Source organism: Scleropages formosus, chromosome 24 (genome assembly GCF_900964775.1).
Source record: "Scleropages formosus chromosome 24, fSclFor1.1, whole genome shotgun sequence".
In the NCBI taxonomy this organism is placed as follows: Eukaryota; Metazoa; Chordata; class Actinopteri; order Osteoglossiformes; family Osteoglossidae; genus Scleropages; species Scleropages formosus.
This window is the reverse complement of record NC_041829.1, coordinates 9,114,864-9,257,971: the sequence shown is the minus strand read 5'-3', so window position 1 is coordinate 9,257,971 and position 143,108 is coordinate 9,114,864. Positions and strand designations below refer to the sequence as shown.

The window sequence follows — 143,108 nt, the reverse complement described above, 5'->3', positions numbered from 1 at the left end:
TTACCCAGAACTGATGCAGTAAAAATTAACACATTATATAAATGGATAAATGACTGTATGCAGCTGAATGCAGAAATCTGATACTGTAAGTCACCTCACAGAAAAGTGACCATTAAATAATACTGTAATTTGTTGTTCTGACGGAGGGGTGACCTGGGCATTAGCGCCGTTCTGGGCACAGAGGAGCTCTGTAACCGTCATAACATCCCGGAGCCATGACCAACAGGCATCTGAACTTCCGCTGACTGAATGGCACATTGTTCCTCAAAGCGCTTTGCGGTTTAGAGTGTCCAAATCACCTCGGAGGAATCGCTTTCCATCTTTAAGCTGGATAAAAATATGTGAAGAGCTAATTAATCACGTAAAGAGCTAATTAATTTCGTGCCATTTATTTCAAGTATGTTTTAAATATGGCTCAGCTGGTCAAGAGGTGACTGGAAGCTTAATGTTTTGTACGTCAGAACCAAATGACTGAGGCTACAGGGTGGAAGGCAAATGTACAGCACGTGGCTGCATTGCATTATGGGATGGATGTGTAAACTCTGATGGCCTTGTAATGAAGCAGTTATCGTCAACGCATGTGACAAAAATAGAGAAAAATCTGTCTGCATGGGACACCAACTGGAGGTTGTTTGCCAGATCACTCAGAGTTCAGAGCCAAGGGTACGACTTTTTTTTCTGCCATTAAATCTGTAATTGCGAAATGTTCTGCTTACTTAGTACCACGGTAATCCTCTTAATCCAACGGGTTTACAATGTCTCACTGCAGGTTCAACAAAGTCCTTCGAACGTCAGGGGCGGGATCCAAAATCGCAAGAGAAATGCCACCGTCGCAATCAAGATCCCATTAGGATTAAGTCTAAATAATGACATGCAAAAGATTCAAACGCAGAGAAATGTGAAATGCGGCGTGTCGTCGCTACTCGAAGGAAAAGCTGCTGTCATCAGCAAAAACGGTGGTTTTCCCGGGTACGTTTCGCTGCCCGGCTGCCCGAAATCTCTTTTCAATTACAGACACGCTGGGGCAAACACTCATCATTTACGTGCTGAACGACATGGACATCAAAGTGAAACATTGGACCGTGAAAATGAAGGAACAGTTCGAGATTTAATTAAAATCAGACCCCCAATTTTTATGTAAATTCTAGATAGATTATGCATTTTAATAACTAATGAGAATCTTATAAATTAATGTGTCCTCCTGGAACATCCCCCTCCTCCCACTGCAACTCAAACACCCTGCATTAAACAGGGCATCGCACTATCTGGGCATCTCTAATTGAGGCAGATGTTTGAATAATAGGAGCTTCATCAAGCAATGAAAAATTATTTATAATGTTGCATCTTAACAAACAAGTTTGCTCTGTAAATGTCATTCTCCAAAGGGAGCGGAAGATGAGTGAGAATTTGGGGAAAAGTCAATCTCGTTCCCCTTAAACCGGGACACTGTGACATAATGAATCATACACCACCCCCCCCCCCCCACACCATAATGTTCAATAAAGACTATTGGTTCTATATTCTGCAAGAAAACACGCAAGGTGCTGTAACGCGAGAGCTAATCAAGATTTAATCCTGTCTGTTACTGTCAAAGGTGAGCGCCTCATCTCGCCTGATTTTATTTCTCACTCACAGAGGTGACAAGTAGGTAAAAATTTATAAAGATAAAGAAAGTACAATTTTATTTGAAAAGACAATTAGCAGGCACCATAGAATGTAATTATTATATAAGCGTGACCCGGCCATGAAAAGTCCATTAAACCCACCCTTTATCTAAGGATTGGCTATGTGGCGTTGTTACCGCAGTAATATCGCGTGGAGCCAAGTCATCAGACACAATCGTTCGCGCCGTGGCCAGGAAACAATATGCAGGGCACAACGGTGGCTAGTTAGAATTTGAATGTAACAACATATTAAACTAATCCTTAAGATAGACAAGGCTGAGCCTTTTAATGCTGCAAAGAACTTGCTCCAGAAGGGAGATGCCATGCTGGAATTTGAGAGGCAAAAAACCAAGCACAATACCCATATGCCACCCAACTGAACTTTGCAATTTCATAATAAATACATATGGGTTTCTGGATTAGCATACTGTTTCTTTAGGAGTGTGGTTGAGAGCAGCAGATGGTGTGCTTGGTTCTGAAGGTTGTTGGTTTGAATCCCTACTGGAATTATACCCACAAAGGTACTTCAAGAATATCCTGCTTTATAAACAGGTAAATCATTGTCAAGCCAATAATCTAAAAGTGTGGCTTTGGTCAAAAAGTGTCAGCAAAATAGCTGCTTGTTTAATTGGCTGAGGGCAATCTAAAACATTGATCATCATAATAATAAAATAAAATTGTGGATTTAAAGAACACTTCACATTATCCCGGACCTTTGTCACAGTAACAAAAACTTCTAATACCTGTAGCACACATATACCACATCGCCTCCTAATGGTCGGTAGTCTGAACTTCACACCACAGAAGGATCCGGTATATTCCCATAGACAGTATGGATATTGGCTGTGTGTGATCAGACTCTGGCACCCCAGCAAGGAGGTAAGGTGGGAGGGACACGATACATGTATTAATGAACCCCTGGTATCATGGTACCGCCCTCCCAGATTACTTTACTAAGCCACCTGCTATTGATTAGACCCGATCAGTCACAATACCTCCTTGGTTCAGTACCGCAGTTAGACAAACTCACATGTTACCCCCTTTAGGGAGCAAAGGTATAGCAGAAGTGGGTGAGTTCTGGAGTGTGTGTGTGTGTGTGTGATGCTGTGTCTGCTTCTCTGAGAGCTACTGGGCTGTAGTGGAAAAGCCAATGTGTGGGTTCAGAGTTGTGTGGTCACAGTACAAAGCAAAGTGCACTGAGTGTGTGTGGGCAAAACTGCATTATACCTTAGAGTGTCTAGTGCTTCCAGCTTCCTGTTTGTGTGTGTGGGAGGGGGGGCAGAACCAATATGCCTTTGAAAGTACAGTGGTGCCAATTTCCTGCATGTATCTTTGAGAGGTTGTGTGTGCTGATTGCGACAGTATAAGAAGGTATGTGTCTGTATTCGGATAGAAGAGTGTGAGTGTGTGTGCTTTCATTAAAGGAGTCTAAAAGTACACAGCTGGAGCTCAACATTGCAAGAAAAACTGGGAGACAGGTTGTGTGTGTGTGTGTGGGGGGGGGGGGGGGGGGTGCACCTGGCAGAAATTCAAATGAAGAAATAATGCGGTTAAGGGTTCTGAGGACTAATGTAAAATAAACTTTTGCATACTTCTGTCTACTCTTTATGATGAAAGAGCTCTCCAGTACTTGCGCTGGTGTTAAACTCAGCTCTCAGCGATGTCACCGGCTCAGTGGCACCAGCTTACCGCAGTAATGTGAAAACTCCAGCAGGTGGCGTAACGGTGAAGGATCACCTTGCATTCAGCGTGCAGGCTTCAATCCCAGTGTGCAGGCTTCAATCCCATGTCCTGCTGTATTACCCTCGATCAATGTTTGTCGAATGAAGCTCTTAAAGGTGGGCAAAACACAGAAGGTGTTTACAGTCCATGTTCTCCATACTATGGTTTTGTCTTCACACTGCTCAGCTACAGAAAATCCCTTCAGATGCCTCTCTTGCTTACCTACATTTTGCACTGCTATTATTATTACTATTGATTATAATAATAATAATTTCTCTGACATTTTCTCCAGCATGACCTCTAAACTACTTAGTGATTTACAGCTGGATAATTTTCACTCACTGAATCAGTTCAAGGTAAGTACCGTTATCAAGAGTACAGCAAGAGAAAATGGGATTCACACACAGGACCTCCAGATTGCAAGGGGATGGCCACCTGCTGCCCATTTACATAACGTTTGTTTACACTTTTCCATTATTGAGATATTACAGTAACTGTGTTCTGATCAGACCTCTAATATTAGATGCTCTTTCTAAAGGAAGAGAGAAAGAAAGAAGGAGAGGACAAGCATCCCACTTCTTCCCTGGAGAACAAACAGGTGCTTGTGATATGGTGGTACCAAAGACACACTTGACCCACATGACAGCGGTGGCAGCTGGAACAGAGGCCGACGTTTATCAGGAGCCCTTTCTCAGGTTTAGCACGTGATGGTACTGAACTCATTAATGAGACGGAATAAGCTGATTAAAGATGGTAGAGAAAGCAGGAGATAATTTACAGAAAGGATTCTAAGTTCCCCGTCTGTGTATCCAAGTAGCCAGCTGGATAAAAGCATCCATAAGTTTGCCATTTTATTATCTGCGTGTTTTAACCAAACACCACTGAATGGTGAAATTAAAATTCATAATTTTGTTGTATCAGAATGAAGAACAAAACCAGCAAACATAACACTTTGATGTTATTCTAAAAATAGAATCATGAATATTAGACTTGATTACCAACCAACCAATGTCTACAACTGCTGGTCTTGAGTGGGGTCGCGGCAAGCTGGAGCCTTTCCCAGCAATACAGGGAGCGAGGCCGAAGGAGGAGGGGACACACCCTGGACGGGACGCCAGTCCAGCGCAAGGCAGCCCAAGCAGGACTCAAAACCCAGATCTGCCACACAGCAGGCATTGGTTAAACCTGCCATGCCACCACATCCCCAACTTAATTTACTTATTTAGACTTAATTACTATACTAATATTTTTTTAGAAGGACACCCACTTGACATTTTTTCCTGGCCATTAGTGTGGTGTACAAAATTATTAAAATTTTGCTGTTAAAACAGAAAAACACCCAACATTTTAATCCAAATTCTTGGAAATGATGTAAGTTAACTGCAAAATTAACTAACCTACTAAGAACAGCGTGAAGATCAATCAAATGTATTAATAAAAGATTACCGTTGTCCATGGTTAAATAAAATGTTGACACAGCAAAGCCATGCTTATTAAAATCTGTTCCTTTTATCGTTTATGTTGAAAAATGAAAAAATAAATGCATGTGTTTTCTGAAACTCATATGCTTTAAGCTATTTACTGTGGCATTAATAGTTTAAAAAGCACATGACGCATGGAACATTTTCATCCTTGGTTAGTTTGTAACTACTATGTAACTACCATTGAAAAAGTGTACAGTATTTTACATCATGGAAAGCAGATTAACCAAAGGAGTGAAGTTCATTGGCTATAAGGCCTTAAGGACAGTGCAGCAAGATACTGGCTGCTGACAACATGGGTTAGTATGTTACATTTGGGGGTAATGAACTACTTATGCATTGCTACTTTCAAAGTACATTTACATGTAGACTACTGTATTTTGCCAGTATTTGGTACTATTCGAGGAAGGCAGTGTGCAACAAATTAATTTTGTTGTAGACTGAGAAAGATTAAAATCCTCCACATCACACATGGACCTGTCTGCCCATTAATTAGGCTTTCCACGGAAGAAGGGCAATAAATCATCGTAGCTTTGCCTTGTTAATTTAACAGTGTAAAGATTAGAAATGCTGTTGTCAATTCATTATGCATAAAAAAGATGTGATCTTTTATATAAAAAAATCTTCATCTTTTGATTCTTTTTTCTATCCATAATTTATTAAGCTATCTATCTATCACCAGCACCTATAATAAGGCAACCAATGACTTGTACTTGTTGACAAGCTGGAGAACCGGATAAAATGGTTACGAATAGTCTGTGACACAGAGAGGCGTTGTTTACAAGGCTGAAGTGAACTTCATTTGTGAACCCACTTGTACAACTGCCCTTCCATTTCACTAAACTTTCCTGTTTCTAAAGCAAAAACCATCTCAGTTTCTTGCTGCTATAGGGAACAATTGAATACCCAAATGGCATTACATCAGAATGAAATTTGCCATAGGGAAATTGAGCATCAAATGTGACATGTCTGAGGTTTCTGCTCAATTCCCACTCCTTAGTGGCAGAAAATGAGGAATAAATAAGTTCCTCCTTTTCTTGTGCAAAGACCATCTACTGCTGTTTGATCAAGTGAGGTGCCCATGTTGCACCCACCTTCTGCAATTGTAGTTGAGATGTGAGAAGAATGCTTTTGAAGCCCCCCATACATGTGCATAATGAGCTTCCACTTCCTATAATTACTGTAATGATCCTGTGTTCTCATCCGTTCACGCTTTTCCCAGCTTTTGCAGATCAATGCAAAAATGTGCAAACAGCTTGTCTTCCATCATATCTATTAACTTGAAACCCCTAATGTTTCCATCTGGTATTGATATCATGCAGAGGCATAACCTCTCAAACTCTTCCAGCAGGAAAATTTGTTCCCTATTCAAATTATGGAAATAATTTACATTCCCTTATGTGTTCCTTGTCAGATTCTCCAATTTTCATCAGGGAATACGTGGAAACACAAAGATCTACTGCAAAGTGCAACAATGGTGGCCTGCATTAAACAGCCTCTTAGCAAATGCTTTTATCCAGAGAATATACAGCCTTCACATATAAAACCTTCATTTGGCTAGAAGGCAGTGGGAGGGAATGGCCACAGCTGGCGCATACCACAGTTATGTATTAGTCTATCTTGCAACCCTTCTGGCAGTTTCCAGTCATAACTATTGGGGTATGACCATGAGTTCTGTATGAGTGGCAGCAACCTAATTCATTACCCCTACATACTTCAGTATGCTTCTCAAGTCTCTCACTGCAAACGCTGAGGTTCACATGAGGTTATGTAGCCTGGCTTGTCTATCAGTCTCCGTTAGACTGTACGTCATCATTATCCACTGCTATATGCTCAGGACCTGACTGAGAGACCATCTATGGAAATCAATGGCTCTCCTGTGACCAAGAAAAAAAAAAGAGTGGTAAGACGGAGAGCCCGCCTTGCATTTAAACAGCAGTAAATTGATTCCCATTTCCCGCTGCCTGTCATGCACTCGTATAATTGTACCTGATGGAGGGAGAGCGGGCTGTGATTTCACCTCTCTGCTGTCAGGACAGCTTGTTTCTGCTGGTCGCCTATGTCTCAAGACTTCAGACAGGAAGCAATTTGATGGCTGCGGGAAATTTTACGGGGGGTAATTGGAAAGTTGTGAACCTGGCTTCACTAGAGATGTCCTGAAAATGGTGGAAATCATGACTTTAAGCAGAGGCTACTGATCACAGAAAATCCTGATCTTCCTGTTAGGTATCTCCAATACACAACCATATGACCAATTCAGCTTTTTCACCTGGCCCTCACAGTTCAAATTTTCATCGTAACTATTATAAGTGAAATTCAAAATCAATTCACAGGCACTTTCCATCTATACCCAAGGCTCCCTTGAGGGCTCAACACAATGATCAGACTAATTGCAATTAGCGCCATCCTCCTTTTACTGATCTTAGGCTTTAAGTTCTAATGTACTTGTGTAGCTACAATTTTTTCATTGTTCATTGCTCCCTATTTGAGGACAATATACGTGATGTGATACATTTACAGAGAATGCATCTGTGAATAGGAAAATCAGTAACTTATTTCGAGAAAAACACAAGTTATTATTGTCTTGAAATCTGATATTCCCTGGGACAAATTCACAGCCAAGAGGAGAATGGTTCGTGCTAACTGGCAAATCTATCACAGGGACCTGTGCTCCGGAGACACGGAAGCCTCGATGATGGAACCTCTGAGACGGGGCTGTGAAACCATACTCATGATGCCCATTTGTCCCTTGAGTCTTCAGAGTCAATGGAGCATGGTGAAAACAAACGAACACAGATGTAAACCTCTGCATGGAGCGTAATTCCACACTAGCATCTTTCGTCTCTTATAGCAAGACTGAGCGACCGTGGCTGATCAGAGGAAACACATCACGCTCATTTCCTTATTTTGTACCAGAAATTTCATTCCGGTAAATTGGTCATTTATCAGACACCTTTAACCAAAGCTACTTTCAGCATGCAGGTTTGCCTCTTTGTATGGTAGGGTGTTTTCACTGAAGCAACTGAAGTTCCACACCTTTCTCAAGGTTACTACAGTAGCAACCCCTTTTGAGCTTGAGTTGAGGGGTTATACTTAGGCCTTTTACCTGTTTTCCACCTGCTGCACTGCACAATAATTTCATGACCACGTCATAACATAGGCACAGTAAACCTGGCTGTCTTAAATCAGCTCTAGGAAGGTCCCTGGAGCTTCAACACAAACTTCATCTGAAGCTGATTTAACTCTGTCAGAGTTGATTTAACACTGGTAGTTCCACTGGGTATATGCTGCCAATGTTGTCATTCTCCTCACGTGTCTTAATAACAGCAGGAAAGTGAAAATTTCTTTGGCTCCATAATCAGGATGAGTGAGATCAATAGCAGCCAGTCACTTTTCAACAGGAATATGGTAACAAGTAAAAATATGCTTCCAGGTTATAAAAGTGCTCTAATGAGTTCATGCCAAAGGCATTGCAAGAAAGATACAGGTTCATTTTGCACTAACAAAAGCTATAATTATGCATTCTGGTAACATTCAGTCAGATTTATTTGCTATGTTGCCAAACAATACCTCTAGAGGAAAAAACAATCTGCAAATATTCAAAATACTGAAAATTACTCCTTGGGTATAAGTGTTGGAGAAAATTTCCATATAAAATGTACAAATTGTACATCTATTTGGTATCAGCACATATGAAAGCGGTAATAAAAGATGCAGTCACGGAAAAGCATTTTACTGTCTAGTGTTCCACCAGTCAGTGCTGATGGGCTCTTTAGCGAAAGAGCAGCATCTCAAAGTTATATTAAAAAAGTGCTTATCATTAAGCTGACAAGCCTATAGATACGATGTAACAATATGTGCAAAATAACTGCAAGCATGCTGTGCTGCTTTTATTTATTATTATTCAGTTATTCGTAATTCAGTCTGGGGACTTATAACGAAGAAAATCCAACCAGGATGAAATCTGAAGAGTCTGGTTCAGAAACCCTGTCTGGGGAGTTACCTCAGAGTCTGGATAATATGCAAACATTTATGTAACAAGTATAATTTATGTCAAAGGAGAGCTTGGTATTTATGTAACAAATCCCAGTGTTTCATAAGTAAGATCATTTCCTCTGACATTGTCAATGGATGTCAAATCTATAGGCTCCATATTATTGGATATTTCTTGACTCATGTTGTTGACATGCACTTTAACTGGTTCACGATGCTAAGTATGTGGTATGGTGGCATTCACATGGGTTTCTTCCTGGTGCTCCAGATCATCTTCCAGGATATGCTCTGGACCACTGTGTCCCTGCACTGGACAAGCAGTTATTGACAATGAATGGATGGAAAAAACAAGCAATAAATGTCTTGTCCAGGAACTATTTCAGTCAAAAAAGTTCCTCCACAAATTAAAAAAAAATACACAGACAAACAGAATGACAGGATTCTGTTTCGCACCAGTATTTGTGTGAAAGTACAGTGAACTAGGCCTAGCTGTCACTGCCGGTAATACAAAGTGGGGGGTTGTTTTCGATGGGGTGGAGTATAACAGCGGGCTCAGAAATAAACTCCAAATCCTTTGTTGTCACATGTTCTTTCATTTCATTTTATCACTTCACTTAGTCCCTGACCCCCAATAAAAAGACACTGTCACCTAGAAGATAGGGAGTGAGAGAGCACTTTAATGGCTGACCCACCCGCAAAGCACCTTCATCATTGAAATGGAACAGAAAGCACTCTGCCCTCCTGCTCTGGCCATACCAAGTGCAGAGGTGAGTGGGAGAAATTAAACGTTTGGATGACCTTTCCGGTACTCCTCCTACCATCATGTGTCACTACTCCGCTGTGCATCTGTCCTGCTTCATGCACCCCGTCAGTCCCCACCCACCCCAATCACGGTTGCTAGCATCACCCAACAGACTGCACTCATTAAACTTGGCATAATGAGGGGTGAAACCCCCCGGGCAACAAAATACAGTCTCTGCTTTCACATGCAAATGACCCATAATGGAATAAAAGTGATGTAAGCATGTCAGCTTAATGGACATATTGGACAAGCTGTTTTTTTTCAGTTTCTCTACCATCCACTGATTAACCTAAAAAATATAAACACAAAGTAACAGAAAAGACGTGGCCCCAGTCCTAGCTGCACATACTCCAGTTGCAATGTCTAAGCGCGCTGTAACAGGGTACCAGTAGCACAGAGGAACTAAACAGAGTAAATTTTTAATATATTTTTGGAACGCATATATTTTCTATATACTCATGCTTTCTACAGCAGCTTGTGTAGTGGTGAGAGTCATTGCCTTGCAATTCAGGGGCCCAGATTTGAATCCACCCTTCTCATGTAGTACCCTTGATCAAGGTACTTACCCCGAATTTGCACAGTACAAATTACCCAGCTGTATAAAAATGTAAATCGCAAGCGCATTGGTGCGCAACCCTAACAATCTCAGTCTCTTTAGTGAAAAACATGAGATAAATGAATGAATAATACTAATAACCGAGGCCTGTTATGCAGCTGCCTGTCAGTGTCTTGGTCCTGTGACGGGACACGCGGGAAGACCGCTCAAACTCGTGACAGGCACAGATGACATGGCTTCTCAGAGCCTCGCAAAACAAGATTTCGTCATTATTCTTCCTTAATTGGATTTCACCCTCCCGCAGTTGCAATTTTTTACGGCCGAGGCTTATTGTGGTTGAAAAAACACTGCAAAGTCTCACCCAAAATGAATTTTAAAAAGCCATTTGCAGTCCTATAAAGCACTCACTCAGCGCTAGAGATAAATATGAATGATTAAGATGGGTGTTGCACTTGCTTTAAATTTTCATAAATGACTCCGCGTTATCTTCGCCTTTCAAAACTCTTATCTTCACTAAGCAGCTTAATTTTTCACTGACTTCATTTTCAGCATTCATCAATATGTCATTATTATTGTTCGTTACAATACAGATTTTGTATTTTAAACTGAGCCGTATGACTTCATTACAGTACCCAAACACGAGGAATTTTTTGAGAAATTAGCTGGAAGATGGACACCAGGAATATAAACTCAAAATGCATGAACCAGTTCATGGTATCAGTATCACATATAGTATAACTGTACATGTTTAGGGTCTGAAGCAGAGGCGTAAAAGCTGTGTACAGGTTATATCAGTTAATCCTTATTAGTGACTAAAATGAGCAAGGGTGGATTTTTGGTTCTTCACCTCTATTCTTTTCTCTTCTTTTGCAGTATGGTGTGAGGCAGCTGGAGAGAGGAGAAAGTTGGAAGCTGTCTGTGTGACAGCAGAGGTCACATTTGAGGATGAAGGCAGTTCACGTTCCTTGCTCTGGTGTCTGCTCTGTCGGACGGAGGTGAAAGGTTGTGCTCTTTTCAGAATTTCTGGCCTCTAAACCGTTGGTGGCAACACATGTTGGAAATAGGCCACAGAGCTCCCTGTGATGTTTCGACAGCAAAAGCAGAGGTTTACAAAGACAGCTTGGCTGTAAATCAAGAGTCCTGACTGCTTAAAATGAGCAGCACATAACCACAAAATTACTGTATCCAGCTGCATTCAAAATAACGCATTAGAAACTGACTATACATTAACTGTTTCTTACTAAATATTAAAAACAAATAAGTAATTGTTTCTGTTCATAACTGAGATGTCTTTTTTCACCAAGTCATTATCAAAAGGTAATACAAATGACCCACAATCTATGCATGTCCTAGATTTTATTTTTAAAAAGTATACTTTGTATGGGGGGAGTGGTGGTGCGGCAGGTTTGACCGGTGCCTTGCTGTGTGGAGGGTCTGGGGTTCGAGTCCTGCTTGGGGTGTGCGGCAGCCCTGTCTTTCTCCCTGTGTTTGCCTCCCCCGCCATGCAGAGGAAGGACCTGGCATCCCACCTCTGTTCCTCCCTTGACTTGCCTCGGAAACCACACTATGGTCGCTATGGGTCGGCTCTGACTCGGCGCCTTGCATGCATACTTTGTATACATATTGCATTTTATATTTTTTATCTTAACATTTTATTAGCTGCATTTAAATTAAAACTCTTTTTAAATGACAAAGTAAAAACGCATAATCTCCACAAATTCCTATTCATTTGAGACTGTTGACTGATTCATCCCATAAATACCTGCACTTTGTCATTCACTCCTATTGTGTTTGGGTGCTCTTTACTGCCATCTGTTGAATCGGAGAATAAACACAGGTCATGTTCACTCCTCTAGACAGCAAATTTGAACAATAGGTAAACAGAAAATTAAAAATACGCTGCAAACAATGTTCTTCTCTACAAAAATTCATAACTCCACTATTCATAATAAAACACGGTATATTCTCATTCGATTTGTGTGAATGCGTTGCTGTGATTGTGTCTTTACATCCAGTGCATTAGTTAGCTAAACCTGCTTTTTTTAAAGCTAAAATCAAGATGGAATAATGATGGCACATAAAAATAAAATGCTGAAATTTTGACACAAGTCCCAATAGGACATATTTAAAAGACACAATCAAAGAACAATTAGTTCTGCTGCGTACGTCACATAAAAGGCAATCCGAGTTTACAGCCTAAACTATGTGCGAGAGGTGTCATAGAGTCAAGGACATCCAGTCGATAACGGGTGGTAAGGGAAATGACGTCATTGGCAGTAGCGACAGAAGGGTTAAAGTTTATTCGTGTTCTCAGCCCTGGTCCTCACCATACCCTTTGCCCCCTCCCGACTCCGCCTTTAGTTCCAGTTGAGCTGTTCATTAAGTCGCCTTGATTAAGTCGTTCATTGAATAAATCGCATGATTCAAGTCTCATTAAGCTGGGTGGGACGGTGCAGGGCACTCCCCACCCCCAGTCTCAGCTGGAACAAAAAGAAAATGCAAAGAGAAAACCCTGTTATAGAATATTAGAAAAGTTCTGAGTGAAAAACTAATTAAAGTTTGTTTAAATCAAACTTCGATAACTGAAGTTCACTTAACAATTCATTAATATGAATAATGCACTTGATCAAAGTCTAAGAATGGCAGTTAAAAAATGTTGTGCAATTAAAGTGAAATCACACTACTTTTTATTTTACACAATGAAATATACGTAAACATTGACTTTTCACGCAACGTTGGAGCAACACATGCGCCTTGGGCCAGACCCCAAAGTAGGTCGCACGGCGGTCCCGTTGTGGTCGTGTGAGATGCGCCAGCCTGACGGCAGCATGTGTGTCAGAGCGGATATTCCCGGCGCTCACCCACTGACCTGTTTCTTTACGTAAGGCGCTGTCAGAGATGGGCGATTAAAGCGCTATATTGGGAGGCTCTCCCAGCTCTCATGGAGAAAAGGCTCACTTCCTAATCCGTGCCTTTCTTTCGTTGTTGCCGTTTAATTAGATATGATCATTACTTAATACCAATTTATATACAGATCAAGAAAAATAATATCCTCTTTTAGATGGGGGGTTTGGCTGGGGCATGCTCTGTGATGGGTCTGGGGTTCGAGTCCTGCTTGAAGTGCCTTGCGGCAGACTGGCGTCCCGTCTGGGGTGTGTCCCCTCCCCCTTAAGTCTTACGCCCTGTGTTGCCGGATTAGGCTCCGGCTCGTCGTAGTGGACATCGTGTGTGTATTTTAGTTGTGTAACAAGATTTCTCGCAGCTGAAGGTATTTATTTAGATATTCACCCACTCTACATGCTATTTATTCATAGGGGCAGTAGGTGGCATAATAGTTAGTGCAGTTGAATGATGTGGCTTCAAGTCTCCCCTTTTGCCGGACTACTCTTGATCAAGGTACTTGCCATGAACGGATACAGTAAAAATTTAACTGCTGTATAAATGTTTAAATCAGTGTACAAATCTTAGTTTACCAATGTAACATTGTAAGTTATGTTGGAGAACAGTGTCTATTAATAATGGTTTAACTGTCTGCAGATGCAAACACACACTGCAGGGTAAAAGTTTCCATCAGTACACCCTCCCTCTCCTGGAGAATTCAGGGAAGGAGTTTTTGGAACCCTTGCAATCACCTGGTCATCATCGGTAGAGCAAAAGAACCATGCAGCTGTCACTGCTAACATCAGCAGGTGGTGCAGTGTTCAGAAGGTTTCAGGTTCCACATTCTTGCTGTACAAATAGGTAAATAACTGAAATAACATCTCAAATCCAACACCGTAGGCTGGGTTAGAGAAAAGTGCCATAAATAGAGAATAATAATAAAAGTAATAAAAACACACTACATGTGTCCTTTTCTTACATTGGGGTGGCTGGGAAACCTGTGCTGTTCCTGAGAGGAAGGAGGTCTGTAAAATTAACGATAAACAAAAGCTGTTCCCAGCGTTTACACTTGTTACTCTTTAGGAAGTTTTAAGTCATTCTGGTCAGGCGGCTTCGTTCACGAGAACTACAGTAGAAGAGGATTCGTACCCAGACCTTTCACATTATAGCGTTACACTCTAACCACTATGCCACCTGCTGCTCCCGCTGTGTCTGCATATGCTAAATTTACAGTCAGCTTTCTGGCAAATTATACCAGAGTGCACAGATTTTTTGCAGAATCAATTAAGGATATGTACTTGCCTCCATGGTACAATGGAGGTACCCCACCTGGAGGGTCAGAAGTCCAACTGTTGAAGAAGATCTGATTTGGAAATTCTCCTTCACGGGCATTTCAAAGGACCCAACTAGATGGGAACGTGCTCCTGCACTAGCTGAAGGATCATTCATAATAACCGTCCCTTTTCCAGAAGGTTTAACAGCGCTGATAATGTCATGCAGGGACATGGAGACGCATCTCTCACTCTCTGTCGCATGTGACATTCAAATGCTAAAAGTGACTTGGGGCAGAGCTTGATTCATGTCTCCTCTAGATGGCTTCCTAATGGAATGTCCTCTCTGGCAAAGGCGTCCTCAAATTAACCAAAACGCTGTCGCTGAAAAGAAAGGGACGCTTTGTGTGCGTCAGAGTCCATCGTTACATTCACATTTACATCCTTATCTGACCCTTTTCTCCAAAGCAACTTACAATATTAAGCTACTTATGCTGATTTAGCCATTTATACACCTTGGACATTCTTACTCTATCAATTCAGGGTAGATATTTGGAGCAGGGGTGCTACACCTGGAGGCAGGATCCAAATCCAAGTCTTTCAACTGCAAGGCAACAGCTCCAACCACTGTGCCACCGCTATATTGTCGAAATGCTTTTGGGTGTCACTATATTAAAATTTGGGTTTAAATGTACGGTTGATATTCCTAGTTGACGCAGAACAAAAAGTGAGTATATGTTTGCATTTGTCTGTGTTTGTTGGAGTAGACATGTGGATTAACCGTTTCATCGCCCCGTCTCACTCAGGTCTCGGCTGCATTCAGTTTTACTTAGTGTCAGCAGGCGGCACAGTTAGGGCTGTCAAACTGCAATCTGAAATAAATGTAAGATGTATGCAAAAGTGTAACTCTGTCTTGATTCCACATGTGCTGTAGCTCCATGTTAGGTACCGCGCACCACATGAATGGAGTGCTCAGCTAGCAGGTGCACTTTCCCTCTCAGGTCTCAGTAGGTCCTTCTCATCTCTGGTTTCCCTAACTGCATCTCGGTTGTTTTAACTTTCCCACCCCCCAGCCCGAGGCTCTCACCCCTGGGGGCTTGAGGCTTCGGTGGGAGGAGCTCGCGGCTGTCGCAGAAGGATGAGCTGTTTACGGTGTGGGTGTGCAGAGCGGGAGGCATGGGGGTGGGCTCTGCTGGGGGGGCAGGCTGTAGAGATACCAGACAGGCAGAAAGACAGAGCGAAAGAGAAAGAGAGAGAGAGAGCGAGAGAGAGAGAGAGAGAGAGGGAGAGAGAGACAAAGAGAGAGAGATCGAGGAAGAGAGAGGGGGAGGGAGAGACTGCGTGCAAAGAGAACGGGACAGCTGGGGAGGGGGCAGGCGGGAGGGAGGGGGACCACATACAGACACTAGCGCTGCAAACCACATTTTCCTCTCCACGCTCTTCCCAGAGCACCTCAGAGTCACTGGCAGACACCTCTGCAGAGCCCAGCCAGTGCATCCCGGGTCCGGGGAGAACGAGAGAACGAGGAGGGAGTGAGCCCTCTCCCTGCAGCAGCTCAGGTAAGCCTTTACTGATTGTGATGTCGCTATCACCTACACGTGTGTGCATGATGCTTTTCCTGAGACGACCAAGGTGCCTACTCCTTCTGTTGCCAAACACACTGGAGCTCGTAGGCCTGCACCACACTTTGGGCTGAAGGAAAAGGTATTCTTCGGCTATTTGGATTTGAACTTTTCATTGACCGACAGTGCTGGTGTCTCACAGCATCCAAACTTTGCTCTTGGCAATGGGTTCAAACCCTGCTCAGTCAGTGTGGAGTTTGCATGTTTTCCCTGTAATTGTGTAGGTTTCCTCCAGGTGCTCTGGTTTCCACCCACAGCGCAAAGAAATGGGAACGAGTGACACTAAAGAGTGTGTGTGTGTGTGTGTGTGTCTGTAGACCTTAAGATTGACTGGCATCCTGTTCCTGCCCCATGCTTCCAAGAAAGACCCTGCACCACTGTGACCCTGAGTTGGACAAGCGGTTTTTCATAATGACTGGATGGATAATGTTCAGTGACACTTTCAGCTTGTGGTTGAAAGCAAAATAAATGTTACTTAAAACTGAAATGCTATGTAGAGGTGCTAACACTAAAAAGAAAAACTGATCTGTTCTCAGGTGAGTTTAAGAACATGTTCCTCAGCTGATACCTGGAATGACAGGAGCTGAAGACAAAGAGGAAGGCGGAAAATGAGAGTGAGTCTGGTTCCGGGTGGCACCTGCAGGGACTGACCACATTACACTCGGGCATCATGGTCCTACAAAGAGGGCACAAGTGTGGCAATGGCACAGAGCTTGTGGCGACTCATGGGTCAAATGTCGAGGCGGAGGAGGTGTTTGGACAGGTGCCTCCAAACAGGGAGCCCGACTGGTGCAAGACCCCGACAGGTCACATCAAAAGGCCCATGAACGCTTTCATGGTGTGGTCGCAAATCGAGCGGCGCAAGATCATGGAGCAGTGGCCGGACATGCACAACGCAGAGATCTCAAAGCGCCTGGGACGCCGCTGGAAACTGCTGCCTGATCACGAGAAGATCCCCTTCATCAAGGAGGCAGAGAGACTGCGACTCAAGCACATGGCCGACTACCCTGACTACAAGTACCGGCCTCGGAAGAAGAGCAAGTCCTCGGCGCCGGCCAAGGGCGCAGAGAAGGTTTCCCAGAAGGCTGGCAAGGGCCAGTCACAGCAGGGTCGCACCTCCGCCTCCACCAGCAAGGTGCTCAAACTCAAAGCATCCGCCTCTGGACACCAAGTGCACCTTAAGAGCGACGGGTCCCGAAGTGAGGGAGATACATTGGATCCAGAATGGGAGCAAGACAGAAAGCCAGAGAGTAGCAAAGGGGGGACAGCACTGGGCCCCGAGTCCCCTGAGGGCCAGCTGCCCCCTGCCCAGGCCAGACTCAAAGCACTAGCTCCACACAGCAGCACCGAGGAACCCATCACATCCAGAGCAGCACCTCCAGCACCCCTGAGGTCCATAGTGACCCAGCCAGACACCACAAACCCCGGACCGTCCCCTGTACCAACTTCCACCAGCCCCTCCTCCGTGGTGTCGCCTGCATCGTCCGACGAGGAGCTCGAAGAGGAGATCCTGCACATCATATCAAACGGTGGCTTTGATGGCGCATCCGTGGACTTCTCAGCTCTGGACAAGGACCTGGACGCCTTCAGTGGGAGCTCGGGGTCCCACTTCGACTTCCCGGACTACTGTACCCCGGAGGTGAACGCCATGATCTCCGGGGACCTGCTCGCACCAAGTGTCTCGGACCTGGTGTTCACCTACTGACGGCGCACATCTGCCACATCGCTCGCAGAGACGGAACCAAACTGTCCCCAACGACTTAATTTTTTTTTTATACCCCCTATTTATTGTGGTCCATCCTGTAAGTGCCGTTTGCCTTCATCTATCATCTCAGAATGATAAAACATGTCAGACTGATAGACGGCGCAGGACTGTGAAGCCATGTGTAGAGCAGGTGGCAGGTAGAGCTGGAGTTCGGATAACGCAAGCTCTTGTACACTCTGACAGAGTAACACATTATACTGACTGAGAAACATGCACTTAAAATGTTAGTAGCATAATAGGTGGAGTTTACAGCTTCTGGTAAGAATAGTTTACCATGTTAAACAACAGTTTTTTTGTTTTGTTTTTTTTTCCAGTACAAGGGTTTCAAAACATTCCTTGGTCACCTTTCACATTTAAAGATTAGGGAACTCATACAGTTGGTAGTTATATGTAAGCATAGTTATTACCCTGACTGTTATGATCATAACAATGTTGCTGTAGTCACAAAATTACAGCGCAGATCGCAGTGCTGGTAAAAGTAATATAATGTTACCCAGCGATTCCTTCTGCTCAGTTTTTTGCTGAGTTGCAGATGCAAACTGGCTTTTCCTTTGAGACAAACTGCAGAAAAGGAAATCATGTAATTAATATAAATGATTTGGAAATGTGCGCACGCACACACACACAGACACACAGACAAAGGGGACACACATGGTCCTCGGCTGATGGATGCTGGCTGTTTCCAGCCAATTAGACGGTGCCGTCCCAGACAGGCATGGCTGATGTGAGCTGGGTGGGGGGAATAACCGCAGAGCCCGAGGCTGCGGTGCGCTCGCCATCCTCCTGCTACCGCACTGCCGATGCCCTAGCGGCCCGCTAACACTAGGCAAAGGCTGTCTGCTGTCTAAACCTACTCCTACATCAGGCTCTGGAGCGGACAGTCCCGGGGATTTTCTTTTCTGGGAGTGGCGCATCTGTCTGTAGCCACGGTGGGGGTGCAGGGATGGGTGTGTGGGGGTGGGGGGTTGGCTCGATGAAATGCATGTCATGTCTGCAGCCTTGCTCCAGCTGCCTGATCAGGGCAATCTGTGAATGGTGTGTGTGTGTGTGTGTGTGTGTGTGCGCGCGTGTGTGTTGTAGTGGGGGTTGTGTCTGCCAGCTGTCCTCGTTGACTCTCAGGGATCATTCGTCTGGGTCCTAGTGCCTCCCGGAGACAAGCTGCCAGAGCTCCCCTTTCTGGGGGTGTGCTTGTAGGGTGAGGGGGAACCCCCACAAAACCATGCTTTTATCTTCATCTTCTCCTCCTCATCATCATCACCAGCTGCTCTTTCTATATCTCCAAGAGAAACCCTCTTTTCACTGATATCCCTCAGCAGATATCTGTGACAACGCAGACAAAATAAAATAACATGCCTGTGGTACCTTGTATAAACTGCAAATACATCCTGACTTGAGTTGCTCTGTAGGATGTGAACCAGTGCCACGCTGGAGAATGGGAAAGGGCATGGCCCCATTCTTCAGCAGGAGCACGATGGGCCAAAAGGACACCACGTGTTTTTGTTTCAACAACTCCTGCCACTTCCACTGTGTAATCCGTAGTTGTTACGACAAAACACCGGAAGAGCATCCAGCGGTGCTTTGTAGACCAACTAGCTGAAATCCTGGACTGAGCCAATGTTAGCTGTTCCTCGGGTGGCCAGTTTTTATTGAAAAAATATCATTACTGGGATTTGAACTTTTTGGGGGGGGGGGGGGACAATGAAGCATCATGTGATTTCTGAACAATGTTACTCTTTCTCACCAGCTATTTCAGGTAGCCTCACTCTGACCTGGCCGGAAAAGGCTGTCTTGAAAAGGTCAGCAGTAGGCAAGAGAGGTCATTTTACACTTCTATCCAAAAAAAAAAGAAAAAAGATAACAGAAAACAAAAAGGAGGCCTTTTTTTGAAAACAGTACTTAGGAAAATACAGTCTGCTCGTGTGTGTCATAGACCTGCTAAGCCTGCAATGTGAGAGAAAGAAGCAATAAGCTTTTGCCCGTTGAAGAAGTGTCTTTAAGGTATGTGTTACAGCATGGCTACTGTCTGCTGAAAATGAGGTATTGCTTAAAGGAAGAAACTTTTTGAGCGCAGTTTGAAAAGTTCTGTAAAACACTGGCTCCTCATGTTACAAAAGGTTTATGAATTACTAAGGACACAAGTATTTTACAATTTAATCACACCTTCTTGGCTTATCTACAGTATTCTCTAACATTTCTGCCTGTAGGGATGTGAGAATGACATGTATTTACCCTCCGGTATAATAGATGGCAGTAAAGGGCACTAAATGTAGGAGTGTGTGACTGCCTTAAGTCTTAGTTGCACATGTTTATGGAATAACTCTGCCAACAATTAGCACTGGACAGTATTCTGCAGAGATAGAGTATTTTTATTTTGTCCTATGAAATTAGTTTTTCTTTTAATTTAGCCCAAAGTCAATAACTATAACAATAAAAAGACTTAAGTTTTTAGTTATTTATTTATTTAATACAGCTATGTCTTAAGTTTTCACAGTCTAACAGGTGAATAAACTGAGGGACGTCTGGATTATTAATCTCTTATTGACTGTGATTGACCTTGGAGCTATGAACAGACTTCTAGTCCCAGCTGCGTTTGTAAGATGAGGAGCCAGTGTACTCGGAGGAGTAAGCTTCATGTTTTGTTTGTGCACTTCTGGTGTAGAGGATGTAAAGTGTGGTGTATTTATCTTCTAGAGTGCGATTCACCATTCTGAAATAAATACACAGTAGGTTTAGATCTAGTCCTGCTCATATCTCATATCTCAACATTACAGAAGGAAAATTTAGGATGATCTTGTTGAGAAAGATTTCCATGTCTGTGATGTTCTTCGGCAGAAAGAACATGTTAACGATTGCATGTTTGGCCAAGATGAGTTTTGAGCTGCAATAATTGGAAAAGGAATTTTTTTCCAAAAGCTGAAGCGCAGGTCGGTGCAATGAATCGACTTGTCGTGGACATCAGATGTCAACCGGATGTTTGTAAGGCGGATGGAATTACGCAGACGACCAGTTTCCTACAAAGCACCAGCAGTCTTCATCCAAAATGGGACTCAGGACAAAACACTCAACTCACTGTGCAACCGCTTTTATTACTGCGTTTACTAGTTTGGATGTATTCTAGTGTAAGCAGCAGAAAAGAAATTGCTAGGCTGTACTTTTTAAACTATCAAAATGTCTGAAATTATGGCGTGATAAAGTCCCTCTGGTATATTTCTGAACAAAACAAATGTATTTATTTAATTATATCAATTTGTGAAAAAAAGGTGTATAATTACATCCTAACAGCGACAGGGAACATTCTAGCCTTTTTAAATGATTTATTTATTTTACTATTGTATTGCAGTTTATTTTTTACTTATCTATTTATTTTGTTTGTCTGTCAGATGATGGAGTACAGCGAGAGAATGGGGCGGGTGGGTGCATGAGGGGGGCCCCATGTCAGTGTGATAAGTGCAGAAAGGACCCATCTGGCCTGCTCCACCGACGTTCTGATGAAAACGGGGTCCAAAAAAAAAAACGGAGGACAATGAAGGTTTCACACAATCTGCCCCAAATGGACCACGGGGGGAGTCATCCGCAGCATCCGAGCAGGGCGCAGGGGTGGGGGGCTGGTGGAGGGAGAGCAGCCAGAGAGACAAGGACCGTGGGCCTGCTCTGAAACCTCAGGGTATCGTTACTGTGGCCTACGACACGACGCCAAGATGAACGCAGCTGTAATTCAGCAATGAGGAGCCAGAATTAGCCAAATTTTTGACCATGATGCCTCTTTGACACGCTGTTTACAGGTTACCGCCATGGATTTAGCACACGATCGCTGAATGTGTTTCTTTGTGCGGATGTTCTGCCATTCCTGTGCCCGTGTTTGCTGTGTACTGACAGGGGAAGCGCTCTGGTTTCAATCTTTGCACTTTTACAACCACTGGCAATGTTCAACGTGTTGTGAAGATGAAAATGTTTAATTTCTCCTTCTTCTAGGCTACCTGTGCTCATTTTTTGTGAAGCTGAAATTTACCACAATGGTTTGATGAGCCTGTATACAGTGCATTGACTGGATAAACATGATAAGGATGAGAATAAACAAAAACTGTTGCCTGTTTTTCTTTCACATCTCGGTGACTTAAATGCAAGTGGATGTTCCAGGTACCATTTACATTTTGTCTACGTTTCAACGATAAGGCCAGAATTTAAATGTTTGGAAATAAGGGTGAACCTCCTGCAGTTTAGCAATGCATTACTTATTCTTCCCATTTAAATAAAAAAAAATTAAAGTTCTTTCTATGACAATTCTACTCATGAATGGATTTTTCTACTTTTAAGCCTGCTTTATGTGAAAAATAATAATGAAGCACATATCAAAGCTTTCAAACCGGTTTATACTACACTACAAACCTCACTGCACGCATATTTCTCAGTTCATCACATGCTGAAGTGTGAACGTGTAACAAGGACCTCCTTCACACCTCTGTACGATGAGAAAACCAGTGGGAGACCAGTGAGCTTCAGCTTCCTTCTGAAAACAGGGTGGTTTTGCATAAGATGCAGGTGTTCTCGTGGTGTAACCTAAAAACACATGGCATTCACAGAGCACTTAAGGAGCCCTTCGCTGCATCTGTTCCTGCTGAGACACATCTACACATCTATGGGAAAGCATTGTTTCTCGGTGCCTCCAAAGGCAATGCAGCTCCCACGGTTGAAGTCACATTTTAGATGTTGACTTGAACTACAAGCCTCTACACGAAGGGCAGGTTTCCTTCCAAAAGCAACAGAAAATACAGAATTTAAAAGCAGAAGCACAAACATAAACAAGAACAAAGCTAAATTTGTTAATTATACACAACCAAAACAGAGAGTTTGCAGCTCTGCAGCTGTTGGGGGTCCAGCTTATGAATGCACACTCAAGAGACCTACCAAACTACCACCTGTCATGAACTACCAGGGGGATAAAATTAGCAAAAAAAGAAACAAGTGCTTGGTAAGCAGAAAGCTCTGGTAGTGTTGTAGAGATTTCCAAAGTATTATAAAGAGTCAAAGTGTGGCAAAGAGTGACTGTGACCCCACTGTGACCCAGGCTGGGGGAGAGGATTGCTGGTGTAGCGCCTCACGATTTATCTACACATTTCCTCTGGCTCAGGTGTCACTGAACTGCAGAGTCAGTAGCATCGCGATCACTAGAGAATCTATTAAAGTCACTAATTGCTTCCAGTTACACAGTGCAACCATCCCAACCTCCGCAGTAGCAGAGACACTGATGTACGTTGGTGTAAAATGTACAAGTGAGCTTCTCCGTATAGTCAGGAAAACATCTGAAACCAGAGCCAATGACCCCGATCTATGGCACAGATAAGGTATGTAGAAATACAAAGATAAGGTAATTTTTTTAGGCTGTTGTGTACATTATGGTACCAGAGGAGCAGGAAGTAACAACAAACAAACTGTCTGCAATTTCTGCTAACCACCATGCAAGTATGATCATTAGCTACAGGAAATGTTTGGTGGACGTTATTGCTTCCTAATGGAGGATATACAAATTACTAAATAGAAGGGTTTATTTGTTTTTTTTTCAGCCCGGACTATGAAGATGTGAATGATGTATTCAGTACTGACAAGAAGAAGAGGTACAACTGTGTGTTTCATATGAGATGTACGTGGCTTTGGAGAAAAGCGTCTGCTAAATGAATAAATGTAAATGTGTGTTATCCATTTAAGCAGTGTACTTGTCTACTATTGCCACTTAGTTTAACATCAGACAACATTTCATGAGTAGTTAATGCATAATGTTTTAATATACTGTATGTTTACATACAGGCAGTCCCCGAATGATGAACGCCCAACTAACATACAACCTTTAGTTACGAACCACACCGTTACTGACCGGAAGTTGATTTTTTTTTTGTCACCCTTAAGTAACAATCAAATGAAAATGTCATAATTAAGCCTATTATATTAAAAATTTGAGTTACTGCATACACAATGGTTCGTAATAACAAACGGGCGTTACTTTGCAACGCGCATCGAAACATCAAAACATTGCAAGTCTGCAGTGGTTTGTTGGCTCGTGGACAGGGCACGTGAGCCCGAGGTAGGACGGACTTCCTTCTTTTCTTGTTAACAGTGTCTCGTGCGTTACTGTATTTGGCTTTGTTTGTGTTTACCCTCCTAACCATGGCACCAAAGCATAAATGTGATGCAAGTGATGCATCTAAGAAAAGCGAAAGAATCATGATTGAAACTAAAGTGGAAATAACAAAGCAAAAGGTGAAATGCCAATGAACAATGGAAAAGCGAACATCATTAAAGTTCCTTTACCCACGTACACTCTCCCTGTCTCTCTGTGAGAACTCGGCTACAAAAGACACTTCTTCCCAGTTGCGGATCTAACTCCACATGTTCTCAAACCTACCTCGCTTTGCTCTTCAAGTCCCTCATCGTTCCCCAGTCCCGTTCCACATCTCGTTGATAACGGCCTCCCGCCTTGTCCCTCAACCTCAATTTCAGATCCTCACCTCTGTTCAGTTCGATGATCGACTGACCAACCATTTGCTTGTCCAAAACCACGAGAACACATCTACTCTTTCGATTCTAAATAAACAATCCTGAACTTGGGTCCAGCCTCCTCCGTGTTCTTTGTTCTTCATGATAGTAGTAACATTTATTATTATCTCTTTCTATGCCTCTCACCTCACTATTATAAATATTCTAGTTACATTTATCATTCTTATTATTATTATCATTAATCATAATATTATTACTGTATTGTTACATTTAAGATGTTTTAGTGTATCCGAAGTGTTTATTTAATGTTTTTTATGCATAGAAAGGTACACAATATACTATATACTAAGACAAACATTTGACAAACTGATGTTAGATACCCACCACATCTAACTGTTCCGACTTGAGTCAAAATCCAACTTAAAGACAGATCCAGGACATGAAACTCACTCGCAATTCAGGGACTGCCTGTACATCCCAATAGCACAGATAACCTCCACAAAAGGTGTGGAAAGGGTTAAATGAAAGGAAGAGTCTCTTGCTGGGGTGACAAGGCACCTTCCCAGGAGAGGTGGTTTCAACAGAATGGGCAAATGAAAGGACACATTTAGAGAGGCTGTCCCTCTAGCAAAGTCCAACATTACATGATGGTCAAGAGAATGAGGGGTGTGGGAATTAAGGTTGGTATGCAGAGGTGGACAGATGGGGACGGTGTGATGTTTGAGACTGAAGTCATTCACTGTCAACAGGTGACAGTAACGAGGTGGTTGGTGAAAGGTGTTGGGGTGTTTCAGGGCTCTTAAACAGTACCAGCATACTGGACTCAAATCATTGCCCCAATGCATTGTGGTATTTCCACACAGTTATCCAACTAGATCACAGCTGCTTTTCAAGTCAGTGCAACACAGAACCTGGACTGGCCCCACATCCAACAGTCTTCCTCTCAACTGCATAGAAGCCATTCCTTTAGCTTCCCTTGTTTTACCTTGGAATCCCTTGGCTTCCCTTGGTTTGCTTTGGCACCCCTTGGCTTCTCATGATTTCCTATGACTTCTCTTAGTTTATCTTGTTTTACCTTGGCATCTCAGTTTTGGTTGGGTTTAATCACCTTCAGGTAAAAAGAGGAAAAAAGCAGTAGCTGGAGGTCAGTCTCATGGTAACAAGTGAAGCTATAGCAGTTTACAGAGCAAGCACGCACATTCGCATCATGCTTCACTTTCACATAGAAATGCTTTTCATAAGTTCTCATGGTGAACTGCACCAGTTCTCATTTCCTGAAGAGGCGGTTTTGGCGATAACGCTGCCGTGTTGTGAAGTCAGACGTACACGGCGGTTTGTCTGCCTGCGAGTCATGTGACTGACTGTCTCTCCACAGCTGCATCGGAAATTCCACGGGAAACTATGAGAGAGAACAGTAAGGGGGACACTGACCCCCGAAAGCCAAAGATGTCATGGTAAATCAGACAGTACGCATAGCCGCCACACTGCAAAGTCATCTGAGCAAGGCGAAATGGGCTGCATGAAAAAGCAACATGCACAATTTTCCACATGCAGTTTTGCTTTTCTTATCAAAATATGAATTTCAGCACTGTATTTGAATTAGACAGCCTTCAAGTCATATCCAGTCTGTTAGCCTCAAGGTTACTGCCTGGGTTCTATGCTTTGGTATTAATCTATGCTGACCTGATCATTTGTAATGTATTTTCAATGCTTCCAGTGCTTTACTCTACCTCTCTAGCTGCTTGTGGAAAAAATGTTTACCAAGTGATACTGAAGGTTTTTTTTCTTTTTTTTTTACTGGTCTTCTACAGCACTTACTGTATCTGCCAAGTAAAACATAAATGGATAATTTGTGGAGACAACATTTTTTGCAGCAATTTTAAATTAGTTTTAATTGTAATTAGTTTTAGCATAGCTCAGATATTTACATTTATTCGTTCAGTAGATGCTTCTTCTCCAAAGCGACATACATCTCATAGAAAATACAATGTGTGCATTACATTAGCAGAAAAAGAGACTTAGATACAGATGCGTGACTCTAAAGTACAGATAGTTTGTTACTTTTCACCATATTTAGTTAATTAAAATATTAAAATAAGATACAAACACTAGATACGTTTGTGATGAATCACTCAGAAATCAGTATTGAAAAGAACCTTGTGAAGTAATTTTAGTTAATATTTTTATGTTGTACGAAGTTAAAAAGATGAAACAAAGGTCTTTATAGGTTTCTATAGAACCAGAACAGAGAATAAGCTGAGCGACATCTATGCAGCCTCTTATTGTGATTTTGTGGTAAAGATCGCGCGCGCACACACACACACATATTTTCAGAACCGCTTGTCCCATACGGTGTCGCGGGGAACCGGAACCTACCCGGTAACACAGGGTGTAAGGCCGGAGGAGGAGGGGACACACCCAGGACGGGACGCCAATCTATCACAAGGCACCCCAAGCGGGACTCGAACTCCAGACCCACCGGAGAGCAGGACTGTAGTCCAACCCACTGCACCACGTGGTAAAGATCATTTTGGATTTTCAGTCAAAGCTACAAACAGACTTCTGATCACAGTTGCATCTATAGAGTGAGAAGGTAGTGCACGTACACACGCATATTAACCGAAACCGCTTATCCCAAGCAGGGTCGCGGTGAATCGGAGCCTAACCCGGCAACACAGGGCGCAAGGCTGGAGGGGGAGGGGACACGCCCAGGATGGGATGCCAGTCTATCGCAAGGCATCCCAAGCAGGACATGAACCCCAGATCCACCAGAGAGCAGGACCCAGCCAAACCCGCTGTGCTACCACACCCCCCTTAGGTAGCGTACTACTCGTATTATTATCATTTGTCAAGATCATTACTGCTAATTACTTAATCTTTTAATCCAAAGTACCTTCCACAGCCGAGTTTTATTCAAATATATATAAACAAGGCTCTTGATATTCCACTGAAGCTACCTTCCTTAAATTTTGGTTCCACTGAGATGAGTAACATTTAGATTATTTAGTATAATGTTTGCTTGGGGCCATTTTAAGTCATTTGCTCATCTACTCAACACCAGAACCTCCTCCTGGGCTTGGAACCAATAACCCTTGGTTGCAAGGTTAGACGGCCTGTTCTCCTATCACACTGTCTACAAAGAGTTCTTTGGTCCCTTTTACGCTGCTCTACTTGTGTGTAACATGGGGCTCCTTTAAGTCTCAGTCTCTGTTGTTGTTTTTTTCTCAGAGGCTGGAAGGGTTTACGCCTTGCTCCCCCAACGAGTTGTATCCACACATCCCAGGGGGGTTCCATAATCGTATGTATTCCCACAGCTTTGCCTCCTAGGACAATAGATTTAGAGCAGAATGTGGGGTTTGGATCTCTGCGAGATGGATTAGAGCCCTGGAAACAGAGGCTGCGGTATCGTACCACAACGCCCCTGTCCTCCTGGTCTGAATAGCTCTTTGAAGAGTTTCATGAGGAGAGAGAATGGGATGTGTTCCAGTGCAGACCTGAAGAAAAAAATGCCTGAGGAACAAAAATGTGTGGGTTAAATAAATGTCTGCAACCTGCCTTCATTTCCTGCCACATAGAGGCCCTTCATCTCCCCATCTCCTGAGACAGATTGACCTCAATCCATCTTCGGTACACAAATCCCACAAAATCTACGATCAAGTCATATGTGCATGAAATAATTATACCAGTGTTTGTGCAAAAACATTGAAGAACGTTCTAGCATCTTGCTATTTTTTTCAGTTGTGCCCATTTTTACCCACTGTTTTCTGGCTATCAGACAGTGCCACAGGAGGCTCAGATTTTTCTTCAAGCGCTAATGTTAGGTCACATCAAAGAAAGAAATAATTCCTTTCTGTATTTTTTCATAGCGCGTTCACTTTTTCTGCATGAAGTATAACCTATAGTAAACACTGCACTGCTCTGTGCACCTTCTCCTTTGTTTATTCATCAAGCACAAGATTCAACTGCAGCTATGCAATCTGGCATAAGTGTAATGTACCTGTATGATGGAAAACACATCCACCTGAAAGTATTTCTGCCCTCCTCCTCTCTGAGTCTGCTAACTACCTTGTGTTTTGTTTAAATGGGAAAGCTGGTTTCTCAATAATTTCCCAGTGGTTTCCTGCCTGACTTCCCCCTGGCTTTCCACTAGTTTTCTCACGGGTTTTCCACTGTATTCCCATTGCTTTTCAACACATATCCCATTCGCTGTCCTATTGGCTTCCGCCTTCTTTTGTCAGTTGTTTTTTCCACTGGTTTTCCCACCTGTATTCTCCTGTTGGTTTCCTGCTACTTTCGCATTTGCTTTACTAAATTTAAGTCTAACATTTTTTTCCTACTGCTTTTCCTAATTGTGTCCCCTCGGTTTTCCTACCAGATTTCCTGTGGGTTTCCTGCTATTTCGCCACTGTTGACAGCAGTTCAATCCCATTAGCAATGTGCTGTGGTTCGCTACATTTTGAGACCTGAATTTTTCTTAGAGAAAATCACAGCTCATTGTCTCACTTGTCTTTGGAAGTGAAGAATGGCTTCTGGCAGATGACAAGACAGTTTAATTAAACTCATTGGATCAAAAATAAAAATGATTATTGTTTTGACTCCTGGCTATTTTTACTAACGCACACAGCGTCTGAAGCAGTGCAGATGTCAATATACTTGCAGAAGAGAATAGATGAAGTGTCAATCAGTCAAATCTGTATCTGGCATTAGCTGTCATATCTCTGCGATCATCCCAACCCTGAAGTGGAACCAAAACTATTTTATGACCAGGTAATTATTTTGTGGACATTTTAACATAACATAACATTTTAACACCATAAATTACTTTAACTCATTTCAGTATCTAGACCTCCAATGGCATAGCTGTGCACTTTAGTTTTGTAGCGTGCACTACGATATCTTATATCTCATCACTTTCACTGATTGAGTTTTTTTCTTTTTTTACTGACCATCTGGTTGAGATGGTAACGGGTGCAGAGAGAGGTGGTCTAAGCGAAGAGAAACAGACGTCACGGTACTTGACGTTGTAGCCAGAGCACTGACACCTCCACGACAGCTGTGCCAGCACTGCAGGGACCCCAGCACCAATCTGTCACTGGACCCATAAAACCCAACAGACGGCGTCAAAATTCAGTACGGTACACAGACGTCTACAACTTATTTATTAACCTGTGTTGCATACAATAAACACACTCATTCATCTGTGTCATTAATGTTCACAGTTCTTCTGGCGAAGAGTCATACTGGACTGTAACCTTTAACATTCCACGAGCAAACAGTGCATCGACAACAGACAAAGGGCTTCAGACATAGACAGAGGATTACTGACATGCAGCTTGAGTGTCTGACACCACCATGTTGCTCGTTCACATCTCCCCAGTACTTCCATAGATGTGACACTCAAATAGCAAATACATAGATAACCACAGCAGATGGTGCTGGACTCATTATGAAGCTTTCAGGAGAGAAGTGGCTCTCAAAGACATGAATTTCATACACTTATTGAATGCTTGGAGGGATTCAGCAGTTCTGAGGGACAGAACCTTTCACCACCTTGGTGCCAAAAACTGAAAACTGCCAGGCTTCAATACTAAGAAGCACAGAGACAAAAATAAAAATCCTGTCCATAAGCAAGCCAACATTTATTGTTTTTCACTAAAACAATAGTTTTAGATGGAAAATGGATCCAAGTATCTAATTTTTACACACTTTTATATGATCATTCCAAAAGTTCTGAAGCTGTTATGATCGCAAAAGGGTGACTGAATAACTCCTTTTAAATTAGCTATTTAGTATTCAGTGTTTAAATATTATTTGACATATTTTGCCAAACACTAGCATGTTATAAAAGGGAGTTTACTTTTCATGAGCAACTTCCATTAAAGAAAAATAAAAATGCATCATAGACAGAAGGAGCGTCCAGGTGGCCGACCCACAGAGACGGGGCTGCAATTAAAGCAGACAGAAACTGGTGCCAAAGCATTCCCCTTGAAGTCTCCCTTTAATCCGTCAGCCAGGTCATGGCTGCCACAGTGGGAGGAAATGAGTTGTATGACCTTGGGCCCACTCTCAGAAAGTTCCACCTTGCTGCATGCCTTCCAGAAAAGACCCTAACTGTACTTGGGGTCTTTAGTGAAGGCTCTGTTGGTATTATACCAGCAGTCTCCGCTGACAAAACACCGATGGTAGTTTCATAAAGTCCGACAGAGATAAGCACACAGCACACCTTTATATTTCACATATTTTGGTGTATGAGTCCAATTTTGTCTTAGCAGAGTTTACACTGATTCTATAACTGCCACTGTAGCTAAATCTGTTTATATTGGCCTGGCTCACCAATAAGAACATTACTATTGACTGCCCTTGAAGGACTTGCCAGACTAGGCAAAAACATTAATTGGTAACAGCTTCAATCTACTTAATAATCAATAGGCAATTGCCTTGATATCTGGGGGAAAAAAAAAAGGATTTACCGCCATCAAATTGATGGACTCACATTGTTCAAAAGGCTTGATTAAGTCAAGATGCTCAAATTAAAGACACTCAACATACCAGTCTGTATCAACACAATCAAGAGTGGGGCTTGCGCCAGTAACCTTCCAGACACAAGGCTATGTCCCTAAGCAGTGAGTACCATATTACTATCATCCATTCATCCATTATCAATAGCTGTTTGTCCAATCCAGGGTCACAGTGGTCCAGAGTCTATCCCGGAAGTACTGAGTGTGAGGCAGGGTACACCTGTATGGGATGCTCGTCCATCAAAGGGTATTATTACTATTGTTGTCATTAATTCCTTGCCAGGTTTTTGTAACCTTATATTTCACCTGCTGAAGTAAACCAGTATTCCCTCTGACACTACACTGACGACTTTCAGGTTACTGGTCTACAGCCACAACCATCATGCTAAATGGTGCACTTAAACCAGAAACGGCAAAAGGAATTAACATCAGTGATCGGTATGAGTGCTGCTGCTAAACTGATCAACAGCAGCCTTTTTTAACTATGTTCAGCCACCATCTGCAGGGTAATGCTATTCTTTTTTATCTTCTAGATAATGTTTCATGAAAACTGCCCTATCCATTCCCATTCCTCTTGCCTCGGGGAAAGCAAAAATGAGGTAGAACCTAAGAGTCTTTGCTCTTGTTCTAATGACAGTACTACCACCTACAGGTTAAAATGAAATCTACAGGTCTTTGAAAAAAACGGTTCACAGAAGGAAATGTGTGGGACTGGATAAGGGAGTAAATGAAACTGGAACTCTAACTAGAGGCACAAATGATAAGACTCTAGACATATCATGACAAAGAGAAGAGAAATAGATGACTGGATTCTCCTGAAAACACAATGATGACTGAAAAAGTTGGAGGAAGAAGGAGACGAGCAACAACCAGACAGATGTACTCAATCACAGTGGCAATGAAAAAGGCAAAATGACAGCATAGCGTGTAATGGTTTGCAGTTCACTTTGACTTGTGACGTCTGACTGTACCTTGCATAACCAGGCAACCTATGCTTCCAGGATAGGCCAGGATCACCACAGTCCTGAATTGAACTAGCAGTTAATAATGGATTCATGGGTTTCCGCACAGTACTCCAACTTCCACTACACAATGTCTCACGTGCAAAGTTTAGAACAAATAAATCTGATCAGATGGCTGTAGATTGGTCACCTCTGTGTTTTTTCATGCCAACACAGAGGTGAGAGTTTTGTCCTATTCTCAGTTGATAATACGTTTCTTCTCTATTCAAGTCATTTAGCCCTGTTCTTTCAGCAATCAAACTGCGTTTTACAGAGAAGAGTTTGGACCCCATAGAGCTAATCATCCTGCTCATATCATCAGAACATCATCATACTAAAAACCAAAGCAGTGCAGTTCAACAAAGAAGAACCCTGGCTCCTCATCATTAACATCACAGCCTGGTTTTTGCTAATGTTGAGCTCTTAGTTATCCCTCCTTGAGAGTTTGACTGAAAGCATATCATGTGCCTCACCAGCAGATGAAATAATGGCTAGAACTGAAATCTTGTACTGAAGGGACACAGGTCTAAATCCCACCTATGAGCAAAGCACTTCTCCTGAATAAACATAGCAAAAACTTTTCATGGATTTACCCATTTATACAGCTGGGTAATTCTGACTGTATCAAAATCTATGAAAGGTGATACAGCAGGAGTGGAATTTGAACAAAAGGCCTCAGTTTGCAAGATAAAACTCTAACTCTACATTCATGATGCCTCCTTTTTCATTACCAGTTCTTTATTTCCATTAATTCATTAGTTAGCCGGCACTTCAGTTAAATCACTTAATTATGTAACCATATAATTAATATATTTATTTGTGTATTTTTACAGCACGAATCCAGTAGTAAGTGCCTTGATCAAGGGTGCTGCAGCACTTGAAGGGACTGGAGACTGAACCTTCTAGTTACAAGTCTAAAGCAAAAGTTGCTGTGTTACTGTCACACCCTCAGCAGAAAATGCCACAGGGAACGGTCATCGTAGCTAGTCTCGAATACATGCCACACACCTGCACCTCATTAAAAACACTTTAAAAGAGAGAGACCTCCCCACAATAATCTCGGAATCTGATAAATCTCGCCTCTGGTTGCGCTCAGTTTGTTCCTGGTCTTCGTCCTTTGGATCACAACCGTTGCTCTTTGAACCACGACCACAACTCTTCAGATTATGACCTTTGTATGAAAGCCTCGAGCCTTACTCTTCGAACCTCAACCACAACTTTTAAGATCACGCCTTGAACCCAACCAAGTCTCTTGGACCTCGAACCCACGCTTACCTCGAGTGTCATTCCTAGATCAATCTTCCCAATCGTGTCTCCGAGCCCTCTCCGTTCCATTTCTGGAGCCCATCTACCTCCGCGCTTGCGTTTGAGCACTTGCAGGACCATTACCTGTTTCCCCATCACTGAGTTAGATATTTCATTACTGTATTTAACTTTTAGTCCTTTTTAACAACACAAAATGTTTACAACATAATACCACAAGTAGTGTGTATAAGAAGAGAAACTTTAAAAAAGTTCATCTTAAAATTCAAAAGGCCTTAAGTGTGACACATTCTGTTAAGTACATCATCCTTATTTCCAAGCCATTTGTAATCACAATAAAAATCACATGAATAATTATATTTAAATTTGTTCAAAGCCACAGTGATGCCATGATATGGACGTAACGTTTATCTCTGCACTCTTTGATTTGTATGATATTCTTTAGTCTTGAATCCTTACTTTTCAAATTAGATTTTTAAAAAAGCATGCAGTGATGAAGGGTGTGTCTGTGCAGAACAAATATGTTCTGATCAGTCGTGACTTGCTTGCCACAGATTATCAAATTCATAGAGGTCAACATGCAGCGTACTATCCATATTCATCTGAACTCTGCGTGATTAGAAAAGCTTTCTGTGCAGAACTTCTTATTGAATTAGTGCAACTGAAAAACTACCCTCACACAGTAAGCCAATAATTTAAAAAATGCACAGGATAGGATGACATCAGAAAGAAAGAAAGGGTTTCATTAGAAGAGATACCTCTTAACACACTGTGGGTTTGGAATGGAAGAGGATAATGCAGTTAAACTGGCAGCAGGTGGCATAGTGGGTAGAGCCAATGGCTAGAAATAACTAAGTACCTTAGTGTACAAACTTAACTCTGTAAGTCACCTTAATGCCAGACAAACAGTTAATAAATGGAATATGTCATTTTAATTATCCCACTTGCACATAAGGTATATATAATGGTACCCTGGCTCCATTCAACTGAATCTACTGGAAATAGACATCCCGATACCACCAAGTTTTGGGAACCAGACTCTCACACTCAGATTTCATTTGTGGTTTTAACCCACTTTCCCCAACTGCATGCCCATCTGCCTCCCTCTCTGTCCAAATCAAATGCACCAGAGTCTCATCTGAACTCATTGATTTTTTTTCCACCAAATTGAATTCATTTTACCAACTACCTAATACAATTACAGTAATGTTGTTTCCCAAATTATCTGCCAAGAAGTGCCTGCCTGTATGATTGCAGAGAAAATTACTGTATAAATACATTTAGTCCTAATGTGTGCAGAGAGGGATACATTCTGAAAAGCAGCAATAGCAAGCGTTTTTTTGGATTTGCACATCCTTTTTAATCGGCTGAGTAAAATAAAAAAGTTTACAGAAAAACAATGAAATATTAAATCTTAGGATTATTTTGTGTTTTGCCTAAAAGCTTCAATGGACATCAGGATTCCTCAAAAGAGGACATCAGCTGTCACTAAATGTCACTAGGATGCTGCGGGGGAGCCAGCGTGGTGATGTCACGTGTGTGTGTGTGTGCGTGTCAGTGTGTGGAGAAATGCTGGGTGAACAGAGATGTGCTCCCTGTCCTAGTTGCTAAGGGAATAGAGAAAGGGCAGACTGACTACACTCTGACTCATGTCTTACTAAAAGCCCCCACAGGTTCAAGCTGCGCCTTCACTGCTTTGTGATATTTGGGGGCAGCAAGAGACGGACTGAGAGGTTATGGCTCAGAAAGGCCCTTTACCTTTACCTAAGTTTTCCAAGCACAGTAAATCAGTAACTCATAGCCACCGCCAAACTAGAACGTGATGTGAGGGGCCTTTAAAGTCTTGACTGATGTTTTCGGAGATCTCCAGAGATGATTGAGAAACTGACTGATGACTAAAATTAGTTATTCTAAACTGAACTAAGCAGATGCCCAGTGGGGTAAGTGCCCAGCTGGCACAGGTCACCGCCAGAAAATAAGATCTTGTTTTCCTCTCCTGCATTGCCAGTTGGTCATTTCCTAATCATAAAAGATATTAATGACTATTATATCTTATACTGTATTTATGGTACAATTTAATCATTTATCACTGTATACCGATGTCATGTAAAACTGTATTCAAGTGGGAAACAGACGCTGCTTTTACTACTCAGTTTGGCTTCTCTTCACTATTAACAGCACGATATACATCTCAAAATAATCTTTCCCACAGCATTAAAAGTTACCTTTATTTATAAACATCTGCCTCCAACAGTTACATAATAATAAAAAGTAATATAACGAATAAGTATCGTCGTTAAAGTTCACAAAGTGTGCACACATCTTAAAAACAACAACAATAATAATAAGAATAATAATAATAGGAAGGCGTGGTGGCGCAGCGGGTTCGCCCGGCGGTGTCCGCTGGGTGGCGGGTCTGGGGCTCGAGGCCTGATTGGTGCCCTGATGGACTGGCGTCCCGTCCTGGGTGTGTGTGTGTCCCCCTCCGGCCCTGCGTTCCCAGGTTAGGCTTCGGTTCCCCGCGACCTCGCTCGGAACAAGCGGCTGTAGACGACGGATGGATGGAATAATAATAATAATAATAATAATAATAATAATAATAGTAAAGAGGATGGGCAGCAGCACAGTCAAGTCAGTGTTAATCTAAACAACCGCTGAAAAACATTTCCACTGGTCAAACAAGGACATGTCCACATAACAGCCGGTGACGGTGTACAACTGCTGCCGAAAACGACAGAAGTGTTTTGTACTGCAGCCAAACGGGATATTTCGAAGCTTCGTCGAACTTTTCCCTCACAAAGACTTGGGCGCCATTTTGCCCCATAGACCTCCATTAGGGGCCAATTCACAACGATCGATCGCCTCAGGATATTTTCCCGGGAAAAAAAGTCCCCTTCTAGACTACTTTTTTATATATGTTGTAGCTTTACATGCCAGGACGGTGTTCGTTATCATCCTGATTACGATGTGATGGCGAGACTTGTGTTTAGTGGGGCACTAACCTGTACTGGCCAGGAGAAAAGTGGTAAACGAGCGGTAAAGACAGCATTTCACCGCTCACTCCGGGGTTTCTAATAACGAGAAGATGGTCGCAGTGCGGGGGTTATAGGCTCCTCCCCGCGGGCGCCCCTAGTGGCCACGACCTGGTGGAACATCCTACATTGACCCGGGAATAAACGTATTCATAATAAATAAAACTGCTCAAAACAAATTCATAGACTAAAGAAAGAGACTCCGATTACAGCAAACCATTCCATTTTGTGACCACACTTCTGAGAGTGTCAAAATGCATGATTTTCACCAGCGATTGACTCACAATTAACATTTACATTTATTCATTTATGTGACACTTTTTCTACATGCTACCTTACAATATTAGGTTTGTGCACCAAGAAGCTCAGAGTAATTCATCCATTAATTTGGGTGGAAAATGTTGGCTGTATTCATCCAGTCAGGGTAAGTACCTTGACCAGAGGAACTACAGGAGGAGTGTTGATGGTGCTCAGGACTAGATCACCTGCTGTCCCGAATCTACAAAACAATGCGAAGGGTTACTGCAGAAGAACTCGACCCATGAATTCGCTCTTCACTTTCCTATCTTTACTTGTCCTCTTTACTGCGGAAAGCATGGCTGCTGAAACCCGGAACATGTCCCTGATATGTTCAACAAACTTTCACTGACAGGTTGGCCAATAATGTAAACGGTCTTCAGCTCAGGTGGTTTTACTCATTATCTCATTACCTTCTCAGGTGATTGTGGAAAAACACACAGGGATGGCATTGGAGTAGGGCATGACATTGGAGAAGGGTCTTGACAGAAGGTAACCTAGAAGGAAGTAGTCATGATGAATACAGACACCTCTCAACTTACGCAAAACGACTGTTCTTCAACCCCTTATGTAAGTCAAAAGCTACATATGTCAGATTCCCCTTCCTCCCCCACCATTCAACATAATCATATGCTCCTGTAAATAATGTGTATGCCAGGAATTTTTTACAGGAATCCAGGCTTACCTAAGCCAAATTTACGTAAATCAAGGACTGCGGCAAGCTATTCAAAAGTCCACCCAAGATCTGGCAAAAAAAGTTGTGTAAAACGATTTTTACAACTTCTTGGGATTAGTCTAAGCCCCACCCCCAAACATGTGGTATAACTTCAAAATTATAGTATGTCCTCTAAGACAGAATTAAAACTGAGCAATGTAACTAATATAGGTTTTGAGACAAAAACACATGTCCTCCAGAGAGGACAAAAACAAACAGCTACCTGTGCAGGTCGTACGTACACCTCGGAAACACACACCTCTGTGTGATGCATCCAAATTTCTTCATATCGTCCTGTCATGTGTAGGTGTGTGAACACCTGGAGCTCTTCGGTGTCACCGGTGCTATAGCAACACGTCTCAGGATCCAGTCTGAGTCACATATGAAGCAGTGACCCATGGGAAATATTCCTTCATTCAATCGATTCTCATCTCCTACTCATCCCCACAATATGGGGTAGGAGACAATATTATTCTGGAAAAAACAAACCAAATTCACTTAATGTGCAGCAAGGGTATATGAATTATCATTTTATTGTTAAAACCTGAAAAAGGTGAGACTCTACACTTTGCTGTGAATACAGATGGATTTTTAACCCAGAATTATTATTGTCATTTACATTTATTATTGTACAGCTGTATTATTATGCACCTTTGTCCAAGGTGGTGTACAGTGTTACTTTACAGTGATTTACCCATTCATACAGCAGGGTGTTCTGTACCAATTCCAGTGCCTTGACCAAGGATATGACAGCAGGAGTGCAATTGTTGTTTCATGTTATGTTCACCTTGACATCCAGGTAAAAGTAGGTGAAACACAGTTCTTCTCCCAACCTGAAGTGGCACATCTCCTCAAAGGCTATGCCCCCCGGTGGCCATTTAATGGATCACTGCAGATGGCTGAGCTTCACGCAAACTTGGCACTGGTGTGTGCTGGTTTGTGTGTTGTTGTGAACCTGCGTAGAGGGGGTGTTCAGCAAGCGGCCCCTCTAAGGAGCTCGACCGAAATGTGTCGACGTTTCCACTCTGTTTTCTTTCTCTCTCTCTCTCTCTCTCTCTCTCTCTCTCTCTCTCTCTCTCTCTCTCTCACTGACTCTAGCTTTTATGCTCCGCGTGGGCTCTGGAAAGGCGAAAAGCTCTCCTCCTTCCTCTCCACCTTGCTCTGGGGATGTGAAGGGGTTCGAGGCTACGCTCGACCGAAACTGTTGCCTTCTGCTGCTCTGCTTTTGGATTTTAATAATATTGCTAGTTATTCCTGCGCTCCCGCACCACAGATCCCACTCCATCACAGGTGTGCTCTCCCAGGCTTGCGTCCAGCCAGCGGTCGGTGTGAGCGGAGCAGCAGCTGCACATCGGCAGGTAAATGAGTCTCCTGCGCATCCATCGCCTCCATGTGGGTCTACGCTCTTGCGTGTCTCTGTATCGTCCATGAATCCTTACTGTGTGTGTGTCAGTGCCTGTTACAGACCTTCTTTGCATATTAAGTATAACTCATATCAACAACTCTTGCTGCATTTATTCCTTTATCTTTACCCTTTCTCTCCAGATCAACATAGTTTCAAATTTGTACGCTATTTACCATGATTGCCCATTTATACAAATGGGAAATTTTTACTGTACCAATTCAGGGTAAATTCCTTTATCATGGGTACTACAGCAGGAGGTGGGATTTGAACCTGGATCTTTTGATTGCAAGGTGACTTCTGCTCTAACCACTGCACCCCCTGCTGTCCCTGCTAATGGGCCATAATAAATGTAATGTTACAGTGCTGTACGATTTTAGATCAAATATTCATACCATGTTGAAATGTGGCCTGACAGTAACTCTACCGGTTTTGGTGTTTACTGATGTGAAGATGGACAGTTGAACATCGATTCTCTCGGCTCCAGCTCAGCTTACAAATGTGGTTCGAGGTAAACGTTGAAGCTCAAGCGGAATTCAGATTATTGGTTCTCCCACATTAACAGGATAGTGGAGCAACCTGATTATCCTGATTGCACATAAAGAAACAGTGCTTACTGAACGTCTGCTGGAACCATGACACATCACTGCGTCGTTTTCATTAGAAAAAAGAAAAAAGAAAAATGGAGATGGGAGCTGGAAGTGTGATTGGCATAGAAAACACGTGAAGGAGAAGAGTTGCCAACCAGCTTTCTGACCTCTCATGGCGTGTGTGAGTAAGCGCTGCGTCCTCCGTGCCAACGCTGGCCGGCTCAGCTGTGCGGCGCGCGGGAGTGGTTCCATATGAGTCACCCTCACTGTCCACACAGGAAGTGTCCCATCGCTTCCAGCTGACTTCCTGCCCCCCCAAGCTTGACCCGTGCTACTCAGAATCCCACCATGGGAAGCTCTGGGGGGAGGGATACAAGCTGAAGGTGGATGTTTTATAAGTTTTTATGGACCCTATTTGTCACCCCACCTCAAACATGTGCTGGAGGCGGCAACGGTTGCCAGGTGTTGCCGTGACAACGAGGCACACAGCCTTGAAGGAGTTTGTCTGTTTACCCTTCACACAAACGTTGACGAGCGGGTCCTGATACGGTGGCCCGACATCCTTCGTGATGACAGTGTGACCAATGTCAGCACCTGCGAGGCTACGTCCTTCCCCACTGGTTTCAGCCTCATTGTTTGATGAGGTGAGCGAAGGAGTGGCTAAAAATGGTGTTATGCGCCTCTGTGCCGTGTCTCAGGTGACCCGAGCTCCATTTTCCATGTTTTGTAACTTGGAGACAGTAGTTACCCACATGTTGCACTTTCTCTGCAGATCTCCAGTGTCAGTGGTCAGCGCCCCCTGCTGCAGCGGAGGCCTATGGCAGGCTTGCCGGAGTTACCCTGCTGTCCGCGCTGCTCCGGCCGAGCGGCAGCCGGGGGCCAAGTATTCGGCGTGCGATCCTACCTGCACCTTTTCTACGAGGAGTGCACCTTTGCGACACCTAAGGATGATGAGGAGGAGGAAGACAACACGGAGATGAAGGAAGCGGCTGTTATCCGGGAGACCTGGTCCTGGCTGCTGTGGATGGTAAGGGAAGCCGTATGAGCAGGAGCACTCAGTTTGCACTCAAGTCCAACATCTGTCTTAGTCAGGTTGGACACACACACGCACACCCCTGTTGTGTACCTTAAAGGAGATCACAGATAAGGGCAGCAGGTGGCATAGTAGTTCGAGCTCCTGGATTTAGACTCAAAGGAGTCAGGTTCAAGTCCCACGTTCTGTTGTAGCACCCTTGTTCAAGGTACTTACCATGAAGTGCAGATAAAATTACCCTCCTGTATAAACGGGTGAATCAGTGTAAGTTGCTTAACACTGGAAGTCGCTTTGGCGAAAAGCTTCTGCTAAATGAATAAACATAACTATCGCACCTTCTGTCCCACCACAGGCTGGCCTGGCAGCCGGGGTCCTCCTGGCAACTGCTGGGGCTGTGGCACTGGGGGCAGGGCTGCTCCTCCCTCCTCAGATCGAAGGCTTCGGGGACGGGGAGCTACGGGTGGTCGACGAACGTGCAGCGGGACACAACGGCACCCTGAAAGCCTACCGTGCTGCTGGGGGGCTCTTGCTGGGGCTGGGGGGTGCCGTGCTGCTGGCCTGTAGCCTAGCCCGCCGGGTCAGTCGTCACAGCGACACCCGGAGACCCAGGCCCCCCGGCGCCTCCCAGACCATCCGCAGCGTGTCACCCATCCACTCCATGCTGCCCATCAGCCTGTCTCAGACGCTCAACATCCAGCCCAGATCGGGACTCTGAGCAGTCGGGGGGGGGTTCCGTTTGCGTCCTGTCAAACACACTCATCCAGCAGTACCCATTGGCCTCCAGTGTGTGTGTGTGTGTCTCTTTCTGTTACCATTGTGAAAGTTCCCTGTGGATGCCCCATTCTTGATGGAACGCACCGGTCACATCAAATGTACTGCGGGGCTGGAATTTGTAACGCTGACAATTATTAATCTGACAGCGATGACATTGCAGCGGCACATGTGACAGAACAGCGTAAAAGTTTATTTTCCAAACAAATTGCTGTGTTCTTACCAAAAGCGAGGCATCGGTTTATATTTTACGACACTGCAAGGTATCCACCAAATCCAAATTAACGCAGATGACTCCTGGATCATAAGGTGTTACTGTACAGAGAACTACAGGCTGGTCTCTTTGACTACAGAGCGATGTCTCGGAGGCTCTCGCCTCTCGTCCTTTCGTGTCTGCAAATTTATTAAACGTGAAACTGTTTCGGAACAAAAGGGCCAAAGCCACAGAGCGCGAGGAAATCATCTCTGGTTGAATTAAATCCAGATGAATTCCACAGGAGCTGAAAGGGTTCCCAGCCTTTAGAACATTAACATTAATGAGAGGAACTTCACTGGTACTTCTCTAAATGTTCACCGTGGGGCGTCAGCGAAACCCCTCTCCCTCCGTGGTAAAAATTATGGCAGCCCTTTTTTTTCCCGCACTGTAATGCAAAATGCATGAAACAGGAGAGAGCAGGTGGGCCAGGTGGCCCTCTATTGTAAAACCTGGGTTTTTGCTGCAGTGGCCAGCAGGTGGTGTAGTGGTTATGGACACAGGCGTCTAACCAGGGGTTGTGCTGTAGTACCCTTCAGCAAGGCACTTAATGGTCCACTAAAAAATAAAATAGCATTTATGCAACTGCGTAAGAGGGTACAGCTCTTCCTTTGGAAACAAGGTGAACTTACTAAATAATGACATAAGGAGACAATTTTTCAAGGATGAAAAGACCAGGAAGGAATAATGTATTAAAGTGGCTTATTTTGAAATATCATTCTAAAAGCTTTCTCTCACAGAAGTCTAATGGGAAGAAGGGAGTTCGGAGTGAAGCAGGAAACAGGAAGATCGCTTGGAAGCAGGAAGTGTTGTGTAGAGCAGGAAACAGGAAGCCCTATGTACAGCAGGAAGTCCAGTGTTAAGCAACAGGCCCAGTTTAAACAGGAAGCAGTAAGTCCAGTGTGACTCAGGAAGCCCAGTGTAAAGTAGGGAACCAGAGGACCAGTGGGAAGCAGGAAGTAGGAGACCAGAGTAAACAGGAAGCAGGAAGTTCAGTGGGAAGCAAGAGGCTTAGTGTAAAGTGGGAAGCAGGAAGTCCAATTGGAAACAGGATGTAGGAGACCACAATAAACAGGAAGCAGGAAGTCAAGTGGGAAGCAAAATGCCCATGTAAATAGGAAGCAGGACATCCACTGTGACTCAGGAAGCTCAGTGTAAAGTAGGAAGAAGGAAGTCCAGTGGGAAACAGGAAGTAGGAGACCACGGTAAACAGAAAGTCCAATGGGAAACAAGAGGCTCAGCATAAAGTAGGAAGCAGGAAGCCCAGTGTAAAGTAGGGAACGAGAAGTCCAGTGGGAAGCAGGAAGTAGGATACTAGAATTAACAGGAAGCAGGAAGTCAAGTGGGAAGCAAAAGGCCCAGTGTAATGTAGATGCAGATGTATTGTGTATTGTGAGTGTTTGAACTGTCTGATGAAGGGGTGCGGTGGCGCAGTGGGTTGGACCGCAGTCCTGCTCTCCGGTGGGTCTGGGGTTCAAGTCCCGCTTGGGGTGCCTTGCGGCGGACTGGCGTCCCGTCCTGGGTGTGTCCCCTTCCCCCTCTGGCCTTATGCCCTGTGTTGCCGGGTAGGCTCCGGTTCCCCGTGACCCCGTAAGGGACAAGCGGTTCTGAAAATGTGTGTGTGTGTGTGTGTGTGTGTGTGTGTGTGTGTGTGTGTGTGTGTGTGTGTGTGTGTGTGTGTGTGTGAACTGTCTGATAAAAAAAAGTAATGTAGAAGCCAGACGTCCAGTGTGAAGCGCTAAGTCCGCTAGGAGACGGTCCAAAACCTCATACATATATAAAATCAGAAATAACATTCATGTAGAGCGACAGGAAACAGGGGATATATAGAAGTGGAGCATCGAAATGAACGTTTGGGAGAATGTGATCATGGTAACATGCACCAGGTCTAAAGCACATCTCAGGAATTAATTTCAAAATGATCCGTAAGGATATATTTCTGAGAATGGTAAGAATTTGTCCTTAATGGTATTTATGGGAAGTTATAAGGGGCTTGAAAATTCGCACAAATGGAAGACACAAATACCCATGGCAGAAGATGTACCTCCGGGCCTTTCAGCTCAGCGCTCAAAGGTTCGACCGCTGCGTCCCTGAGAGCTGCGCTTGCGCAATGTGTCCAGAAGGAGGAAGCACACGCTCAGTTTCCGTGAGGTGACGAGCAGGTATTTCCCTCACGTTTCTTCAGTTCCGCACTGTACCCTGACTGACTGCATTGTCAGAGGCTGTTTTACCAATACCACGGAACATTTCGTGTTTCCCCATTATGTCCCCGGAAAGTAGGCTCCCCGAGAACCTTCTCTGAAGCAATCTGTGAGCAAACGGTGGAATGAGAAAAGCCTGAGCTTCCCTCAGAAGAGGAAAGAAGAACGCCCGTGAAAGAGGAAGGAAGAAGGATGTTATCCCTCAGAGGGTGGAATGTTGGGGGGAGCACACACAGCATGGGGGGGGGGGCGGTGGTGGTTTTGCTGCAGTCGTCGGTTTGCACTGGACCCCAGAGCATTAGTAGGAATGTGGAAAAACTGGAAATTTTTGAAATTATACTTTTTTACAATTAATGGCCTGCTATGCAATCCAAGATATCACTGTATAGTTATTAAGTTGCTAAATGTTACAGTTATTAATAACCAGCTGCCCAATTTAGGGTCATGGTGGTGGTCCAGAGTCCATATCGGAGACACAGGGTGTGAGGCAGTGTGCATCCTGGGCGAGGCACGAGTGTCACACAAACACGCACACTGTAAGGGGAATTTAGAGTCCCCAGTTCACCAGAAACACATCTCTGGACTGTGGGAGGAAACCAGAGCACCCAGAGGAAACTCATGTAAACACAGAGGCAACACGCAAACTTCATACAGACTGAGGTTGATTCAAACCCACAGCCCAGGAGCTGTGAGGCATTAGCACTGCCCACTGTGTCATCCTAAGTGAAACCTTCTTACGTAAAATACAACTGCAGGCTAACATTCAGTGGTCAAAGAGACTAAAAGTTGTTTAACCTTCAGTGATAATCAGAAGTCATTTTCCATAATAATCGTGCGGCAGGAAACGTTCATTATGTCCTCATTATGGCACTTTATCGTCATGACGTTTGGCTGACAGCTATGGGCCCCTCGAATGGCCACAGATCTGCCGTTGCCTTGTTTACCCTAATCGTTCCTCCACTTTTACCCCAATTCCCCTAGCGATGAGTTCTCGTGAGTCCACTTGACTGACAAAATAAAATGATTTTTCATTATTTTAAAGCGCAGCTCAATATTATAATCAGTTCAACCACTGTGACTGAAATGTAATATCTTTTTTGAATATTTATGCAGTCAGTGTGTGGGGGGGGGGGGGGATCAAAGGGCCGATCAAGGTCCCCTAACTTTCAGAAAGACGGAGCATTGCACCCCCTCCCACAGCCCCACCCACGTCATTTTCTAAACATATGCGTGCTTTATGATATGCGACCCCCGCACTTTTGATATGACAGCTGTACCCTTGACTGTATGATTCTGTACAGATACAGTAGGCGGGTTCCCATGTGCTTCCCCCTCCCCCATCCGAGTCCATCCATTAATGAGGACATCTGGCCCCAGGTTCTTGCAGTAAGCAGAGGGATACTTTAATTTAACAGCGATAACGGTTTTAAAATATTGTATGATAATGGAAAAAACACTGCTGTTTGCGGTATCTAAGGTAATGCAAGGGTAGGGGGCGCAGGTGGCATAGTGGTTAGAGTCATCACCATGCAGTGTCTTGATCAAGGTACTTACCTTGAACTGACACAGTAAAAACTACCCAGTTGTATAAATGGGTAAATCAGTGCAAATGTAAACATTAGCATACAAACCTTACGACGCAAGTCACGTTAGAGAAAAAAATCAGACCAAAGAATTATTATTATTATTATTAATAATAATAATGGTGCAGTTAAGGAACGCTGCTTCTGGAGTACCTATAGCAATGCACCTGTGCAGCTCCAGAACACCTTAGCAGCATAACTCTTTCCGTTTCTATGGCAATGACTTGGCAGTCTGAGCGCACTCCTCCACTCACTGATTTCCAGACTGTAATGATACAGTGGAGTGGCGCCGCGGGGGATCTCCCGCTGAGAAGGTACAGAACAGCCTGTCCCTGCTGTCCTGTTCAGGGTCGAATTGTTGTTTTCTGCTGCAGGTGGACAGCGATACCGCAAAACGGAACTTTACATCACAGAGTTGACACACAAGAAAATATAAGAGGGCAGGAGGTGGCGCAATGGTTAGAGCTGTTGCCTTGCAATTGAAGCACCTGGATTTTAATCCCACCTCCTGCTGTAGTACCCTTGATCAAGGCTTACCCTGCACTGGTACAGTAAAAATTACCCTGCTGTACAAATGGATAATTCAATGTAAGCGGTTTAGTGTACAAATGTAACTCTGTAAGTGGCCTGAGAAAATGTCAGAGGAATAAATCTGAGTGTAATGTGACAATAGTGACATATAGTACCATACAGCAACAATATCATTATTACCTGTAAACTGAGTTAGAAGTTTTATTTATTCTAGAATGCCCAAGAGGGGTGGGCAGCTACTGGCCCTTGGACCCCCAGAGGTTCTATTCTCCCTCAATTTTCATTTGGGAGTTTTTGTTTCGAGGGGGGTGTGGTGGCGCAGTAGCGCAGTAGCGCAGTGGGTTGGACCGGGTCCTGCTCTCTGGTGGGTCTGGGGTTCATGTCCTGCTTGGGATGCCTTGCGATGGACTGGCGTCTCATCCTGGGTGTGTCCCTTTCGCCCTGTGTTGCCTGGTTAGGCTCTGGCTCCCTGCCACCCTGTATGGGACAAGCGGTTTCAGACCCAGGACGGAGGCATATTTATAGCTCTATAAAAGTGTTATATTATGATAGTCTGTAGTCAACTGTCTCCTTTGTTTCTTTGTTCTGATGTACTTGTTTTTCTTGCCTTATGCCTGCGTTAAAGCGCTCTGTGTCAGTGCGTGAGAAGAGCGCTCTATAAAAATGAATTGAATTGAAGAATTGACAGAGCAGGACACATCGGCCCTGGTTGGGAGATGAGGATGCTGTGAGTGTGTCTGTGTGTCAGTGCCACATGAGGAGCAGTCAGGCTGATGAATGGTGAGGTGACACGGCCTCCCGTGAAGGATGCAGTGGGTGGCAGAATTTCACACCCCCCCCCCCCCCCGCCCGGGAAGCAGTCGGTCATCAACCCCCTGGCTGCTGTCGGCCATCCGGGGCGCCATGCGCCTGAAATAGCTGAGGAAAGACGAGCACTTCCTGTCTCCAGGAAACCCTGCACCAGTCACATGACGAGCACTGACGCCTACAGCAAGCATCCGGCGAGCCGCTCTCTCACCATGCAAAGACAAAGCGGCCCTGACTGTCAGGGTGCCTTTGTTCCCGTGAAACACCCTTTCTCCAGGAGCGACCACTGGCATCGGAGTCGCGGAGACCTTGGACGACTCGACTGAATTGAATGACGCACGCACGTCACAGCAGCTTCATTCGGTCAATCGCCGTTAAGAAAGACGGAACTCATTTACCTGCATTTACATTTACGAGATGCCTTACTCAGGATAAATAAAACTGCAGCGACAACAGACAAAGAACTTTAGACACAGACACAAGATTATGGTGCACAGCTTATGTGTCTGACACCACCGTGTTACTGCTTCACGTGCGTCCAACGGCTCCTGTAGAAGTGACATTCAAATTGCAAATACATAGATATTTCAGGTGGTGCTGGACTCATTTGTGTAGCTGTCAGGAGAGAAATGGATCTAAAAGAAATTGGTTGAGACCCTTCTTAAAAGCCGGAAGGGATACAGCAGCTATGAGGGACAGAGGGAACTCATTCCACAACATGAAGAGCAAAACTATGAATCAGCTGACTTTTATTTTGGATCCCTTGTGAAACAGACTGGATCCTTTTAACCTTCATAGCTGAAAAAGTCAGACTGGTGTCATTTTATTGCCCAAACAGTAAAGTCTGCACTGACTTTTCATTATAACACACGGTGATGCTGGAGGGATGTTCAGCAGATACTCATTTGTGACACTTGTGCACGTGGGACTCTCTCTGCTTGCCCCGGGCTTGTGACACACACCAGCAGACCGTGTCGCCGCAGCAGACGGCTATTTTAAAACACGAACGATGACACAATCAGCACTCCGTCTTCAGGGGCTCTGAGACAGACGCACACGGTGACTGAACCAGCAGCTGTGTATCTGTGTGTCATTTCCAGGAGATATTAAAAAAGTAATCAGTCAAACGAAGGAAACTGACAAAATTAAATAGTTTAACGGGTGAATAGGTGCTCCGATAAACATGATAGTAGTAACAGCAAAGTCATAAATTAGGTCCTTTATAGTGATGGCATGATGAAAATTTGGCTGCTGGTTTTGGGCCAAAAGAAGACAACCATTGTCCGTGGAAGAGGCAGCAAATCATTGTTTGTTAATTCATTCATGCTTCTCTCCAAAGCGGCTTGCAGTCATTTACCCATTTGTACAGCTGGGTCATTTTCACAAGCTTTAGCAGCCTTGTATCTGAACTCAAATGCAGCTTTTATGTAAATTAGTAGCCAAAAAAAAAATCAGCAACAGTTTGGAAGCAGAGCGTGAGATCATCCCTGTTAAACGACGGATAAATGTTCACGCAGCTACCTGTGTGATGTAATGTAAATGTTTAGATATAAAAAAATTATTATGAATGTCATCAGAACTCATCGATATTTGGATAAAGTTTCATGCAGCCACTCGCGTGATGTACATTGTTTCGTATGGTGGAAAGAAACAAACTAACTGCACTTTAGAATCACAACTGCAGCTATGTCTCTTTCTCCTAAGGTAATGCACACATTGTACTTTCTATGAGATGCACGCCGCTTCGGGGAAAAGCGTCTGCTAAATGAAGAAATGTAAATATAAATATGTAAATAAGAGTCGGCCGGTTGTATTTCAGAGTGTCGCCACTGGGGGCGCCATTGAGCAACAGGCTGTCTGCACTGAGACAAAGAGAAAAGTTTTCCTTTGTGTTTGCATGTTCGAAATGAGGCGCCGCCGCCGAGGTCTCCTCTCCGGGTCGAACACGTCACGGTAGCCGGCGCTTCCAGGTGTCCGTGCGAGCGTGAACGAACGTGAAACAACGGCCGCAAACAAAGAAATGAAGACGAAACAAAGGAACTGCCCCGAACCGCGTGCCGAGCTCAGAGTCACCGGAACCTTCTTCGCTGACATTTACCGCAGCTGCCATATCCCACATGTACCATGTTTACTGTACACAGCTAAAAATACACCTTCGCTAACTGTTGCTGTTTGGCTGCACAGGAAGTTTTGTGAAAATACATATATGGTTTAGCTGTTTATTAAGAGCAGTTTAAAAAGTGCGGGAGGAAACTAACAGATGTGCATCGTTTGAAAGTCCAGCGTCTGTCTCTTAGCCTCGGTTCCTGTTATTACCCAGCGCCGTGCCACCCAGGAGAGGGTGACGCCATGTGAATATAAACAGACGTACAGTTGTCCTGGGCATGTTTTTTTATTTTTTCTGCAGAATTTCAGAGACTTACATCAGCCTACTGTACTGGAGTCTAATGGCGTGTTTCCACTGGGCATGCTCGGCTACGTCTGAGCTGCAGCTCTCCGCCGCGGCGCACTTAGCTACACTTAAGGATATGTCTCCAAGTGCGTCACGTATTTTTTTTTTTTTTTTTTTTTTTTCCAGGCCGCAGCTTATTGCAAAGATGTTTCACCAACCTTTCACCATTCGGCGGATGCGGGTCCGAACCCCGGCTCCTCGGAAGTTACTTTTACAGTCAAGTATTTATTTGGTAAGGGGGGCACGGTGGTACAGCGGGTTTAGCTGGATCCTGATCTCTGGTGGGTCTGGGGTTCGAGTCCTGCTTCGGGTGCCTCGCGACGGACTGGCGTCCCGTCCTGGGTGCGTCTCCTCCCCTCCAGCCTTGTGTCCTGTGTTGCCGGGTTAGGCCCCGGTTCGCCGTGACCCCGCTTGGGACAAGCGGTTTCAGCCAGCGTGTCTGTATTTATTTGGTGCTCTTCTCCAAAGTGACTTGCAGAGTTACGTCACATAAAATATCTACCCATTTATACAGCTGGGTCATTTTTACAGCGTCAGTTCAGGGAAGGTACCTCGATCAAGGAGTGGGATTCGAACCAGCAAATCTGAGTCCGGTGGTGGCAGCTGTAACCAAAAAGCACGAGCTAAATGAGTACGTGTAAATGTTATGATACCACGCTGTACACAAGACGGTGCCACAACTCAGCCCCGTGCGGCTTTTGTTGTTGCTCAGCGCTCGCGTGCATTTACCCTGAGAACATAAACGGCACAGTACGGCGGATGAATCGGACAGGTGTCACGGCAGCCGCCTGCGTGGTGATCGGCGCCGGCAAACCGAGACAAGCGTGTAGCCGTCACTCAGGCCACGCAGTCGAAACACGGCCACCCACCGGGTTTGGAAAGTGAGCTGAGTCAGCACAGCGAGGTCTACCTGGTCTGTGAGGGGAGCGTGGGTTCGAGAGACTGCTGCGTTTTCGTGTGGGCGACCCGGCTTTGATGGAAACAGGGGCTCGACGAGCACCGAACGGCAGCATTCGAGCAGGAAGCTGCGGTCGTTCTCTGCCTTCAGACGCTGAGCGGCGGGTTTTAAATAAAGACACGGATGCCAGATGGTTCCATTTACCCCGTCTCTGTAATTAATGTGGGAAGTGGTAAAGGATATTTTTGAGCATGCAGGGGCCTCTGAAGGGCAGGTCCGCCCTCAACCAGGCCAGTGTGACCGGGAGACCGGGGCTCACATGCTGCGACCCCAGATTTGTGACCCACGCACCGCTCAGCGTGGTAACCGCAGTCCGCAGGGGAAATGGCCGCAGTGCGCTGGCTGGGACCCGGGTGCCTGTCTGTCTGCCTCAGAGACCATCGCCTGAGGGGGGGGTGGGAGGAGGCCGCTACGGGGGGTGCGGACGTCTCTCATCTCCCAGCCCCTGCGATGACTGAGATCCTTCTGCGCCTGATGTGTGTAACCCCGAAAGTCGACCCCACGGTCCCTACACGCCACACGCTTCCTCCCACCAAAATGCTGTAACCGATACATCCTGCAGCTCTTCGCGCGCAGATGCTTCAATTCGGCTCAGCGCTGCATCAAAGCGTCTTTCCGTTCGGCTCTGTGTTTGGCCCGGCGACCGCGATGGAGCGTTGGTTCACGCCCCAGCACCGAAGCAGCAGTGACCCCAGGCAGGCGGCTCGTTACGGTGAGCGCAACACTTGTGTGTGTTCAGGAACACCACCAGCGGTGGCCCGGGGAAGTGTACACTTCCCAAGCGAAGACCACTGAGGAGGACATGCGAAGGTGAGAAGGATGCGGAAAAAATTTGCATACATGTAACATTTTGCTTGTTTGCCTTCAGGAAGCTTCAGAGCGAAAGACAAGCAACATCATCTGTGGAATGTAACATTACGTCTAGAATTTTAGCGTGAACTGAAGCCGCCTGAAGGTTTGCAGAACGTAAACGGGTCTGAAAGAGATGGGTTTGAAACCTTTCTTTAAGTCCTGGGAGGGATTCAGAAGCTCCGAGGGCCAGAGGGAGCTCATTCCGCCACATAAGGGAGCAAGAACTAAGAACCTACAGAATTTGATGTTGGATCCCTTGTGAGTGGGACCACTGATCGGGTCCTGCAGGTATCGGGGTGCAGATCCTATGACCGTCTCGGAGACTGTAACCAGAGCCATGTAACATAATGCCAGTGTGCTCATGCCCCCTTCACTTTTTAAAACAGACTCTGATCACACACTTTTCGGAAAAAAACCAGCCCAACAAAGTCCCAAATGTTTGTGAAAAAGAACAAGAGCAAACTGCTAAGGACGGGCTGTGCGTAAACAGCCTTGCAAGGAAACACGGAGTAAAACATATGGCTGTAACACCAGGGAAGAGTGACTCTGTGACTAAAGAATCTTATGCAACTCTTAAGCAATAGCATGCGATAACATACGTCTCTTGCTTTCTCCCTCTCGTGAAAGTTGAGAGCATCCTCAGCCGTCTGCATGCCGCCGACGTGTCGAGAGGAGCTCGACCTACTGCGGGGAAGCCGCACAAAGCCGAGCTAATTAATTGTCCGCCTTTGTTTAATCATTCAAGGCGTCTCGTATCCTACAGGAAGGAAGACGGAGGGTAGTTCACACTTGATTTGATCAAGAGCACCGATCGTTCCCGCCGGAGACCCGTTTACACCGTTCGCGCACTCGTACTTTTCACAACACGCCGGGCTTTTGATCGTCGGTCTACCTGAGCGGTGACGCGTCTCTCTTTCTCTTCTCGCTGAGCCGGATCGCCAGACGAGCAACGCTTTTAAGCACCTTCATGGCTGTTTCACGCTTCCAACATGTATTCGCAGGTGTTTAATTAAACGCCTCTCCCGAGGGAGCAAAGGCTCGTTCCAAAGTTAAAACTCTCTGCTGTGGTGAAATCAACATGCAAGACAACCATTTGTTCCAATTACATTACTGAGGATGGAAGCTCTCTGAACCCTTTTAAACACCAGTCGTACTAAACGAAGCTCAGCCGATAGCGAGGCCTCGAACCTTTGCTCTTTATACTTTGTCACACGTGACTAGCATAAACCATCCGTAACCCTGACCCTGAACCTACCCCAGTCCTAACCCTAACCCTAACCCTTATGCTAACCCTAACCCCAACCATAACCCTACAAGTCATCCCAACCCCAACCCTGGTCGCAATAATTCTAAACGTAACTCTGCATATAATCCGAACCCCAACCCTAACCCTAATTGTAATCATAACCCTAACTCCGAGTCCCAATGCCGTTCGAGCAAACTGCTGACACAGTTCGGTACAGTACTATTGCCAGGGGGCCAGGTGAGATGATTTAAAAAAGCGCTGAGTTGAGCTAAAGGAGGGCATGATGAAGAGAACTGTGCTGTGAACCGGACTGAAAGTATCTGTGGGTGGATCTGAGAAAGGAGGGGGTTTTTCTTGAACCGGAAAGAGTTGTTTTGTTTAAAAATAGTCAGACAAAAAAAAATAAACCCGGGGCTTCGCTTTCCCACTTTCGATCTCCGGCAGACGACATCGCCGAGCTGTAAAAACATGGTGAAAAGGCAACTCTTGACAAACACACGCATTTCACAGGTGACAGATGTCTAATGTGTACCGCAAATTCCAACAGGTCGCTTCTTCGGATGCCGCTCCGCATTCGCTTCAAATTACTTTGCGTCGTCCTTTCATCTTTTTTCCGAGCATCTCTGCAGCCTAGAGCGCTAGAAACAGCAGCGCTTGTGTTTGCGACTGCAACAAAACAGAGCAGCACTCGGCTCGCTATCGAATCCACCAGTATTCAAATTAAATTATACGTGTTGTTACAACTGTTCATGTGAAGGTGATACAAAAAGAATTAGGTATGCATTACAGATATTATTCTAGATATATTCCCTATTTGAACAGCCATAGTAGCGTAACATAGAGGTGGCAAGCCAGCAGGTGGCATAGAGGTTAGAGCTGTTGTCTTGAATTAAACATCCTGGGATCAGATCCCTTGTCCTTCTCTAGCACACTTGAGCAAGGTATTTACCATACAAAGAAAATTACCTAGATGTATAAACTGTAAAATCATTATCGGTGGTTAAATACAATATGCCTGACATGCTATACACACACACAGTCTGAAACCGCTTGTCCCAAGGGGGCGTCGCAGCGAACCAGAGCCTAATCTGGCAACACAGGGCGCAAGCCTGGAGGGGGAGGGGACACACCCAGGACGGGATGCACATGCTATATAAATAAATGCGTGAGTGGTAAGCTTGGAACCTGGAGTTTGGCGGTTAACTCCCAGCAGAGAGCCTTGGAGAAAGTATTTCACCACAGTTGCTCCAGAAACATGTATGGGTATGTAAAAGGGAGAATGTGAGCAATTATTCAGAAATTATTTGTATAGTCATCAAAATGGTATGTGGTTATTCACATGATAATTTGACAATGGAGCCATGAATCACCAGGTAGATTAAAAAAAAAAAAAAAAACAAAGAAAAGGGAAGGGAAGGAAAGAAAAAGGTACAGTTTGGTAACTGCTGTTGTTTCAGTTCCTCAAAGCTGGTATGTGGTACTTCCACCAGAAAGTGGTTCTTTGTGTCCCAGAAAGTGAATTTAATTATAACCCTTCAGACGTGCAGGATCACACCTGTTTGACAGCTTGCGTTCACAATTTTCACCGACACCTGGGAACATGTTGCACCGGAAGCTGTAAACTGGGAAAAAACTGTGTTTTACAAGTACTTAATATTTTTAGGAATGCTACATTTACATTTAATTTGGCAGATGCTTTTCTCTAAAGCAACATACAACCCAGAGCCAGCAAAAGTGCAGACAAAGAGCCTTAGACACAGACACTGGATTATGGACACACATCTTGTCCATGTTGCTGGTTCACATCCTTCCAGTAGTTTCTATAGAAGTGACATTCAAATAGCAAATACATAGAAAACGATAGCAGACGACGTTTGGGAACCTTCTTGAATGTGGGAGGGATTCAGCAGCAATGAGGGACACAGGGAGTTCATTCCATCAAGGCCAAAAACCAAGAACCTACCGAGATTTCCTTTCGTAAGAACATCCGTTTGTAAAGAAACAGAAGGGCTTGTTTTGGTGGCTATTATACACGGCTCCAGTCCTGTATTTTATGTATTTCATGTTGTCAGATTTCAGAGGGATTTGCCAGGAAATCTGCAACGCGTCTTGGGAATTCTTTCATCGCAAGGTCAAGGGTAACCCCGGGGGGAGGGGGTTCTAAAGAATGGATCCCGCTTCCTTATGCATTGAAGGAAACATCTTGAGCAGAGAGTGTCCACATGCCCCTGTATGCTCTGCGTGTTTTTAATGAGAAAATGATGCCCTGGCGATGTTCTGACAGCATCGCTTTGTCTTCTTCCAGAAACATGAGCTACGGTGAAACTCTCCATCTTCCACACGATGGCCTGCCGTCGGAATGCTGCCGAGCCATAATTTTCAGCTTAGGACACTTTTGTACACCACACGCTTTGAGGCTGCTCAAATGCCATGACATGAATTATGTTTTTAAGTACGTGGACACCGTTTTTCTGGCCTCTCGTGCACCAGTTCGCAAATAACCCAGAGCTCCTGTTCAACAAAGGCACTTCACATAAGTGTGTTTTATGCTGACGTTGAACAGCTGTGTCCTTTAAGGGTTGCATTGTCTGGGAACGTTTGAGAAGAAAAAGAAAACTAATCTGTGACTCTCAGTGGCTACCCCCGACCTATGACCTTTCAATAGTACCCCATCCCCTGGTTTATTGTACTGAGATTGACGAGTTTAAAACAGTTTTACACCAATATCATACTGCATGATTATTTTTACTACCCGGTCACTGCGAGTTGACATCAACTCAGTGGCACTTGACAACAACAGCATATTACTGATATAGCAGCATATTAATAACATGCTGCTATATCAGTAACAAACAGCATGGTCATTTTTAATACTTCCTTCTCGTAGCCTGTAGTGTACGTTTAAAGGGGAACAAAGTAAACTTAATTGTAGAATTATACACCATTTTAGGGCTAAAAATGATTTTAAACGTCCATGCCACTGAAGTATTATTAAAATACACTGTATTCACTAAGGGGGGTGTGGTGGCACGGTGGGTTTGCCCGGGTCCCGCTCTCTGCTGGGTCTAGGGTTCGAGCCCTGCTTGGGGCACTCTGTGATGGACTGGCGTCCCGTCCTGGGTGTGTACCCCCCCCCCCCTCCAGCCTTGTGTCCTCTGTTGCCAGGTTAGGCTCCGGTTAGCCGCAACCCCGCTTAGGACAAGTGGTGTGTGTGTGTGTGTGTGTTCACAAAAGGTGCTACTTCTGGCTACTGTAAAACCCAAGCACCAGTTGGTCAGAAACATGGGAGCTGTTTAAATTATTCAAATTAGATTTATTTATTCATTGCTTTTCTCCAAGGTTACTTACAATATGAGGTTCATACACTAGACTACTTACAATGATTTACGCAGATGATGTACTCTATACTTTAAGATAAGATACTTTTTTGTCATTGTAAGCAATACAATGAAATTTTATGTGGCAATCCTTAAGAAGAACAGCAGCAGAAAGAGCACTTGAAAAAAAGAAAGAACGAAAGAAAGAATAAATCTATATAGCTGAGTAATTTTTACTGTACCAGCTATGGGAAAGTACCTTGATCAAGGGTAGCACCACTCAACCAGAGAGCGAGGCCCGTATTTACCCAGTCATGGATGGTAACGTCGCCCGTCTTCTTCCCTCTAACCTCGATGAAGGCCAGCAGATGGGTTTTCTGCTTTTCCTTCCATAATGTAGACATGCCAACATTACAGATGTGCCAATGATCTCTGTCACACGTTGAGATGTTGACTTCTCTTTCACTGCAAGTATGATGGTGATGTGATCGTGAACATGAACGAGTGGTTGTGTGTTGTATTTTTGGACTATACTGCAGTTTAAAAACTTCACAGAAACTTGAGAAAGTTGGGATCTCCATAGAAAAATTCTGGCTTTCCTACCAGAGGTTTGCACAGGAGAAGAGCTGGACAGGAACCAAGACGCCCAGCGATGCTTCCTCTGAGAGAATGCGACGCCCTCGGGCCACTATCTCAAGGAAATATCTCTTACCTTGGAACAGGGGATTTCACACACGGTGCTGCTTCTTTCTAAATCTGCGGTTGCCATTTCTCCTGACGCGGGATTTTAGCATGCCACACACAAGCTCTTGTGTAAGTTCCAGAGGATTCCTCAGATGACCTCAGAGTTAAGCAGAACTGCAATCCTGGTGGCGTGAGTGCTGCAAGCATGACAGGGGACTATTTCAAAACACACATTGCTCGCTGGCATTTCTTCACATGTTGCAGGTAACACGGGGTAAAGCAGTGCAATCGGGAAAAACATTATTAATTACGTAACATCTAGTGGGTTAGTAGGTAATGTATAACTGTCAAGGTACTGTTTTAAGGAGCATGTGCCAAAGATACCCATTTCCCCAAGCGAAGTGAAGCTTCTCGATTCAAGCAACGTAACCCAACAACTTCAGTAAAATTATCCAGAAGTACAAATACACAATACCAGACAAAGTTTGAGTTCACTTGAGTTGAGTTCACAGCTGGAAATTTCCTTTTCCCCTTATGATGTTTTTTTATTGTGTTTTACCTTGTGTGACAACAGCATGACAAGCAAGTCAGCCCCACACCATGCATGACACTGCCACCACCACGTTGGATGGTGGGGACAACACAGTGATACAGCTAATGCACTAACCCTCTCTGTGTCATACAGAGGCTCAATGGTTGGATGCAGATATATGAATTGTGACTCATCAGCTCACAAGATGGACTTCTGCTTCTCAAACACCCGCTTTCTGTGTTTTTTGGCACAAGCAAGACTGGCTCCAAACTTTTGACTGATACTATATACAAAATTAGACATTTTACTTGTTTCGGACAAAATCTTCTGCTATAAAGTTCAAAAGCAATAATAAAGCTTTAAAGAAGTATGTCTTCCCACAGAGTACGATAGCTCTAATTACGAAGGTCAACTCTCATGTTTTTCCGTTCCATGACGCTTGTCACATCTCCATATTTATTCAAAGGCTTTACGGCTTTTACTGGAAAAGAATTGTTCTTCATGCCATAATAAGCAGAAATCAGCAGGGTTGAATAGCTGCGGTAGGAACAGCTACTTGACCTGAAAAGGAATCTGTGTTCTGAGCTTCAGGTCATGAGACACGAAGACACAGCAGTGCAAAATTCATCAGGACTGTGGCACTCGGCAACTCCAGGCCTGTGTTTAACAATCTAACCGTATCCATGGCTACACTTCTCCAAGTGTTTTTTTTCCTACGGTGAGTCATTCCGTTGCGTATCCTGCACCGCTGTCAGAGAACTGCGCCTGCAGGGAAATGAGAGAAAGAAATGTTGCCTGACGCAATATGGAAATACATGGTGTCATATCTGCGTTGCAGGCGAATTCCGCAATATTTTTCCAGTTCCAGTAAAGTGTGGCATAGTGAAACTTCTTAGCCTGCACTAATCACACGGTATACCAGTTAATCCACCTGAAAAAATGCAGGTGTAATATGCAACAATATATTTAACCGTTTATGTCACTCATTTATGGAGTGGAATGGAGTCACAGCTACATTCTGATGGTTACAGTATGTGTATCTATGACAACAGTATCTGTACACATGGTGAGCCTGGACAAATAAACTTTTTCACAAACTTAAAATTACTCAAGCAAAGTATTAAATTGTTTCTGGAGTGCCAGGTAGTGTAACTGTTGCAGAAAAGGCCTTCAAACCTGAAAGATGATGGCCTGCATCCTAGGAGGAAACCTGCTTTTGTACCCTTGAGTGGGATACAAATTTTAATTCCTTTAATAAAATACCCACCTGAAAGTTGCTTTGTAGGAAAATATACTTAAAGTAGTTCACCGGTGTATTATTTTAATAGTTTGGTTTTGCAGAATGAAATTCACAGTGGTGCTGATGACAGCAAGGGCAACACCTGAAAGTGTAAAACATGTAAAATACTGTAAATCAAAACGATGTACAGTATTCATGTCGATCCCATAGAACAGCACAGAAAAGTGAAGGCAATTAACCAGTACTCTCTTCCACACAGTGGTTTAAAAAAAAAAAAAATTACCCCACGTCAGGTCTAAACAGAGACGCTGAGGAAATATTCCTAAAGGAGGTGTCCAAACATAGCTGGGATTTTTCTAGAAGAAGAACAGCGCTACTGTTTTCCAGACCTCTGCTTGTGTTACTGTGGCTTCCTGGCACTTGGTGATGACTCTGAGTGACGGATTTTGGGCTCCACCTCCCGGCACCCTTCGCGAACAGTCCCCTAAGTTCCCCCGTAATTCTACAACCTCCCACGGCAGGGTCCCGCCTCGTGCCCTCCCGCGTTCCACCCCCGAACCTCCCCGGACGCGACCCAAGCCGACTCTGTCACTTTCTGCCGGGGAATACCACTCTCCTCGGAAACTCGACTCTCTCTCGTTTGCACTAGAATAGCAAAAAAAAAAAAAGAAAAAAAAAGTTTTTCCTGTTAATACTTTCTTTTTCCAGAAACCACAGCGTCATCAGTTGAGGCCGTTTAAAAACAGAACCCACAAAAGCCAGAGAAACACTTCCCCTCGTGGTAAATATACCATTTACCAGTACTTATGGTAAATGAGCCTGCGCTGACATGTTTCTTAGGATTTGGTGTGCATCCGTGTGGCACCTGCTTTACACATCCAAGTGCCCGCTGCTCCCAACAACCTTCCTCATAGTACATTGACATATTAACATTAATTAATATTACACTGCAATATTAATTAAGGAAAAACGGAATATCACGATCGGCTTAGAAATCGTCAAAACTACTATGTTTATTCTCTTTCGATGGATCCTCGGGTTAAAGGTATACGGTGACGTAACTCCATCTCCGACGGCTTCCGCAAACTCGCCTATGTTGGTTGATGTTAAACGTGGTCGATGCTTTGTTTATAAACTAGGCATGAATCCTCATAGCGAAGGCATTTGATGATTCAGTCCTCCTGAGGTGGCTTCCAAAAACTTGCTCGCTGGTCATTTCTCCGAAGCGCTGGTGCAACGCTCCCTTGACCCCGTGCGTCCCGTCGGCCCTGCGGTCTCCCTGCCCGCTCTCGCGCGCCTTCCTCCAGCCGCGAGTCAGCAGAGCAAATGCGTCTGCCAGGCAGCGGTTACTAAGCCTCGGTCGCCGGCATTGCAGAACGATTGCCACTCGTTACGGCACCGTGAGGTTCAGCCATGCGCTATTGCAGCGGGAGGGGGCCTCGTTGCCAGGAGTTGCACATCGCGATGCCTCACCAGGGCGTCGCTGTCACTCGGAATGCTGTTTCACACTTCCGAGCAGGGATTTCAGGCACTTTGGCTCATCGATGCCGGACCCCCTAACCGTGCGCTCTGCTCCAGGCTCCGATGGCGAGCTCTCCTTAGGGCCACCGCAATGCAGATTTCTGGCATGGTCGCCGGGGCAGGATGCAGCTGCACGGCCTTCATCTGGACCCGGTGAGGTGTTTGGCGCCTGGACCAGGAGTGTTGCGCAAGGGCTCCCTTCTCTGCCACGCGGCCGCTGGTTCCCCAGCTATTTAGGAGCAATGACCTCACCGGGCGGTCCGGCACATATCGCGTTCCTAGATGCGGCTCGCTTACAGCCAGGAGGCCTCGCACCTGAATGCTGGCATCTTGCGCAACGGCGGCGGAGGTTGCACAACCAGTCCCCTCTCCTCCCCACCTTTCCCTCTGCTCTCTCGCACCCGTGTCGACACACCGGCGCTGGAAAAGAAAGGAATGCGCAACCGGACGTCATGAGGATGGGCCCAGCTCCCCTCTCCTCTGCTGAACAAAAGGCTGCGCCAAAAAAGAAAAGCAGAGGGGGGCAGCGACTGAAATGTTCTAGAAGCGCTCCACAACATGCTGGTGGGGTATCCTACTTTGTGTCCGGCCCGAACGACCCCCTCTGTCACGCTCGGGGAAACGTTCGTGGGCGTTCGGGCCTGGCCGTGCCCCATTTCACATTTGTTTGCACGCGCTGTCATGCTCATCCTCGCCAGGAAAACGAGAGGAGTCCTGCGAGTAAAGGGGATGATAAATTCACTCGCGTAAACCGAACCATTTCCCACCCATGTTACAGGAAGTGCGACTGATTTACCTGAAAATGATCATTTGTGTCGTGTAAGCGTGTCTCCGGCGGAGCCCTGACACGCTTCGCTCGAGCAAAGTGAAAGTGAAACTGAGCACGCGCCAAGCACATGGCACACAGACGTGGCGTGACTGGAACGTGTACGCACGGGTCAGCGTGCTCCGTTTCCCAAACCCACAGATGCACCCGCTAGAACGCCGAAAGGACTGACCTTCTTTCATAAAATCAAATTAAAAATTTCTCATCGGACCTTACGGCAACGGGGCACCCGACTTTTCATCTCGAATATTAATTTGGTCCAGAGAAACTTAGGCGGCAGGTTTGCTTTCCCTTCGCTACAGTCACCCGGTATCTGTATCTTTGGACAGTTTCTTTTTTTCCTATCAGTACAACAGATGCCTGACACGATCTCACGATAAACCCGTAACGTGCTAAAGTCTTGTGGCGCCGTCCGCTCATGAGTTCCGTTTCACTCACAACGCACTCCGCGCTCTACTCTGTCCGGTTTTCTGCCCTCTCTTATCATCCAGAATGCCCACACACGAGTTGTTCGACCTGCCGAAGTTCTCGCGATTCTCCCCTCCTCGTCTTTCTTCATTGGCTTCCTGTAGCTGCCCGCATCATGAACGTTCATCACTTTGGTCACGGACTACAGGACGAGCAAAGGATCCGAACCCCGACACCTCCAGGAACCGATCGCTTCCTAGAGCCCGGCAGGTGCGCTGCGCTATTCCACCTCTGGCTGCTTGACAGTCCCACTCGCAAGGGGTCCAACATCAAAAGTCTATAGGTTCTCAGTTTTGGCCTCAACGTGGTGGAATGAGCTCCCTGTGACCCTCAGAGCTGCTGAATCCTCCCCCAGTAAAAATTACCCATAGAAGCTCGTGACTTTCAGCCTGCTGTTCTAAGGGGTTGACTGCGCATTCATTTTTATTTTACACTTACGTGAAGTCTGCCCTGCGGACTCATAAACGGACTGTTCGGAGGCCCTGCAGAACTGTAAATGGGTTGTTTTCCTTGTGCAATCAGCCTGATTACTTTATATATACTCTGCATCTACGGTTACATAAGGTATACGTTTATAACGTTTGCAAAACCACTCAGATCCCATAACCACCCTGGACTTCCGTGATTCGAACTTGTGACAGGTTACTCAGAAGGAGTTTGTGAACCTGGTGCCGTAGTTATTTTTACGCAAGACTCTGGTTATGGTGTCATTGCGCTTTAAGCATTAGTCAGGCCTCCAAATAATCCTTGACATTTCTGTTTTCGGCACAAATGAATCAGAACACGTTCCGCGTTTAGATATGTCATCATATTTTAAAACGAGTCTGAGCTGCGATGGACTTGGTAACGGGGAGGCAACGCTCGGGATCGAGAACTGAGTCTTTACTGGACGAAGGTGGGCAATTTGCCTTATGCCCGTGCTATAAATAATCGTCCTCGCACGCTCTCCCCTTCCGAGACGAGCGTCAGGGATTTCCTCATCTTGGCCGCGCAGCCACGGCTGGGAAACTCCTCCTGCTACTTCTGCCGTTTCACTGGGGTTTACGGTCACTTGACCTCCAGACAAATTCCTGGATATTTGCCCTGAGTGGACAGAAACAAGGGCTTGCAGCTGCTGAGAATGGAAAGGGAATAAATGCACACTTTTTGACAGTCTGGAGGAAGTGGTCCAAACTACTGTCCATCATTGAGTACTGCTCCATGCATCCATCCATCCATCCATCCATCCATCCATCCATCCATTCATCCATCCATCCATCCATCACGGGGGTTTTTTTGCATACTGGAGGGCTGGAATGAAGTCTGGCTCCTCTTCCGTGCAAAAGACCTTCTATCTGATGTGGTTACGGGAGGTGGTGTTGAAGCATGTACCGCGATAAGCCAACAGTGTGAGAGACAGAAAGAGAGAAGTTCCTAAGAACCGTCTGTCAGCTTTTGTCTCTTCTCCGGGTACTCTGTGATATTGTATCAGACAGCCAGAGTGGGGGTTACGGGCAGTGGCGTCACCAGGGTTGGTATCACCCGGTGCGGTAACTCATGGTGTCGCCCCGTGTGTTCTGACACATACGTCTCAGAAGCGGGAAGGTGTGGAAAGGGCGGAGCAGGTTCTTTTACCAGTTGTGCACTCACGTAAGGAGCTCATTGCTCTGCCTCTGCAGCAAACCTTTGACCCCATCTGCACCTGAGCTGAGAACAGCATCCCTGTCCCACGGTGGTCGTACAGTGTCCGTCCGAAAAAACAACTGGTGATGGACAACAGCTAATGGACACCGGAGACCACCATGCCCTTCCGCTGGACAAGAGTTTACAATAGTTTACACATTTACACTGCTGGGTAACTTTTACTTGGCGGGGGGGGGGGGGGGGGTTCGGCCGGTGTCCGCTGTGTGGTGGGTCTGGGGTTCGAGCCCTGCTTGGGGTGCCTTGCGGCGGACTGACGTCCCATCCTGGGTAAGGCTCCGGCTTGCCGTGACCCTGCTCGGGACAAGCGTTTGTTTGTAGAGGATGGATGGATGGAAACTTTTACTGTATTAATTCACAGTAAGTGCCTTGACCAATGGTACTACAGCATGAGGTCGGATTCAAGCACTGGTCTAACCACAGTGCAACCTGTTACTGCAGCGATTCAGCCCAGGGGTACGAGAGAAGGTCCCCGTGCTGGGATCTGAACCAGCCACCCTCAACAGGTGTGTTGCCATGACAACGAAGCTGGCTGTGGTCAGAGCACGCACAGGTGGTACTTTTTGTCTCTGAAAATGCTTTTAAGGGGCGGAACTCGACGATCATTTTTAATAACCTGTACTTTTGCAAATCACAGGCCGGCCCACCACCTGCAGCCGTAGGAACTTTCCGGAGCGCCATAAAACAGACGCGTGGTACGTGTTTTCTTAGCGTGTGTTGCTGGAGGCACCTTTCAAAACGGGCCATCCGGGTCATTTAGTAGTTCCGCAGCACTGCCACACGAAGTCGGAGGCCCACACACACACACACACACACACCGAGTCCGTTAGCGACTGTGCACCGATCTCGGTGGGGTCTGTCCCCAGGGCCTCGTTGAGCCAACGCACCGCCTTCACCCTCCGCCGTCCCTGCTGACGCCCGGCGTTGCCGACTGTTACATCAGAGCGCCGGGGCCCATTTAGCCAGACGCTAAGAGCCATGCTGGGGCCGCGGGTTTTTGGCAGCAGGAAAAAGGCCAGTTTTTCATGTTTTGGTCATGACACCTGAAGCCGTCGACGCATTTTGTACCAAACTCCCCCCCCGTGAACTGAGCGGGACCGCAGCGGGACATGGGGGAGGGGGTGGAGAAGGGTCCTACTATTGTGGGACGCCACAGCAGCCAAGATAAGCCACATTCCTTTGTCCCCCTGTCCACTCCCATGCGGCCCTTGAAAGCTGAGTCCAGGCGCTCGCGTTTTCCCTCCGCTCTCCTTTCTCGGCACTTTTTAAAACAAACGCTTTGCTTCTCTTTTTCTGAGCGCTTTACGAACGACTCACCCTTCCCTCTTCTCCAGGCTGCCACACTGACAGGTGGGGGGGGCTGCGGTCCGCTCTCCCGTCCTCGGAACCCCCGAGTGGTTAAGTCACGTGACCAGAAACAGGAAACGAACCGCAAGCCGCGAGCTGTGATTAGCCCCCCCCTCCCCGCGGTAAACCCTGGCTGCTCTGGGAGGAAATTCTCGCTCGGGTGGGACGCGGCCCACAGAATCGCATCCTGGCTGCTGACCCCAGCTGTGCGGGGGACAGGAAGCGAGCGAGCGCGCCGAACGCTTCGGCTGCAAGCTGGATCACGACACGCTTGCGCCGAGCGGATTCGCGCAACCGGCCGTCGTGCTGAAAGCGCTCGTGCCGGGCGTCTTCCTCGGGGCCGCCCTGCGGCGTTCCCCTTTCCTTCCCCCACACCGCTTGGCCTTTACCATCCCCTGCGCCATCCTGCGGGACCTTTGACGGCATTCTCAAACGCGTGCCGCCCTCGTTTCCGTTGTTTGCTGAGTCGAGGGTTTCGGGGAAGGGAGCCGCCGTTACATGTGACGCATGGACTACAGCAGGAGGGGGATTTGACTCATGAAAGTCACCCTCCTTTAAGCTGGATTTGAACTAGAGACCTAAGGACTTCCAACGCTTTGTCTTCAGATGTACTTATACTTCCTGGGATGGGATCCGAACCACCGCGATCCAGAACTGGAAAAGTGGTCACTGCCAAAGAATGAGTAAATGAATGAATTGTTGTTGTCAACAGCTGCTTGCCCCAAGCGGGGTCACGGCGAGCCGGAGCGTTACCCGGCAACACAGAGTGCAAGGCCGACGGGGGAGGGGACGCTCCCAGGACGGGACGCCAGCCCAGCACAAGGCACCCCAAGGAAGGCTCGAACCCCACACCGGCCAGACAGCAGGCTTTGGCCAAACCCGCCACGCCACCTGAATGGATGAATGAATGAATGGATGAATGAATGAATGTACTTAATTAGTGAGGTCATCATAATGCATAATTTCAGACCGCACTCACAAATGACAGCATTCAACCGTAATGACGCAAAGCATGAGGAACAGTGTGTGCTCACAATGGCTGCACAGAATGCACGCAGCTGGATTCCCTGTAGCGCACGATTCGAAATCTGATGGCTGCGACTGAGGCTGCGCTCCTCCGTGACAGTAACTGCTACGGAGGTGAACGCCTCCCAGTAACCGGATTTCCCAGTTTTGCATTTATTTACTTGTGTAATAAAAGTGATCAGAGCCCATAGAAATGTTTTGTTAACGTAGCACGAAAATCCCCGCAATGTAACTTTTGACTAACGCAGTAAATCGCGGCAGTCGTGTATTGGGGGGGTCGTCAAGACATTCTGCACCCACTCTAAAATCTATTTATCCAAATAAGTCACCTCATTATAATGCAAGTATGATATTGCAGAATGATTAAAAAATTGGGATTTTTTTTTTTTTTTTGCTTAGAAGCAAGTGCCTGTTCCACAGATGACGACAACTTCTTCTGCATGGACACACCCCCCCCGTTCACCAGACAGGGCGTACCAGACGGCCCCGAACAATTAGCGCATCAGGTGACAATTACGGCTGAAGTCACACACAGAGCTCCCGCTGCCCCCGCAGCCTCGTAATTCACACAGAGAGCAGAGGAAGCGAAGGGAGGCGAACCGTGGAGAAGGACCAGCAGAAGTTCCAGAGCTCTGACCCGGGGCGCAAACGCACGGCTGGGGGCTGCCCTCGCGCCGCGACGCCACGCTGCGACACCGAAGCGTTGTCACGCACGCTCGCCGTTGCGCAAGGCCACGGGGAGGGGGTGCCAATCAAAGCAGCAGCACGGCGAGTCCGGACCGGTCACGCGGTCGGGAAGACGAGCGTTCCCGGGCAGAAACATCCCTGATGGGCTCAGCGCCCAACGCTCCCTACAGTTTCGTCTGGCGAAAACAAAATGACGATACGCCGCAGCGGAGCTGATCAAAACAGCATCGCCTGTATCAGATTACTCGCATTTTAATAATGACACCTTATGGCAATTCATATCTACTGCATTGATAACGTGCTTACCCTCAGTGTAAATGAGTAAATCGGGGTAAATATAGCCACTGAAAGCTGGACGTTGCCATGAACACCATGAACAGATAGATAGATAGATAGATAGATAGATAGGATCCATGAACTTAGCAAAAAAGATACTAATAACATAATAAGGCCTCAGAACATTATACGTTATACCATAATTTGCAGACCGTGGGGAACTTGCCATATTGCGATGCTACATTGCAGATACCACGGTGAAATAAGCAGCATCAGCGTGTCAGCCTGCCTCCACCGCGGTACGGTTATGACTGGACTCTTCCTGTGTACCTTTGCATTTTCTCCATCTCTGCAATGTTCTACATAAGAGCATCTGTCCATCGAGCGACACGTCAAAACATCACCGCTTTCGTGTGGCTGCTTTCTGCACCTGCCTCCGCACGTTGTTATCTCTGCTGTTAGCGGGTGCAGGTGAGTACCGCTGCTACCGGTAAATGCAAGTACGGTAAATGTGGTAACGTGGCCCATGGCTAAAACTGGAAGAAAAGTGTCTTGTGCGTGGACCTCTGAATCTCCCGTTCATAGTCCACTTGTCACCAGGTATCGCGGCGAACACGATTCTGTTATGCAGGGGCAGCAGGGGGCGCGGCGGTTAGAGCCATCACCTTGCAATTGAAGGACTTGGGTTTGAAACCCCTAGTGCTGCAGTGCCCATATTCAGGACACTTACGCAGATCTGACACCCATGAAATTACCTTGCTATGGAGAAAAACTGAAGGTAATGAGAAAAAATTACATATATAAATGTGCAGTTTATACATGCTTTCACTGGTGCTGGTCGGGCTAAGTTCTCCAGGGTATAACGGCAGGGTTCCTCCTGGGACTTTTGCAGCATCTGAAACTCTTGCTGATGGTGCACACTGCAACTGGTCCTGGACTGAGTGCTGAAAGGGTGGCAACGTGATATGGCGGCACAGCTAGTAGGGCTGTTGTCTCACAGCGCCTGGGGGGTGTGAGAGGATGTAGGTTCGATCCCTGCTCAGTCTATGTAGAATTTGCCTGTTCTCCCTGTGTCTGTGGGGATTTCCTCCAGGTGCTCTGGTTTCCTCCCACAGTCCAAAGACATGCTGTTCATGTTCACCCATAGTGTGTGAGTGACACAGAGAGAGAGTGTGTGTGTGTGTGTTCCGCTGATGTATGGATGAGTGACCCAGCGTAAGTAGTGTATCTAGCAGTGTAAGTCACCTTGGTGAATAAGGTGTTTAGGCTCATAACACTACATGGAGTTCATTGGAAATCTCCTTGGAGAAAAGTGTCTGATAAATGAAGTAATTACAATGTACAGTAATTAGCACAACTCCTGCTCAGAGTGCCAGCTTATTTCCTGCTCTCCCGAACCCCTGCCCATCGCTGAGGGAGGCGGGAGAGTCAGCTGTGTGCCTTACTAATAACAGACCAGGGCGCTCGCCTACTGGGGGGCCACTGGCTGGCCTCCCTCTAGCAGCGCAGCCTAATAATCACATGGCAGCCGCGGGACATCCGCACCCGTGTTCTCACGGAGTGGGGCACACAGAAGGGGGGGGGGCTGGGAATGCGGCCCGGCAGCAGAGAGGAGGTGAACTCCACGGTTTGAGACAAGGGAGACGTGGGATCGAGGAACCGCCGAAGGCTGCCGGTCACAGGGAGGGGGCTGGGGGCGGTTGTGAAACCCCGCTGTTTCTGAGCTCACGGCACCGGGGGCTACGCTTCCCCAAAGAGTTAAACATCAGGCTCTCCGGTCAAACGAATCAAGCCCCCCCCCAATTCTACTTATTCTTTTATTTTTTTCGCATGTGCGATCACGGCGCAACGTTTTCCTATCAGCCGGCCCGCGGCCTTAATGCCAAACCACAGCTGAGTCAGACGCCGGCCTGCGATTGCTTAACACACGTTACGAAAGGTGCGTGATTCAAAGAGCAATAGAGCTGACTCAAGTGCGTAAGCGTTGATTTCAGCATCGCCCTCTACCTCTGAAAATACCATACAAATACTGTATGAGTACTGCACAAATACCGTGCTTAGTTTCACTAGCTTGCGCAGAACGGCGTACTCAGCAGCGCTGACCAGACGAGGCCCGAACGCCACCCCTGACATTTCAGTCACCCCACGGGGGCCTTCGGAGGCTCTCGGCCTACACGGCAAGCCGCGCTACCGCGATTTACTAGATAAGCACAATTCCAGCGGTAAACCACGGTTTTACTCACTTTTTCAATGGCCCGAGAAGCGCGGCGCTGAAGCACCAGGCCACCAATCCATGAGACGATTCCCAGGTCACAGGGTTTGCTTCGGTGCTGCGCAGCGCGGTGGGCTCCGTCACGGTACGATGAGGTGATACGAGGCGAGACGCAGTTATGCGATGACATATATTCAAATGCGTGGCTCTAGAAACTCCCCGTGCCGCTGGGTACTTTATTCCGTCTGACCTTACTTGCTTTGCCATATTTTAGCTGTTGATGGAACAAATCACTCAGTGCCCTGATCCTAAGGATTAGAGGTGTTGCAGGACCATTAAAACTTCTTTCAGTATTTTAACATCTATTCTGAGTGGTGCACAGTCACATAGTACGTTGCACTGGTTACTTTCTTAACCGGTGAAACAATTAGAGCAATGAATTGGAGTAATTTAGCACATAACTGGGGCAGCAGGTAGTCTAGTGGTTAGAGCTGCTGCCTTACGCGCCAAGGAACCAGGTTCAGTTCTCACCCTCTGCTGTAGCACCGCCGATCAGCACAATTCAGTGGCAGAGCCGTTAGACACCCGTTTTTTCCACATATCAATCCGCCAAAACGATGGCAGGGTTACGACCCGGGTACAGCAAAAGGCCTTTATGAGACTTGAACCATAATCCTAAAGATTATTAAATGATATAATCTTTAGGGTTATGGTTCAAGTTCCATAAATGCCTTTTGCTGTATCCTGAGATATATATATATATAGATATATATATGTATGTATATATAAATATATACACACACACACACAGTATGTATATGAGAAAATACATTGCCAACCATTACATGTACTTAGTTTTTAAACACATGAGTTATAACAATAACTCTTCTCTATAACCCCATGTTTGGAAGCCACGTGATCTGATGGAAGAGCACTGTAGGCCATTGCCGTTGCGCCACCCTCTTTTCAAAGCAACCCGGGGTATTTCGTTGGGAAACATCTGGAAGAAAGTGCTGAATCAAGTGATTTCGGGCCTCGATTGCAAATATGTTTGCTAGGTGCCATTCTCCAGACCTTTCTTCAGAACAAAACAAAATACTGAAATGCTGCAGAATGCAGAAGTTGCAATATTAGGTAACGTGTTGTCTTCAGCGTTCCGCCGTAGACGTCGAGTTGCTCAACACGCAATATCTGCACCGCGTGCAGTTTCTGCTTTCATCAGAAATTATTTTTCTCATTATAAAAATGGAATTGCCCCTGCTTTGAGTTAACGGTGGAATTTAGAAGAAAATGAGATTTCGGAAATGTCAAAATAAGGCCTGGTTCTAGAAACTGACCATCACTTACTGTTTAAATGCCACAGTTCGGCAGCAAGCTGCCCGGAGGCTAAGAGTATAGACTTATAACCTGAAGGTTGTTGTGTCAAGCTCCTCAAATGTATTATTTAATGCAATAACCCAGTGGTTTAAACCTCTAGCTGTCCCTACTGGTGAGACTGTTAGCTGCTTTGCATAGTTATTAGCTAATTAACCCAATCACACACACACACACACACACACACACTTTCTGACCCACTTGTCCCATACGGGGTCGCAGGAAACCGGAGCCTACCCGGCAACTCAGGGCGTAAGGCCGGAGGAGGAGGGGACACACCCAGGACGGGACGCCAGTCCGTCGCAAGGCACCCCAAGCGGGACTTGAACCCCAGACCCACCAGAGAGCAGGACCTGGTCCAACCCACCGTGCCCCCCCAACCCAATCATCCTTCCTTAATGATCCACCCTTAATCCTTGAGCTGTAACATCATTAATTCACCTTTAGCATCACTGAACAGTGGATTCAAAGACCTTCATCAGTGCCACACTCACATGACCCTCGACTGCACACTCCCCCACTCCCTTAATAGAGGTGGACAAATGTCAGTTAGACACAAGGATGTAGTATTTCATGGTAAAGCAGCCACTGGTACCTGGACCTCCGGAGGTTTATTTTTCTCCCACTTCCTTCATCTGGGAGCCTTTTGTTTTCCTCTCTTCAGCGACCAGTATTTCAGATTAGCACATTAGCAAATTGCCTTCTTTATTTTTCTTTGCTTTCTTTCTTCTTATTGTCAATAATGTGTCAACTGTATATGCTCTATTACTCTATATACAAAATTAAAATGAGTTGAATTGAACACTGATGACCTAGTTTGGCTTTGGTTTACACTCAAATTTAAACTCAATGGTTTTGAGTGCAACATGTCCTCATGAGGACAGAAACACTCAACACTTCCTGCCTGGATTGGCTGGACAGCTGTGATTCCCCCGTCCCTGGCAAACAGAAAATATCCCCGTGCTACAAGAGCTCCTTTACGCCGCACGTCCTTGAGTCGCTTATCGTGTTAAGTTTTCAAAAGCAAGTTTCAAAGACCAGTTCCCAGAAACTGGGCTGAGAGGTGGAAAGGAAGCATCTGAAGCTCATCTTTGTCCAGCTGTGTCCTACTTCTCACAATAAAACCTCTCACATTTACTGATAAAGAAGTAACTAAAGAAGGGAAACGTGAACCCCCCCAAATACTCCAACACAGTCTACAGATATTTAGCTCTTTCTTCCTTTCACTCTTTATTTCTTTCTTAAGCACGGCTAGAAAATGCATAAGTCTCTGACAGCTAAATTGTGCTCAGAATTAAATAATAATAAGTTATAATTCTTACTTACCTGACTTATGCTATAATGATACAATAAAAAATTATTCAGCTGTAGAAACTGGTAAACGACTCTACGTAGCTTAGTCTATAAACCTGCCACTGCATGTTGTGTGGAAAAAAGTAAATAAAAGATAAATTAACACAAACACTTTTATTTGTATTAGTCGGTAAGTTTGATCTTTAAAAATACAAATGGCATCCCAAACCCCTTTGCGCTGATACTTATTTTCCCAGACTGCACCGGTAGAAAAGCTCTGAACCATTTAGAACAAAGTGCAACCTGGAAACTCCTTGTTATCAAAGGACACCAGGTAGTAGATTGGTTCAAATCCCTGGTAGCCCCATGTACTGTACCTCCGGGGAAGGTGTATACGCTGAACTTCTCCAGTATTACACTGAGCTTTACAAATTGATAAAAAGTTTATAGTATAGTGGTTAGAGCAATCAACCTCTGCTTAAAGAGCCTGGGTTTGGATCCCACCTCCTGCTGTAAGATACTTTGAAATGATACAGCAAAAATTGCTCAATTATTAGAGACAGCTAGTAGTGTAGTGGTTAGGGCTGCTGCCTTCGAACCCAAAGGTTGCAGGTATGACAGCTTGTAAATCGCTGTAAATGGCTTAGTTTACAAACCTCACGCTGAAAGCCGCTTTGGCGGAAAGCATCGGATAAATAAACAAAATGGGTAAAGAGCAAAGTCACTTGGGATTAAATCATCTGTTAAGCAACAGCGTTGAGAAACGGCGCATTGTGGGAACTACCGAATGCACATGGAATTTCTGCCCTGCATTCATAGCCGACTCTCGCTGCCAGCTCAGAACCGGTTACACAATGTGACGCCAGGCATTGGGTTTCACTCCATATGGCCTGCATTTCACAAAGCACCAAGCCAGGATAAACATATAGACATATAAATATAAACAGAGCCTTACACATACAGATCCTGAACACTCGCTGAATGGCTGTGAACATTGCAGAAGGTCTCGGTCACGACCACAGCTAAACCACGCGTAAGCAACGAAGGGGCGGTTTTGCAGTTTTTTCTCCAGTTGTAATTCTTTTATTCTATTTCATTGCATACCTTTCTCCGGGGGGCGCGGTGGCGCAGTGGGTTGGACCGGGTCCTGCTCTCTGGTGGGTCGGGGGTTCAAGTCCTGCTTGGGGTGCCTTGCGATGGACTGGCGTCCCGTCCTGGGTGTGTCCCTTGCGCCCTGTATTTCCGGGTTAGGCTCCGGCTCCCTGCGACCCTATATGGGACAAGCGGTTCAGATGATGCGTGTGTGCATATCTTTCAAAGAGCTATGAGCGCAGCATTTAAATTTAACCATTCGGTCCCCAAAGCTGTTGGCGTCGTTGCGTTGGAAGAGCACAAGTCAAGTGAAAAGGCAAGGCCCTCAAAGGTGTGACATCACCTCTCGTTACTCATTCTTGAGAAAACCTTCCTCTGCATTTGTTTTTGCAGAAGTGGGGAGACTCAAAAAGCCCTGCGGATGAAATTAAGAAACTCGGAAGCCCTGGTATCTCTCGATTGGTCAGACCCGTCTATGACCAGCAAAAAGATTTCAATGCCAGATGCTTCCTGCCTGGACATAAATGTGCCTCGGTTACACACCGAGGGACCAACACAAGAAAAAGGCCTTCATTCTCCGTGAAGTATGTGAAATGGAACAGAACACGTGTGTACGCCGAGACGATTGGTCGCACCCGACTCACATTAAGTGATCAATCGCATTAGTAAGAGTCCAGAGACGTGTGACAGCGCACAACATCACAAAGACAAAGAAAAGCACGAAAAGCACCAGAAACAATGGTCACTTGATGATGTCAGGATTTGCTCATCTTTACGGGAACTTGGTGCTGTTGCTTGGAAAGGAATCCCACTCATATCGTGCGTGTTTTTTTTTTTTTCTTTATTTTTTTAAATGTACGGTTTGAGGGAATTAGCGGATGCATTTTAGATGTAACGGAATCCACCAATTCCAGAAAATGTTGACTTGCAAACGGTATCCAAAAAAAGAAGAAAAAAAGTATGCTAAGCATAAAGCATAAGCATGAAGCGTTGGGTGTGACATATTCTGGTTGAAAAATATTTTACGGTTGATCTGTAACTACAACCACAAAGGTCAATGCAGTGCGCAGCCCCCGTCGTCGGCACACCATAGGGTCCGCATGACTGAGCGAGTCTCCTTCCTAATGTGCTTTTCTGTCCTTACAGTCATGACCATGGCATTTGGAAGCGTGACAAAAGGGCGGGGGGGAGAGGATGTGTGTCTGAGAACCCAGCGGGTGGAGGGGGGGCGCTAATGAGAGCGCAGGAAGGAGACAAAGAAGCCGTGAGAAAGTAGGACACGCGCTTCCTGTTGCCGGGCCGCGCTCAACGTTGTGTCCAGAACAGCAGAGAAGAGCAGAGAAGGAAGGGATCCTCTTGACACCCGAAACCGTCGAGAGAAGAGCAATTTGCCGGCTGACTCAAACGGGGGAGGTACCGAAAGGGCAGGTCGTCTAGCAGCGCTATATGTTTAAGGTCAGGGAGTTTCGCTCTGGGTGTCAGTCAAGCACAAGCAGCCCATCCACATCTCACGGGCCAGTTTGCTTGTTTTGTTTCCTTCGTTGGCGTGGCGATCGCTTTCAATCAAGTGTGCTTTACCAGCACAACTGACTATACATGCCGGTATCAACAGGTATAGCTTGCATTAAAAAAATACATTAAAAATAAGAATTTTTTTAAACATATGCAGTAAAATAACTAAATGCATGCAGTAGAGAAGTAAACGCACACGCGATCGGCGTCCCGCGCCACGGCACGTCGCGATCGTCGTTTCTGCAGCACGGTATCGCAGCGTGGGGCCAGATCGCTCTCCACAAAACGAAACTTGCCACCTGGATACGCGTGAGGCCCGAAACACTGGATCGCAAGGCTTTGCCGTTCAATCCCGGTAAACTGACAGCGTCCCAGAAGGCCCCGAAACCCTTGTTAAAAAAATAAATAAATAAAATAAATAAAAGCCAGAGTCCTCGTGATTGCCAAACACTGAATTCTGCCACAGCAACTTGTTTACCCAGAAGGGGCCAAAGCGTCCCTGGAATCCACAGTTTCACAATCTGATTGCCCCCCCACCCAATCCCCGCATGCGCCGTTGGGGGAAGGGCCAGACGGAGGATGAATGAAGTCCGATGGCATTTTATCGAAGCTCCCCCCTCCCTTTCCGCCACCGAAATGCTCCCTCTGATGTTGTGATTAGTGCAGCGGTTGCACAAAGTGCCATGACGCAACGGGCCAGGAGGCGCCGTGCGTTCAACTGGCTCTTGCTCACAGCGGCCTTGGGAAACGACCCAGCTGATTCCCTTTTGAAAGCCCTCAGCAAGGACCTCATCTCATTAATCTGCCAGCTAACAGCCCAGGCCAAATTTTACCCCCCCCCAAGGCAGCGGACTGCATGAATGGATTACCAGCGTACTGATAAAGTTCTGGCCTCCTTTCCTTGCGTGACCACTCCACCGAACCCCCCCCCCCGTGGATGTTTATGTGGTCATCTCAACATTCTTTAGAGGTTATTAATCTCGCAGGTCACGTGACCCATGTATATGTAACTTCTTGCCCTGAGTCATGGTAAGAACCGTGACGGAGACGCTGAACAATTGTTACACCTGTAACTACTTTGCTTCATGAGAGCCAGCAGCTCTTTTTTTGTCCACTGGAGAGGACATACACTTAAAGATGCGTCTCCCAAAGTGTACATGCTACAATGCGTCGTACACGGGACAGTCGATGCTTCTAAACATTTCCACGTGTTTGTGTGGTGGGGTTTGAAAAACATCCTAGAAATCACAGAAATATATCCATAGCCCTCTTTTGGCTGGGTCTCAACAGGCTGTGGTAGCTACTCCCCCCCACCCTCAGATCTCCCACCGGAGCAATTATAGGGACTCTGTACGATCGAGGCCATTAGGTTTATTGCAATCATACATCCCATTAATGAAAGCCTTAAGTGGAGCGGGAACTACTGGCCTCAAAGCCGGCGCTAACAGAACAGCCGGGCGACACAACGTCGGCGAGTCCGAACTTCCTCGGACCACGCTAATCCCGTCAGCTCGACGCGTTTAATCCGCTGCTCTGCCCGAAGTAGGCCGGCTGGGACGATTCCATGTTTGCGACTGCGCGTGTTCTTAATCGCAGCGAGGCCACGGGGAAAGGTCGCGGAAGCATCAACAGCGGCCCGGGCTAATGAGGACACATCCTGCGCTCTTGGGCCTTTCATGCACGTAAGGGATGCTGCGCCTTTGGGCACTTCCTTCCCCTGGAGGTGACCCTCGCACCTGGAGGCGACCCTCGCACCTGGAGGTGACCCTCGCGAGGGCCGTAGCTTCGTGCTACGCCGCTAACGGCAAGTAGCCTACCTGGCGGCGGCGCAGCGCGGCACCGAGGCCCTGCGTGTAAGTGAAGGAAGAGATGACAATTCACTCAGTGTTTGTGATATTTACAGTGGTGACAAAAAAAAAAAAAAAAAAAAGCGATGATTCATAAGCAAACATTGTGCATGAGCGCTTGATCAGCTATCAGATGAGGAAACTCTTTCCATATTGGTTCGAACACGAGGGGAAACTGAGCACGCAGATGCTAAGCGCTAACAGGTTTTTTTGGGGGTTCTTCTGTTTTGGTTAAAAGCACCAGAAAACGGTGAGTTGAAGAGGGTGTGCAGAGCGGCAGGGCTGAGCGCGGTACGGTAAGCGTTTCCATCCTAAACCGGTCAACCCACAGTCTGGGGAGAATTATGTGTATTCGGCTTCTCTCGAGACCGCATGAGTGTGTGTTTTTCTTAAAAAAAAAAAAAAAAGCAGGCCTTCCCACGCGGCGTCTGCCTCCGAGGCGTAACTCCCCACACCTCGCTGGGTCGCCGGGACCACGGCGCCAAAGGCAGCGCGAACATGTGAGGATGCAGCGATAAAGCGCTCCTTTGAAGTGTGTGTGAGTTAGCACGTTAGCTGGTTAGCGCGCTAGGCTTTTCCGCCGCGCAGGCATGAGAGCCCGAAGCCGAGCATGAAAGACCTCGCAGGAGGCATCAGCTTTGAAGATCCTCGGGGGGGGGTGCTGAGAAGTTTAACCACATTTATGTTATTTTGCCGTTTATGAAAGCGAAACTGGTTTGTCGTCACTATTCCGGTTAGACCCACTATGTTGATTTTTTCTGTTTTTTTTCCTTTATCATCTGAAAAACATGCAGGGAGTCCCGGGGACAATCTTTCAGAAACAGATAGCGAAGAGAGCAGTACAGATATCAGTGTTCAGCTAATTATCTCGAGTGTGTGTGTGTGTGTGTGTGTGTGTGTGTGTGTGTGTGTCAAAGGGAGATGACTGCTTATTGTCACTGTCTTGAATGCCACATAATTCATTTAGACAAAAACGGTTAAGAACACATCATGGTCTTCAATTACACAAAATTCATAACAGATAGAAACATATATAATACATACTTCAGAATAAAAACAATCAGTTTATCCATCATCAACAACCGCTCATCCCAAGTGGGGTCGAGGTGAGCAGGAGCCTCACACGCCAACACAGGGCGCAAGGCTGAAGGGGGAGGGGGCACACCGAGGACGGGACGCCAGTCTGTCGCAAGGCAACCCCCCCGCAGGGCTCGAACCCAAGCCCCGCCACACAGCGGACACCGGCTGAACTCGCTGTGTCACCACAGCCGCCATAATAAAACATTTAAATATTTTAGTATTGGGGCGCGGTGGCGCAGTGGGTTGGACCGGGTCCTGCTCTCCGGTGGGTCTTGGGTTCGAGTCCCGCTTGGGGTGCCTTGCGACGGACTGGCGTCCCGTCCTGGGTGTGTCCCCTCCCCCTCCGGCCTTACGCCCAGTGTTACCGGGTAGGCTCCGGTTCCCCGCGACCCCGTATGGGACAAGCGGTTCTGGAAATGTGTGTGTGTGTATTTCAAGAAGCTTTGGAGAAAACTCAACTACGTGAATAAATAATAATACTACCGAAATATATAAGACAATAAGTATTTTAACCACATGAAAAATGTACACAAATTCTCCAGCTGATTCAATATGCCCATCTCTTAGTGAGGTGCCTTCAGCAATAAAACCATCATGTTGAAAGCCATTACAGTGTCTACTGCCTGAGCACCAACAGGAATAACTGGGCGACTACATGTTTCATAACCATAATCCACTTTGGTCTAAATATAGCACAGCGGTGCACTTATTGGCACGGCGCCTGTGTGTCTGAGCGAACGCGGCTCTGACGGGGCCTACGGGCTCGCCTAGTTCCGCCGAGTGTGCCTGTCCGCTGACCTAGACGAGGGAGGATGCGGGATTCTGGCTCTGGGCTGGCCGTCCCGCAAAGCGTTCGGCCCCAGTCGGGTTGCAGCCTTCACACACAGCACTCCTTACGTGTGCATTCTTGACAGAATGACACTATTTCCCAACAAAGAGCGACTGAAACCGTCCCTGAAGCCATGCGAGGCTCTGACGTCAAACTCCGGGCCCCGAGCTGGTCCATCCAGCTGTGTCGGGCCTCGGTCTGAGCTGACGTCAAACTCGCTAAATCACCAACAAACAAACAGGCAAACATAAACAGCTCCGTGAACAGCAACCGGACGGACACACAATATTCACACGCTATAGAGAAGGAATTGCGAAATGTTCCATTTGGCTAAATATCCCGTGTTTAACATTTTAGAACGTAATTTAACTCGTCAGTGAAGCTAACGTTCCCTGCGTCATCGCTGTGCCTTCAAGGGGCAGCATGTGGCATGGAACTGTCTCAGCTGGGATCCTGGATGAAAAGCCATCATATGGGGGAGTAACACTACCTCACCTCAGATCCGAAAACAGCCAAGGTCCAATCTTAAAAGATTACATTTTTTTGCTGAGCGGACAGGGAGTTACAACACTTGACCCATTTACCTAGCCGGATATTTTTCATATAGTAAATCAGGACAAATAACTTGATTAAGGGTATTACAGCAACTGTTCAGAGAGGGGCTTGAACCGGCAGCCTTCAGGATATACAGTGGTGCTTGACAGTTTGTGAACCCTTTAGAATTCTCTCTATTTCCACATAATGACCTAAAACGTGATCAGATTTTCATGCAGGTCCTAAAACTAGACGAAGAGAACCCAGTTAAACAAATGAGACACAAAACATTATACTTAATTTGTTGAGGAAAATGATCCAATGTCACATATCTGTGTGTACCAAAAATATGTCAACCATTGCTTTTAATAACGGGTGTGATCCCCTTATGCAGCCATAACTGCAACAAAACGTTTCCAGTAACTGCTGCTCAGTCCTGTACATCGGCAGCCCATTCCCACTTACTCAACAGCTTCAGCTCAGGGATGTTGCTGGGTTTCCTCACACGAAGTGCCCGCTTCAGGTCCTTTGACATTTCTGTAAGATTAAGGTGAGGACTTTGACTTAGCCATTTCAAAACACTGACTTTCTTTGATAGCAATTCAGGCCCAAACCATGATACTGCCACCACCATGTTTCACAGATTGGATGACTTTCATATGCTGGAATGCAGTGTTTGCCTTTTGCCAAACATAAAGTTTCTCATTCAAGCCAAGAAATTTTATTTTGGTCTCTTCCACCCACAGAACATTCTTCCAATAGCCTTCTAGCTTATCCATGTGGTCTTTAGCAAACTGTAGACAGGCAGCAATGTTCTTTTTGGAGAGTAGTGGCTTTCTCCTTGCAACCCTGCCATGGATACCATTGTTGTTCAGTGTTCTTCTGATGGACTCATGAATACTGACATCAGCCAATGCAAGAGAGGCCTTCTGTTCCTTAGAAGTTACCCTGGGATTCTTTGTGACCTCCCAGACTATTACACACCTTGCTCCAGGTGTGATCTTTGTTGGTCGACCATTCTTGAGGAGGGCAACAATGGTATTGAATTTCCTCTGTTTATACATGACCTGCCTGACAGTGGACTAGTGGAGTCCAAATTTAGAAAGGGTTACGTAACCTTTCACAGCCTGGTGAACATCACCAACTCTTTTTCTTAGGTCCCCAGAAATCCCCTTTGTTCAAGCCATGACACACTTCCACAGACCTGTGTTGTGAAGATCACGCTTTGATGGCGAAGCCAAAGATTTCTGTTTTAAATAAGGCAGGGCCTCCCCCACTCACACCTGATTGTCATCCCATTTATTGAAACATCTGACTCTAATTTCCCCTTCAAATGAACTGATAATCCTTGAGGTTCACATACTTTTGCCACACATGGATATGTAACATTGGATCATGGATGGATGGACTGTAAGTAAATGTCATTAACTGCCACAACACCAGCTCCAAAAAAGGCTCAAGCTGTCAAGTTACTTTATGGTTAAACAATTTTTGACTGAGATGTTTCATTATATTAATATTTCCTCATGTTATTTGTCAAAAAATATACTGGAGAAAAATTTTAAATGATTTAAATGTAATGGAAAAGTGCAGATGATGGGGAGGGGGGTGTGTGGACTGGCTACACAAAGTTCAGAAGAGAGAAATATTAAGTATTTATTTTTAATGTTTAGAGTACATAATTACTTTTTGCCTTTATTTTATAAACTGTAGGTTGCAAAATCTTTCTATGGCCAGGAATTTGACAGAGCACACTGTATATCATGTAATGAAATCTTGCCTTCAGAATAACATTTTACAGTCCAAGCACAGTAAAACGCACAATTACACCATTTCCACATAAACCCTACTGGAAGATCAGCTCCACCTGCTATCTAAACTATTTATTTGTTAAGCATAAGGATACAGAGCTGAAATTTAAATAAACAGTTGCCTTTCTTATGCAACGTTGTGAAAGCCTCTTGAAAGTATCATCAGCACTTTTTGCACTCCAAAATGTAATAATTGTGTAACCCTATTCTCTCTCTTGCTCTCTCACACTCACACACACACAGTAGCAGGCGAACGAGTGAGTGTCAAACATGCCTAGGCCTCAGTTCTGCACCCTGACCACGTGAAACGGTCATCCTAATCTCCAAACTCATGATGACTTCATGCATCCCAACCTATTTCCACATCTTACGCTCCTTTTACAGGCTGCACTACAAAGAGTTTAATAAAAGAAATCTATTTGCATAAGGCCAACTTATGTATAATACAAGGTAGCAGGTGGCATAGTGGTTACAGCTGTCATCTAATAGAAGGTCTTGGGTTTGAATTCCTGATCAAATTCCATGGACAAAGGTGCCAGTTCTTCAAATTATTTTTAGTACAATTTTTTTTTTTTTTTTTAAATAAAGCTGACTCCTTTGTCCAAGACAAATGTAAAAAGAGTCCAGCTCGCGCTGTGCATCTACCTGCGATCGATTAGTGTCGGGCAAGAAAGGGAAACATGACGCAACAGAACAGAAGCGCGTTCCAGCGGTGCCTCGCGCTAGGTTGTGTAACCTGCGGGACGCTCCCTTCCCATGGAAACACATCTGTTGTGTGCGAACACACAGCAGCCGCTCACACTCCCTTCCCGCTCCCTGCGCGTCTCCTCCGTGAACGCGCATCGCAGGAGCGCGCTGTAATCACTCAGCGGCGCAACACCATAGTGGCTATTGAGTCATGCATTTGTGTGTGTCAGTCAAACCGCTGGTCCCCCCCCCCCCCCCCAATGTGTGCAAGTGGACTCTTCTTAAACTCGATCTCGAAGGTTGTTAGTTCGGATCCCGCCCTTGCTGTAGTACCTTCAGTATTCTGAACTGATAAAATCACAATTTCTGTCAGACATCAGCCAAAATAATTAATAAATGTCATTAATATATGATACAGGCTGATAAAAGCCTACTAGGACTTGTTATATAACCCACCTGTTCAGTCTTTTCTTTTTTTTTCTGGAGCAAACTTGCGCCGTTAATAAGAATAGGGACTGTGTGACAGCGTCGGGCATGCGCAGCGCGCACTTTCGGTTTCGCCCGGGCTTTTTCTTTGTGGCATTACAGCGCACGTTTGTGCTTCTGCGAATCCCGCCACGGGAGACCGGGGGGGTTACACTTCTGGAACGGACGAGAGAGGAGCTCCCAGCAACGCCGCCAATTTCCAGCCGCGCACTGCAGACCCATAAGGTTGTTGGGTCGCCCCCCCCCCCCTTCTCCCCCCGTGCGACTCACCGATGTCATCAGACAGGCAGGGGCGGAGCTTGGATGTCGCAATCGCGGCCGGTTCAGCATCACCGACTCTGAAAGTGCCGTCGGAGAGGAAGGACGGGCTACTAGTAGAGGCTCGAGCTCCCGAAGAGATCGACGCAGACGGGCTGCCCGGAACAGGGTGCGAGTCACACTGGGAGAGCTTGTCCGCCGGAGATCACACACCTCGAAGGCACTGGATCGAACCCAGTACCGGGCTTTCTAATTCACTTTCTCGGGACGGGACATTTCGGGCATTTAAACGCCTCGCGGGGCAATAAGCAGCGGATTTTCTGGCATTTTCCAGTTACTACAGTCAGATAACGCGCGGTTCTCCGGATCGACGGTGGAGCGACAGCAGCTCGTTCCCGAGCTCCATCGAAGCGGATTCCTGCCACAAGAGCAGTTTCTGCGGACTGCGGAGACGCTCGTAGAAGCGGGACAAGGGAGGGCGCAAATCGCGCACAAAGCGGAGCGCGACGCGTGCGGCTCGGGACACCCTGCCTGCCGGATCGCAGGCTTTGTGCAGCTTTTACCTGGACTCTACCCCCTTTTAATCCCACTTTACCTCTTTCCAAGTCATCTATCACGTGGCTCCCCGTCCACCCGCAGTTTTTATTCACTTTTCTGGGGGGACCTTTGAAGTGTTGGCGAGCGCGAGACCTCCACTGAAACGTCACTCGCCGGATACTTTTGTTGCAGTTTTCCTTTGCTGCGCTCTAACTGGACTCATCGACCCGGAGTTGTGCTCGGCTTTGTCTGTGGGGATGGTGCGCTGCTGATCGAGGACAGGAGGGACCCTCTGGAGCTGCCCCCCCCCCCCGCTCTCCTTCCCCCCCCCACAGGGGTGTCTGCGCTGTTTGGGTCGGGAGCCTTTGTCTTCTCCGGACGAGGTAGGACATGGGTGCGTGTACGCGTGCGCGTGCATGCACGCACACGGCTCCACGCGTGTTTTGGGTTCTGCTGGGAAGCATCTCGGTTGGGCTGGGGGCTTGGAAACCGGGATGGAGCGGTGCGCTCGAACCCGTGTTATACGGCACGTGATGATGAGCGCGTTCATAAGTGCAGCGCGACTCCGGCAGTGTGTGACGACCGTTACCCAAAGCGCCCACTGATTGCGCGATGGTTCCAGTAGAACAGTGTCCGCGCTGCAGGGCAGGGGAGCGTTTTGAACACACGCTGCTCAGCCCTGCGTGGTGATGATCATGACCACCGACGCCGGTCATGTAACCCGATCTGTGGTATTAGAGATCACATCACCGTGCCAGGCCGGTTTGTGCGCGCGCGCGCGTGTGTGTGTGCGTGTGCGCGCGCGCGCTCCCTGTCCCTGTGCCTGTGCACTGGACACAATGGTGCTCGTGAATCACCTTCCGCTCGCGGCTCCTCCTTTGTTACTCACAGCTCCGCTTCACCCACTGACTCACCTCATGGATCCGTTCCCGTCCTTTTCCATCTTTCCCGACACGCTCATCCTCTATTTGTCAGCTCCTGCTTTTCTTTCTGTCATTTGCACGAATTCCAACAGCGTCTCATCCCGACGCGCATTATTTAAGCGATAAATGAGTTTTGCACGAGTTTCGGGTCCCGGCGCTCGTGCACGGGCACGGTCCCATTGTTTGAGGAGGAGGAGGCGCGCGCGCCGGTGCAGCCGCGCGGCTGGGCCCCGCTTTGGCCGATGACGTCACCCGCCGAGGGGTGCACGCGTTGTCCGCGCGCAGCCTGATGAGCGCCTACCTCGTGAATGATGTAAACTTTTGCAAGTTCTCGCGCTCCATCCCGGAGCAATCCCACCAGACAGGGGTGCGAGTTTAAGTTTCAAGTTTCATACGGGATCTCTTTGTGAAACTGCACCGTTTGTACCTTTTAATGGAGCACCGGGCGCAAGGTCCTGGGTTCAAATCCCTCTTCCTCATGTTGCACTCTTGAGCAATGCACTTACCGTGAATTGATACAACAGAAATTACCCAGCTCTATAAACTGATAAATCTCTATAAGCATATTGTCTTTTTGTCTGTAAATGTATAATATCAATAATGATGATGATGATGATGATGAAGGGAAGTAGATTTGCTGGGGTGCTGACAGCCACGGCTCTCTTTGCAGATGAGTGTGAACATGCAGAGTGGCCCTTACACCCTCCCCCTGCGGCTCAAGCGGGTTGACTTCGAGGAGCCCTTGGACGGCGATGCACCAAAGCGCAAGCGCCCCCGGCTGAGCCAGCCGCCCTCACCGGGCCTCGCCCCGTGCCTCCGTCTTCGGACACAGAGCCTAAGCGCCGGAGGGCCCGAGCAACCTTGCGCATCCCGCATCGGACCCTACATCCTGCTGGAGATGACCGAGGGCACTCACACTCACAGAGCAGTTCACAGTGTTACGGAGAAGGAGTACACGTGCAAGGTAAATGAGGCCTGTAGGACCATTCCAACTGGAGATTAGACCCCAGTGAGCTGTCCCATACAGACGCGCTTCCTAGTGGCTGTTGCTCAGCTTGAAATCACTGATAAAGAAAAGAAAAATAAAAGAAGTCTTGTCCTGCTGCTCTCTGTCTCCCAGTAACCGGCTGGTCACAGTGCCAGCTTACCCTGCTGCACAAGCATTTAGCGAAGCATCTTCATTGTCTCCAGCGGGTCATAATTTTTATTTTAACCAGAATATGCAGAAGTATGATTCATAAAAGAGCTAGAAGATTTCACAGGTCTTTGTTGGGGTGATTATCTGGTTATCTCATCTGCTAAAAGCTTAGCATCCTTTCCACACTTCCTCTTAGTTGGGTTTTTATTTCTCGTAACTCAGATTTACAACTTCTGAGTATAGCCGGCCATTATCTGTACCTGTTACTATCACCGTAATGCAAATAGCATGCAGTGAATAGTACAGTAGATGGTAGGAAGCGTTCACCACTCAACACACACAGGATAAGATCGTACTAAGGTGTTAATAAGGTTCCTATTTTTAAAAAAATGCATGGGAAAAGCATAGGAGAATTCCAAACAGGGCAGCGGGTAGTGTAGCGGTTAAGGACTTGGACTTTAGATAGATAAACAGATAGATAGGTAGATGAATAGATGGACACTCCATTAGCCAAGTAGATTAACAGATACATGGAATTTGACAAGATGCAAGTTCTTTCAGATCCTTAACATTTAAAACATATTATACAGACTCTACAGTTACGGTCACTTCCGCAATGCGGCTGGTTCACATGTGAGCAGGTGTCCTGCTGCTGAAGCCTTAAGATGGTACTTTGGGTCATGAGTAGTCCTGTAAAATGTCCAGGTGTACAACCGGGTGGAAGGATGTCTAAGTGAGTGCCATAACTCAGCTCTCTTTACCATTGTCCCCTGGGATGCACAGGTGTTCTCCATGAGCAAATACCAGCAGCTGATCGCCCCTTACGCCCGCCTGCAGCCACATGACAACGTGAGCCACATCGCTGAGGTTGTGACAGGAGAGCGCAGTGCCTACGTCTTCTTCGAGCGAAACTACGGCGACATGCACTCGTACGTGCGTACGTGCAAACGCCTGGCGGAGGACGAGGCGGCGCACCTCTTCGGCCAGATGGCACGTGCTGTGGCACACTGCCACGAGCGTGGGGTCGTCCTGCGCGACCTCAAACTGCGCAAGTTCGTCTTCGCCGACCAACAGAGGTTGGTTCCCCTTCTGTCTGTGCCTGTCTCGCTGTGCCTTCAAGGCACGTGTCCGTCCCTGCACATGTGTACACTTTCAGGGTGGAGGCGACTCCACTCAAAAATTTGACTGCCTGTCATGTTTACGGGGGTTACCATGTAAGCGTCCTTTGTGTTAAATGAGACCTGTGATCCTATGATCATCCATCCATCCATCCATCCATCCATCCGTCCAGAGAAGCATGGGCTGTAAGGGGCACCATGCATACCATAGGGCATACTATTGAACTGACACATATCTAAAAATCTATGTCTTTTGTAATCTAGGGAGAACCCAGAGTTCTCGGTGACTAAAAATTTTAAGTTGTCTCCTACAGTATCTTATTCAGTTTACTCTGTTAATATAAGAATGTGGGGATGCCTTGTATCACTTTTACACTGTATTTGTAAAATGTGTATATTCATATTACTAATAGTTTCCTTTCTCTGGTAGAACTCATAATGGTAACGATGATGACATCGTAGGTCCGCAGGCTTGAAACAAAGTATGAACCGGCAGTAATGCAACGCGGTTTATGATAGAAATGGTTTGTGGAAAAGAGTGACCTTGTAATTATGAATGAGTTTGATAAGTGATAATGTAGATTCCTTATAGAGAAAGCAAAGTTAGAAAGATTAGTTACAGCAAATGTGAATTCTGATATATATTACCTCTTTCAGTACCTTCCTTTGATTCTGGATCTCGCGTGGGGCAGCTGAACTTGAGACCCCGGCCGCAAGTCACAAAGTGACTTGCATTCACTTCAAGAAAAGTTTTTCTGTGAATCTTTTACTGGTTGGCTGCTATATATATTCCATTGATAATTTAAAAGAAATGTCAAGCCACACAGCAAGAGGGAGGAAAAAAATATATATATATATGTGAATAAAAACAGGAGGGCCAAGTGTAGGCGAAGGTGTATTTCCATTCGGGTTTGAGTCATCGCTCCAGGAGAGCCGCGTTTCGAGGCATCCCCCTGCCGAGCTACAGCCACAGCGCAAACCGAAACGCTCAAAACCCTCTGCTAGCATCACACCAGGGCAGAGGGGAGCTGAAATCATACCGGGTTAAGTGTTGCTGCTGTGCCTCCCAGATCTGTATTTTCAACTGATGCGATACAGTCGCTCACGTCATACCTACACTTACATAGTCAAAGTTCTCAAGAACAAACTCGCCGCAACAGTCAACGTTTATATACGATGTACGATTCACACCGTATTTCTCAAAATAAGCTGTCATCGAGATGGAGCGTTTGCGTAGTCATCCTTTTAAAGCTCAACAGTCATCTCACTAATAATATTGAGACTGCAGCGCCCTTCGGAACGCTCAGTTGTGCCATCAAATACTCCAGTTGCTGTATTTTCTGTATGACGGCACGGTGAAGCTGTGGGTTCAAATTCCAGCTTAGTTGGTGCGGAGTTGGCACGCTCTCCCTATGGTTATGTTGGTTTCCTCCCACAGACCAAAAACATGTGTTTCAGGTGAACTGGCGACTGAATTGCCTGTAGTAGTGTTATTCGACTGGGGCCCTATCCACGGTGTACCTGTTTCTCACACTGTGCTTCTGGGATAGACTCTGGGCCACCGTGACTTGGACGAGATGTTACCGATGATGGATGGATGGATGGAAATGGTTGCCGGTGTTTAGGCTGCACCAAGAAGGATGAGGTCGTGGTTCAGGAAATGAAGCGGGGTGACGGGGTATTGAGTTTATTCCGATGCGCTGAGACCCAACTGACCGTTCTCTGATCATCTCCTTCTAAGGACCAAGCTAGTGCTGCAGGACCTGGAGGACTCCTGCATCCTCAAAGGGGAGGACGACTCGCTGACGGACAAGCACGGCTGCCCGGCCTACGTGGGACCCGAGATCCTGAACTCGCGGCACTCGTACTCGGGCAAAGCGGCCGATGTGTGGAGCCTCGGCGTGGTGCTGTACACCATGCTGGTGGGACGCTATCCCTTCCAGGACGCCGAGCCCGCCGCGCTCTTTGGGAAGATTCGCCGGGGCGTGTTTACGGTGCCGGACTCGCTGTCCCCACGGGCTAAGTGCCTGGTGCGTTGCATGCTGCGCAGGACGCCGTCCGAACGACTCGAAGCGGCCGAGATTCTGCTTCACCCCTGGCTCAGCTCCGGCGGCATGGCGCCCACTGACACCCACCTGGCGCCCAGGAGCCACACGGACCAAGTTGTCCCGGACTTCGGCGGAAATGACAGCGAGGACCTTTTGTAGCCTAGAGGCAGGAGTAAAGGGTAACTTTCCTCAAGCGAGTGCCCGAATGATGCACCCACCACCTCCCACCTCCATCCCATGTGCAGTGAGCAGGGCGCCACCCCGAGATGGGTTGGGAGCACATAGCAAGTTTTGGCATTGGAGGGAATGACGCGAAACCTTGCGTCCAAGGTGTCCTGGAAGGAAATCAGATGTCAGATGGGACGACTTAGCACTCGTACACGACTGCACCAGCCAGTGAAGTGAGAAGCATTAGGAACACAAAGGGGCACAATTCTTTTCAGAGGCATTTTTGCTGTTTAATGGTCCCCCCACTTAATGCGTTTTAAGCCCCCGTTTTTTCAAGTTGCAGTTCTCTGAAGAAAGAAGTCAGATGGACTCGGCGGGCTGACAGTTCTGGAGGTCGTTCCCCGCGTGATTTGCATTAGTCCATTTTAAACCTTTTCCAAATCGAGCAGCGCACCTCCCCCGTGTCTCCCATGCTGCTCATCTGCTTCGTTACCAGTATTTTCCCCTTTTTTTGTACCATTTTCCATTGCAAACAAACCACAAACGGACTGATCCAATGCCAAGAAGTTGTACAGGTCTGAAGTGGCCAGCGCGAGATACCTCGAACTTGAACTAATCCTGGAATACTTGATGCACAAAAAGATTTGTGCCTTTTTTTGTACTGTCGTTTGCATAGTTTTGCAGTGAAATTCTGAAACGGATCCCTCTAAGTGCCTTCCTGTTGTGTGTTTTTTTTTTTTTTTTTCTCTCTCCGTTCCATATTTATCCTCACCGGATGTCAGCAGAACCAAATATGGGGTGCTTACTTCAACCAAAGAGTGATGTGTAGCTTTGCTCGGTCGCAGCATGCGCATCTAGGCGAACAGACTCAGTTTTCATCGCAGCAGGCGGCGCGTTCATATCCTGCCTGTAACTTTGGGGAAAAAAAAAAAAAACACAAAAAAAAACATGAAACCTCCTCCTCAGACGCAGGGCTCCTTGTTTATAAAGAATGTGTGCCGTGTCCTTGTGTGCATGTTATCCCGCTTCCCAGAACGGTTGAGCAACGACTCGAGCCTGACGACTCCCGCTTGACCCTGACCGTCGGCCGCTGCCGCGCCGCGGGGTTTGGACGAGAACTTTTCGGTGAACTTGTACCTATATGAAATCCTGTTTTGTGGTGGTGTTAAGTGTGTGGAGCTGAAAAAAGCGCAAGGCATTACAAAGTCAGAAGTGAAACACGCTTAACGCCCTGTGACCCCCCTCCCCCCCCACCCACCCACCCCCAGCTTACTGTTCTCACCCGAAACCACAGCCTGTTTTGTGAACCTGTAAATAGATACGTGTCATTATGCAGAGGGAATGCACACTACATGGGTTTTACATTGATTTTAGAGGGAGGATGTACTTAAAGTACATTGGAAAAAATAAGTGTATTTTTGTTGTTGATAATAAATAAAAAATAAAAAAAAAAAAAACAAAATGACAGAAAATGGGTTCATTCTTGTCTTGCTGCCAGATTATTAAAGACATTATCATGCAACGAATTCTTGCCCTTTTCAATAAACACAAACCGATTCGATACTGAAGCAACCTTTAATTTTTGATATGTGTCTGTAAAAGTAAATAAAAATTACTTTCCCTTTAGTTGGGATTTCCTCCATAAATCTGAAATGAAGCCAGCTAATTTGGGCGTTGGAATAATAATCATTAGCTTCTACCCACAAAGTTCTACAAAGTAATACACGTGTTCTTTCCATACACACAAATGCATAAAACGCCACGATGTACAGTCTTCGTATGAAAATGTATTTCATGAGTGACCAGCTGCCTTCAGTGGAAAGTATGATAACAGATAACCATCATGCCACTATCAACCTGAATAATGGAAAATGGCTATAATTAAAGATGCAGCTGCAAAACTATTTTAAAACAGTTAACCAGCAAACCAATTCAACTTTCTAAATTGGAAAACGTAACTTGTCTTTACAAACCTCAGATCACTATGACGTGTTGGGAAGCTCCGTAAAGTGTAAAGAACAATCATCAGTCATTAGTTTGTTTATATTCCAAATGTCATGTTGAGTAGCGTAACAAAAAATCTACACGATAAGAAATAATCATTCCTATTAAAGGGGAGATTCAAATGATGATCTCATGTCATTTAAATTTTTCGGAAAAACCTGAGAACAGATTTTAGTCCGATAGGAACAGACACTGACTAATGCAAACCAGAGGCCAGTAATAGATACTGAAAATGAAAACATGACATCCCGAGTGCAACATTACAAGAAAGAACCAGAAAATAACCATCCGAAACTTCTCTTTATATAATCGCGTCTATTAAAATTCTCAACGGCCAGAGGCGAGCCCACATTCCCGACCAGGCAAGGAGGCACACCGAGGGACTCGGCTCTAATCGCACTCGACGGGATTTCATACAATTTCATTCCGTCTCTCGTGGCAGAGCGTGAACATCCTCCTCTTCCTCTCCTCCCAGAGATCGCACCGCAGACAGGAATTTCACTTTGTTCCTACACTGACTCAGTCTGTGCACATTCAAGAAATATGATCAAATTTACAGTTAAGACGCTGATAAAAATTCGTCAATCATCAATCGAAAGACAAACGAAAAAACAGTAGTACCTCTACATGAAGGGTCTTAGACCTGTTGGGGTGATGCTTTTATTGATCCGTATTCTGGCTCCATCAGACCTCTTAATTAAGGCAATAAACTTTGCCATAATAACTTTAAGAGTCTCATTAATGCCCCAGTTTCCAAAATGACACATAAGATGGCTAAAGTCCTCTTGTCTCCACACACACACACACATTTTCTGAACCGCTTGTCCCATACGGGGTCGCGGGGAACCGGAGCCTACCCGGTAACACAGGGTGCAAGGCCAGAAGGGGAGGGGACACACCCAGGACGGGACGCCAGTCCGCCGCAAGGCACCCCAAGCGGGAGTCGAACCCCAGACCCACCGGAGAGCAGGACCTGGTCCAACCCACTGCGCCCCCCCACCTCTTGTCTCCATTTCTAATGAAATACTGGAGGGATGTGAACCAGCAACACAATGGTGTCAGATGCATGTCCGTAATCCAGTCTCTGTGTCTAAAGCTCTTGCTCTGCTGCTGACGCTCTTTTGTTTGTCATTTTGGAGAAAACACACACACTTCATCTGAAACCGCTTGTCCCATACGGGGTCGCGAGGAGCCGGAGCCTAACCCGGCAACACGGGGCAGAGGGCCGGAGGGGGAAGGGACACACCCAGGACCGGACACCAGTCCGTCACAAGGCACTCCAAGCGGGACTCGAACCACAGACCCGCCAGAGAGTGGGACCCAGCCAAACCCACTGTGCCACCGCACCCCCATACGGTAAATGCAGATACATGTAAATGTAATTTAAAAACAAGTTAAGTTAATCCAAAGCTAAAACATGTATCATTTTCTTTTCGCAAATTAATTAAACGCACTCCATTATTTCTCTAACGTGTCTAAAAGGTTACACCAGGGACCGAGGCGCAAATCTCGCCACCACCAGGAGTTCCCCCACCTACCCGCTATAACACGGTTAACTTGCTCCTTGTTACTCCTCATCTGCAGTTTCTCGATGTCATTTGCTCCGTCATTTCCACCGTTAGCAATAATCGGGAGGTGGAGGGGGGTGTTATGTGGCAAGGTTTCGGACATTTCAGAAACGTCCGTAAGGCCGTATCCTCCGATTTAACATTCTGCTGCAGTTGTGTTGACATCGCGGTCCACGAGACCCGCTCGCATGGCGAACGCGGAGGGCAGGAAGCGCTTAAACAGGGAGTGAGCAAACAGCGCTTGGTGCGCCGCGCTCTTACACAACACCGGACTGAGAGTGAACTGAAGGTCAGAGGGCCTCAGACTTTTACAAGAACCACACATTTTTCATGGGAAAACATCACATGCACTGCTTTCGAAATTTCTACACTAATTTTTTTTTGCACTGAACTGTATTACACACTTCGGGGGGGCGGGTATGAGACTGGGGACTGCAGAAAGGAAAAGCTTAATCTGTTCAAATTCTCTGCATTACTATTAGGAATTATTTATTCATTCAGATTATACGTTTCTCTGAAATGACTTTCAACATTCGGCTACGTAGCGTCTTACTCATTTATATAGCCAGGTCATTTTTACTGGAGTAAGGCTAGCTAGAACCTCGCTCAATGGTACTACAGCAGGAGCAAGATTTGACCCCAGGACTTATTTCCGTTTTCACTAATTATTTTTATTATCTGATGCTTTTCACTGAAGTGACTCGAAACAATGAGCTACTTACAACGATTCACCTATTTATCCAGTTGGGCAATTTTTTTACGCTATCAATACAGGGTAAGTACCTTACCTTGCTCAAGGGTACAACAGCAGGAGATGGGATTTGAACTTGAAACAGTCCAAAGGCTACAGCTCTCATCCCTAGGCTGCCTGCTGCCCAGACATTATTTTTTTTTTTCTTTTTCTTTTTCAGACAGCGTGTGTATTCAGCTAGCATCTTTGTAAAAGTACAAAGTTGTGCGTTTATTGAGCAACACCACCCAGGTGTTCATACTCTGGTATTTTATTGGTACATGGTGTGCATTACTTAAGAAAGTTCTGCCTTTCATAAAGCATAACAGCTGTTGTGTTCTGCCAGTCACTGTAACTCTGAATTGCATAATTCTTTCATCATCATGAGCCACTCATAAGTCACGGTGCCCGCTCAGGAAAGCTCAGTTATCCTGGCAACTGCTCCTCCCTTAGGCCTCTGACCTTCTCGCTCCACGAAGAAAGAAACAGAACAATCAGCTGTGACCGAATAACTAAATAAAAGATTAAATATCATAGCGAACACCGTCCGGTACGCAAATCCTGCTACGTAATTGGACACCCTTTACTGATTTTGGTACATTTGTAAACTGACCAAGAGAGTAAGGTCAGCTCAAATTAAGATACTGTCACTATTAAATTTGAATGAAACAAATTAAATGCATTACTGGGCAAAAATATGTTACAGTAGGACATTTTATCAAATCAGGTGAGTCAGTGTACTCTTCTTATCAGACCACTCTCATTTCCAAGTTGGAACTCCAGCAGTGGCACTATGGCACAAACATGATCAAAGTGTATATATCCATAAAGAAAGTCCCTCCCTAGCTGAGTCAGTGGGCCAAGAGGGATGTCCTTGCTGCTCAAACAGGGTCAACACGGCAATCTCTCATCACAGCACAGGAAGTGCTTTAATCCTAAACATCCTGTGCTGATATTTTTCCACCATAATTGTATACTTGTCTGCATCACTTTCCCTCATCCAACAAGTGGGCAGCTGGTAGCGTGGTGGTTAGAGCTGCTGTCGCTGGACCCACAGGTTTGATCCCCCGTCTGGCTGTAATACCCTTGAGGAAGGTACTTACCTTAAATTGCTCCAGTAAAAATCACCCAGCTGTATAAATGGGTAAATAATTGTGAACACCTCAACACTGTAAGTCGCTTTGGAGAAAAGCATCAGCTAAATGTAACAAGTTGACCTTTAGTTCTGTTTCGGCTTCCATCGCATGCGATGTTGAGTATTATTTCCTTTTCCTCCTCCGTTACGAATGTTTGTTAAGCCTTCATGCCAGATGAGACATGAAGCACAGTTGCAGATGAATGTATTCTAATTAGCGAAAGAATTTATTCCTGGTCTTAGGAGAAAACAGAGGAATCCTCCCCTACGCAGAATACAAACACACATGAAATGAACAATTCACACACTGGGAACAAACCACTCAATTATAAGAACTGTAAGCAAAAAGATGCTAAATCACACTTAGACATTAACCATAACTCACTGAGGCACATGTTATAATTCAAGAAAAGAAAAAAAAAAAAAAAAAAAGAGATTCCATTCCACACTTTTATTTCAAAAAGGTCAGAGCGAAGTATAAAACAGCTACTGACACTCTTTAATGTGTAAAGGCTCAAATAAAACAGCATGAACACTTAAAAGGCTTTGCTACACTTCTTAGTAGTAGTAGTATAACTAAAAGGAGCCGAGTCAAATGACAAGTTCACATTTGTAACAAGTTTGGGCCCTTAATACTTGCACTATATATGCCTGAAGCAAAAAAGAAAAACACATCCCAAAGAACACTTCAGGTCTTCAACTCAGATGGAATTTAACCTCATTCATTTGTAAAGTACCTGGAAAGTGATATTCCATCAGTGCTGCTATCCTCCTCCTGTTGATCTACATTACCAGTCACAGGTCTGAGTACGCCTGCTCCAACACACATGTCCCCTCCCACCCACAATCATCTACACTTTAAATTGTATGAATTTCTGTGGAGCAACAGGAACTGTTTTGTGAGCATATTTCAGTGAAATTGTTACTCACAGAAAACATCAACCAGAGAAGAAGAAAAAACGCTAGTTTCCAGCAAGTGTACTCAAACTGCGACTGGTAGTGTATTCCAGCACCGAAAGTGCAATATAAATGTATGATTTACATTCTGCTGGAGGTCAGTTAAAAGGAATGCATTTTGGGACTTTATCAGAAGACAGATGCACACACATCTGTAATGTGCCTTTTTGCGTAGGAGACAAGCACAAATGACAACATGCAGATGTAAAACAAAGTCAAACTCAAACGAAATGTGGCTTGGGTCAACACTGCGGACTAAATAAGCACTGGAAGAAAGAAGGAAACAACACCGGAGAAGGTCCAACACACCGGCTGGTAGCTAATGCTTTGAGTAAAAATGCAAAACACATGAGGAGTGATGCCTAATAATCTAAATATGTTAATGCGCTGTAAAACATCAGCGCTTCGCTTTTTTGTGAAAGACCAGCGGCTTACAGCTCAGGAAATTTTAGCAGTGAATATCTTTCATTGCTCGGTTAGAAGCTAGCGCGCCGCAAACTAACAAGGAGGTTCCAAAACTGGGCGAGAAAATAGAGTACTGTGCAAAAGTTTTAGGCAGTTGAAGCAGAAAAAAGCTGTAAAGTGAGAATGTTTAAAAAAATAATGCTCTTAATTAATAAACTTCCTACAAAGCTTAGCAACCATCCATCCTCAACAACCACTTGGCGTGGTGGGCTTGGCCGGGTCCCGCTCTCTGGCGGGTCTGGGGTTCAAGTCCTGCTTGGGCTGCCTTACGCTGGACTGGCATCCTGTCCTGGGTGTGTCCCCTCCCTCTCCCCCTCCAGCCTTGGCCCTGTGTTGCTAGGGTTAGGCTCTGGTTCGCCACGACCCCGCTTGGGATAAGCAGTTTCAGACAGTGTGTGTGTGTGCTTTCTTTCTTTCATGACATACAAAACCCTTACTGTAATACTATAACTTCTTGAAAAGGAATGCTTGGAAATCTAAAATATGCTCTTTCCCATTGACACTGACAATGCACAAGACATTAAATAACTATCTAAAACAAATATTTTTGTGAAACATCTAAGTACCTAAGACTTTTGCACAGTACCTTACACTGTGTAGAAAGACACAGAGATGAGTTTGAGAGAAAAAAAAAAAATAGTGTGCATGTAGCGACACCTTGCGTCCAGGCAGGGAAGCTGACTGCACTTCCTGGCTCACAAACTTTCCAAACACAAATCCTACAAATGTAACAAAGAGACCTTTTCACAAAAGGAATTCAACATGATTTCTGTGAGTACAGCCTAAACTGAAATGATAAAGCATGAATGATGCAGAAATTAATACTTGCAGTGAAAACAAAACCTTCTTAAAAATATAGACCCGACAGCTATTTAAATGTAAAACACAGCAGGAAATCTTATCATCTCATAAATCCAATTTTCCTCTCTGCAATACATGCCTCATATACACATCCACGTACATATATTAAAAAGGGAACTATAGTAAAATCTACGAGTTTTCCCTCTGGAGTGTCCATATGTACTTCACATATTGCCATCTCTCCACTGACTAGACACAAATTGAAAAGTAAAAAGTCAAGTTTGACAAAAAACTAATGACACTTGTTAGCTTAAATATAAATAAAATGGAGGTTAATCGGAGTGGGAGCAAAGCAGTGTAGACACACTCAGAGGTCACGCTGTAGCTTCGGTTACATGATTCGGGATCTCATACAGGGCTCGCGCTTCCGGGAAATGTGCGGACGCACTGCAGGGAGAACGCACGGATAAAGTTAAACGAACGGCAAAGGCATCGGGAGAGAAAGGCTGCCGTCTGTGAACAGCACACTGGCTGCAGGTTCAACGCTCGCCTCCCTCTAGGATCCCCGACTTCTCCTCATCCTCTGGCCCACTTCATCGGGTGCACAGAGCGCCACGTCTGCAGAAGGGAAACAACAGGTGGGCGTCACCAGTGAGTGCACCCTTTCGCTAGGAAAATTAATAAAAAGGAAGGAGCTTGGCCACCACAACCTGGAGTAAGTCGAATGTTTGAGTACACTTGCTGGAAACTAGTTCTATTCATAACTGACAATGTTTTAGCTCAAGTACATTTTGTTAAATACCTGGAAATAAAATAAACTAAAAATTTTAGTTTTTAAAAATCTTGTATTCCTTAGAAGAGCCACCCTTGCCTTTAATTCGGTGAACGAGCTTCTACAGGTGTCGTCGAACTTCGGACTGATACTTTACATTCCTACCGTCTCTTATACTCGCCTCTCTTCCTCCATGTTCTCCTCCTCTTCCTCTTCAAAGCTTCCATCCTCCAGCTCCAGATCCAAGTCGTTCCCGATGCCAGAGTCCCGGGGAGTCATGAACAAACTGAGGTGCAGATGTGCATGTTAGCCACCAAGAGCTGTCCCTTGCCAAGCCTGAACCCTAATTTCCTCATTGAACAGCACGCAGAATCTGGTTGAGAATCACCAGCGGTGCGGTCGTGCGGGGAAGTGTCGATTTAACCGCGTTAGTCACACACCTCTGTCGGTGAGAGACGCGACAGCTCAAAGATGCAGAAGCTGCAACACCTTCGGGCTTTTACCTGACAGAACGGCACGTGAAGAAGACGATGCGCTTCAGCCTCTTGTTGTAGAAGAAGTAGTTGAAGGACCAAAGGTTGCCTTCTTCTCCGTACGGGTCCGAGTCCAAATCTGGCTTGTAGCTGACAGGAAACCAAAAAAAAAAAAAAAAAAAAACCTCACTTAATTGCACCTTCAACCACACAGTTTCAGGCTTGAGTCTCAGGAGGAGCCCTGCCCTTTTACCTTCGAGACAGTTCCTTGACTGTACTGTGACTACAGTGCAATCGGGACAGACTGCAGCGTACCTGTAAATATCACACTCAGACAAGCAGATCTCATCATCAATGGCTTGCCACAGCTGGGGCTGAAGGCGGCTGAATTGGCCCCCCGCGGCCGACGACAAACTGCTGTTCACAGCATTCAACACCTGTGGTCACAAACAAGCGTTAATAGAAAACGTCTGACACATACTGCTGCCATTTTTAAATTTTGTTTCAACCAGCAGTTTCACCATGTTTACGTGTATTTAGCTGATGCACACAGGAAACCAACTGCAGGAAAACTTAAAATAAATAAATAAATAAATAACACAGTGACCATTAAACTAATTCCCTCCTGCAGGCAATTGTTCACAGAGCTGCTGCTGTTCACACGTCCCCTCACCCAATTGAGGCTGGGCTCTCTGCTGAAGTCGTGGCTCTTGGTGCGACTGAAGTCATAGTCAGGACGGAAGGAGGCGTTGAGGGTGGCAATCAGGTAGAAGAGCGTCTTGCGGCTGCACTTGTCCGACAAGGGTCCCTCGCCTTCATCTCCACTCTGACTACGGCTCAGCCTGTGGAGTCAAACAGCATTCCTTCCTCAGGCCGCGCAGCACTCACCACATCCATTTTTGGCAACACAGACCAACACCTTAAGTCTTCAAGTCACATTGTGGAAGGTTATCAGAGGATGACATGCTACTAAAAACTTTATATTATAAAGGCAAGTAATATAAAATAAAGCAAATGGACACAAACCAGTAAAAACTGCCAGAGTGGCATGGAGCTGCCAGCATCACTCTTTATTTTTTAGGCATTTGTATCCACTTTGTATTTTTCCACTATTTATTTCTCTATTACAGCATCTCTCTCCATTACATTGTTGCATGTATGTTGCTGCAGCCTTGTGTAGTTTCCTTCACAATCAAAGTTTTTTTTTTTTTTTTTAATCTATCCATGCATCTCAAAGACTGTTTCCACGGCAACTGTGACAACTCTATAAACGCATGCCTTCGGGTGTCAAGGGACCAAAGTACTGTTTCAGAACAGATGACCTCAGAGTCCAGGAGCAAAGAACCAGTATGACGAGAAGTATTTAAACAGGGAACGCAGTGGTTGAATGCCTGAATGTGGGGATTAAAAACGATAGCCTGACCTACTTTGGAAAACACATTTAACAAGAAAAACAAAGAAAAAAAGCAGCGTTTACAGAGTTTGGCATCAGTGTCGACGTCCTCACCTGCTGGGGCTGACCCCTGCGGTCTGGGGGGGCGAGAGGGCCTCCATCACGTGTGGAAGACCTTCCTGACAGAACTGCTTGAACATCTGCTTGTCATCCCCGGCCATTTTGCACGAGTAGCTCTCGATCCTGGAGACAAAGCAACGAAGAGGTTGCACACCTGTGCATGCGTACAACTAGGACCAGCAGGGGGCGCAGCGGCTAGAGCCACTGCAATCAAAGGGCCGGGCTTTGATTCTTCCTCCCGCTGCCGCAGTGCCCTCGATCAGGGTGCTTTTCCAGAAATGACAGAGTAAAATTTACCCAGCTGTATCAGACGGTTACTTGTTTAGGGTACAAACCTAACACTGTGCAGGTCACTTTGGAGAAAAGTGCCACATAGGAAAAAAAGCACCAGATCGTGGCAATTTATTTACAACACTATATGCTATATGTTAACTGCATAGCAACAACATCAAAATTATTATTATCATCATCATCATTATTATTATTATTAATAATAATACATAACACAAGGACAAGGAAGGAGTCACGCCGGTGTATAGGCATCTAAGAAGAGGGAAATTAAGTGCAAAGGGCATAATGTAAAGTTACCCGAAAGGTTGCATGTTATGACTTATTATAATGATATTTTATATTAACAAATATGGCTTGGAAAAAGCAACTGGATTTTTTTTTTGAAATACAAACTTACCGCCCAATAATCTGACAGTCTCCCGTTTCAATCGTCAACTGGCTGTTTATGGCCTCGAAGCTCGAGTTTTCCAGGAGTTTCATTTTTATATCGTTATTTTTTTTAGTAAAATAAACTCTGTCTGTGTGTGTAAGAAAGTGGAGGGACTCTGCTGTGCCAACCAACGGTCCTCGGCCGGAGAGTCACTCGACTACAACAACTGACAAGCAAATTCCTCCTTCCGTAGCCATTTATTCGTTTAACGTGTTTATTTGTTAGCGATGTGAATATTTATGTTTTATCAGATATTCTGTGTTTCGAGCGATAAAAACGGCTACGGCTTCGCTTCCGCGGCCTACTGCGCTCGGCGGAGCCGGCCGCTCGATTTGAAAGCTCGCCGACTTGGGGCGGCTCCTTTGCCGGTCACGGGGGTGAGCGGCACTCGCTATAATTCAACAACACCGCGCAACATCGCAGAGTCGCAGCCCGCGACAGAAATCTCGGCCGAAATTACAACAGTAGCAACAAACAGATAGCAAACAATCTAAAAAAAAATTACGGTCGCGCTATCGATCTTTGTCGAAGGCTTAAGGCACTTCTGTGTCTAATAAAAATGTCCTCCTTTTTACTGTGAAATTTCCAGTAGCGTCCATTAAACAAACTGAAATTAAATATGAAATTCGTCATCCCAGCTTTTAATCCCGGTCTGAAGTGACACCGAAGGCTGTTAAAGCCTTTCGTCGCTGGTTTGTTTTGTTTTATGTTGCTTTGTTTTGCAGATTTCGACACGTCCTGTTATGAAGCAAACGCTCCTCTGTCTCTTCACGTCCGTTTTTTCACTGAACTGCACTCCCCGGTGCGGCCGAGAGGGGGCGACTCTGGCCCTTTTCAAATATATATGTTAATTTAGTATTAACGTTTCAATAAAAAAAAAAAAACAAAAACTTTACATTTCAAAATAAAATATTGCAGACTTATTGCGTGCAAGCAGTCAGTTAATTCAATAACCGTTATATTTTTGCATTTTCCTTTCCAGAAGACAAAACACTTGAACACCAACCATCCAAACTTGTGCTTTTGTTCATGTTTTCAAGCCCAAATATCTTTTTTTTTTTTCAAAAACTAATTAAACCCTGCTTCTGAAACAGAAAGCATGATAGAGGGCAATATGCTAAAATAATTTTACGTCTTCATTTGTGATGTCTGAATATAGGAAAATTGATGGTTGTTCTTTATGATGGTTGGTATTTACAGGCCTGCTTTACTGAATTCACCTGTATTGTTTATTACACATATTTAATATTTCTTATCATATAATGTGACATTTAACCACATTATTGTTAACATGTAACTGGTTTATGGTTGGTTTTAGTTTTCATATATCTCTCCCCAATCCCTGGCCAGCTCAAAGTTCTTTCAGATACTGTAAATATATATTTTTCCAACTGGTCCCTTAAACTTATGCAGAATCCAGCTACAGTACATGAAAGAAATCCACTGCTGTCTTTTTCAAGGGGAAAAAACACAAAAAACTTAAAAGTGGCCCTAGTACACGCCAGTTCCCTCTGACAGGTGTCTCAACACTAATGTAGCTATTCCAAATCATAACATTGTTTTATTATTAATGTTCCTAGCTAACACCTTTTTATTGGTATAACTTAGTTTCACCCGCTTGCAGAAATGCAAGTCCTGCTGCAGCAGTTAAGGTCACATATCACCTGAGCCCATGGTGACCGCAGTGGCACCGCCTTGAGGGAGACACCAGAGCATTTCCCTTCACCCTGCCTTCTCTTCTCTATAAATACACGTTTATACGTGTTCTTAGGAGGGGCGCGGTGGTGCGGTGGCGCAGTGGGTTTGACCGGGTCCTGCTCTCCGGTGGGTCTGGGGTTCGAGTCCTGCTTGGGGTGCCTTGCGATGGACTGGCACCCTGTCCTGGGCGTGTCCCCTCCCCCTCCAGCCTTATGCCCAGGATGGTGTGTCGGGTTAGGCTCTGGCTCCCTGCGACCCTGCATGGGACAAGCAGTTTCAGAAAATGTGTGTGTACTTGTTCTTATTTATCTGTTTCATCAGTACATGTTCAATACTGAATGCCAGTGCAGCCCAATGGAATCTCTCTCTGGGATGAATAAAGATTCAGTCATTCATTCCATGAAATATAAATTGTAATCCACCCCGATAAAGTTTAATAAAAGAACTGGCCATTTGGAGATCAGGATGTGATGTCATTGAACAGAACTACTCTTGAAAAATCCCAAAACTAGGCACGAGGCTCATGGGACTCAAACCTACAACCTTTGCACGGGAATCCACCTCGTGACCCACGTCGGTTCTGCACGTGTGTTTTCATCAGCTGTGTCGCGCTCTTTGGACTGCGGCTCCGAGGAACTCTCCGTGGGAAGGTGCCCGGCCGATTCCTCGCGCTCCTCCACGCCGCGCGTGTCTATGGACCACAGCAGGTCCCTTTAAGGTCCCACTTCCTGGACCTTGGAGCCCTTTCACTTTGCGCTCTGAGTCACTCCTCGGCGCTGCTGCTGTTCTTCTCCGGACCGCTCCTGAGGACATGAAGAGCACTTTGAGCACCGACTCCGGTCCAAACCACTCGAGAACACTTGTGTAAAAGGTACAGAAGTGTGGCATTGATTGCCTGAGATGAGTGTCAGATGCGCTGTAGCGACTCGGAACACACTGCGATGCGCTCGAATTTACTGTATCATGTAACTTAATGGGACTGGTCTGGAACTGAGTTTGTGCAGTTCACGTTTTTTATGGCCAGTTCTTGACAGCACGCTATTCTGATTCTCTACATAATTCTATGATCACAGAAACTCGCAGTGTGTTTGCGGTAAAAGCCGTGATCTCACGCAACTTCCACTTTTGCGTTTCTAAGTTTCATTTCTCTTCATCATCATTGCAGGACTTCACTCGCAGATAAATCTAAACTGCAACCAAAGCACTGGAAAACCACGCTCCCTGGTGGGTTCTGCCGTCCCTTTAGTGTTTTCCACCCAAAATCCCGTTTTAATGCCTTTCTGCTTTGGATTCGCTGCCATAATACACACGGGACACTCTGTCAAAGGTATTGTAGCGCTGGATTGAGGGAGCCTTCCCATCATCCTTTGCCGCGTTGTTGTCTCGTTGTTTCAGTTGTTTACTCGCTATTTTAGCGTGTCGTGTTAATATTTTTAGTGTTAACTGTGTTGTGTTACTTAGATGGTGTATCCTCTGTGATTTACTTAGAATATTTGGTTGCCCACCGTCAGTACTTGTGCTGTTGCATTTCATGTAACCCCTGTGGGAAGGGGGGAATGATTTTCTAGTAAACCACTAACCTTGGTTACGTAAGTAGTTTGAAATCTAATCTAAGAGGATGTCGTAAACTTCAGTTCAATATATTTCCTGTCACAGTATGTATTAATAGGAGTCTATTCACTAGACAGGTAACAGTCGCAGCTGCTTTCCTGAAACAAGTCAATGGCGGAATCTGATGGCACACAAGACATCTTAGAAGAAGGTAAAGAAGCATAGTTATACATAGATGGGGCACCAGGTGGCATACTGGTGAGAGCTACTGTCTTGCATCCAGATTTGAGTTTGCAAGGTATCATATATTTTATTGTCTTGTGTCTGTCAGCAATTGAGATTTATTTACTAAAACATTGTTTTACTTACATGTTTTTGTTGGTGATTACATGCAAGTTTCTTTTTATTTAAAATGGCTAGTAAAGCAAGAGCATGAGCATTCTGGTGCTGTAGAAGAGTAAAAGCAAAAGAAAACAGATTTAGAAATGATAGTGAAAATAACAGTGCATCATGAAAATATGATACTTTATATTATTTGGTACAGTATGAGTATATAATGCCTTTCTGCTAAAAAAAAAAAATTGGGATTTTTTTGACAGGAATAATGTATGAAATTTGTGAAAGAAATATGACAAGGCCCATTATACAGTGTAGCATTCATACATGTGAATAGTTTGTGTAGCCTTATGGTTTATATATTTAGGTATAAGGGAATTTGCTTCGTCGGAACAGAACCCTGTCATAAGTCATGGATCACCTGTAATTGTTCTTTGTGTTGTGAATGATGAAGGACCAGTTGCACTGTGCAGCACACAGCACAATTAGTTATGTTGAAAGATCACATTACAGTATCTTTCCCATATATATGCCCCAGTTTTACTGGAGTAATTGTGTAAAACACACAAATAAGGACCTCATTTTTTGTCCTTTTCTACCATGCTGACAGCAGAGAAATTGGCTCAGTCTTTGAGTGAGGCCCTCAGCTATGGGAACCAAGAAAAATCACGGGAGCTCGCAGAGCAGCTGGCCGCCCTGTCAGTGCCGGTGTGTGTGCGGGTTCAAACCGAAGCCTTCCCTCGGGACCAAATACGGTGCGTGGACACGTGTGTGCATTGGGCTCATTGTCAAACTAAAGCCTGAGAAATGGCATGACTCGCTGTGATTGTGGTGCAGGTTGAAGGTCGGAGTAGGAGATGCCCTGCAGGACTCTGCTGTTCCCGTCACCATGATGGTGACAGCAGACATGACTATCTCAGAGCTCAAAGACAAGGTAGAGGCTACACATCTTTACCTTGTTTCCACATTTATGTTTTGATCCATTTTCAACAACTGCTGTTCTCCACTACAAACTACCCTAGGATTTTGTTTGTTTTTTTTTTTGTTAATTTTCTGCAAATGGGTGGGATGCCCTGGGGAATTTCTTCCTCAAGCAAATATTTGTCAGTGTTTGTGACAATCCACTTGTTTGCTCCTTCCCTGCTGACAGTGCAGATATTGTGTTAGATCTCCTTAGAGGTGTGTACCAAAGTGCGGCTCTGTGTGCGTTCCCGTGTGTATGCAGGTGAGCGAGGACTTTGGGTTCCACCCTACGCTGCAGACCTGGGTGCTCGGGAAGCGCCTGGCTCGAGACCACGAGTCGCTCTACAGTCATGGGGTGCGCAAGGACGGAGATCTCGCTTACCTGTACATCAGGTCAGCTAACAAGGCTCAGCTCAGCCGAGAGCAGCAGAAACAGGAAGAAGAAAAGCGTCGTCTAGATGGTAAGAATCCCTCTCCAGCCTCTGCTTTGCCGCCTCTGACCACGCTAGACCCAGTGTCATGTCTTAAATTAAGAAACATTAGAATAACGATTTCAAAATATCCACGCAGATAAACACTGGCTCCAAGTCTCAGCTCTTATTCAGTGGCAGTTTACCAATTCATCCCATAAACACCTGCAAAGTTCCTTATCTTGTTCTCGATCAGCAGCGTTCAGGGGCACCGAACACAAGCCGTAAACATTGTGGAAGTGAGTTGAATTAAGGCGGTTCCCCATGCCACTTATTTTTGTTCTCTTTCTTGGCCTGTACTGGCTTGGCTGGTAAACGCAAGACACGATTGCTCCTTTACAAATAGCTCTTTTAGACAATAGGTGTGAACAAAAGACAGAAAATACATAGGTAGATTGTCAAATGTTCATTTCATTCAAAATTCATAACTCGACTTTTGGTAACGCGAGGAGCCAGCGTAATCAAGCGGTAACATTAATATTGAGATCTCCTGTTGGCGCTGCTGATCTGCAGAAGTGATGCGATGTGGTGATGTTGGTGAACAACATCTGGGTGTTTTTTCTCCTTTATTGAAGGCATCATCAGCGCCATGGAGATGTCAAGGCTGGAGGCCGGAGAGGACGAGGATGTGGATGTGAGAAAGCGGCCCGATGCCTTGCCGAAAGCTGCTGAGGATCGCCCCCCAAGAGGGCACCCCAGGCCTCACCCTCCGCCTTTGCCTCCAAAACCGGAGGTGGAGAATGCTTTTTCCCCACAATGCTGAATCTCAGCATTTTTGGGCTTTCGTGTTTTTACAGCACGATTACGTCATGGTTAACGACGCACTTTGCCGATGCAGCTTCTAACCACATCATACTAATGAAGTAATGAATCAAGATGACCTGGTTAACATGTCAAACGGTGCTGTTCCGATTGGTGGGAAACACCGTGTGTGTCTGCGCAGGTGGGCTGGCCGTGTCCCCGGTGCACGTATGTAAACAAACCGACTCGGCCGGGATGCGAAATATGCGGGGAGGAGAGGCCGGCGGATTACCGGGTACCCGAGGACTACAAAGCGGATGCCGAGGAGGTCCGCAGGCTGCAGCAGGAAGAGGTGGCCTGTCTCCAGTACCATCAGGTAGCACCACAGGCTTTGTCTCCCGGTTCCCTGCGTTTACGGTGTGCCTTCTTCCAGAGCACTGACATGGGCGGAACTACCCGGGCTCCTCCTCGTCGCAAACAGCCGAGTTTAAAATTTTTAGAGATACGGTGCATTTTCTGGCTTGCTTATTAATTTCATTTTACTTCTTGATCCATTTTCAGAAATTTGTCTGTACTACAGCCAATGTGACCTGTAGTTACCCTCCGAGCCTTCAGAATAGGCAGTGTCTGCTCTACCTTAAGGCAACTCCCTTCCACTGTGTTTACAACTCACGTCTGGTGTTTCTGAGCATTGATTAATAAGATGATGAATGTTTTCACGTGTTTATGGGATCAGTCGGTCAACAATCGACACTGATGGGCGCTTGTGGTAGCAACAGTATTTTAAATTTATCGTCGCGATATTGGGGGTTTTTACAGAACTTCTCCAATGAACGAACTGAATGGGGTTTGTTTTACTGTAACTTGGTGGTAAATGTGTCTTTGGGACAAAAAGTAAGTTACAAACAGACTTCCAGTCCTCATTGTTTGTAAGGTGTGGAGTCTGCTGTTGCTGAATTATCGCCTGGTACAGCTGTCTGTGTTTGCTGAAGATACCTCTCTGAGGTCCAGCAGCAGAGCCCCCGGCCGCTATCTGAACGGGCAACAGTCAGTCTGAGCTTCACCTTTACACCACTCAATATCGGGACTCCTGCTTTAACCACCTGCACAAAAAAACCGTGAAAACATGGTATTGCCTCAAAAGAGGCATGAAAATGACTTGCAGCAGAAAACGGGACGTTTTCTCCCGTGCTGCCTCATGTTCGGTCACTGCGATGCGGCATTCCGGAGGGATGCATTCAGAATCGGAATGCATTTTATTGGCCAGGTGTGCTGACGCACGCAAGGAATTTGCTGCGGTTCTAGGTGCCTCCAGTATTTACAGACAAACATTTTGTTTGATGTTCTGCCTAAAGGCCCTGGAAGATGAGAGGCAGAAAAATTTCCGCAACCTCATAGAAACGGACGAACACAACCTGGTTCCCAACCAAGAGGAGATGGAATGCCCGGTGTGCTACTCTTCTGTTCCTCCAGGAGATGGCGTGACGCTTCGGGAGTGCCTGCACAATTTCTGCAAGTACGCCGGCTCCTGTACCGCCATCGGAGAATCCATCTCAACATGCCTGTGGGGGGGGGGGGGGGGGGGAAGAGACCCAGCTTTGGCTTTTTTTGTTTGTTTGTTGCAGAGACTGCCTGAAGGGAACGATCAGCAACAGCCTGGATGCGGAGGTGGCCTGTCCCTACATGGACAACAACTACGCCTGTGACTGCAAGTTGCAGGACAGAGAAATAAAAGCTGTACGGCCTCCTCCCGTATCTCGCCGGTCGCTGGACGTCTTCCGGAAATATCTGTACATTTCCCCATATGGTATCTGCGGTTACGATGAGATCAAGCTTTTCGGCAGCACCGAAGTTTGATGGTTTTTTTTCGTCACGATTTTTAGCAAAAGGTGCACGTTATTTTACATGTTATACGCATCATGTTCCCATATTTTCAGCAAATTGCAGTTAACATAAGATTTTAGTTGGGCAAAAAAATATATACTGTATACGCACATGTCTGACTGCTCTACATCTACTAAGCGTTTTCCTTGCTTGGGATGGATAACCCTTCAGGTCTTCATTTTTAATACCTAACAAGTTTCTAGTAGCTGAGTAACTGCGTATGCGAAAACTACTCATCAGCAGCAGAACAGGCAGGTTAATTTGCATCACAAAATACATAGAAATGCATTTTGTTAACTAAAATGTGGGGGGGAAAAGCGTGAACCCTAGTGAGGGTTGCCGCACTCTTGTTCGCTGCAGCTCCTCTCCCCGGAGGAGTACACCAAGTTCCTGGAGCTCAGGCTGAGCATCGCCGAGACACGGAGCGAGAACAGCTACCACTGTAAGACCCCCGACTGCGCCGGCTGGTGCATTTTCGAGGACGAGGTCAATGAGTTCGAGTGCCAGCTGTGCAAGGAGAAAAACTGCCTGCTCTGCAAGGTGAGCGCCGCCGGTCTAAGCCCTTCGACGCTTTAGCCGACAGTTCCACCCTGAGGCGCTTCGGTAGCTTGTGGATTTGCCCAGTTGGAGAAGGTGCCGTGTTTTGCGGCAGTAATTCTGTTGGCCCTTTGGACTCTGCAAAGTTTTCCAATCAGTCAAACGTGATGATTGTACCTGGAGATCACGTAACATCGCCGATTTCGGGTCGTTTGCTGAGATCTGCATTTGATTTTTCAGCTGAAAAATCTCATATTGGGGGTCAGTTCCCTCACCGTTGTTCCACCTGGTGGCCCCGTGGTAGGTGCTCTTTGTGTATCAAATGGAGAGAATGCTGGGGGGAACTTAAGCTTCTGCCTGGTTCTCCTAGGCCATCCACAAGAACATGAACTGCAAAGAGTACCAGGACGACCTCCGCATCCGAGCTGAAAACGACGTGGCTGCCAAACAGACGACAGAGATGCTCAATGTAAGAATGAAGGCTCAAGACGAATTGCACTGTTTATATCACAAGGTTTATCGGCATCGTGTAAATTTGTATATAACTGACACGTGGACTCAACACATTTGCTGATTATACCCTGATGTGGCAGATTTTTAAATAGCACTGAACCTCTCAGCATTAATTCTAACTTAGCCAGCCAGAAGCACCAGGTGTTGGGACTGTCCCTCCTTCAGATGCCAGCAAACTCAGTGTCGTTGATGTTAACGTTAACAGACAATGCTGCAAACGGGCGAGGCCATGCATTGCCCCAAATGCAAAATCATAGTGCAGAAGAAGGACGGCTGCGACTGGATGTGCTGCGTGATGTGCAAGACGGAGATCTGCTGGGTGACCCGGCAGGCGCGCTGGGGGCCGAAGGCAAGATGCAGCGCCTTTTCTTTTTTGTCCACCCCTCTCCTCTTCTGATGATGATGATATCTGGGTTTAAATGCTATAATGGAACACTGATGTTGATATTAATACACTGACGTTACGGTAGTATGCCATTCGATCACCAGTCAACACTGACTATTGCATTTAACAACGGGCTCCCATAATGAGTTCCTGAAATTCTAAGATTAATCCTTACAAAAAAGCTGTTGAGTATATGAAATACATGAACGGTAAATCAAATCAGTCATTCAAAATGAAATTCCCTTTCAGGTGAATTCAGTGAGTTGGTAAGGTTGTCCACTTGCAGTTTTTAGCACTTTTTAAAACTTTTTTAAAGGGGCTGCTTGTCTTGTGCAAGGGGATGTTGCGCGTGTATTTTAGTATTTATCCAAAAAAACGCTCCATGTGTTGCTCAGTATGTTGCTAAAGGCAGGGCTAATGTGTGACTCACCTGTCTCAGCTGCAGCTGATGACGACTCAAATTCCATTCTCTGCAACTATTAAAATACTTCAGCAGCACCGAAAGATGAGGTTTCACCCAACGATGTTTGATTCTCTTGTCATGTCTTCCTCCTCCAGGGTACCGGGGACACATCCGGAGGCTGCAAGTGCAGAGTCAATGGCATCGTGTGCCATCCTAACTGCCAGAACTGCCATTGAGCTCATCGTGTGTTGTGCTCCGTGGTCGGGCGACTTCCTGTATTGGACTGCGACCGAGGGCTCCGTCTTCCTGCACGTTTCGCACTGCAGCGGAGAAGCATTTTGGGTGTCACGCGGTGTCTACCTATGAAGGAACATCTTTTCTGCCCTCATCTGCACATAGCTGAGATCTTCCCTTTCACTCTGTGGAGGATGGACACTACACCTTAAATCTCTGCACTTTCTTTAATGTGCTGTGAGTGTTAAAATTCACTCAAAGCCTTTTTTTTCTTCAGCATTTGTTGAGTGAAAGTTTCACTCCTATTAAACTACAGAGCATGACACACAAAAAAAACTCCACATTTTGAATATACGCAGTTGCAGTTAAAAGCACAAAAACACAGGAGCAGATGCATCCGCGTTCATGGAGAGACTATTCCAAAACAGCAATTGAAAATGTAGCAGTAAAATTACAAACAGTATGTCAGCATCTTATACATCATGGGCACCATGTCAATTCTGGACTGCACTAGTTTCCACAGAGGAGGCTTCCATCTACTTAATCTCAAATGCACCAGTAAAATATCATGTAGTAATGAGTGAAAATAACTATGCTTTAGATAAAAGCAGTGGGTGACCAATGTGATGTATGAATGTTAAGATGTTCTAATTGAAAATAATTAAATAGTCTCCGCGGTGCTTGACTCAAGGCTGCAGCTGTTTGTGTGGATTTTGTTTTTGTACCACTGTTATAGGTTCTGATCACAGTGACAATAAAAGCTAGTACATAATCTTAAAATGTTTGAATTATAGTGTTGTGAATCATAATCCAAAAGCAGTTTTGAAATGACACATTACTGCTCTATGTTTTCTACCTGTAAGGATGGGGTAGTTTTGTTAGAACTTGAACCCTAAAGCTCGGAGCAGCTTACACGAAATATCATTCTTGTATTGGGTATTCCGGTAGGATTGTCCCAATATGCAGTTTCAACTTAAAGCTCAGTAAGGCCCTTCAATAATGAAGTTCCACCTGTCAGAAAGTGGAGTTACGAAGGGGGGGGGGGGGGGACATAGTGCCTACGTTCAGTTCATACTCCAGATGCAAAGAACATAGATTTAGTTTTTGTTCAGTGTTTATTTGCGGTGATCTTCACATTCACGGCATTTTCATGAGGAGGGGGGGGGGATGAGATTGACATCCACAGATCTGTGGAGTTACCCTTCCATCATCCGTCTGTCTCCATGCACAGTGGAACAGCAGGCAATGCAGCTAGGGGTTCTTTAAATTACCTGAGTTCGGAGAACATCGTTCTCAACGGGCCGCATTGGTGAGATGGCTCAATGTCACTGTACAGTGAAACCACTAGACTGCCAAATGGCATATTTGCATCATTGCAAGTTTTACAAATGTCAGTATAAAATATGATGAAATCCAGATTGGTCAAAGATCCATTACCATCCTGTTTCACCATTTATCCAATGAGGATCTTAATGCTGTTTTCTCACTCTGTATATGTATAGAATACACAAATTTCTGAAAACATTTTTTTTTTTTTCAGTTTTACAATGAGACAGCTGCTTAAAGTGACACACACTTAAGACTTTTCACTGTTAATCTTAAAACTATAGACATCAAATAGCAAAGTCCATGGAACACAACTCTGGCCAGACCAGTTTTCCCCATGCCACAAGTGGCCTGAAATGCAGATTCCTTACAGTTCTAAAAGATGAGGAAATAAAGATGACATCCCTGTTGTGCAACATGACAGAAAAGCACCTCTGTGCCCATTTCCACACTACAGCGCTGCCAGAATGAGCAGGGACTCGCTGTAAGGAAGGCCCCCCCGTCCCTCCCATTTGCGCCTTCAGACCAAAACAGGCTGGTCTGACATCAGGCACGATGGAAAAAGATGTCACCTTTTCTTTCCAGATGTACCTTTTGACCACCGTTAGCCTCAGACACATGGCAGAAGTTCGGCGTGTGCGCAAACATACAAGCCAGGGATTCAAAGTGACTTCAAAATACAAATAAATTCCTATTTGCTAAATATACACAGGTGGGGCTTATATGAGCTCGGCGCTTTTGGTCTCATTCACTTCCAGAAGTGGAACGATTAAGGACTGCCTCACCATCAATAGGCTCTGATGCAGATAAAGTGAGAAGGTAAACTACCATGTTTACAAGGGTAAACTTCTCCCAATACAATCACCAAGCCTCTTCCAGTCCCACTAAAGCCACTTGCTGCATAGTTTAATCTCTGTTAGCCATACAGTAATTAGTGTATTTACACGTACAGACAGAAAAGGGGTCCACAGAAGTATTCCTGTTCTCCAAGTCAATGGAAACTTGTTGTTCCTTACGGAGTCGTCTACTCCCCATGCCCGCGGTCCAGGGTCAGGGGAAGAGCTGTAGGTCCAGTTTGGGTGCCCACTCCAGGGCTGTGTTGACCACAGCCAGTGCCGCTGCCCCCAGAGCTACAGTGAGGCCCATGACGGCAAGCCGGACGAAGCGCCGCGCCCGTGGCCTCACCACTGCCACCACTCCCGCTGCCACCTTTGGCACTGCCCCCGGCTCCCGCCCTGCCACGACCTGCTCCTTCCTCCGCCGCCTCAATACCGTGTCAGGCCGCTGCTGCGTCGAAGCCAACTCAAAGTCCTTGAAGGTGGAGGCTGCTGTCCTGCAGGGGGAGCACCGGTTAAAGCCTGATAAACTTCAGCCATGTTTGTGTGTGTCACCAGATGACAGGGGTCAGGATTTGTAACCAGTCCATTTCCTAAACCACTACACCGTCTGGGCTCCTGAGCAGGTCCATGTATGTTCATGCCACAAAACCAGGACAGTTTTCATGACAGAACCCTATGTGCCATACACACGCGGAGTGTGTCTAGGGCCTTTGACCTCCTAGTCCTGCAGAGCCAGACATTTTTTAGGTTTTCAGTTCTCGTGTAGACACTTAAGAACTTGACTGAACAAGTAACCTTCTTAAATTAACTAAATAAGGGATCAGTTGAGAACAAAGCGGTCCAGAAGCCATCATATGTTGAAAGAGAGCTGTAGGCCTTATATCAGTTGGAGCACAGACCTGCAACATGCACATGTATGTCTGTGTGCATGTGTGCATGTGTGCGTGCGTGCGTGTCCCCACTCGCCTCTCTTCCTGCTGCGCCGCCGCTTCCCTGGCCAGCTCGGATGGGGGGAACTGGACAAAGAGGTCGCCGGCACGACTGATGAGGAGCTCGTAGGGCAGATCCTGGGGTATCTGAGAAAGCAGGTGGTGGACGGAGGCCATGTCACACTCACACTCCAGCACCTCTTCCTCACGGTACAGCACAATCTGGGGGGATGGGGTTCACACATTAAACAAACATACTCTTGACTGAACTCAACTAAAGAGCTCAAACCTACAAACTTGTGACAACTCCATAAAGCTGATAAGAATTTGCATCTCCGAGACATTTTAAGGTACCAGGATGAGTCACCTGTCATCACCTTACATTTCCACCACAGCAGTGTTCACATCTGTCACCACAGACCTGAATTTTCAAAGTATATGTTAAATACCAGTTAATAATGCTTATTGTGACATCTGTTAGGGTACATTTCATCCCAGTTTCCTCACTACTTTCCATGTGGTACAGAAGACTGAAGTTGCACAAGCCACTGAAACTTTGCAAAGCTATTTTTAAAAACACAACGCAGATTATTTAATTGAAAAAAGAAAAAAAAAAAAAAATGACCAAAGACTCACCACGGCTGCAAAGTAAATGGGCATGAGCGGGTGGCAGGCCAGGAAAAAGTCGTACAACCGCACCACGTGGCGAAAGTCAGACAGCACATGGCCGAACCAGGTGATGAGCCAACTGAGGGCAAATATGGTGCCCACCTCAGCTCTGCGGACAGGAAGCAGTCAAAGGAAGTAAAAGCGTCTTGCCATGCCAGGCCACTGTTTCCTAATAAAACTCCCAATGCGGTGAAAAGCCCGTACCGGTATTTAATTTATTAGCTACTTTTTTGTACTGTAACTCCTTACTTCAATTTGTATCACAGCACAGCAAGGATTGGCCGGTTGTCGGTTCAGTGCTTACTGCTGCATGAAGTCGTGCACCTCAGGGTTGACGCGATCAATGATGGGCATCAGGTAATTGAGAATGTGTTTGGTGTTGTCCATGGTGGGGTCCATGAAGTCCCTGTCAAAACAGCAGGAGACATTCAGGTGACAGACAGAAAAGCTGGTGCAGTGGGGAGAAAAAAAAAAAAAAAAAAAGGTCTGTCTGCCACATCCATATCCTAAGGTACTGCTATAGATATGGATCATTTTCATAAATTAGCGAGCAGCTGACCTTCATCTGATTCCTTTTTCCCCTCAGACCCCAAAGCACACTTCTGGATTGTACGGACATCGCGTACTCAGCTAGGGGAGTCTGCCGTGGGGCATCCTACCGGAGGTGGTGTGTAGAGAGCTTCTCCACGAGGATGGTAGCCAGGCGTTCCCCAACGACAAGCAGGAAGGTGACGACAATGTCGTGGTAGCCCTGGTAGTAGTGCAGCTGGGGGTTGCGCTGCAGGACGTGCAGGATGATATCGATGAGCTCTTCCTGCAGACCCTCTCGCTGCTCATCGGGCATGCCTACGCGGTTGGGGTGGCAGAGGCACGCAGCTTTAATCACAGCAGCTGACACGGCGCGTTTTAAACAAAGGTGGCTGATAAGACCTATCTGTTAAAGTCCTCCGCAGAGATTGGGGAGATGCCCACATAAAGTGCATACGATGTTTATTCAGCACTCTGCGTCACTGTGTGAGAAGAGCACTCTATAAAAATAAAATAAGTTGAATATAATACTTCATATGATACAACGCACCTACATTACACATCTGTTGAAAGAAATCTGGCCAAAAACAAGTAATACATCATGTTATAATAACCGTTTGCCCACTTTCAGAAGAGCGCTTATGAAACTCAGCTCCATGTGTCAGCAGTTCAATTCCCAAAACAACACTGGCGTTCAGTTCTCATCCAAGAACACTTCAGGGAGCCCCTTCAGGCCTCTTCACCACTAAATGATCAGTAACTGTCACAGGACCTAGAGCCCAGTAACCCAGATACTACGGTGCCATAAAGTTAAACACGTGAGGGCCGCTGAATTCTTGCCATCTTTCATCTGAAGACAAAGCGGCACAAGAAAATTCAGTCCAACACAACGCCTGTGTGTGCGTGCGTCAAGAACACAGCGTCTTTCTGTTGGTGGACAGAAAGCGGCCTGTGTAAGTGCTTTTGCATTGACCACATTTTTACAGTTGGACATTTCAAAGAAAGGTTCACTTTTTATTACAGATCCATCTTCTGATACTGTAGAAACAAAGTTTCACCGCAAACAAGGCAGTGGGTGTCACGATCAACACACAAACACACTCACTCACCAGGAGGGAACCTCCTCAGAGAGCGCCGAACATCCAGCAGCACTTGATTGTAGTCCTTGTTGTTCACACGAAGCTCTTCCCCTGAGAGGAAAAAGCCGGAAGCCAGTCAGACCCCTTCCTCTAGTCCACTCAGGGATGGACGGTGAACACAAAAATGATTTAAAAAAAAACAGAGGCCAAAAAAGTTGACGTTTTCTTCCATCTGAAAAGATCATTCAGTTCAAGGTGTCACATGTGACATTTTCATTAGTGTATCGTATCTCAGAAAGCCCCCCCCCCCCACCTGGTTTTTCAGGCAGGTTGTCCATTTGCACGTTGAGCAGCTTTGGCCACACTTTGCGGCGGATCTCATCGCTGAGCAGACCGCCTTCGCTGATGGCCATCCTCCGCAAGGTCGCCACGTCCACGGGGGTGACGCTTAAGGCCTGGGAAATCTCGGCCATCTTCCTCCGCCTCTTCGAGTCCCAGTCTGCAGTCACGACCGCCCAGATCGATCCAGAAAGAGACACTATTAGCCCCATTACTGCAGCTCCTTTTATCCGAAGACACTTACAGTGCTTTGTGTTGTATTCTGCATTTCATACAGGTTAATCTTTACTGAAGGAAAAAAAAAAATTGACAAATCTACAGGTCAGAAGGCCACATTCCAGCCTTAGGATCTCCCTATATGGACCCAGCAACCCTCTGATCACAAGACCATGATGTTAACTTAATCACTATCCCCCCAGCCTCTCCATTGGAAAAAAAGTTCAATAAACACTCTGAACAGCCAAGCGGCCTGAATCGTGAGTGTGCGTTTAAATCAGTGACCCAGTTTATAAGAGAGAGAAGGATAGGGAGAGAGAAGCACACCCCTTTCCCCTTTTCCCCTGATTCACAAAGGAACCAGAGTGCTGAACCAACTCCCTTACGAAACCTAAAGGAAGAACACTGATGGCCTGAGGATCCACGAGCGTAAAGGACCCCAAGTCCTGCAGGGGGGTCAAAGCAGGTACAGATAGTCCCAGATATATGGTGTCCTGCTGTACAGAATTTTAAAGAAACACAGCTCTTGATTTGACATCTTCCTATGAAAACCTTTATCCAGATACAGCGCTGAACTTGCAGAGATGGATCTGAACTCAAAATCTAAAACTTAAAAGAGTTCTTTGTATTCTTATTTAAAAATGCTTTTAAAATATCTAAAAAGTGTTTTAAAAGGAGAAAACACTGCACTAGTATGCAAACTAGCAGATGTGATCCCGACCCACTAAGTGAGAGCGCAGAACACCTTTAAAGTGACAGTACACAATTAATATAAATATATAAAATGACACAAAAAAAAAAGAACCTTTAAAAAAAAATGCAATAATCACAGCCTAAAAATAGGAAAATTTGATTGCAGTGGTGGGGGGGTTGAACATACATTTTTTTTACAGTAAAGTACTTTATCCTGGAAGTGAAAACGTTATGATCACTGTCACTGGGGGGGATGAAGAGCACCGAGGATGATGAGGATTGAAGATGTCCTTAGTGTATGAGTCTCTGTGAGCTTTAAAAATCATGTCTCTGTTTTCTGGACGGGCAAATAAGAGTTTCTGTGCCGTGTCCTTTATTTATCATCATCATCATCAGCATCATGGCGCTTTCAACAACAGAAGTGTCAACCAATACTAGTGATTAATAATAATGATGGTAATTGATGAAATGGAGATCAAAAATGACACGAGTCACTGAACTCAAGATCGGTAACAAAAAGACATTTCTGTTTACACGCGCACAACAACAAAAACACTCAGTACGTGAATCAGTGACGATATGTGCTCGAGCTAAGCACATTACTAAATTAGCGCTCGTCAGTGCTGCATTGTGCAGATTCTCCTCTTTTACTGGTGTTTTACTGACACTTCTTCCGAGAGCAGCAGGAATGGTTGGAGACGACAAGTCACCTCACTACTAGTTTATTTTCCCCAAAACGGGGACAGTTCAATCCTACCAGCACGTCTGGCCAGAAACGGGTGTCAAAGGCGGTGCGCGAGTCTCGGCGGCGATCGATAAAGAGAGAAGCAGGTAAAGCGCTAAAGTGAAGGATAAGAGAGTTCGTGTCACCGTGGTGTCTCCCGCTGCCGCCGTCCAGCGGGCTCGCGCCGCTCTCGCTCCGCGACTTCCTCATGTCCATGTCTCCCTCCGTCTCATTTCACACGACACGAAGGCTTCTCCTCCTCTTCCTCAGACATTAGACACGACTTAATAATGTGACAGTTTAATGAGCACTGGCGGGTCTCGAGAAGTCGAACGAGACCCCGCGGCTGGACGCGTCCTTTGCCGGGCCGGTGGGCTGCACGGGCGGCCGCATCCTACCTCCCTGCTGGTCACGTCACCCACAGCTGGGTGTAGCCCTTTGTACCGCTCCTTACAAGCGCATGGTCACCATAGTAAAAGGTAACACGATACCTTATCTGAATGGCGACACGCGGACAATAAAGTCAGAACACGGATTAACACCCTGCGTGTAAACGAACCGTTTGGCGCTGAGACAATATCGAACCAATCTAGCTCAATGACGTGAGAAAACGCGGCGCAGAGACCATCGGGAACTGTAGTTCCTGATCAACTCCATGCAAATGAAGATTGCGTGTAGAATAAAACGCAAAGGCTTTTGGGATTAGAAGTTTTTTAGAGCAACTGAACCTATCCAGGTTACAAGCCAAACTGTGGCGCAAAGGCGAACGGGATCTGTAGTTCTCAATCTCAACCCAATACATCTGGGATACATGGTAAACGTCGGGGCAAAGGCGGTTGGGATCTGGAGTTCTCAGTAACGCGTAATCCATGTAGTTTGCTTCGATCTGACGTAATTGCATTGCAATTATTTATATCAGAAAGTCCGATGACTCATACCCTCAAAACGCAGTCAGCCTGCTTTTATGCCTGTAAATTTACGTGAGATAAAACTAATTTTAAACGTGAATGACTAAGAGGCACAGGCAATTTTAATTTACTTAGGATCTATTTTATTAGATTTCCTGGAAAACTCATTTTCAGGTTTTACAGTTTTATTTTAATGTGGTGAAAGTTTACATTCCAGCATACCTGTTTATTAAAAACAAAGGAGCATTACCTCAATCCTCAACATCACCACCCCTTCTTACAACAGCCTCATCCATCCACTCCCAGCCACTAGCTGTTAAAATTTGGGTCATGGTTATCAGGCCAGGAAAAAAAAAAAGGAAAATACATTCAACATAGTAACAACTGGTCTGTAACTGAGATGTAAGCAAAATGTGTCCTCTCTTAAAAGATATTAAAAATGTCAACGTTTGGAACGAGCCTGTTTGAAGATGTCTGTGGTTGTTGGTTCGCGTACAGTCTGCTGCCCATCTTACGACAAATTTACCCAACGCGTGGTCGGATGTCGCAGGTTGGATACAAACACAAAACGGTTCAACTTCGATTTATTCACTCAGTACAACTTTCAATAAGGCAACACAAAATATACATATCTCATATGTCTATATATATATGGTTATACACTATGTTTTATTAACAACATGTAGAAGACCACTGTAATTACTAGCATTCACAAGATCATGGTTACTCAAGTCTGAATTCGTGAAATGGTACAAAAATTTCACAGCCACTATACAGTTGTCAAGTCCCTCAGACTGTATTCGACAAATACGGAGCAGAATCCATTCGCTCGCAGCGGGTCGAGACGGTATCTAACAAAAAGATCACTTTGGATAATACTCAACGGCAGCTAAGGAACCTGTAAGATCTTTAAGAATCAAGTTAGAAAACAAGTATGGTCTGTATGCCTGCAGTGATGACCAACTGAGAAACTCTTCAAGAACTTCCACAATGAGTTTGTTGCTTAGGGTTATTGATGGGTAAAAGGTACCACTCTATTCAGCAGGATAGATGTGGATGGAGGGTGAAGCAGGCATCCGGAATGAGATTAGAACCAAAAATATGCTGGTTGTAAACTACTGCTTCACCCTGGTGGCAATTCAGCTGTAATGTCCTGGAGATCACTGCTCTCCACAGGAGACATACAAAGCACAGGGAAAGGGACACCTCTCAATAGGTTCTTTTTGGATTATCCAGGTGTATAACATGCAGCAGGTGATGTGTGGCAGCTCTCACATAGCCAAATGGTAAAGAGACATTCTTTATGGAACTTCTTCCTGATCCCATTTAGTTATTGTTTAAAGGACAAGGACAGGAACGTCCTTGGCAACACAAAAAACAGATGGTGACACAACATCCCTTATCATAGCAACATCCACAAACGTGTCCTGTGGAGGAAGTGGGATGTCCGTAGACCCAACGTGTTAAAATCACAGGGTCCAGGCCAGACCCCTCAGAGTGCAGATCCTGTAGAGGTACCCAAACTGGGGTATTTGGCACAGGTCACCCCAAAGAAATTCACCTTGTTTGGGGGGGGGATCCTGACTGACAGTCCAGCTGGTTTGTATTTTTCTATACAGACCAATAACTAAAAGCATCACATTTCCTAAACAAGCAATTATGTCAATATTCCTGTTACTGTTATTCTACTGCCTGGAGAAAAAGGCAGTCATCTAAAACAATTTACAATTTAAGCACCGTGCTCTCAGGCCCCTCAATACTAACCATAATTCTCCAAGTAGTGTTTCTGAACTGCAAAAATCTAATCATGTTTAGGTCCCTTCACTCAAAATTCCAACATTTTCAATTCATAGCGTGCACTGAACCGTTTGACTTTATTTTTGAATTACACTTTGAAGCAAAGCGCACAAAAAAATTAATTTGATCATATGCTTTACCAGATATGCTGCTGCCAAGATGGAAGAAAACACCATGGAAGTCCTTCACAGAGTATTTCAGCATGTTGCCACTGCCAACAACTACTTGGTGTCTGTCAACCATAAAGTAGTAGTAGTTTACCTGAAACAAGCGGTCGCAGTTTTTCCAAAGCACTTGGAAGTGGTTGGGTTAGTCCTAGTGTTTCACTTATACTAGTCAGACCGCTCCGGTTGAAAGACTAAGGTTGCTCAGAATAAAACGTCCCTTTTGTTGCTGGGCTGGTTTCACATAATCTTTTACAAAAATAGAATCTATTCTGATTAACAAACGTCAATGAGCATTAGTACAGAAGGAGTGAAAGGGGCTGATACCGAAGGTAAACGCTATAAAAGACCCTAACCCCCTACAGTACTGGTCAACACGAGTGAAACGCTGTTGAGACAACAGCTCTGTTAGATCACCAAGAAAGTCGTGGTTTAGAGTAATTGAAATTTGCACAAAAAAAATACAGATGCTTGAGTTCTCGGTACGGCAGCTGATAAGGCTTTGTAGTGATGGTCACTCGAACTTTGTAGCAAATCTTTTAGAAACACGCAAAAGGGAATGAGTGCATATTATCAAAATGCTTCAATATTTCAGTGGCCCACAGCAGTCCGATTACTTGGTAGTTATCCTTAAGAGGAGTTTAGTTTTAGGGCGGAGTCTTCCCCCACCCATCCCTATCTCATAAGTCCCTCCCCTTCTTCCCGATCCCCTCTGTCCTCCTCAGCCGTAGTTGTAGGTAAAGTTGTAAGTGCTGGGCTCCTTGGGGACTGGGGGCGGGGCATCAGGAATGGCGATGTTCTCCAGGTCCAAGAGGCGGAGCTTCATCTCCATGCTAATTAGTGTGTCGAGGTCACTGCGTGTGAGGTCGCTGTTCATCTCACGGCCCAGCAGCGCGCTGAGCCCATCGATCCACACGCAGTACTGAACAAAAAGGGGGGGGGGGGGGCGCTACTGTGAGCGCTTCAGATCATACTGAACAGTGGTTAATCTGCTTCATCACAGCAGGGGGCTGACTGTACAAGGCACCCAACATTTAAAGTGTTCAAAACGTTAAATATAAATGACTGGCTATGACTGGTCGCAATTACGTGTCAACATCTCACCTCATACTTATTGGGAGCGACAAAGTTGAGGGCCTCGTCGGGGTCGTACAGAATCGAGAAGGCTAGCTCCAAGACTTCCTGCAAAAAAAGGCGGGGGGGGGGGGGGGGGGGAATCAACAACCTTAGCAAGTGAGAAAATCCCAGTTTGCACTTGGAAATGCTGCTACAATCATTAATATTCTTATTATGATCTGACATTTTTCCAAAGCAAAAAGTAGTGTGAGGTTTGTACATGAAGCTACTTACATTGATTTACCCCTTTTAAACAGCAGGGTAATTTTATTGTATCAATTCAGGGAAAGTACTGTGACCAAGGGTACCACAGCAGGAGGCTGGATTTAAACCAGGGGTCTTTGAGTGCAAAGCAACAGCTTTAACTGCTACATCACATAATGGCACATTCACAATTAAAACAAAAGCTGAAGGTACTTTATGAAGCCACCTTGTTCTGCTTCAGGGCGCTCTTCTCCTTCATATGAGGACAGTCCTTCCCCGTCACCACAGACTTTATATCTGACACAGGGACTGTGGAGAGGAGAAACCGGGATCAAGGGTACATCAGCAGGAGGTGGGATCACAACTTCCTGTACCTGATGGCAAAGGCTGGACACACTGTACCATGAGGCTCATCTGAGGAGGTTGGGAGACTCACTCTTGTCACTAAGCATCTCAAAAGGCACTTCGCCTTGAGGGGGATCATCCAGGTCTCCGTAGTGTAGCACCTTGTGGTTAAGGGACAGACGGCAGAACCAGAACTTCTCTGCAGACACAACCAGAATAGGGGGATGGAGAGGAGGAGAAGTCATCAACATTGTGTCAACATTTATTTAAATTTATCTGACACTTTTCCAAAGGGACTTACATTACTTCATTTAGCACCTTTTTCCAAAGCAATTCCAATGAGCTCTATGTAGTGTTACCAGCCCACAGACCTAATTCACCAAGGTGATTTACACTGCTAGACACACTACTTACAATGGGTTACTCATCCATAAATTAGTCAAACACACTAGCTATGTCACTCACACACTATGGGTGACTCAGAATCACTAGTCTACCTGAACAGCATGTCTCTGGACTGTCGGAGGAAATCGGAACACCCAGAAGAAACCCACACAGACACGGGGAGAACATGCAAACTCCACACACACTGAGCCATGATTGAACACATCCTCTTGCATCACTCAGGTGCTGCGAGACAGCAGCGCTATTTGCTTTGCCACCGTGTCATCCAACAACTTACAATGTTAAGCTTCTAACAATGACATACCCATTTGCACATCTGGGTAATTTTTACTATATCAGTTCAGGGTAAGTACCTTGATCAAGGGTAGTACACCAGGAGGTGGGATTTGAACCAGGGACCTTCTGGTGCAAAGCTGTACATGCAACCACTATTCTACCTGCTGCCCATATTAGACAATGAACTGAACTTTGTGCTGAAAGAACTGGGAGGGGTCATTCTGTTGTACATCCCTGGGGGAATGGGTGATGAGATGTGGAGGGGCAGTGGGGGAAACTGGGATCGCACCTTGCCGCCGGCGGTTGCCAACCTTCCGGAAGCAGCTGCCTTCGCAGAGGCGGTTGAGGCGCTGCTGTTTGATCAGCTCCAGGATCTCGGGTTGGATCCGCTCGCGGAGTTCGCTGAGGAACACAGCAGATGGACGTATTGAAATAGGAATAAAATTGAAATTATATCCCTAAACGGATCACCATCTCAGTTTATGAACACTGCTGGGACCAGATGTTTGTTGACAGAGACCACTGAGGGAAAATGCCATTAAAAATAAACTGGGAATTGTATCACTGAAAACATTTAACTCCGCCGAGTTTAACACAAGGATCCAGTGCGTTACCTTGAGCGCCCCGTGGAAACCCTCGGCTAGGAGGCCCTATTACAGAATAAACAGTTGAAACGGACATTTGTTGAGGTGGAGGCAGAGTCACCAAGACTCACATGATTGGCGGTGACTGGAAGTCGTCCTGGCTCATTCTCTCGGACTGCCGCAGCCGCAGGATCTCAGAGTAGCTTAGCGCCCGCAGTTTACTCTTTAGCTGGTCCAGGGAGGTGGGCTTCATGGCCAAGGCCCTGGTGATCTGCTCCCGGACCACCTGCATCACCTGTTTACAGACATCAGGGAGCAAACCCTTCTTTTACCCTGTTTACTGCAATTTCTTCCTTCAGTGCTTTTGCCAGACAGCACACAGGCCATCATCCACACACTCTAAAGTTCACCCATTGTCATCAGTCCAGTTTTAAGTAGCAACTCTGCTGCTGGACAAATTTTTTTTTTTTTTTTACAGAATATAGCATTTTACCCCCAAGGCCTCAACTGCATGCAAAGTGCACTTTTAAAAATGAACCCGATGCCAGTTCTCTGGACATGGATCACACCCTCAGCAGTCAACATCACTAGCGTACATGTGGATAGGCTGTGGATGGGCTGCAGGTGGTCTGAAAAGTAAAGGCCTGCTTTGAAAATAAGCCATTACTGTCTATAACAATGATCATTCTGTTTTCAATAACTGCTTGTCCTGTTCAGAGTTTGGGAGGGTCCAGAGCTTACCCTGGAATCAGTAAGCGCAAGGCTGAGGAGGGCTACCAGCCTGGACAGTACACCAGTCCAATGCAGGGTAGCAACACGCACTCTACTGGCAACTGTGGTCACCTTTTGACTTAAGCTGTATGTCTTTGGACTGTGGGAGGAAACTAGAACACCCCTGAGGAAACCCATGCAAACACAGAGAACATGCAAACTCCATGCAGACTGCGTCGGACCCAAACCTATACTCAAATAGCCCACAACATAAATTAAATTACAGATATGTAGTTAATTATAAAATTCTATTTAGTTCAATTATTTAGTTGACACCATTCTCCAAAGTGATACTAGTAAGCTACTTACACTGATTTACCCATTTATACAGCTGGGTAATATTTACACTACTGGTGTAGGGAAAGTACCTCTATCAAGGGTGCTACAGCGGGAGGTGATTCAAACCTGTTCCTTTAAATGCAACAGGGCAGCTCTAATGGCTACACCCTCTGCTGATCAGAGGAATGCTACCAAGCCTAGGCACCACAAGCAAGGCCTGACCTTGTTGAAGTCCTCTGCTGTGGCCCTCATCTCCTTCCAGGTCTTGTTGAGGAGCTGGATGCAGATGCAGAAGAACTCCTCCCATGCACGGTCGTGCGTGAAGAACATGGGATGGTAGTCGTTGCAACCCTCGTTCGCTGGTCAGAGAAGAAGAGCGAAGGAAAGCTCTTTACTAAGATGTGGAAAATGAGCAGTACTTCATGCCAACAGCAACCCATGTCCAGAGCGATGCAGCAGAAGCTGCCGGGCACCAGTTACCCAGCTGCCCCGATGGGTCCAAAGCCCACCCCACCCCGGCATGAGCCAGCAGATACCCACGCAGCTCTCCCACTTGCAGGATCTCGCAGAGCATGCGAGTCAACTCAATGGCGCACCGGCCGAAGGGGCACTCGTGCTTGTCTTCGCGGCTGCTGTTCTCCAAAACGATCTGGGGATTGGGGACGAAAAGGATGACTTGCCTTGGCACCATCGATAATCACCCAGCGTGTACACCAAAGAGGTTCCCGCTGAAGTAATGAGGATCCCCGGCAGTGCTCACCCTGATGTAGGTGTCCTGGTGTAGCCTGGCCAGGTACAGCATGTTGTCGAGGGCCAGCATCCCCGGCGGTGTCTGCGTGAAGTCCACAGCTGGGTTCACATGGTTCTGCAGGAGAACAGGGATGGCAAGGGCCGCATGCGCTCAGACTGGGACTCTTGTAGTCATCTTTGGTGACTAATGGCTAGTTTCGTATAAGGTGTTAAACTCTTACTTTTCAGATTCAATGTTAACATTTATATTTGCATTATAAATGATACAATTGTAAGGCCAAAGCTGTGAACAAGGGCATGAAAAGGACTTTAACAAAATGTGTTAATAGTAATTAGCGTATAACAGATAATTTACATTTATCCAGCAGATGCTTTTCTCCAAAGAGACTTCCAATGATCTGTATACACCTTATTCCCACACACCTTATTCACCCAGGTGACTTACACTGCTAGATACACTACTTACACTGGGTCACTCATCCATACATCAGTGGAACACATTCTGTCACTCACGGACTACGGGTGAACCTGAACAGCATGTCTTTCGACTGTGGGAAGAAAACGGAGCACCGGGAAGAAACCCACGCAGACACAGGGAGAACATGCGAACTCCACACACGCCGAGCGGGGATCGAACCTACGTCCTCTCGCACCACCCAGGTGCTGTACCCTTTATAAGTAGTGTAACAGTGTAAGTCACCTTGGTGAAAAAGGTGTTTGGGCTGAAAAAACTACACAGAGTTCATTGGAAGTCACGTTGAAGAAAAGCATCTGCTAAATAAATGTAATGTGTGTGCGCGCATGCGCAGTCACTCCTTTCCCCCTTTCGAGAACCCTGAGGGCAGATAGTTTGGAAAGAGGGAACTGGATGGTAAAAGAGTGCAGTGAATGAGACACTGACGGTGAAGCCCAGCATCTTGTAGTCCTTGGTGTACATAGCCTTGCGCTTCTCCGTGCCACCGGGGTCGCTGTCCCCGTCGAAGGCAATCCTCCGCAACTCAAAGATGATGTCCCTCTGCATCTACGGGGACAGAACAGGAATGGGAAATATCAGTGTCTGGCCACAAGCAGGCAGTGTGAGGGGGTACACTGGGTGTGTGAACGGTCCCTGATGCTGAACCCCGGACTGGGACCTATTCTAAGTTTTATGAAAGTGTTTCTGCATAAGTTTCTTTTGAGAACGAAACCATTTAACCATTAAATAATTACAACAAATATTAAATTATAATTAAACAATTACTATATGAAAATACAGATAAGTGGGGTAAAGAATATTCTAGGGGTATTCCATTTTTTTAACTTGTGTATATATACACACACACTTTTGTTTATACATCTATGGTTTTCTTTATACATACACACATTTATATAAATATAAAACTTGACTTTTCTCTATATTTTAATATAATTATATTACTATACAGGTAGAATACTTCTAGAATATTATTTACACACCTGCGCACACGCAGGAGGGAATATTCTATATTCTCAGAGCTGATATCGCCTTGATAGGAATCAACACTATTGAAGTGGTTATGAACAGGACCAAATTTTTAAAAACACTTTAACTCCAATTAAATAAACTTTACAAATACCCAACTCAACACTTGCAAACAAAACTACCACAATACTAACACACAACTCAATATACTCAAAGAACAAAATTATACAAAGCTCAACAAATAATCAACTAAACACCCCAATTAAAACATCTGATACCAATCATGACAACTTTGCTTCAGTGCATCACAATCATCTGGTTATGACCAGGACCAATTAACCCCGCTATGAACAGACCTGATCGCTGGGATCCATCTTGGTCATCATGCGCTCCTCCAGAAGGTTAAAGGTCAGCACCTGCAGCACATACAGCTGGTGTGCCATCTCTGCTTTGATGGGCCGGTTCCCCCGGATAATATGCTACGGGAGGGAGGATGAAGGTCACAGAGTGACATGAGCAACACGCAACTCAAGGTCTGGCATTTATAAACGACAAAGGGCAAAGCAGAACAGCGAACACTCATGTCACCTACACAAAGGTCACTTCCCATTTTAAACCAAAGCAGGCAGATGTCCTGTATTTAATAAGAGCAAATAACTAAAACATACCGAGCTGACATATAACAGGGTCCCACACAATGAGAAACCACTACAGCAGCTTATAACAGACAGCCTTGTTTCTCACAATGGGCTTATTAATCTGTGCATTTTTGCCTGTGATGCAGTCATTCCACATCCACAGGGGCAATTTTATTCTGTCCAACAGTTCGTATGGGACATCCTGGGAGTAGGACAGATACAGACATTTGGTGTCTAAAACCAGAAGGGTTTTTAGTCCCTCAAAGGTGTCAATCTGGCTGTTTTCTGGCTAAATTTGCTGTACAACCTCTATGTTACCATGGAAACAATGACCATTATTGTACATGAAAGGTTCAAATGGAGCTGGCTGGATTCCTCTGTAATACAGTCACTGGACGTAGACATATTCCTTCAAGCAGTTTATGAACACAATTACACTTACTGCCTCCCTGTCATACAGTCTCAGCCAATCACAACCTGTCATTATGGTAAAGCTAATGAAAGTAAAAATTATCCAATTCATTTACTTGACACTTTTCTCCAAAGCAACTCACAATGTTAAGCTATTTATAAATATTTAAATATTTACACAGCTGGGTAGTTTTACTGAAGCAATATTAGAGCAAGTACTTTGCTTAAAGGTGCTGCAGTTGGGATTTGAACCTGCAGCCTTTGGCTCCAAAGGCAGCAGGTCTAACCACTACCACCAACTGCTTTTCTACAAACCAACTTAAACTGTTACATTAACTACAATTATTTACCCATTTATATAGCAAGGTAATTGTTTTACATTTGGTAACACAATGTTTTTTAAAATGCATTTTCTATGAAATGTATGTCGCTTTGGAGAAAAGCACCTGCTAAATGAATAAATGTAATTTTTACTGCATCAGCTCTGGATGAGTACCTCGATCAAGGGTACTACAGCACAAGCAGGAATCAAACCCAGGACCTCTAAGTCCTCATACAAATAAAAATGTAACTACTGACTCAGAAATTTAAATCATATAAACAGCTTTGATAACACAATACTTGTACGCTTCCTTTAATAATGTTTTACATTTATTCATTTAGCAAAAGTTTTTATCCAAAGCCACAAACATCTACAGAAAAATACGAGTGCTTTACATCAACAGAGACTTAGATGCAGACGCATAATTCTAAAACACAGCTAATGTGTTACTTTCCACCACATGAACTAATGTACATCACACAAGTAGCTGTATAAAACTTAATCCGTTATTCAAAAGTTACAATCACAAAGTTACTGAGCTTAAACACAAACATGTTAACTAGCACTTAAGAGATCATGGGAGAAGTGAGTCTGGAAGAGGCGAGTTTGAAGACCGTTCTTAAATGTAGGGAGAGATTCAGCAGTTCTGAGTGGGAGGGGGAGGTCATTCCACCAGAACCAAAAACCTTTTGTGTGTGGGACCACCAAGCAGGCAGAGGTGAAGGAGTGTAGCAGTCTTAATTTTTACTAGCAGTTTTAATTACAAGCCACAATTCCATATGAAGACAATAGAGCTCTATGCTTCAAGGAGAGCGCACCGGTGTGACACAGTGAATTTTATATTTGTTTATATTACAAGCATATGTGAGACAAATTGTCAAAATAATCAAAAACCTAGCATGTAGTTTAGCGATTAGAGCTAATGCTTTTGGACCCACAGGTTGCAGGTTCAATCTCACCTCCAGCTGCGGTACCCTTTAGCAAAGTACTTAGCCTAAATTGCTTCAGTTAAAAAAAAAAATTCACCCAGCTGTATAAATGGTGAAATTGTAAGTCATTTTGGAGAAAAGCATCAGCTAAATGAATAAATGTAAGGATAATGAATGAATGTTAAGAATAAAAATACATTTTATTCTGACATTTTAACTTCAGTGATGTTTTTCATCACGGAAGCAACTTCCCCCATTACAACAGGATAATTTCATGGAACAAACTGGCACCATTGTGTGAGGAACCAGTTCATTGATGACCGCCTCCCCATGCAAAGTAAAGTGAGGAGTAAAACCAACTCACGTTGAGGATGATGGACCTCAGGTGCTTCTGAGCCAGGGTGCTCGCCATTTCCTGCAGAGAAGGAAACGCGCACACACACTTGAAACTGGTGTCCCATGATCACATAGCTGGAGGACAGCAGGCGAGAAAAGGTTCACAACAGGACCCCGTTAGTGTTAGTAGGCAGAGCAGGCCACACAAACATGCCACCCAGAGAAAAACAAGTGTATAATGCCTCGATAGAGAACGGAATTGCCATCTGAGCTCAGGGCCTTGTGCAGGTCACACTACCGCGAACGAACCAGTGGCATTTAGCTGAGTGACAGGAGTTTGGGAGTGTGTACTCACGGTGAGCGGCAGGTCCATCACATTAGTATGCTCCTCCTTGGGGCAGGGCAGGGGGTGGGGTTGTGTTCAGGGGATGCAGGCATGTGAGCAATGGAAACAGAGGCACGGATGAGGGCGCAAGCAGTGGCAGAGCAACACACATGCACCACAAACAGATCTGTGAGTAGGAGTGAAAGGGGAGGAAAGAGTAGCTGAGCGCACAGTTACATAACCCTGTCCGCTGTAAAAACGTATTAAATAACACCAACACACCATGCTAAGCTTAGAAATTACAATGGACAACTACGGTACAAAGTTGTCCCTCGGGAGGAGCCAGCCAGCCCTCTTGGCAACAATCTCTCTCTGATTTTATATTTCCGTTTGAGCTGAGAAAGGAAACCAGAGACGCGGGTGATTAAACGAGAAGCGCGTCGAACCCGGGGATCACGCAGAGAGCTGCGATACACAGAATTCGCCGACGCAGCCTCCGATGTGCGATCTGGCGCTACCGCACAAGCGTTTTGTTATCAGCACTCACTATCAGGACTGTTTATTGGAATTCGGTGTTTAAATAATTGTCTGGGATGCAAGTTAAAGAAAAATACAGAAAGGGGTAGGGAGGAAGAGGGAGAGACTATATGGAGCAAATGGAAAACAGCTATAATACATATTTTGGGAAGACATTAACAACTAAGATAATAAGGACTAAGGCAAATGATTAAATTATTATATTCGTGAATAAATGTAAGCAATGCAGAAAGCCTTAAGATGTTTCCACTCAACTTACTAAAAATACAGCATTAAAAATGTGCCATATCCTGGTTACACAAAACACCTCCACAAAATGAACTTCCATTTCTCCTAAATACTGATATTCAAGAAGCATGAGCAATTAAATCCTGTGGAATCACAACGTATGCAGCAACTGGAGGGGACAGACTTGGCACATAAAGCCAAAAACTTAAAGCATATATAATTCACCTTATAACCCTTTTACGACATGGTGCCATAAGCTTGCTTTATATAAAAAGTAATACTATAGTTCATCTGTGGGCGACTGGGACTCAGGCAACCAGGTATTAATGACCAGGCAGGCCAGTACTTTTCATTTTTAAATTCTGAAAAATGTTTTAAGAAAGAAAACGAATAGAAATTGTTAAAAATGTTAGTGTAACGTTAAGTGTTACCTGCATAAATTAAATATTGCAGATTTTGACTTACGTTTGATTAAAAGTTTCACCATGGCATTGTGATCACTAGCAATATTTTCTGCATCATAACACTGCAGAATTTATTTACTCATTTATAAAACAAATGTCTAATTTGCAATAGAGCATTTTAATAAAATTAAGAATTTTATGTATGCGTAAAAATCACTATTATGTCACATTGATAAAAAAGCTATACGATTGACCAATCACATGACCAGACCCCCCAATTACTCTAGGCATGTGAGGATGAACTGGAAGACAAATTTATCAATATATATTTTATTTTCTCAGAAATAGAGTAAAACACAAAAAATGCACACACACAAAGGCACGCTTTAGCAACAGTAATATTAGTAATATGAAACACAAGATGGGTGACGTAAAGTGCCAGATGATCAGCAAGTATCTGTTGGTATCGACAATCATCCAGTACCGGGACAAAGCATGTAAAGCAGACAAGGTGCAAAGTGAAAAGCACTGAAGATGCAACTGCGCCATAATTAAAAAGAAGAAATAAATTTGCAGGTACAAAGTTCTCCATTATGGTAAGTGTGTGTGAGTGATTGAGTACATGCAAAAACACTAACCTGCCTTCTGTCCTCAGGTGCCTTTAAGAACAGGGCGTTGATGAGTGCGATGGCATACGTCTGGATCTCCTGGTTGGACCTGAATGGAGAGGAGCACATGAACAGCCATTAGAAGTATCTTGCCCGCGAGGTTCCTATTCTTGCCCTGCCCTTTTACCTAGGTTTGGCACTGGGTCACAGCACCACACTTCCTCCTAGAAATTTGGAAAAACACCACCATTGTGCTCTGTGCACATTTTTCTTTTGACCTACAACCTACATATCAAACAAGTCAGGTCACCAAAAAAAATGGCTACACCATCTATGATGGGACCCAACTGCTGTCCTCTAAAGGGCACTACAGTAAAACTGCACACCTGGATGCAGGATCTAAGCATTAGACAGTCATGTGAACTTTGTCGACCAGACGCAGCCCCAGTTCCACATCTCTGCGGTGGTGCACACAAGGGCCTACACGGCGGCGGTGCCCGTGCGCTCGCCGTGCGTGCGTGTGTGCTCACACTTGCAGGTGCGCGATGAGCTGTCCCACGGTGATCTCCTGTGCCACACGCTGGTACAGGCTGTGGCTGTTGAGCACTATGCTCTCCAGGATGGCAAGCGAGCGCTGCAGAATGGACACGTCCACCATGGGCTGGTTCACGTAGCCGGCGATCTGGAGGCAGGCAGACACAAGGACATGTGTGACTGCTGACATCGTGAGTTGAGGAGCCTGTGTGTATACTTCAGACAAGACGCCCAAAAACAAATCAAAAACACAGAACGGCAATAAGGACGAAAGCAGCGAGACAGAACTGAATGGATGGAGATCACTCACTAACCACACGAGCTTCAGCAGCCAATCAGAGGTCAAGAGGAGGCAGAACAGTTATTTACACTCAGGGATAAATCTGCTGCCTGGAAATCACACACTGGGGAGTGCTTAACCTCCCGAACATCTGCGCGCGCGCGCAAACCGCATTATCACAGCAGCAAGATACTCCACCAAACATTGATCCTATGGACATAGCTCGTGTTGAGAGGGCGGGGAGCAGAGTCTGGTCATACGATGAATAAACAGACTTGGATAAAAGCTTCAGATGAATGAATAAATGTAAATGCAGTAAAGAAATATCTGTAGTGCGGATTGTTAATGGGACATAGACACAGAGAAGTTAAGCGTGTTTTAATAATCCCCGTGAAAGCACTCAGTGCTACAGTGAGTCTAGCCATACTTCACTTCTCCATTCTGCTATACCAACAGGTGGCAGAGCAGTTAAGGACATGGACACAAATTGGATGGCAGCAGGAGGAAACACCACTATTCACCTGTTTGATGAATGAGAGAGAGATGAGGTCCCAAGACACGATGCCGTGGTCCATTAGCTCCAGGAAGGCGGTCAGCGTGAAGGCCAGCATCTCGCCGAAGCTGTGGGAGCAGAGATTGGGTAATACACCAACACTCGTTTCCCTTCTGTCTGTACTGGGACATGCACAGGGCCGGCTTCTCCTGCTGCTCCACCCAGTAACAGTAACACTCAGGAGGGTAGGTGTATGTGTGTATGTGAGAGAAAACAGCAAACAGATTGAGCATACACTAGAGTCAGGCCTGCCCATCCTGCAGAAGCTCATCCCCCAAGACTTACTGCGTCCCACTCTCCACCAGCCTTGCTAGGGTCCCAATGCCTTCCATGTTGATGAACTCTGTGGCAAAGGTGGGGTCTGCAGACAGCTTGGCCAGCTCCTTCAGAGCCTCAAGCCGGGCGTCGATGCCGTGGGACTGGATCCTCTCCAGCAGCTGCCTGGCAGCTCGGGTCTGTGGGAGTTTGTAAATGCCATCAAACCACATCTTTCCTGAACTACATCATATTATATTTACATTATTCATTTGTCTGACGCTTTTCTCCATAGTGACTTGCAATATTATGTTACACACAGTTATTTACACAGCTGGGTAATCTTTACTGTGTTGATTCAGGTTAAGCACTTTTATTCAGAGTACTACAGCAGGAGTCTTTTCAGTCCCAGGGTTTTAGCTCTAACCACTACGCCACCTGCTGCCCTTGCAGACATGTAACCGTAAGGTACCAGTTCACGTTTCAGTAGGACCCAAGCAAAGGTACTTAACCCGAACTTCAGCTGTAAAAGCAGTTAGTTGTTAGTAGTAGGAGTGTTAAAGGGCCAAAGAAAGGAATGTGGTAAACAAATAGTAAGAGTAGCATACTGGAGATATGGCCAGCCGGAGGATGGTCCCATTCTTGATTTCTCCTCGGCTCTGAAACACATGCACACGAGAGACATCACCAGCTGCCGTCTTACCACGTGTCGCTCCCACTGATTTCAGGACGATCCCTCACCTGCTCCGTGATGTAGAGCTGTGGGCCATCGGCGTAGCGCAGCGCGAACTGCTCCGAGCCCGACAGGGACCAGCTGGGGAGACGCAACAATTTTTTTTGGGTACAGCCTTCGGTGGAGCATCAGAAAATAGCTCCACACAAGTTTTGCTTAAGCCATGAGTCACACGCATTTCTCGGGAGCAAAGAGGGAGGAATGGCTACGGAGAGGGGGGTTAATTTTCTGCACATTTATGCTCCCTTTTGTTAGATATTTTTAAATCACATCTTCAAAGCCCTCCTTGCAGTTTATTAAATAGTATTTAAATAAATAGTTTAATTAAATACATTTTAATAACTACACAAGCGTGTACACATGTATAGGGTATGGGCTAAAAAAATGTATTTATTAAAGTGTTATCAATGACACCTCTTTATGTTTAGTCCTGCTGCTATTTCCCCCTCTATGCTCATGTAACTCAGATATACTCATACAGACACTCTGGAAATAACTTATATAGTACTGAAGGTATTTTCTTCACACTGTTACGTCATTCTGTTAAAGTGCCTGGACGAGCATTTCAAATCCCTTGCATGTGCAGATGTACTTGGCCAGCAAAGGGTTATCTTTTACCCCAATCTAAATACTGTACACTGTAGCCGATGTGAAATTACCACTGTAAAATGACAGTGGTAGAGGGACTGAGGATGAAGAGATGAAAGGCACAGAAGTGCAGTAGGTGTTCGTGTGAGAGCGTAGTCTGATGTCCACAGAGGAGTGGGAGGTGGGGTGAGAGAGAAGCAAAAAACCGCATGAAAAATAGCGTGGGTACCAGCTACTGTGTGCACCAGAATATTTATTTATTTTGAATAAAATAAAAAAAAAAAAAAAAAAAACAGTAATGTTCTCTCTAATGTACACACACACACACACACACACACACACACACACCAACACAAATTTTTTCATTTATGTTACACGCGTTTATGCGACTTCGTCTTTGGCTCAACTCTCCATCAGAACAATTAATTCTGCCACAAACATAGTGTGTGTTCGCGTCACAACCGGACATAAGAATCGCTATCGGTGGCGCCGAGCTACAAGACTATCACGGTGCCCTCACTACACGTGGCAGGGCACATGGTTGTCATGGAAACCGGGAAGCGTGTTCCAGCGGCCCATGAGCAGAAAGGAACAGGCAGTGTAAGAGAGGGAACAAAAGAGGAAGGAGAAAGCGAAAGGTAGAGACAGACGATGGAGAAAAGGATGCTACAATAATGCTAACAGTGATGAAAAATCATAAGCGCAACAGCAGGCGAAATCTCCAGTCTTCGGCGGCCCGCTTACCCGTCGCACACCTCCCGGATGATGGAGGACAACGGCTTCTTCTGTGGAGGAGAAATGCTAAGAGTCAGACTCATCCAGCAGGAAAGTGGTTTGAAACACGACACCAGCAGGATGGTGAGGAGTTAGAACCCAAAAGAGCACTAGCACTGCCAGCAGGGCGGTGACCTGCTCTGCCACAAATGGGCTACGGGAACGAAGAGAGGCACACGTGAGGACCAGATCGCCACCCACACAACACATTGAAAGCTGACCGAACATTGGAGCATAACACGAGTTTCTGCCTCTCCTTTCACACCCAGAGGAATTTGTATTCCCAACCATAGTCACTATAAGGTTTAATGTCATTTCCCCCCCCCCCCCCCATCTCATCGTTTCAGTACAGCAACATAGACCTGAAAAATTTTGCTTGTGTCAAGTGCAATTTGCCACATGGATTTATAGGTTTGTAACTCATTTTAATACCTTGACAAACTATTCAAGAAATCAGTCAATATAGTTTATTCATTTATCTGACACTTCTCCAAAGAGACATACAGCGTTAAGCTACTTACTTACAGTTTATACTCCCCATTCACTGGTTTAGCCAATTAGCTTTTGAGAATCTAACTTGGCATTTGCTTGCGTGGCCCCCGCTGGTCAACAGTCCGGTCCGGAACTCAAGTTGAGCCTTTGGTGGAGCACGGGCCCCTCACCTGGTCAATCTCGATGAGTTGAGCGTTGGCGCCGGGCCACTCGATGGCCACCTTCACGATGTCCGAAGGTGGGGGCATCACTCCGCCGCTCTTTCCTCACACCACGCTGCTGAGACAGAGAGAGAGACACACACACTGATTCCGTCACACACACGACACACACACAGTGCCGACATAAGAGAAAACAGGTCTTACAAAATGAGGCAGTCTTCTGCCAGCAGATACCTCTCATCACACATGACTGATGACTCAATCTCCATAGTAACAGTGGCTACAAGGCATACGATTTAATAAAGAGGAACAAACCAGACACACGTAACATTTCAGTGAGGCACTCTCAGATCCACCCCCCTTAACCGAACAGCTCCGGGACCTTCCCTCATCCAGAGCCTATGAAGTACACAGGACACCTCCTTCCGCAGGATGGCGTCCTTCCTGACCCCTGGGATTCCACGCCAATTGGCGCAAATTACCTTCACGGTCCAGTAAGGCGGAAGAGGACCTTGAGGGAGTCTCTCCCCCAACATCAGCGGCACTGCAGTCCTTTACCGTGCACTGCCTCCGATGTCAGTCATGCGTCTGGGAGTCAATGCCTGACTACCCAGAAGCCTTCGGCATGGGCTCGTCCATCCACATTCCTTCCTTTCGGCATGCACAACTGCCACTCTACTTCCTCCTGTGAGCAGCAATCTTGGTTCGAGCACCAAGCATCGCTGCTGGACTGTGCTCTCCTCCCGGTTGGTATACCCAGACCCAGGTATACCTGTACCTGGGAAATAACTGGTCAGCAGGGTCCACAGCAGTGACAGCCATCAACTTATAATCAAAGGTTCAAATCCCCCTGCTGTACTATGCTTGGTCATAGTATTTAACTTGAACTGATACAGTAAAAATGACCCTACTGTGTAAAATGGTAAATCACTAAGCAACTTAGTGTACAAATATAACTCTGCTAGTTGCTTTTGACAAAAAAGTTCATCCACACATGACCAGACAGAGCATCATACTATTTTCATATTTTACAAAACATACACACACACTCAGTGTATGTATATACTGTAGTTGAACACAAACAAAATTCAGCTTATTTCAGTATTTCTAATATTATGCTGTTCTATTAGAACATTTTATTCAACAAAACAAAAATTACTGTGATTAAGACTACAAAAAAAAAATCTGTATATAATACAATGGAATTACCAACTCCCTCCAGCCCATTAGTTCAGTTACGCAAGGATAAACTGCAATAACAAACAATAACCAATAGCACACTGAACTGCCAACCACTCTTTGTGCTACTGTGAGGTGTGCCAATGAACCGTGTTTTATTTATCCAACAAATGATTTGTAAACCAACACAAAAAAAACCAAAAACTCCTCATTAATCGATTTTATTATTCAACAGCAGAGCACAATATCAGAAAGTGAGTTCAACAACAACCTGAAATTAGTCATTTTATCTGAACATTTATTATGCATGTTTTCACCTTCAATATTTGCCAATTTAATTTTGGCACATGTGAACCTCTGGCCTTTCCAAAAAACACAAATGCAACAAGGATTAAATTCTCAAAACAATTTTGGCAGTTTGGTGGCACCCCAAATCTGCACTGTCAATCAAAGACAGCAGGCGACCTGATTGGTTCTGTGCAGTGAAATGGGCAGAACTAAAGGCTGGACCCACAGTGTAACAGGCAGCCACCCAGAAGTTTGGTTCCTGAACTTAAGCCCAGACACTCAACTGTGGGCTCTCCGCCCAGGGTTCCGACTGCACTACTTTGGTGTGCATGCGCACACAGAAATGCCAAGCCCTGATCCCATTCCCTTCAGTTACTCTGTTTTACCAAGTTGTTTTCCTGCTCACTCAGCTGGGCTCCAACTGACACCTTTTTCCTCCAAACCTGCAAGTGTTGCTAAAGTCATCACCCTTAAACTTGTTTTCCTGCATGTCACCCTGATCCCCCAAGTTTGGATGGTCATCTTCACTGCTACAAAACATAACCGAGCATCCTTCCAAGAGAACTTAGAATGATCACCCCTAATATAGTATCAGCAACATAAAAATGGGATCAGCCCCTACAGTCCAGTAGAACTCCGCCACCTCTGGCCCCTTGGTGGGGCAGCATAACAAGTCTGTAGGCTCTTAATTTTGGCCATAGAATAGAGGGGAAAAAAAATCCCTGTGTCCCTCAAACCTGTTAAATACCTCCCACATCGAAAAAGGGTCTTGCACCGATCTCTCTAAGAGCCAATTCTCTCTTAAAGTGTGAAATGTGTACACAGCTAACACTGATTTATACAATAGGGTAATTTTTACTGTATTGTACTCATTTTCTCCAAAACTGCTTCACGAAGCTGCTTACAATGATTTATATACGTAGGTATTTCTACCATATCAATTCAGGGTAAGTACCTTGATTATGAGAACTACCAGCAGGAAGTGCGATTCAAAACTGAGTATTTGATTGTAAGGGAGCTGCTCTTACCACTACGCCACCAGCTGCCCATTTGCCAGAAGTAGCTCCCCTGAGACGATTGGCACTGGGAACATGGCAAGGCTGTGCTGGTAGCTGTGGACATTTTCCAGGTCCCATACAGTCAATGGCACTTAGTGGGGTCCAGGGGGAGGAGACGCAGACCCAAAGAAGCAGGTTTGTTCAGGAAGAATGCCTGCCCCCCCTTCACCCCTTCTAAATGAACAATGGCTGGAAGGAGGCCAAATGGCATGAAAAAACAGGCACGCTCCCAGAATTCTCGTCTCTGGTGCTGCGGTCTGGCAGCAGTTGCCATCGATGAGGCGCGACGTTTTGGAGAGCGACTCCTGTCTCCCAGCCTTCCTGGCCCGCACCTCGGCCACAGTCCCATTCCAGCTGGAAACACTCCCTGCAAAGCCTGTTTGGGCCCCCGGTCATAGCGCTGTAAATTGTGCTGGCGATGGTTTTAAAGAGGGGGGGGGGGGGGGGGGGGGAATTGTACTGAAAAATTCAGAATGAGAGCAGTGCGCCCAGTGGAACGAGACACTCGTTTAACCTTTTTGCACATGGCACTTCGATACCTTGTGAAAATTTCACCATCTGTGACACCTGACAGACGCTTAAGTTACATTAAAAATTTGAACGGTGCGTCTGCAGAGACTGTGCTTTCAAGTGTGCAAGACACACAAGGCCGCTAACGCAAAGATGCAAATTTCATTTTAGGAATCAAGTCCATGTTGAACACATGTGAGAGGGAGCAAGGGGATGTATCTCTGACCCCTGCGTGAAAAGAAATCACTCTAGAGCCTTCTCCACTCCCACGCAGCATTGCGTTCACACACCGGACCCATGTAAACAAAAAACGGTTGTCTAGGCAACCGCACTCGGACACGTTCACACAGCTAGAACATGCCAGAACGACCATCCACATGTGATTAACGTAAACAACCCTCTACGATGCATTGCAGTTTCACACAGTCGCTAATGTAAACAAGCCATTTTTTTTTTCCCCATCTCCCCCAACAATAAATAAAATGTTGTAGAAACATTTGTGCTGAAGAGTGCCGCAGTTGCGTGGTTTAGTCCAAAGCTGCACACACATATCTGTGAGAACACACAGTCAAGGGTGGGGGGCTTCCTTCAGACATAGAGAGTTAACATCGTTTCACTCTGCCCAGCGGAGAGCCCTCATCATCCAAAAGGCCCCTTTCAGGAAGCAGTGCGCCAATGACTCGCTCAACTGCCCGGCAATACTGCTACCATCTTACAGGGCACCGCAAGATGCTGAAGAAGAGATCAGACAGAGGATTTAGACCAACATTACCAATGCTGTTTCAACTCCATCAGCCAACACCCCGAGGAAGAATGACGTAGTGACCCCAAGACAGAGCCCCCTTTCTTCCAGTCAGCGTGAGGACAACGGCAAACTAAGCATGAATCACAGCTGCCTCTTAACCCACAATATACGAAGGTCAAAGAGGAACACGGCAAACATCTTTGAAGGGTTAAGGAGAAAAATGTGGGAATAATTACATTGGAGGAATTAGCAGAAACTTCAACAGCCTTTACCCAGACACGAGTCTCCTGAGCTCAACCACACCCTACATCCGCTCAGGGTTTAGAGTGAGGGTGGGGTGGAGAATCCGGGCCAGCATCCGAGAGGAATACAGAAGGAATGAGTGTGAGAGAGGAGACGAGAAAGGAAGGTAGGAGCACCTTCCAGACACTGCATTCCTACACACAACACACATGTACTGCACCTTCAAACTGCTGCCTCGGACTCTGGGCTCTGACCTCAAAAGGACAGGCAAGGGGCTTCTGACAAGCGTGATGGGAAGGAGTCACATGATGAAAGTCAGGCCAATAAAAAGGCGAGAACTAAAAGCAGATGGTGGGAGTGCAACTGTGAGAGGAGCTATTGAGCGAGAGGCCTGCTGCTGTCAGCAAACAAAGACCTCGCAGTCTCAACATCCGCCCAAAAATAGAGGGGGAAAAGAGAGAAAGCTGGCATGGGAGAACCTCTGCTGGCTCTCCTCATCACCATGAGCAATGCCACAAAGGAGATCTGATATATTCACAGGCACTGCAGGGGGCTGCTCACCAAAGACATTAACAACTCGGACAGGAAAGCGGTAAATTCTGAACTCCACAAAGCCAAACTCAGTCGCAATTGAAAACGTCCCGTCGGGCAGCTTCTGGGTCCATAAGGCACAGAATTTTCTTTATTTGCACCATTTACTGCAAAATTAAATAACTTTAAGTGTGAACGTGCAAAGCCCTGTATTCTTGGGTTTCCTAATCGGAGTGTGCTTCCGTTTGGCCTCTGTTCAGAACAACTCCAGTTAACACAGTAAGAAATTATCCAAATGCTTAACATGTTCACACACTTCATAGAACATTCAGAAGCAACATTCAGTATTAACATGCAGGAAAATGGCTGCCATCTTAGAATATAATTTGTAAAGTAAAATAAATAAACCCCAAAGTACCAATATTATGGACATGACAATCAAAAAATTTGATTTTTACATTTTCAAAGCATAAAAACAAGTGATTCACTAAATCGCATTCCCTAAATTCAAAAATGAAACCTAAAATGTTTTACTGCCTAGTTTTGTCTGTTACAAAATTTTGAACAAAAAAATTTCTAGTAAAAATACCATTTAATGTATTACCTATAAATGCTAAAGGCATATAAACATGTCCTTTTAACAACTCAAATATGCAGAAGATTAAATTATAGCATTTTTAACATTTTTCTGTTTAAACATGCAATATATGAAAATGAAGTGTGTCAAATTTTTAAAAACCTTTTGGTTTGCAATTGGATTCTGGGACTTTCTAAGAGACACCAGCAACAGACTGCTGACCATCTTCCCATTTATCTTTTCTCAATGACAGAGACACATCCCATCAGGATATTTCTATGTTCATCACTCTGAGAAAAAAAAAGGAAAGAAGCAAAAATCCAAACAGCAGAGTAAAAACTGTGTCTTAAGTTATATATTGTACCTCGTAGCTTTATATGTTGCAAGACGTGTTGACAAGTTCGCAATTATTATCATCCCTTATAACAACCATAAGACAAACCCCCTCACTCAATTTGAGTATAAGAGGAAAAACTTCAGGCAAAATCGTTTTAGCAATAAGAGCATCTGATTCCGCAAGAACCACATATGTTTATGTCGTGGCGAAACGGTGTTGCAGTGTAATTAAGAGATTAATCTGGCACAGACGCTGGAGCAGCAGGCCGTATGGAGAGAGTCACTCGGCATCCCTGGATTAAGAGGTTTTGCTCTAACCTGACAGCCGAGCGCCGGATGGGAACCGATGGCCAGGTCCCGGGTTCGTCTCTCACTCGGGCGCCGCTCACACCATCGCAGCAACGGCTCTGAGGAGGGAAAACAGAAAACGCCGGACATCAGTCACAACACGATGCATCGGCACTCGACGGATTCTCACTGCTTCCCACCACATCCTCACAAAGTCCACCAGGCAAAACCAACCACAAACCGCACAAACCCACAATTCATGCTCTCAGTTCAGCAATACACAGCAGAGTCTAGCATTTTGTGCTCACTGGGCGAAAATAAAAAGCCATTTAGACAGCCTGCAATTTCACGGATTTCCCCACTTAAACACATTTATGCAGCTGAATACATTTCCTGGAGCAACTCCAGAGCACGACCGCTCGAGGGCACGACCGCTTTCCGAGAACTAAACCAGCATCTCTGAGGTCTCCGGACAGATCCCTAACCACCTGCTGATAACATTTATAATGCAAAAGAAGCATTGCAAAGGCTAAATGTAAGCGAGCAAAATTCTACTCATAGCGAGCGCTCTCACGGTTCTCGCGCAATGGAAGGCACGGGAAAATTATTTTGCAAGAGCAGACATCTTTGGCACTTGCAGAGTTGGAGAAGAAGGGTAACATCTGGGAAGCAGTGCTGCGAATAAATATTTATTCCAATCCATCAGAAGCGGTTTACTGGTTTACCATTACCTTTATCCACACAAGTTACGTTGAAAACATGCAAGCTTCCTGTATCCTGAGCGGGATTCAAACCTATGCCCAAATGTATAGCTCAGGTGAGGCGCAGACACTGGGGGGGGGGGGGGGGAATGCATAATTTTTTTTTTTTTTTTTTTTTAAAAAGTAAAATACCACCTTCAAAAGCATAGACACTGTCCAAAACCGCTTGTCCCAAGCAGGGTCGTGGCAAGCCCTGGCAACACAGGGTGCAGGGCTGGAGAGGGAGGGGACGCACCCGGGACAGGACGCCAGTCTGTCGCAAGGCACCCCAAGCAGGACTCAAAACCCAGACCCACCAGAAAGCAGGACCCGGCCAAGCCTGCTGCACCAGCGCACCCTCCCCAAAAGCAGATGGAGTAACTGAAAATTTAAATTTCAGCATTTTGAAGTTTAAACCTGTCACGTATCCTGCAGTGACATGCCACCCTCATGTTGGAGAGCGCGAAGCCAGAGCCTAACCAGAACCGCTGCCATCGGGCTCTGGGCCGAGCACTCCAGCGTGGGCATCCGGGATCAAAGGCTCCAACGTGGACCCGGTTACTCCAGCAACCGCTGACCTACCTACGCTGCAAACGTGGCGCCACACGCTGGGCGCCGGCAGCGACAGCGGCTGTCCTGCTCTGGAGAGCCAACGGGCCGCAAGCAAGAGAACAGTAAACCAGTCCCAGGGTTCTTCTGGGCTCGTTCCCCCCCCCCCACGGGTCACAGCTGAGGTCAGGACCACTTCCACAGTTCTCTCCCTTCCAGAAAGAGATAAACACACACTGTGCTGCCGAGCAATAGACGTGCTCCTTAACTCTATTTTCAACAAGCCACAGACAAAATGCCTGGGAAAGGGCACAACCGCAGCACCCCAGTCCAGCAGGGCCCTCAAGTTCATTACTCACATGACTAAATCTCTGTCTGGTACCCATCAGCAGAGACAGAGATCTCACGTTACTATTTTCTACCATAAAAATGATGCCTCACCAATAAATTCTAATTTCACACATTATTCCAACACACTACTGAGCACCAGGTAACAGTTAAGGATACATATTTTTAACCAGAAAGTTGCTGGATCAAATCCCATGCCCTGCTCATCACGGTACTTACCATGAATCACTCTGGTAAAAGAAACGGGGCAAATCCCTTTAAATCAAAGTGGCACATGAAATGAATGTAAATGATAATGATCGAGCGCTGAACCCATAGTGTCACATCTGCTAAATGTGCAGCATCGACATTTTGACGGCTCCAACACACAGGTATCCATCCAATCGCACGCGCGCACTGTTTCCACAAAATGTCCACAATGTGACACACAACGAGCCGCGGCTACTGATCCAGGATCAGATCCAGCGCCACCGGCGCGCAGGCAGCCCCCTATTGCTGCCGACCCGCACCGACCCCAGGTCAGTTACTGAAGGTCACGGAGGCTGACTGGTGCCGGGCTGGGATTACATAACAGCGCGGGATGGGGGGGGGTGCGAACCCAACCAGTACTGGAGACAGGGGACTTTTACAGGGACGCAACAGTGAAGGAGGACCGTCACCACGCACTGAGTCATCCCGCGCGCACACACACACAGGAGACAATGCACCTTGTCAGCCGATTGCACATACATGCAAGACACACACACACACACACACACACACACACACACACACACACACACACCGCCGGCGACTAACTGGACTCACTGGAAACATCGTGACAAAACAAAAGGAGTGTGACTGTGGCATTTGGAAGACGCGCCCCCCCCCCGAATGCAACATGTCCCTCTGGACGAAGCGGGCTCGCGAGCCTGCAGTTTTGATCGCCTCAGCTCACGACGATACCGCCACTCTCTGACTGAATCATCACCCGCAGCGTCAAACGAGCGACACGCACGCGGCTTTCAGTCCGTGAAAGCGCAAACCACAGAGACGCGCGAAACGTGAGCCTCTCTCCACTCACCGACTCGGAGGAAAACACCCAGTTTCCGCAGCGCGAGCCGCACGTATTTCGTCTCGGCTCCCAAGCCGACTCACCTCCGGTTGCAGCGCAACGCGCGCACGTCGGACAGACCTTCTCTGAGTCGCGCGGTGCGTCGGCGTCTGAGTTCGGCGCGAGACGGCGGGGCCCCGCTCAGGCCACGCCCCTAAAGCGGGGCTTTTGACGACCCGCGTAAAGCAATTGGTGGAGAAGGGACGCAATTACTCATACGTCACCGCCTACACAGCCAGACTCAATAAGTTCTTATAATTATTATAAACATTATCATTATTATTACGAAGAGTCTGTTCTGTGCAGGATTCTTTCTGTTCATTAAAATCCCTTAATATAAGTTATGGAGATGCACGGTGTACAGGTTGGCGCTTCTTTCATTGTGTTTTAGTCCACCTCTCCAATAAATTTATTATGCGACATTGTCATTGATTGAATTGTTCTATCTGGTGTTGAACCCTAAAAATGCATTTAAATGTTTCTTCTCTTAAATTGTTTTGCCTACATCGTAACATAGACGAATCAGCCAATGAAGAGCACGATGAGGGAGGGAGAGTGCTGAGTGGATGCAAACCGAAATTCATGAAGAACATCGCAGTAATCGGATTATGCCTCAACAGAATATCACGATAAACTGGAAGATGCCTGAAGAAAACCGTGGTAAATTAGTCCATGCATGAACAAAAAAATCATAGTACACTGGTCTACATATGAACAAAACCACGAGACACTTGTCGACACTTAAAAGCATGGTAAATTAGGTAAAACTGGGAAACGGTTCAATGTGTGAATGAATACACTGTAAAATGATGGATGCAGGAGGAAGAACAGTGTTGGCCTGTGTGTGGTGACAGCGATGACAACAGGAGTTTACAGAGAATGAGGCCGATGCGTTAGGATGGGATCTCCTCGCTCGGCTGAGGGACGATTCTTCCATCCGCTCTGGGATTATTTAAAGTTGTCTTATTAGCCAACACGGGATAACAGTCAGTACGGTAATCCGGCCGAAACAAGACAAAGCCCTGGATTAGGGATCAACCTCTGAGAGTGTGAAAGCGGGTTTCAGTTTAACTAAGGCTGAGCAAGTGGTAAAAAATAGGCAACAACTTGAAAAGAGTTCCAGAAGCTGATTAAAAGCAAGTGAAGTCTCCAGAATGGCATCCAGCTCCAAAGTGCCACGAAACGACACGGATCGGTCTGTCTGGTCAATCTTTCGGCCTGCTGCAACAAGCTGGGAGTTTTGGGGCTGATCATTTTCGCGCAACTGTGTACAAGTGGTGTTTGCAGGAAGATGGCGAACCCTACCTCACGCCCTCTGCTTCTAGGATAGGCTCCGAACCTCCGCATCATGCAATGGTACCAGATGGCAGGAGGGATCACTCAACTGAGATGAACACCGATGATCTACAGGAGTTTTAAACCCTGAGCACCAACTGCTATTTGGAATACACCAACGCCCAGGGTGACATACAAAGTCAAGAAACTCACTGGCTCTTACAGGAGATCAAATGGAGCAACTGCATGATATCAGTCTAGGGTGTAGTACAGCACTGTTGTTTTAACACAATCCGACTTAAGAATAGAGGGAGACACTCCTTGGGTGAAATCCGTTGAATCCTGAACAGAGCTGAGGAGCAACATTCCCAAACCACCACGTGCACAGATGGGTCTTTAAAAGGTACCTTAAAGCCAGGAGACTCGGAGGAGATGCGATGTTGCGAGGAGGATTCTTTCACAGCTCAGCAGCTAATAGAGGGAATGAGAGATCCTCTCCAGCACTCCTTAAAACAGGAGCAATAGAGAGCAGGCAGCCAAAGGTAGAGCAGGCGTGTAAAAGGTAGGATGGTACGAAAGACTGGAGGTAGTGAGGAACAGTCATCTAGGGAACTGCAGGTCAGTTACAACAGTTTGATGCTTTTTTTTATATATACACGATGGCATATGCTGTGTTCTGACTCCTCAGCAAAGCAGGCAGATG

The 143,108-nt window shown here is 45.7% G+C and overlaps 7 protein-coding genes across 16 annotated transcripts; 4 read left to right on the top strand and 3 right to left on the bottom strand.

Annotated features, from left to right (window-relative positions):
* Positions 1-13,156: 13,156 nt before the first annotated feature.
* Positions 13,157-17,740, top strand: sox12 (SRY-box transcription factor 12). Its single transcript, XM_018755815.2, has 2 exons — positions 13,157-13,182; positions 16,658-17,740. The coding sequence occupies exons 1-2, from the start codon at positions 13,160-13,162 to the stop codon at positions 17,694-17,696; spliced, it is 1,062 nt and encodes a 353-aa protein (XP_018611331.2). The 5' UTR covers positions 13,157-13,159; the 3' UTR covers positions 17,697-17,740.
* A 22,191-nt stretch (positions 17,741-39,931) lies between these two features.
* On the top strand, positions 39,932-41,412 carry LOC108936392 (neurensin-1-like; the record flags this gene model as incomplete). The annotated part of the gene is made up of 2 exons (XM_018755731.1): positions 39,932-40,090; positions 40,449-41,412. Coding segments are annotated over 2 exons (522 nt in total), but the record flags the coding sequence as incomplete, so codon positions are not given.
* Positions 41,413-80,448: 39,036 nt separating this feature from the next.
* trib3 (tribbles pseudokinase 3) lies at positions 80,449-87,236 on the top strand. Its single transcript, XM_018755984.2, has 4 exons — positions 80,449-81,289; positions 82,500-82,793; positions 83,751-84,043; positions 85,827-87,236. The coding sequence occupies exons 2-4, from the start codon at positions 82,500-82,502 to the stop codon at positions 86,290-86,292; spliced, it is 1,053 nt and encodes a 350-aa protein (XP_018611500.1). The 5' UTR covers positions 80,449-81,289; the 3' UTR covers positions 86,293-87,236.
* A 6,444-nt stretch (positions 87,237-93,680) lies between these two features.
* maf1a (MAF1 homolog, negative regulator of RNA polymerase III a) lies at positions 93,681-98,297 on the bottom strand. Of its 2 annotated transcripts, none has more exons than XM_018755766.2 (7): positions 97,408-98,297; positions 96,714-96,842; positions 95,880-96,048; positions 95,522-95,643; positions 95,237-95,356; positions 94,899-95,019; positions 93,681-94,579 (listed from the first exon to the last, which is right to left on the bottom strand). In XM_018755766.2, the coding sequence occupies exons 1-6, from the start codon at positions 97,488-97,490 to the stop codon at positions 94,905-94,907; spliced, it is 738 nt and encodes a 245-aa protein (XP_018611282.1). In that variant the 5' UTR covers positions 97,491-98,297; the 3' UTR covers positions 93,681-94,579; positions 94,899-94,904. The 2 variants fall into 2 exon arrangements, with proteins under 2 accessions (XP_018611282.1, XP_018611281.1); XM_018755765.2 differs by having other exon boundaries at positions 94,915-95,019; positions 97,408-98,296.
* Positions 98,298-99,736: 1,439 nt separating this feature from the next.
* On the top strand, positions 99,737-107,719 carry rbck1 (RanBP-type and C3HC4-type zinc finger containing 1). Its single transcript, XM_018755666.1, has 14 exons — positions 99,737-100,009; positions 100,304-100,362; positions 100,823-100,900; positions 101,636-101,780; positions 101,863-101,959; positions 102,251-102,449; positions 103,034-103,191; positions 103,402-103,575; positions 104,555-104,715; positions 104,825-104,936; positions 105,444-105,623; positions 105,991-106,089; positions 106,339-106,482; positions 107,077-107,719. Exons 3-14 carry the CDS (start codon positions 100,861-100,863, stop codon positions 107,155-107,157), a joined length of 1,590 nt encoding a protein of 529 aa, XP_018611182.1. The 5' UTR covers positions 99,737-100,009; positions 100,304-100,362; positions 100,823-100,860; the 3' UTR covers positions 107,158-107,719.
* Positions 107,720-108,256: 537 nt separating this feature from the next.
* Positions 108,257-115,132, bottom strand: tbc1d20 (TBC1 domain family, member 20). Its single transcript, XM_018755644.2, has 8 exons — positions 114,644-115,132; positions 112,839-113,024; positions 112,556-112,636; positions 111,578-111,764; positions 111,223-111,324; positions 110,886-111,027; positions 110,287-110,471; positions 108,257-109,814 (listed from the first exon to the last, which is right to left on the bottom strand). The coding sequence occupies exons 1-8, from the start codon at positions 114,711-114,713 to the stop codon at positions 109,532-109,534; spliced, it is 1,236 nt and encodes a 411-aa protein (XP_018611160.1). The 5' UTR covers positions 114,714-115,132; the 3' UTR covers positions 108,257-109,531.
* Positions 115,133-115,971: 839 nt separating this feature from the next.
* elmo2 (engulfment and cell motility 2) lies at positions 115,972-141,257 on the bottom strand. Of its 9 annotated transcripts, XM_029248733.1 has the most exons (24): positions 141,175-141,257; positions 138,431-138,519; positions 133,128-133,423; positions 132,655-132,763; positions 131,963-132,003; positions 130,639-130,711; positions 130,506-130,556; positions 129,928-130,097; positions 129,611-129,710; positions 128,806-128,957; positions 128,306-128,384; positions 126,529-126,564; positions 126,202-126,252; positions 123,894-124,016; positions 122,998-123,117; positions 122,107-122,211; positions 121,887-121,995; positions 121,569-121,705; positions 120,428-120,591; positions 120,002-120,114; positions 119,123-119,230; positions 118,913-118,995; positions 118,471-118,548; positions 115,972-118,288 (listed from the first exon to the last, which is right to left on the bottom strand). In XM_029248733.1, exons 4-24 carry the CDS (start codon positions 132,730-132,732, stop codon positions 118,088-118,090), a joined length of 2,172 nt encoding a protein of 723 aa, XP_029104566.1. In that variant the 5' UTR covers positions 132,733-132,763; positions 133,128-133,423; positions 138,431-138,519; positions 141,175-141,257; the 3' UTR covers positions 115,972-118,087. The 9 variants fall into 9 exon arrangements, with proteins under 9 accessions (XP_029104566.1, XP_029104564.1, XP_029104569.1 ...); XM_029248731.1 differs by lacking the exon at positions 133,128-133,423; XM_029248736.1 differs by lacking the exon at positions 133,128-133,423 and having other exon boundaries at positions 128,812-128,957.
* Positions 141,258-143,108: the final 1,851 nt, after the last annotated feature.

What these genes read in the sequence shown, in the direction of transcription:
- sox12 (XM_018755815.2), top strand. Translation starts at nt 13,160, where the DNA reads ATGGAGAAAAGGCTCACTTCCTA. An exon ending in GAGAAAAGGCTCACTTCCTA is followed by an intron (nt 13,183 to 16,657) that starts ATCCGTGCCTTT and finishes ATTACACTCGGG; the next exon opens with CATCATGGTCCTACAAAGAG.
- trib3 (XM_018755984.2), top strand. Translation starts at nt 82,500, where the DNA reads ATGAGTGTGAACATGCAGAGTGGCCCTTACACCCTCCCCCTGCGGCTC. An exon ending in AGAAGGAGTACACGTGCAAG is followed by an intron (nt 82,794 to 83,750) that starts GTAAATGAGGCC and finishes TGGGATGCACAG; the next exon opens with GTGTTCTCCATGAGCAAATA. An exon ending in GTCTTCGCCGACCAACAGAG is followed by an intron (nt 84,044 to 85,826) that starts GTTGGTTCCCCT and finishes TCTCCTTCTAAG; the next exon opens with GACCAAGCTAGTGCTGCAGG.
- maf1a (XM_018755765.2), bottom strand. Translation starts at nt 97,490, where the DNA reads ATGAAACTCCTGGAAAACTCGAGCTTCGAGGCCATAAACAGCCAGTTG. An exon ending in TCTGAGTGTGATATTTACAG is followed by an intron (nt 95,357 to 95,521) that starts GTACGCTGCAGT and finishes GTTTCCTGTCAG; the next exon opens with CTACAAGCCAGATTTGGACT. An exon ending in TTCACGTGCCGTTCTGTCAG is followed by an intron (nt 95,020 to 95,236) that starts GTAAAAGCCCGA and finishes TCTGCACCTCAG; the next exon opens with TTTGTTCATGACTCCCCGGG.
- rbck1 (XM_018755666.1), top strand. Translation starts at nt 100,861, where the DNA reads ATGGCGGAATCTGATGGCACACAAGACATCTTAGAAGAAG. An exon ending in AGAAAAGCGTCGTCTAGATG is followed by an intron (nt 102,450 to 103,033) that starts GTAAGAATCCCT and finishes CCTTTATTGAAG; the next exon opens with GCATCATCAGCGCCATGGAG. An exon ending in AGGCGCGCTGGGGGCCGAAG is followed by an intron (nt 106,483 to 107,076) that starts GCAAGATGCAGC and finishes TTCCTCCTCCAG; the next exon opens with GGTACCGGGGACACATCCGG.
- tbc1d20 (XM_018755644.2), bottom strand. Translation starts at nt 114,713, where the DNA reads ATGGACATGAGGAAGTCGCGGAGCGAGAGCGGCGCGAGCCCGCTGGAC. An exon ending in TCTGAGGAGGTTCCCTCCTG is followed by an intron (nt 111,765 to 112,555) that starts GTGAGTGAGTGT and finishes CCAACCGCGTAG; the next exon opens with GCATGCCCGATGAGCAGCGA. An exon ending in GCGGCGCAGCAGGAAGAGAG is followed by an intron (nt 109,815 to 110,286) that starts GCGAGTGGGGAC and finishes CTCCCCCTGCAG; the next exon opens with GACAGCAGCCTCCACCTTCA.
- elmo2 (XM_029248733.1), bottom strand. Translation starts at nt 132,732, where the DNA reads ATGCCCCCACCTTCGGACATCGTGAAGGTGGCCATCGAGTGGCCCGGC. An exon ending in TGATGGACCTGCCGCTCACC is followed by an intron (nt 126,253 to 126,528) that starts GTGAGTACACAC and finishes CCTTCTCTGCAG; the next exon opens with GAAATGGCGAGCACCCTGGC. An exon ending in GCGCCCTGAAGCAGAACAAG is followed by an intron (nt 118,549 to 118,912) that starts GTGGCTTCATAA and finishes CTTTTTTTGCAG; the next exon opens with GAAGTCTTGGAGCTAGCCTT.